We start from the raw sequence: 114,244 nt of genomic DNA, 5'->3' as shown, positions 1-114,244 counted from the left end.
CCCTCTTGACATGGTGCCACCAAATCAAACACACCCAGCATGACATAAATCATGGAGTGGGGTCAGACTTCACATTTTCCCATACTCTTCATGGAAATTAATCATCTCTGTATAATAATGATTATGGAAATGAGGCCCATTCAACAGTGCCGGTAATAGACAAGGTCATGGATTCAGTGAACATTGAGATGGGAAAGTATTTACGGGTGTAAATAAATAAAATGGGAGGTTTTAGTTAGATGTTTCACTGCAAAGCGTATCCTGCTGGGATCTTGGTATGCATACGTCATTAATTCTCACTTTTATTGTAGGTTATTGGACTACTCCTTACTGAGACATCTGCTGGTAATACAGGGGAAATAATGACAACCCATCAACCCCTAAAAGCGCAAAAGAGAGGAAACAGAGAAGATGTGATAGCATCTCTAGAGCAGAATGGTTTTGTGTTGCTTATATAGGCCTAGTTCTATGTGGCACAGGCTTTGTGATGAAAGTGTGCATTGGATGAGATGTTAACTTGATGTGATATGTTATGACTGGGGTTATTCTGACCCTCTCCCATCGACGGGGCCAATATCCTTTTGCTGCATGACTTAGAGAGGTTGTATATACGGTATACCACCTACCAATACAGAGCACTATAATGGAACGACTCAAGTGCACATAAGGATGTTTTATCGCCCAAAACTGCACAGCAACCAGACTCAAACTCACTTTGACACATGTCAAAGCGTTTGGAGAGAATGATGGCATTTCTAAAAGATAAGGTCCTCCAGCTCAAGTAGCCAGTCAGGAGATGTGCCCTGTGCTAAACATGAGAACCCCTAGCAGGCCTCCAGTCTCTCCAAGTGATTACAGGACTACAGGACTATTAATTCAATAAATGCGGATGCAGATCTGAACAGAAACACAGCACAGTCAAGCCTTCTCCTTATGGCTCTTCAGTGTTGTAGCAAGGCCATAACACTGTGATAACCTGGGGAGAAATAATGTAAGAAATGTACGAGGTACCGAGATACAGAGTGAAATACAGAGTAACTGTCGAACCAAACTGAACCATCACTGGCATGCAAAGGTTCAAGATCATTGACCACTAGTCAAGTTCAGCCTTAATTCACTGTGAAAGCACTTTTTTAGTTTGTTTTGTTTATGGGTCGATCAGCTTTAATATTGCAGAAAGATTGTGGCTTCTATCAATGTAATTGTCTGCATCATTTCCAATCCCCCATATATTTTGGGGTAAATATCTATTTTTTCTATATTTTCCTTCTTTACTATTTTCTCCGAACCCTTTCATCCCTCCACTAATTGGAGTAAACTAATGGACAACAACACTTAAGCTTCTACTTCCAGCTTATACATACTATATACAATTTACAGACAGTTTATTTTACAATAATTATCTTGTTTTTTTGTTATTTTTAGTCCCACCCTTCAGCTCACCTCAACCCCATATATCTCTGAACACCATCCAGTTTTGATTTCTACTAGCCATTCTTTTCATTTTTTTAACCATGCTGTGATATTTCACAAAAGTCCTGAACATTTCCATTCTCATAGATTCTCCAGATTGTAAATTAAAGATAAAATGTTTTGCTAAGAGTATTGACTATTACTTTTCAAATCTCCCAGCAATGCTATTTGTAGAGTTAATTCCAGGTAAATGTTGTAATTCTTCAGCCATTCCTGAACCTGTGACCAAAAACAATCTGCATATGGGCAGTACCAAAACAAGGGATCTAATGATTCTGTCTCTTCGCAGCCAAATCTGCAGAGCTGGGATGGTTGTATAGCCCATATACAGTGCCTTCAGAAAGTATTCATACTCCTTGACTTATTCCACATTTGTGTTACAGCCTGAATTCAAAATGGATTGAAAATATTTTTTTCTCTCACACATCTACACACAATACACCAAAATGACAAAGTAAATAAATGTTTTTATAAATGTTTTGCACATTTATTGAAAATGAAATACAGAAATATCTCATTTAAATAAGTATTCACACCCCTGAGTCAATACTTTGTGGAAGCACTGATGGCAGCAATTACAGCTGTGAGTCTTTCTGGGTAAGTCTCCAAGAGCATTCCACACCTGAAATGTGGGTCTTCAACTCTGTCAAATTGGTTGTTGATAATTGCTAGACAACCATTTCCAGGTCTTGCCATAGATGTTCAAGTAGATTTAAAAGTCAAAACACTAAGTCCGCCACTCAGGAACATTCATTGTCTTCTTGGTAAGCAACTCCAGTGTAGATTTGGCTTTACATTTTAGGTTATTGTCCTGCTGAAAGGTGAATTAATCACCCAGTGTCTAGTGTATGCCTTTATTTTGGTTTGTTTGTCAATATTTTAAACGTTATTTCACCTTTATTTAACCAGGTAAACTAGTTGAGAACAAGTTCTCATTTCCAACTGCGACCTGACCAAGATAAAGCAAAGCAGTGTGACAGAAACAACACAGAGTTACACATAGAATAAACAACCGTACAGTCGTACACAATACAACCGTATACAATAGAAAAAAAGAAAGTCTGTATACAGTGTGTGCAAATGACATGAGGAGGTAAGGCAATAAAAAAGCCATAGTAGCAAAGTAATTTCACATTTAGCAGATTAACACTGGAGTGATAGATGAGCAGATGATGATGAGCAGATGATGGTGTGTAAGTAGTGATGCTGGTGTGCAAAAGAGCAGCAAAGTAAATAAAAACAATATGGGGATGAGGTAGGTAGATTGGGTGGTGTCACGTCCGTCGTTAAATGAAGACCAAGGTGCAGCGTAGTAGGCGTTCCACATATTTTTAATAAACCGAAACAAACAAGCACAAACGAACCGTGAAGCTACTGGTGCACACAGGCAACTATCCATAGACAAGATCCCATGAATACCAATGGGGAAATGGTTACCTAAATATGATCCCCAATCAGAGACAACGATAAACAGCTGCCTCTGATTGGGAACCATATCAGGCCACCATAGAAATACAAAAACACCTAGATGACCCACCCTAGTCACCCTCACACCCCAACCAACAGAGAATAAACAGCATTCTATGGTCAAGGCGTGACAGGTGGGCTATTTACAGATGGACTATGTACAGCTGCAGCGATTGGTTAGCTACTCAGATAGCTGATGTTTAAATTTAGCGAGGGAACTAAGTCTCCAGCAATTTTTGCAATTTGTTCCAGTCACTGGCAGCAGAGAACTGGAAGGAAAGGCGGCCAAAAGAGGTGTTGGCTTTGGGGATGACCAGTGAGATATACCTGCTGGAGCGCGTGCTACGGGTGGGTGTTGTTATCGTGACCAGTGAGCTAAGATAAGGCGGAGCTTTACCTAGCATAGACCTATAGATGACCTGGAGCCAGTGGTTCTGGCGACGAATATGTAGCGAGGGCCAGCCGACTCGAGCATACAGGTCGTATGGCACTGTGATAGACTACATACAATTTGCTGAGTAGAGTATTGGAAGCTATTTTGTAGATGACATTGCCGAAGAGGATGGTTCGATAGTCAGTTTTACTAGGGTAAGTTTGGTGGTGTGCGTGAAGGAGGCTTTGTTGCGAAATAGAAAGCTGATTCTAGATTTGATTTTGGATTGAATATGTTTGATATGAGTCTGGAAGGAGAGTTTACAGTCTAGCCAGACACCTAGGTTTTTGTAGTTGTCCACGTATTCTAGGTCTGAACCGTCCAGAGTAGTGATGCTAGTCGGGCAGGCGGGTGCGAAAAAGCATGCATTTGGTTTTACTAGTGTTTAAGAGCAGTTGGAGGCCACGGAAGGAGCGTTGTATGGCATTGAAGCTCGTTTGGAGGTCAGTTAACACAGTGTCCAAAGAAGGGCCAGATGGTGTCTCTCAGAATGGTGTCATCTGCGTAGAGGTGGATCAGGGAATCATCTGCAGCAAGAGCGACATCGTTGATATATACAGAGAAAAGAGTCTGCCTGAGAATTGAACCCTGTGGTACCCCCATAGAGACTGCCAGAGGTCCAGACAACAGGCCCTCTGATTTGACACAATGAATTCTGTCTGCAAAGTAGTTGGTGAACCAGGCGAGGCAGTCATTTGAGAAACCAAAGCTATTGAGTCTGCCGATAAGAATACGGTGATTGACAGAGTCAAAATCCTTAGCCAGGTCGATGAAGACGGCTGCACAGTACAGTCTTTTATCGATGGCGGTTATGATATCGTTTAGTACCTTGAGCGTGGCTGTGGTGTACCCATGACCAGCTCGGAAACTGGATTGCACAGCAGAGAAGGTACAGTGGGATTCGAAATGGTCAGTGATCTGTTTATTAACTTGGCTTTCAAAGACTTTAGAAAGGCAGGGCAGGATGAATATAGGTCTATAACAGTTTGGGTCTAGAGTGTCACCCCCTTTGAAGAGGGGATGACCGCGGCAGCTTTCCAATCTTTAGGGATCTCGGACGATATGAAACAGAGGTTGAGCAGACTGGTAGTAGGGGTTGCAACAATGGCAGCGGATAATTTTAGAAAGAGAGGGTCCAGATTGTCTAGCCCAGCTGATTTGTACGGGTCCAAGTTTTGCAGCTCTTTCAAAACATCTGCGATCTGGATTTGGGTGAAAGAGAAGCGGGGGGAGGCACGGGCAAGTAGCTTGGGGGTGTGCGGAGCTGTTGGCCGGGGTTGCGGTAGCCAGGAGGAAAGTATGGCCAGCCGTAGAGAAATGCTTATTGAAATGTTGGATTATCATGGATTTATTGGTGGTGACCGTGTTACCTAGCCTCAGTGCAGTGGGCAGCTGGGAGGAGGTGCTCTTGTTCTCCATGGACTTCACAGTGTCCCAAAACATTTTGGAGTTAGAGCTACAGGATGCAAACTTCTGTTTGAAAAAGCTAGCCTTTGCTTTCCTGACTGACTGTGTGTATTGGTTCCTTACTTCCCTGAAAAGTTGCATATCGCGGGGACTATTCGATGCTATTGCATTCCGCCACAGGATGTTTTTGTGCTGGTCAAGGGCAGTCAGGTCTGGAGTGAACCAAGGGCTATATCTGTTCTTAGTTCTACATTTTTTTGAAAGGGGCATGCTTATTTAAGATGGTGAGGAAATTCCTTTTAAAGAACAACCAGGCATCCTCGACTGACTGGATGAGGTCAATATCCTTCCTGGATACCCGGGCCAGGTCGATTAAAAGGCCTGCTCACAGAAGTGTTTTAGAGAGTATTTGACAGTGATGAGGGGTGGTCGTTTGACCGCGGACCCATAGCGGATGCAGACAATGAGGCAGTGATCGCTGAGATCCTGAATGAAAACAGCAGTGGTGTATTTGGCGGGCAAGTTGGTCAGGATAATATCTATGAGGTTGCCCATGTTTACGGATTTAGGGTTGTACCTGTTGGTTTCCTTGATAATTTGTGTGAGATTGAGGGCATCTAGCTTAGATTGTAGGACTGCTGGGGTGTTAAGCATATCCCAGTTTAGGTCACCTAACAGAACAAACTCTGAAGCTAGATGGGGGGCAATCAATTCACAAATGGTGTCCAGAGCACAGTTGGGTGCTGAGGGGGTATGCACGCCCAATTTTTCAGTTTTTGATTTGTTAAAAAAGTTTGAAATATCCAATAAATGTCGTTCCACTTCATGATTGTGTCCCACTTGTTGTTGATTCTTCAAAAAAAAATACAGTTTTATATCTTTATGTTTGAAGCCTGAAATGTGGCAAAAGGTCGCAAAGTTCAAGGGGGCCGAATACTTTCGCAAGGCACTGTACATATGAGATGAGTAATGTAGGGTATGTAAACAAAGTGGCATAGTTTAAAGTGGCTAGTGATACATGTATTACATAAAGATGCAGTAGATTATATAGGGTACAGTAAATACATATACCCTACATTACTCATATATGTATGTAAACATATTAAGTAGCATTGTTTAAAGTGGCTAGTGATATTTTTACATCAATTTCTATCAATTCCCATTATTAAAGTGGCTGGAGTTGAGTCAGTGTGTTGGCAGCATCCACTCAATGTTAGTGGTGGCTGTTTAACAGTCTGATGGCCTTGAGATAGAAGCTGTTTTTCAGTCTCTCTGTCCCTGCTTTGATGCACCTGTTCTGACCTCGCCTTCTGGATGATAGCAGTGGCTCGGGTGGTTGTTGTCCTTGATGATCTTAATGGCCTTCCTGTGACATTGGGTGGTGTAGGTATCCTGAAGGGCAGGTAGTTTGCCCCAGGTGATGCGTTGTGCAGACCTCACTACCCTCTGGAGAGCCTTACGGTTGTGGGCGGAGCAGTTGCCGTACCAGGCGGTGATACAGCCCGACAGGATGTTCTCGATTGTGCATCTGTAGAAGTTTGTGAGTGCTTTGGTGACAAAGCAAATTTCTTCAGCCTCCTGAGGTTGAAGAGGCGCTGCTGCTCCTTCTTCACGACGCTGTCTGTGTGGGTGGACCAATTCAGTTTGTCCGTGATGTGTACGCTGAGGAACTTAAAACTTACTACCCTCTCCACTACTGTCCCATCGATGTGGATAGGGGGGTGCTCTCTCTGCTGTTTCCTGAAGTCCACAATCATCTCCTTTGTTTTGTTGACATTGAGTGTGAGGTTATTTTCCTGACACCACACTCCGAGGGCCCTCATCTCCTCTCTGTAGGCCATCTCGTCGTTGTTTGAAATCAAACCTACCACTGTAGTGTCGTCAGCAAACTTGATGATTGAGTTGGAGGCGTGCATGGCCACGTAGTCATGGGTGAACAGGGAGTACAGGAGAGGGCTCAGAACGCACCCTTGTGGGGCCCCAGTGTTGTGGATCAGCGGGGTGGAGATGTTGTTACCTACCCTCACCTCCTGGGGGCGGCCCGTCAGGAAGTCCAGTACCCAGTTGCACAGGGCGGGGTCGAGACCCAGGGTCTCGAGCTTGATGACGAGTTTGGAGGGTACTATGGTGTTAAATGCTGAGCTGTAGTCGATAAACAGCATTCTCACAGATGGGTTAGGGCAGTGTGCAGTGTGGTTGAGATTGCATCGTCTGTCGACCTATTTGGGCGGTAAGCAAATTGTAGTGGGTCTTGGGTGTCAGGTAGGGTGGAGGTGATATGGTCCTTGACGAGTCTCTCAAAGCACTTCATGATGACGGAAGTGAGTGCTACGGGGCGGTGGTCGTTTAGCTCAGTTACCTTAGCTTTCTTGGGAACAGGGACAATAGTGGCCCTCTTGAAGCATGTGGGTACAGCAGACTGGGATTACTATCATATCGAAATAAACTTGGAGTTTGGAGGTGGAGCAATTGAAGTCCTGGTGTTTGTGATGCCCGGCGTTTGGTGCGACGCAGAACCAGTGGTGAGCGTTGTGAAACATAGGAGTCAGTGTAAGTCGTTTTGTGTTTTGAGTCAGAGTCTCTACCCGACAAAGTCATGTTAGGATATATCAGTTATCCTGTTAGAGCTTTTGCACCGAATCCACTGCACTGTTTTAGGTGCAATATTTATGGTCATGTTGCAGCAGTTTGTAGGCGGGAGATTCCAAGATGTGGGAAGTGTGCAGGAGGGAATGCGATAGAGGATTGTGTAATTTATATGCATAAAGTTGTTTGTGTCAACTGCCCATGTTGCTGAGGATCAGAAGTGTCCGGTGTGAGAGAGGCAGGTTGAGGTGCAAGAGTCAGAGTCGTTCATGCTTAAACATGCTTAAACTACCTGACCAAATCCTAAAGCAATGGGACTCCTTAAATCTTTCACAGATTATTACCAATCCCACAAGGTGTGACTCCAAACACCCAGAAAAGGCTATTCTTCTTTATGGTATCCTCACAAATAATCCTGATAGGTATCAGTCTGGTGTTTTCTGTAATGATCTTAGTGATCACTGTTTAACAGCCTGTGGGTGCTCAGTGAAACAACCTGTCCTGATTTGTCATAGACCCTTGCTAAAAAACTTTAATGAACAAGCCTTCCTTCATGACCTGGCCTCTGTAAAATGGTATAGAATCAGCTCTGTCGAAGACTCTTGGACCTTCTTTTTTTATATTTTCAGTGGTATTATCAAACACTCCCCCATAATGAAAATGAGAATTAAAAACAGGTTCAGCCCCTGGTCAGCCCGTGTTTCGAACCGTGATCTTGCAGAGTTACTCCACCTCAAGAACTGCATTTGGCAAAAGGCTCGGCACACACACTCAGGCTGACTGGCTCTTGTTCAGGCAAATGAGAAATAAGTGCGCTCAGGCTATCCGGAAGGCCAAAGTTAGTTACTTTAAGGAGCAGTTCTCTCTCTGTGGGTCTAACCCCAAGACGTTCTGAAAAACGGTTAAAGACCTGTAGAATAAACCCTTCTCCTCACAGCTGCCCATGTCCATTAATGTTGATGATGTGGTTGTTACTGACAAAGAAGCACATGGCTGAGCTCTTTAATCACCACTTCATTAAGTCAGGATTCCTATTTGACTCAGCCATGCCTCCTTGCCCGTCCAACATCTCCCACCCCTTCTAATGCGAAGAGCCCCAACGCCTCGCCCTCTTTTTCCCCTGCCCTGCTACAAAGTTTCTCCCTGCAGGCAGTCACTGAATCCGAGGTCCTGAAACTTGACCCCAAAAAAACATCTGGGTCAGGAGGTTTAGACCCTTTCTTCTTTAAGGTTGCTGCCCCTATCATCTCCAACCTTTTTAACCTGTCTCTCCTTTCTGGGGAGGTTCCTATTTTCTTGGAAGGCAGCCACGGTTTGTCCTTTATTTAAAGGGGGAGATCAAGCGGATCCTAGGCATATTTATATTTTGCAGTGTTTATCAAAAGTGTTGAAAAAACTTGTCAATAATCAACTGACTGGCTTTCTTGATGTCTATAGTATTCACTCTGGTATGCAATCTGGTTTCCTCTAAATAAAGGTTAAATATAAAAATATATATATAAAAAAAAGTGCAGTAGGTGTCGTATGCTGAGGCAGTGAAGAAAGTAGAGGAGGATGGGTCAAGAGTGAGGGATCCTGAGCGGATCCATGTGTGTTGTAGAGAGATAGGCCTACAAGTGACATATGCTTCATTAAGGTTGGCTTTTTAGCATTCATAGCAATGGTTATCAACTGTACCTCAAAAATCCCAGAAAATATATGTTGTGGTGGCAGATGCAGAGAAGTATTTGGGTATACGAGATTTGGCTTCAGAAGAGTTACAGGGTGTGTTGAGTGGTTGTGTGCCGTCCTCCCAGGCTATTGTGAAGGTGCAGGTCAAAGTAGATAGGGTCAAAGTAGGTGAATGGGGTAGTGTGTTTTTAATGGGTGTATGGTTAATGTGAAGGTGTTTTATTTGTATTTATTTTTGTTTCCAATTTCCAAATGGGGGCGTTAATGCAACATATTGAACGCCAACCGCAGTTAAACTCCAAAGAAGAAGAAGAAACTTGGGAGTCACGCGATATGGTGTGTTTTCCTCCCCACTACGACTTGGCTAGAAGGGATCCAGAATGTGTCAAATTAAAGTCATATTGACGTTTCGTAGCAGGTTAAGATAATTGACGCAACAGGTTAGAATAATTAACGTATCAGTTTAAGAGAATTTGGTTAAGGTTAGGAAAATGGTTAGCTAAAATGTAAAAACAAATATTTTCCGTTAATTTGACAAATGCTGGATCCCTTCGAGCCATGACTCTACTACTCGAGAAACCATGACGTTTATTATACTCTCGATAAAATAGATTATGATGAACTTCACAGGGCGGTGAAAGTGCATTGTGCTCTTCATACTGCTTTCCAATAAATATAGAGGGTCTTATTCGGATGACATAAATGCTCGACTGCCGTTTGACAAAGAACAATATTATCGCTTATCATGACAATACCCTCACTGAGCCTAACCGCACTGTATCTGCGATCTTTGGCTAGAGCGCCCGCGCCAAGGTAGACGGCGTTGCTATTTAATGCAACAGTTTTTGTGGCAAAACTATCGGAAGAGTTGAAAATGTGATGGAAACATACTGAAATTCCTATTTTTATTCGGTACCTAAAAACGCAAGTGAAAATAAATGCGTCATCAAGCACTGATTTTTATCCGCTAAAAGTCAATTTGGTGGAAACACTTCACTGATGGGAAAATGTGCATATTTTATTTTTGTGGGTTCGAGAATTCCGCGTTCAAAATAACTGGGAACTCGTAAATCTCCGACCTCCGTCTTTAGTGCGTCCAAAACAAACTGTTTACTCGAGAGGGAAAAAACGAAGTCCGACTGGGAAAAATCGATTTGAACGTTCATCCAACTCGGGCCTCTTTCTAGAGCGCCGATTTTCCAACCTGAAGATCACCGACGCCATGATTTGACCCCGTATTTTTCCTAGTTGCCAGATGTTTTGAACGCAGCACTAGCTATTTAAACCAACTGTGTCGGTCAATTTGGTGAATGTCTTCATGTCATTTGTATTAATACAGAATCTTATTTCTTATCAACCACTAACATAACTGCAATTTCAGCAGAAAGTGGGTCTTGAATGTATCATTCAGAGATACGTGATTTCATTAAATTATCGGGGTTTTTTTTAAGCAAAAAAATTGTATCTTCTCACCTGAAGTTGTATGACGCCCTGAAATCCCTGGCTGTAAAACCATGTAAACGATATTTTTTTTCGGGATAACCAAGAGCTGGATCAAGATAAGATGATATACAGATCTGTGAATTTGTGCAGGCACGCGCAACTAAGAGGTTCTCGAGAGTTCAGTCGATTTGAAGGGTCCAAAATGGCGATGGATGGTATGACCACATCTCCATCAGGACTATCGTATCACAATGTTGGGGACTTTTACCCCAGAAAATTCGGTTCCAAGCCGGACGTGGTGCCGTTCGGGGTGACCGAGAGGAAAGTTGGTCCCCTGGATAAACCTGACATGGTGGCGGTGGACGTTATCAACGATTCAGGTAGTTAGTTAGCTAACGTTGCCGGTAGCTATGTTATGCTAGCTAGCCAGCGCAATGTTATTGGTAGCTAGGGTAACGGTAAACTGGCTAGCCACTGTTAGAAACCATAATCCGCTATGAAGCATCTTTCCACAGCTGTGTGCAGCTAGCTATCTAGGGAAATCGTCACTGTAGCTAATGCATTGGCATTGCCATGTGATGATTGCCAAGACGATAAAACGTGTCAGCTAACGTGCTTTGCTAGAGTGAGCTTACCTGAATTCCGGGGCAAAGTTAACTAACGTTGATGACGTTTCATCTGCTAGTTAGCTGTTTAACATTAGGCCAGGAAATCAAAGCAGAGTTAGGTGGCTGACTGGCTATCTGCAGATTTCTTAAACCTTTGCCAACTGCATCTTCTTGCTCCATGTCTTTAATGTCACACTCCTGATGGAGACACAATTGCACCAAGAGTTTACATTAACATAAAACACTGGGGACACACTGGCCTGCGGGTAAGTCTTAGGTGGAAATGCATTTTGAAAACCATGCATAATTTAGGCTCCAGAGTGGCGCAACGTTCTAAGGCACTGCATCTCAGTGCTAGAGGCATCACTACAGACCCTGGTTCGATTGCAGGCTGTATCACCACCGGCCATGATTGGGAGTCCTGTAGGGCGACGCACAATTGGCACAGCGTGGTTAGGGTTTGACCGGGGTAGGCCTTAATTGTAAATACAATTTTTTTCTTAACTGACTTGCCTAGTTAAATAAAATTACAAAAAAAGAATAATAATCAAACATGCATCATTCTGGTATCTTGACAATAACGTTAAATGAATACTTTACTTTATATCAGTACTTTGTATCAGGGCTTTTAATAACCACATACTTTCTCTTCCTCTAGATATACCAATGCACAGAAAAAAGCATGAAACTGACATGTTTGTGCTGGTAAGTTTTCCTTTTTAAGACAAGTTGGGAGGCCTAAAGTAAAAAAAAATATGTATATATATATATATATGTATGTGTGTGTGTGTATATGTATTTAATTAATTACTTACTGGCAAACTTCTGTAGCTGAAGAAGGATAAACACTACATTGTGAAGCCACTAGATGGTAGTATTATGTAAGACTTATAGCTTGTATCCCCCTACTTCTCTGCAAGCATTACAGGTTTCATCCTAATCTCTCACATCCTTTCACGTGACTGTGTGTTTGTGTGGTACCCACAGGGTACTATACACCCATTCCGAATGACGCACAGGTCCTTCTTTGGGAAACTCTCTCAAGAATTCCGCTTGGTGACTTCAGACAGACAGGTAAGTTAGCAGAAGGGCTGTATGCATTCGTGTGTATCGCCTAATACACCTTGCTTTTTGCACACTCTGAAACAAAGAAATAGTATATTTTTTATTCCTCTAACGACCTCTACAAGCCAGAATTTTCAATAAAGTTATATTTGAACTTACTCTACCGGTTGTCTGGGTGATTGTTCCTTATGTCTCACAAAATAAAATAAAAAATACCCACAGGAAAGTATTATAAACCCTAGTTTTTAGAACGTCGGTCTATATTTTCAATCTCCTGATGCAGTCGCAAGTGATGCACACTATGTAGAAAATAGTGTCAGTAGAATGAAACTACAAAGCGGAAATACAAGCTGACAGAACCATATACACACCAGTGTTCTGAAAAGTCAGGTTAATAACACTTTCCTGTGGATATTTTGTCTCAAATTTCCAGTGGTAGAACAACTAAATCAGGGGACAACAGGTAGAGTAAGTTAAAATGAAGTTTACTCAACATTTTGAATTTATATTAACACAAAAGTGGAAGCTTCCACACTCAGACTTGTAGAGGCTAGCATGTACATTAATATGCCTCCGGGACAAACTCTCCCGCAATGCTCTTTGTTTGGGAATTCCTCAATCCCCCTTCCCAGATGACCCTGACTTTATTATTGCACTCTTCTGGTAAGCTGTTTAGACATCTCATCTCATAGGCAAGCGCCCAAACACCTCATGATAATCTTTCACTCAATGGACTTCTCCATCACAGTGGGAATTGACAGGTCTTGCCAACCCAACTTGGCAAATAGAGTTTTCAGTAATCTGGTTGATAATGGACTTGTCCAGGAAGGCTCAGAGACTTGATGGAATTGTAGAACACGTGGGGTGGCGTGCAGAGTGTAATCTACTTTTTGGCCTACACCAAGGTCCTACTTTTACAAACAAAACCAGGAGTGGATTACAGTGCACAGTTTGCAGGGCAAACAAATTCCAAGGCTAAACATTAATTGAATGTGAAAATGCCGCTCCCCTCATGGTATCACATCTAATTTGGGGATGCTCAGCCCGTGTTGTGCCCTCCTGTGCAGTGGGTGCAAAGTATATGTTGTCTTCCAGCCCATTAGAAATTGATGGCAAGGCAGTGTTGATTTGTGAAACGCACAGTCTCAGGTAGCTCAGTAATAGCCATTTGCACTAGCCCAACTAAAGTTAATGGAGCTAAAAACAGTCACTAACTAGACCAGTTTGCGAATCTGCAATGATCAGATGCCACCTTTTATAGGGGAGAGTGGGGTAAGTTAAGTTTTTTTTTTCAATATTCAGCATCACTCAGTTGAGAAATATTATTCATTCTAACAAATAAATCTACATATTTCAGGGTGTTGTTTATACCTGGAAATAATCAGAATTCATGTAACCGTTACAGTTTTGAGAACATATCTTGTCCAAGGGTAAGTTAAGCCGCCTACACATCTTTGTACTGTATGACATATTACCACTTCTTTTTTAAAACCATGTCTATCTTTATTTCCCAAACACAATTAAATCACAATAGCATTTTGTTTTTAAAATAATTTTAAGCATCTTTTAACACAGGCTTAAAGCTATAATATGTAACTTTTTGGGTGACCTGACCAAATTTACAAAGAAATGTGTATTATAGATCTGTCATTCTCATTGAAAGCAAGTCTAAGAAGCGGTAGACCTGTTCTATGCTTCACGTTCTTAAGTTTAGTTTTAGGGTCTTTAACATTTTGGTTTTGTACACCAGTTGAAAATACAATATTTTGGGTTATGGAAAGATATTTCACAGCGGTTTAAAATGATTCTCTACAATATATTTTCTTGTTTAGTCACATAAATTGAAATTAGGCAAACTATTAGAATTTTAGGAACCAGGAAATGGTGGTGCGATTTCTGTATAGTGCATCTTTTTAAAGGGATACGTTGGGATTTCTGAAAGGAGGCCCTTTATCTACTTCCCAGAGTCAGATAAACTAGTGGATACCATTTTTATGTATGAAGGAAGTTATAAGTTATAAGTAGTTTCGTGAGCCAATGCTAACTAGTGTTGGCGTGATGACTGGAAGTCAATGGGTAACACAAGTTAGCATTGGCTCGTGAAACTACCTGTACTTTCCTTCATACTGGACACGGACATGAAAATGAAAAAGCGTGTGCGAGCAAGGAGGCCTACAAACCAAACGTTACACCCGCTCTTCAAATTCGTGGACTCAGCTATTTCAGCCACACCCATTACTAACCGGTATATAAAATCAAGCACACAGCCATGCAATCTCCATTGACAAACATTGTCAATTGAATGGCCTTACTGAAGAGCTCAGTGACTTTCAACGTGGGAACATCATAGGATGCCACCTTTCCAACAAGTCAGTATATTACATTTTTGCCCTGCTAGAGCTGCCCCGGTCAACAGCAAGTGCTGTTATTGTGAAGTGGAACGTCTAGGAGCAACAATGGCTCAGCCGCGAGGTGGTAGGCCACACAAGCTCTCAGAACGGGACAACTGAGTGCTGAAGTGGGTAAAAATGGCTTGTCCTCGAATGGAACACTCGCTACTGAATTCAAAACTACCTCTGGAAGCAACGTCAGCACATTTTACTGTTCGGCGGGAGCTTCATGAAGCGGGTTTCCGTGGTCGAGCAAATGGGTTTCTATGGTCGAGCAGCCGCACACAAACCTAAGATCACCATGTGCAATGCCAAGCGTCGGCAAGAGTGGTGTTTCCATTGGACTCTGGAGCAGTGGAAACGCGTTCTCTGGAGTGATTAATCACTCTTCACCTTCTGACACTGACAAACAAATCTGGGTATGGCGGATGCCAGGAGAAAGATGTCTGCTGCCTGAATGCATAATGCCAACTGTATAGTTTGGTGGAGGAGGAGTAATGGCCTGGGACTGTTTTTCATGGTTTAGGCTCCTCCAGTGAGTGAAGGGATATCTTAACGCTACAGCATACAATGTCATTCTAGATGATTCTGTGCTTCCAACTTTGTGGCAACAGTTTGGGGAAGGCCCTTTCCTGTTTCAGCATGACAATGCCCCCATACACAAAGCGAGGTCCATACAGAAATGGTTTGTTGAGATCGTTGTGGAAGAACTTGACTGGCCTGCACAGAATCCTGACCTCAACCCTATCGAGCACTTTTGGGAAAGATTGGAACGCCGACTGCGAGCCAGGCCTATTTGCCCCACATCAGTGCCGACCTCACTAATGCTCTTGTGGCTAAATGGAAGCAAGTCCCCCGCAGCAATGTTCCAACATCTAGTGGAAAGCCTTCCCAGAAGAGTGGAGGCTTTTATAGCAGCAAAGGGGGGGACCAACTCCATATTAATGCCCATGATTTTTGAATGAGATGTTCGACGAGCTGGTCTCCACATACTTTTGTTCATGTAGTGTACGTTTAAGACCTCATATTGAAGCTAATAGAGAACCCAACTAATGTATTGAACAATGTTAAAAGTATCTACTTTTATGTAGATACAAGCATCATGAAACCTCAATGCAATAAATTAATTTGACTTGGTGAAAATCTGTTTTTGGACTTAAGTTCCGTACCACTTTTTCCATGTGGTTTCTTCGTTTACAGACTACATGAAATGACCTCTTCCCAAAGATTTGGTCAAATGATTAATTTTGTATATAGTTTCCTAGAAACACGGGTGGCTCATCATCCCCCTTTGGCTCAACATACCCCTCTCTCCCCTACAGGTCTACTTTGGTTTGCCCCTGTTTTGTCAAGCCTTTGAAGCATCATTATCACTTGCACAAAGACAAAGAAGTGGCTATGTGCAACATATTTGACATGTAAACATAACTTTTTTAAATGTAGGTTGTATCCAAAATATCCCTGGTATATTTTCCTGGAAGGCTTTTGATTCGCTTTAGGGTACCTGGCAGAGAAACAGGCAAAAGACTCTGTGACCTTGACAGTGAAGTCATGTGGGGGCATGTTATGCCTTAAAACACTTAGGACTTTAAAATAAGGTCTTCATGGAGGATGGATATGGAAACATTCTCTTTTTCTTAGTATAAAATAATAAAAACAAAATGTTTGAGTCAGGAATACTCTGACTGGATATTGTAGCATACAATATAATTCCGGACCCCACTATAGGCTAGTATCAAAGGATCAGGGCTGCATGTGAAACCGACATCACTGCTAGCTTAGTAGTATTAGCTTCCTCCCTGAGTACAACTTGGAGTAAACTGTCCGTACCACGTCTCAAACCCGGGTTCCTCTGCCGCTCTAACATGTACGTGACTGACATCCTTGACAACGTACGAACCAGTTGAGCTATAGAAAAAGATCCAATTTAGATTGCACCATTGGCAACATTTTAAGCTGTGCATTGAGCTTACGGCATGTTCTTATCTCCGTTACACATGGGATATTGGATGGTATAAAGACCGGACTGTAAGGCTTCTGTCCACAGGGACACATTAAGGCTCTTGACTGATACCCTGCTCTCCACTGACTGTGCACTGTGTACAGCGAGGGTACATGGGGGTTCAATCCCCTCTTTAGGAATTATCTGTATGTGTTCCATCTGCCGGTGTACTAGCTAGCTCTGCTAGTGTAGCTCTGCATGCCTCTACCGAAGGACCAATGGGATGGCTAGCCTCGGGGTTTCACTGTCTGGGATAAGCTGCTTTTGGCTCCAAGCGGCCCATCTGCCAGAGGTAAAGGCCCTCATCTACAAGAGTAGGGACTAGGGAGAGAGTGTGCTGTGGTGTGACTTCTGACTACTCTCCCTAAAAGCTGTATGGAAGAGGCACTGGGTTTGGTTTTATAGGAACAGAGACTGATTGAGGTAGTCATCTTAGTTCACTTCACATGCATGGAGAAGAGACTAAGTTTTCTGAAATGAAAGGGGTCTAGACTTGATACTTTTAGTGGAGAAAGTGGGGACGGTTGTCTTTTGATAAGGGTGTGATTGTGTGATACTTGAGGCTCACTGTGGCTGGACACTGATCCGTCCTTGCACCTACTAACAGGAGTCTTCTAGAATGATTCTGCTGTTGACCTGGCATTAAAATACAGTGGGTCCTCTCCCCCTGTGCTGTGGAGTAGGCCTATACTCTGCTGGATTAAAGGCATAACAGTGAAACTACTAGTCACACAGAGAAGATGCAGTCAGTCTAACTTCCATCACTACGGAGCTTAACAGTCACTTGGCATGTGTCCTGTATAATATAATAATAAGCCATTTAGCAGACTTTTATCCAAAGGGACTTAGTTATGGCGTGCATACATTTTACGCATGGGTGGCCCCGGGAATCGAAAACACAATCCCGGCATTGCAAGCGCCATGCTTACCCAACTGAGCCACACAGCAGCCATGGATAACTCAGGCTTATAATGCATGCACGTTGTGTGGCGCATGCTCGGGCTGATGATGCAGTATAGTGTTTGTCGCAAGCTGATGATGCAGTACTTTAGGTCGACACGTTATTTATAGATGATATATCAGCAACTATAGTCTGTGACTCAGGGAGGCTGAATTTCCTAAGGGTGTTTGCGAGTGTCACTCCAATGTCAAATTTAACTTCGATATGTGATGTCTTCAGTACAACCCTCAGGAAAAAGATGTGTTGACATGTTTACCTGCAATACCGCCATCACCCAGAGGGTGTCAGTGTGTCATCTCATGTGTTTTTCATGTGTGTCTGTTAGTGTGTGGTTGGGATGTGTTGTGCAGCATACTGTCGCTATGTTTGCACACACACACACGGTCACAGCGTTCTGTAGGGCCCTGACGCCACAACAGGCCCACACACACACTTCAGCTCCTATCTCTGTCCCTGGCTCCGGCTGTCACAAGACGCCCTAGCCCTGTCATAACACTGCGCACCGCAGTAATTGTAGATTTCACAGCACTCCAAGGACAGCCTCTGACTCCAACACAAAGTGACAGGCCAAGCAGCAGTGGATGGCCTCGAGTTTGTACCGTCCTCCTCACATTTTTGCTTTCCATTTTTTTACACGGTTTGTCTGATACAAAGCATTCACTGAATTACGGCGTAGATTAAAAATATATATTTCTTTAACAGATATAGGTTAGACACGGGCACAATATAACCTATCATCCACTTGCGTTACCTGTTAATATCCCACACCCATCAATCCTATACATCTAAAGGAATTCATTTGGTTTGGAAAGCTCTATTTAATGTTATGCTCTGTGTGTTTCAGTCATGGAGAATCCTGGTGTTTAGCATGCTGAATGTCCTCTGTACTGGTTGTCTGCTGATGTGGTGCAGCTCCACCAACAGTATGGGTGAGTAGTCCTCATCACGTGATAGTGTTCCACACAGCCAGCCAGGCGTAGTAGAGGACGTCAGTGAGAACACTCTGTACTGACATTGTTCTGATATTTTGCTCTGATGTAATTCTGTTCTCCCTAAAGTTGTTCACCTAGGGCCATGGCAGTTCACACCATTTTAATAACTACTTAGATCTACTCGTGATGTCCAGAGAGCGAGAGATCCCATATTATAGATTTAGTCACAGTCCTCTTGACCGAGGGAAATAGTAATTCATCTAGTATGATCCGACCTCCCCACCCACACATTGCAGATTAGATCTTTGCTGGTGTCGCAGTCTTGTTGTGATGATGATCATGGTGAAATCAGTGTGAAATCCTTTTATGATTAATCCCTCTGAACATTTGTGCAATGAAAAACATGGCAACACAAGCAGCCTCCACCAGTGTTGTGTGTCAGAGACACAGGAAATGGAGGACGTTCAGATATTGAGCAGCCCGAGGAATGCGACACAGACGTCAATAGCCAGCACAAATAAACCGCAGCACCAGGCAGTTAGACCCTTCTGCTCAGAGACAGAGGAGAATGGATCCACAGGACAGGAAACTGTTGGTACACTTCCTATATGGTGTTTATCCACACCGAAACCAAGCTGTGCTAATATTGAAGCCATTGAGGGCGAGAGAGAGTCTTTCCTCTGTGCTGTAATGGCATTTTCCAGCCTATATCTGCACAGATCAGCCTTGTGTTTAGGGAGATGGTAATGTGATTACCATCTGTTTATGGAGATGGTAATGTGTAGATCTCATAAGCTGCCCCCAATCTTACATGTCAACATCAATATGATATTATTACTAATTCAAGTAAAGGGATTTAAAAAAATGTTATGCACTCATAAAACAAGTATGATGTCAGTCCCGCCGCAAATAGTATGTGTTAAGCGTAAATCAAAGTCCACAGACGCGATAGTCTGGCGTCGCATTATGACTTACTGTAGCTACACGGCTCTGAGACCACCATCTGCGGGGGACGCACAGCCCGAAAGTTCACCTGCCCACAATTCCCAACCAACGTGTCTCCGGTACGTTTCCTCTATTCATTTGAATGTGTTGACAGTTGGAAAAATTGCTTGAGCTGCACTGAGAATTCGAGAAGTATGAAAGCCAATGGTCCAATATTCTAGAACACTGCTGTGAGTACATGTTTGGAAATCATGTATTGTACTTATTAGAACACATATTAATTTGCCCAAGTTTACCATAAGACATGAACAGACTGCGTCAGTGATTTGTATTCCCTGGAATTTTCTGAAGAGGCAACGGCACAGGCATGTCCCTGTGTGTGTGGTGCTTCTATGTCTACCACTTCGTTTAGCTGTTTTTGGCTTTCCCAAAAACCTTTTCAATTTAAAGTTAACTACAAAGTAGCCTATGCTTACCTGGCAGAATCATGATTATTTTTGTAAATCCAGTGGGCTTTTGTTTAGCAAACTCACATGTGCGCTACAGGAACACTGCTAACCAGGGTAGTGGGTTCGATTCCCGGGACCACCCATACGTAGAATGTATGCACACATGACTGTAACTCGCTTTGGATAAAAGCGTCTGCTAAATGGCATATATTATTATTATATATAACCAAACAGTGCTTGGTGCATTGTATAGAGATTGCAATGTTGTATCTGTGCCATAATGGCCCTGGTGACAGGCTCAATGGCACTGCCCATGCTCTCTCCATTTTAAAGCAGTCAATTTTCTTATGTTAAAAAAAAGTGTAAGGGCTAATATAGGTGACTTGCCGCTGCCGCCTGCCTTGCTGGGGTCTTGAACCAAATCTTGTCATTAATTTATGTCCACTAGATGGCAGTCATATTGCTTAAAGCCATTTACAAACTTGGCAAACCAATTGAAGACGATAATGCTCTGATAATTGGCTGCTCGCTCCCAACCAATAGGAATCCCAACCCAATTGACTGCCATTGAAGGCTTCTGCCATTTGAAAGTAATCTCCATGCAAAATGGGTTATTTCCATGTAATGCTCTCTATACATCTTTACAGTGCATGCACACTTAATTTAAAGGGCAACTACACTCAATCAAAATGTCTTAGATTTTTCACAGACCTCAAAAGTGGTCTCCTGTGTGGTAAAATTAGGGCTGGCATAATTACAGTGTAACCGTGTAACTGACGGTTATGGATGAAGACCGCCATGAAAATAAGTTAATCGTCATGACCGTAAAACAAATGTATATATGTCTTGGTTGAACAAATCGCTGACTGAGGGACCACAATGCAGCAGCAGCAGCACATATAGAAATAGAATGAATAGAACAGGTTCAGAACCTCTTACCCTGGCAATTTGACTGAACTCATAGGTACACTCGCAATGGTTGCCAGTATTGTGATGCAATAATTTCAATGGTAATGTAGAATGTCAATGTAGGCTAATTTTGCTGGGGGGCAATGAGGAGATTCTGAATCTTTCTCCCACAGTCCTTTTCCCCACGCGTTTCCATGGTAATTCCATTGTGTGTTCGATTGACCTCTTTACCGCATCCATGGCTGCTAGTCCACCCATTATGTCATCATTGACTTGAATGAGTTCATTGTTGTGAACTTAGAACATCCAGTCTAGTTTTTTTTCTATTAAGTGTGGTTTTGAAAATCAAAAACCTGGAAAGATCATTTGAAAATCTGTCCTTCTCCCAACTGTATTTGTTTGCTCTGGTATCTTTTTGGTATTGAGTATTGTGATGCTAAACCTACTATCAAACTCCAAATTATGATATTGTGACAGCACTAGTATACAGTGGGGCAAAAAAAGTATTTAGTCAGCCACCAATTGTGCATGTTCTCCCACTTAAAAAGATAAGAGAGGCCTGTAATTTTCATCATAGGTACACTTCAACTATGACAGACAAAATGAGGGGAAAAAATCCAGAAAATCACATTGTAGGATTTTTTTCAATTAATTTATTTGCAAATTATGGTGGAAAATAAGTATTTGGTCAATAACAAAAGTTTATCTCGATACTTTGTTATATACCCCTTGTTGGCAATGACAGAGGTCAGACATTTTCTGTAAGTCTTCACAAGGTTTTCATACACTGTTGCTGGTATTTTGGCCCATTCCTCCATGCAGATCTCCTCTAGAGCAGTGATGTTTTGTGGCTGTTGCTGGGCAACATGGACTTTCTACTCCCTCCAAAGATTTTCTGTGGGGTTGAGATCTGGAGACTGGCTCGGCCACTCCAGGACCTTGAAATGGTTCTTATGAAGCCACTCCTTTGTTGCCCGGGCGGTGTTTTTGGGATCATTGTCATGCTGAAAGACCCAGCCAGCCATGTTTCATCTTCAATGCCCTTGCTGATGGAAGGAGGTTTTCACTCAAAATCTCATGATACATGGCTCCATTCATTGTTTCCTTTACACGGATCAGTCGTCCTGGTCCCTTTGCAGAAAAACAGCCCCAAAGCATGATGTTTCCACCCCCATGTTTCACAGTAGGTATGGTGTTCTTTGGATGCAACTCAGCATTCTTTGTCCTCCAAACACGACGAGTTGAATTTTTACCAAAAAGTTATATTTTGGTTTCATCTGACCATATGACATTCTCCCAATCTTCTTCTGGATCATCCAAATGCTCTCTAGCAAACTTCAGACGGGCCTGGACATGTACTGGCTTAAGCAGGGGGACACGTCTGGCACTGCAGGATTTGAGTCCCTGGCGGCGTAGTGTGTTACTGATGGTAGGCTTTGTTACTTTGGTCCCAGCTCTCTGCAGGTCATTCACTAGGTCCCCCCCGTGTGGTTCTGGGATTTTTGCTCACCGTTCTTGTGATCATTTTGACCCCACGGGGTGAGATCTTGCGTGGAGCCCCAGATCGAGGGAGATTATCAGTGGTCTTGTATGTCTTCCATTTCCTAATAATTTCTCCCACAGTTGATTTCTTCAAACCAAGCTGCTTACCTATTGCAGATTCAGTCTTCCCAGCCTGGTGCACGTCTACAATTTTGTTTCTGGTGTCCTTTGACAGCTCTTTGGTCTTGGCCATTGTGGAGTTTGGAGTGTGACAGTTTGAGGTTGTGGACAGGTGTCTTTTATACTGATAACAAGTTCAAACAGGTGCCAATAATACAGGTAACGAGTGGAGGACAGAAGAGCCTCTTAAAGAAGTTACAGGTCTGTGAGAGCCAGAAATCTTGCTTGTTTGTAGGTGACCAAATACTTATTTTCCACCATAATTTGCAAATAAATTCATTAAAAATCCTACAATGTGATTTTCTGGATTTTTTTTCTAATTTTGTCTGTCGTAGTTGAAGTGTACCTATGATGAAAATTACAGGCCTCATCTTTTTAAGTGGGAGATCTTGCACAATTGGTGGCTGACTAAATACTTTTTTGCCCCACTGTATGTTGTTTGTGTGGTGTCAGGACAACACTAGTTTGTGTGGTGTCAGGACAACACTAGTTTGTGTGGTGTCAGGACAACACAGGTATGTATGTGTTTGTATACTGTATGTGATAGGCGCTGTACAAGCTTGTGGATGTTGTTTTAGCTGTGTGTTATGAGTTTGGTGCTCAGACCGAGAGGAACGGTAGTGTAGTGGTCTGAGGATTTTATTATAGTGTTTCTGTGTGGCAAATTAGATCTCTTCCACATCTCTGAAGGTTTTCCAGTCATTGCATATTTACCCTAATGTGCTGGGCTGAGCATTTGGCTTCTGGTTCATTAGACCATTCTCCTCTCTCCCTCCCCCTTCATAGTAAACAATGCCAGTGTTACAACAAAGCAACGCTACACTGCTGTTGCATAGGTGATGTGTGCTTTTCATACATGCTCCGTACTGCCTATGGTGGACTAGTCATTCCAGTAGAGCATCATCAACTGAATGACATTGTGAAAACAAAAGAGAATCTCTAATTGAATTTGATACGATAATGTCCCAAAGGCATGCAGGACGGAACCATAGAACGTGGGGTTTGCATAATTGGGCCGAAATTGGCCATGTCAGCGGCCATATAGTCACACAGGAGGAGGAAGAGCGGCGAGCCTGGTCTGAGAACAATCTGAAGTCCCCATCAGCAGCACCAAGCCTCATCCCTGTGACTGGTCCTAGCTGCTCATTTGTGAGAAAGCGGCTTCCTGAAGAGATCTCCTATTCTAAACTTGGGCAGGAGATGTTTTTCCATTACAAAACTCTAAAGTGGAGGGCTACTACTCCTAATCCTTCCTTGCAGATTGGATAGAATCAATGTTAGCTCCACAGAGTTTGACGCAAACCTGCGGGTAAATCTTCACTGACCCATAAGTTCAAGTGCAGCATTCGTGGTTGAGCGAGATAACGATTAACTAAGAGAAAATGTGACTACACTTAAATCTCATTGTCTATTTATGGGGGTTTCCAATTCAGTGACACTGAACAAAACACAAGGACTACATGCTGCATTTCTCTCTAACAGGTCTATTTATAGTGCATTTTCATTAAGCGGTTGTTAAACAAGCATGCATAACGCTACTTGGGAGAGAACATGTAATTAACAGTGGCATTGTAGGCTATTACTAGGCTTAGCATGTGAATACATCGAGGCCTAGTGATAGACTAGCACCCTCTCCAGCTGCCTCAGACTACAACAACAGGAGATGGGCTCCTGCCCTATGAGCCATTCTGGCTCGGGCAAGGCTTACTTTTTAGGCCTAATTTTGAGTATAAGGGAAGCATAAATCCTAAAATAATAATAATTTGGTGGGTGCTTATAATTTGTGCTATTTCACATATGTTCAAGTGTGTATTATACTCATGTGTGAATTGGAAATGTGTTTTTTGTATATCCCAACTCCCCCCGAGACACCCTCGGAGAGTGGGGTTATGGCCAGGGTCAGCCATTATCAACAGCAATTAGGGTTAAGTGCCTTGCTCAAGGGTCTACGGCAGATTTTTCACCTTGTCGGCTTGGTGATTCGGACGAGTAACCTTTTCAGTTTACTGGCCCAACACTCTACCCGCTCGGCTACCTGCCGCCCTAAGATGTCATTAGCATGAAGCCTTTCAAATTCAAAAGGAAGACATTGCAGTGCAACACATTTTTTGTTCCAGTTTCTCATAAATATACTAAAAAGGAAAAATGGATCTCTTAAGAGGCTACTTCCGCTGATATATAGGTACATTATCCTGTCTGTAGCTAATAGCTATGAACAATGGTGGAAAGATAATAGCTTGTAATTTACAGATTTGTTGCTAATTTCAGGAAGAAGAGCCATATGTACCTTTAAGAGATAGCAACCAGAAATGTATTTATATAGCTAGCAGATATTGTGGACCTGACGAAGATCCTCTGGATCAAAACATCATTAAAGGTGGTAATTATTTGGGAGTAAACAGTGTACAGGCCTTTATGTTATTTTCATGTATGTACCATTAGCCAAGCACGCACGTTTTTTTGATGGATGTGCGTGTGACCACAGCCACTTCTTCAACTGAAAATGTTCTGATTCGATAACAATTTCCTTTCATTACCTATCTACAAAGTATCTGATAATGGTGCCTTCAGGGGTGGTGTTGGGACGTTTCCAGGGATGACTCTTAATTGTATTTCCTTGATTCCTCGCATCCTCTCTCCTCACCTCCTTCTCAAAGCGCATTTAGTGTGTGTGTATAACTGATCCTAAAGTGGTGCGCTGTTCCGTAGGCTGTCGGAATAAAACAGATGAGTCTACAGGAATGTTTGGTGTTGTCAGCTGGTCCGGATCAAATTTTGCACCGGAAGACTAGATAAAGTTTCAAGCTGTTAAAAATGTTCCATGCCTTAATTTGATATGCGTATCCCTCTTTTGTCAACACTTCTTTTAGCTGGATCAATAGTTGCCTGGGATTGTTGGTTGTGTAGGTCATTACAGACAAATACAAACTGACTGCAGTGTGCATAGGGTTATTGTTTTCAAGGCCCATGATCCTCCAGGTGTATTCCCTTCTTATACTGTTTGTTTACTATGGCAATTATTCTGCTGAATTGTTACGCGGGATTATACTGGATGATTAGAAAGGGTTACTTTTAAGCATGTTTAATGCTCTCTTGTGATTCCTGGAAATTCAGGACATTTATTTTCTGTCTTGATGGTGTTATGGAAAGTAGTGACTGGCCTTGGTTCAGAGTCTTGTTTTTATTTGTTTAATTCACAGTTTAGTGTGCAGTGTGTTTAGTTTCTGGAGAGAAACATACACACACACACACACACACACACACACACACACACACACACACACACAACTAATCTTTGTGTTTGTTCTATGTGTGTGTTAGTGCATCTGATGTCTGTCTGCTCTGCTCCTTCATAGCAGACAGCCTTCTCTCAGAAGCACTATACTCTGGGACTGTGTGTTCCCACCGTATTTCTACAGCTGGGGGAAGCCAAGCGAAAGGAGGTCAAGTGCCTGTTCTGCAGGCTTATAAACACCCCCCCCCTCCTCCTCCTTTATCCCCCTCTCATCCTTCCTCCTGCCCGGAGAGAGAGGGAGAGCTGAATGAAAGGGTTTACCCTGTCCTGACAACCCCCCCAGTCTGAGCGGCTCGCTCAGTGTGGCTCTCAGGAGATTGGCATGGTGGAAAACTGTATGCAGATGCCTCCCCCCAAAAAGTCTCTGTGGATAAGAGAGTGTGACTGTCAGAGATGGGAAGAGATTGTGTGTGGCACTTGAGGTTATCCTGTCTAGGCCCTTGCAGCATGTGTGTCCATGTGTTTGTTTGTTTATCTTTGTTTGTTTGTGTCTGTGTGAGCACGTGTGTGTCTGCGCTCCAGTGTGTCTGTATTTGGTGAAGGGAGAGTTAGTTAGTCCCCAGGCCCCTCCTGTTCTTCCCCGCTAGAGCACAGCTGGTGAGTCCCACAGGGCTGTGAGTAAAGGGAACAGTCATACATTCAGATTCACTTTCTGTTCCAAACAGTTCTCAGCTTTGCCAATAATAAAACTCACTTAATTTATTCCCCATACAACCACATAAAAAAAAATATTATGTGGGTGCTTATATTTCTTCTATTTCACACATGTACAAGTGTGTATTATACGCATAAGTGGATTGGAAATGTGTTTTTGCATATCCAAACTCCCCCTGAGACACCCTCGGAGAGATGGTGACATCTGCTTTACTTAGAATCTAGCCCTGAACACTGATCTATAGCTACACTGCTCAAAAAAATTAGGGGAACACTAAAATAGCACATCCTAGATCTGAATGAATGAAATATTCTTATTAAATACTTTTCTTTACATAGTTGAATGTGCTAACAAAATCACACAAAAATGATCAATGGAAATCAAATTTATCAACCCAAGGAGGTCTGGATTTGGAGTGACACTCAAAATTGATGTAATGTCCTTAAAACAAGTCAAAATGAGGCTCAGTAGTGTGTGTGGCCTCCACGTGCCTGTATGACCTCCCTACAACGCCTGGGCATGCTCCTGATGAGGTGGCAGATGGTCTCCTGAGGGATCTCCTCCCAGACCTGGACTAAAGCATCCGCCAACTCCTGGATAGTCTGTGGTGCAACGTGGCTTTGGTGCAAGACATGATGTCCCAGATGTGCTCAATTGGATTCAGGTCTGGGGAACGGGCGGGCCAGTCCATAGCATCAATGCCTTCCTCTTGCAGGAACTGCTGACACACTCCAGCCACATGAGGTCTAGCATTGTCTTGCATTAGGAGGAACCCAGGGCCAACCGCACCAGCATATGGTCTCACAAGGGGTCTGAGGATCTCAACTCGGTACCTAATGGAAGTCAGGATACCTCTGGCGAGCACAGGGAGGGCTGTGCGGCCCCCCAAAAATGCCACCCCACACCATGACTGACCCACCGCCAAACCGGTCATGCTGGAGGATGTTGCAGGCAGCAGAACGTTCTCCACTGCGTCTCCAGACTCTGTCACGTGCTCAGTGTGAACCTGCTTTCATCTGCTTTCATTCGCCAGTGGCGAATTTGCCAATGTTGGTGTTCTCTGGCAAATGCCAAACGTCCTGCATGGTGTTGGGCTGTAAGCACAACCCCCCACCTGTGGACGTCGGGCCCTCATACCATCCTCATGGAGTCTGTTTCTGACCGTTTGAGCAGACACATGCACATTTGTGGCCTGCTGGAGGTCATTTTGCAGGGCTCTGGCAGTGCTCCTCCTGCTCCTCCTTGCACAAAGGCGGAGGTCGCAGTCCTGCTGCTGGGTTGTTGGCCTCCTCCACATCTCCTGATGTACTGGCCTGTCTCCTGGTAGCGCCTCCATGCTCTGGACACTACGCCGACAGACACAGCAAACCTTCTTGCCACAGCTCGCATTGATGTGCCATCCTGGATGAGCTGCACTACCTGAGCCACGTGTGTGGGTTGTAGACTCCGTCTCATGCTACCACTAGAGTGAAAGCACCGCCATCATTCAAAAGTGACCAAAACATCAGCCAGGAAGCATAGGAACTGAGAAGTGGTCTGTGGTCACCACCTGCAGAACCACTCCTTTATTGGGGGTGTCTTGCTAATTGCCTATCATTTCCACTTGTTGTCTATTCCATTTGCACAACAGCATGTGACATTTATTGTCAATCAGTGTTGCTTCCTAAGTGGACAGTTTGATTTCACAGAAGTGTGATTGACTTGGAGTTACATTGTGTTGTTTAAGTGTTCCCTTTTATTTTTTTGAGCAGTGTATATAATGGCTCCACGAGGTTTGCTTTTTTTCATAGACATTTAGTTTATAGGCTAGAACTAGGTAATGTGGTTCGTGGACAGTATGTTCAGTACAGCTAATGGCCTCATTACCTTATGTAATCTTTATCGAGCTACCTAATATGAGCTAATCTAATGGCAGCATCTGGTTTTGATGTTGTTAAATTAAGACACTTTGGTACTACTGAGACATTCCACAGTCACAGACTGAGATCCACCCTGATGACAGGAGCCTATCCAAGCCAAGTCTGGTCAGAGACTGTTTATTCAACTCAGGGTTGGAGCAGGGGAAGATTTCACTACAAGCTGGTGTGGAGCTCCTCAGAGGCCTGTTCTTGTACCCCTATTAATTTCTGACAGTCTACTTAAAGTGTGGAGTTCCAGCCTCTTTCTGCAGCCTCACGTTACACAAGCCTATTAATTATTGGACAAAACCAATGTGCTGCTCACCCGTGTCTTCCTATTCAGAGAGCTAAGCTATATCCTACTTGCCTCATCCATCAGGATTCAGTGTATGCTGTCACTCTGACAACAGTAGGGCCAACTTGTACAAAAGCCATGGGGGGGGGGGTGACACCACACTTTGAATAGGTGAGAATTGTTATATTGTTGATTACAGCTAGAGATTTTCATGATTATATTTTCTGAAGGCTTTGTGGCTGTTTATACACCAACTGTCAAGAGTAAACTAGTGAGAAACCTTTGCATAGAACCTGAAAACAACTTCAAAGGTGTGGTTATATGCATAGAAATACAATCTCATTCTATACCTTGACCATTATCAGAACACTATCTTACTAAATGAGTTATGTGCCATCTTCATTGTTTCCACTGAATGGTGAATTGAAATGTTGATCTCTGAGGTCAGGTTTTCTTTCAAACAATTCTCCAATGTTTTTTTGTGGTCAGCCAAAAGTTTCTTAGTGAGTGCTGGTAGTCAGAGCTAGTTCAGGTTGTGGTTACTGACAGGTCAGTTTTGATGGGTCAACTATCTCAACAATTGTGTGCTTATGTCTGTGTGCTGAACTATATACAGTTTGTTGTCACTGACTTCTCCCTCCCTGGGCCACTAAAGGTGTGTGTGGTTGTGTGTGTGTGTGCTCCCAGCTCTTTGTACCAGCCAGCCCTGATTGCGTGTTTCCCTGGTCTCACATTCACCCCTGTGGTTGTCAGCACGGGCCCAAGGCCCAGACCAGCCGCCGCTTCCTTTGCACGGCTCCCATTTCCCCTGCCAGGTGTTTCTGTGTAGTCAGTCAATAAAGCTTTTAGTTTACATATGGAGCGATCTATTGTTTTAATGTGCCGCGTTGACAGACACCCGAGATGCCCTGGTCGATGCATGTTTCTCTGCGCAATGACAGCCCACTGCTGCAGTTTGCAAATCTCTCCTTTCTGAGATACCGTGTGTGTAACCTGTGTCTATGCGCCAATGCGGTTAGGACCCAGCAGAGCCTGGCCCAGGGAAAGGTGATACACACCCGTGGCCCAAAGGCCCGTCAACTTTTGCTTATCCTCCGATAACCAGGCAGCACTTAATGCCGTTAATGGGCTTTGTTCCCTGGGGGGGGGGGGGTTGGGATGGCAGCAAGGCACAGGGAACAGTCAGCCAATCAGACTGCTTTGGGCTTCTGCTCTGCAGACGACATTAAATATGCAGCTCCTGAGTCATATTCCTCCACTGCGCTCCTTTCCTTTATAATCTCCCATTGATCAGGTCTGAAATCATACTCCAGTGACCTTAATCTGCACACATTATGCTCCATGTATTGGGTTCAACTCTGGAGGGAGCCGGTCCACCGGGCCTCCTCTGGGTTAGGACTACTTTTGCTGCTCCATGCCGGACAGCTGCTCCATGCCAGACAGCTGACCAAACCGGCTCCGCGCACCAGAGGCAAAATACCAAAACTAACTAAACCAACTACATTCATTTGGGGACAGGTCGAAATGCATAAAAACATTCCTGGACAGTTAGCTAGCTTATTGTTGCTAGCTAATTTGTACTGGGAGAAAAACATTGGGTTATTATTACCTGAAATGCGTAATGTCTTTTTTTATAGAATATTTACCCTTTAAAAATATATATATATATATATTTTCTTTCATGCAAAATTGTGAATGATGGCAGATCAAAGGGAGGGTGGTGCTGCTTCTCCTCTCGATGCTGTTAATTTATCTAAAACATCAGGTGTATGCTGATGGTTATTGCCACGATTGTCAGTCATGTAGCTGCTGTACTGATAATATCACTGCGTCCTTGCAGGGATGACACAATCCGTCTACTGTCAGGGAATGCCGACACCCCAGACAAACACATTGGTTCATCGTTCCACGGGAACGGACAGTACACAGCGTACCATCATGTTCTGAATAATGGCCAAATCTACTTTGCTCCCTATTTGACTGAATCGCTTAGGAGTAACGAACACAAGTCTAACATCTATCGGAAACTGCTAAACTACCTGTTCACTACCCTCCTGTTCTCCGGGGATGTGCAACTCAACCCTGGGCCTAACATCACCGAGCCATCGATACTCAGCGTAGTGGGGAGCAGTGGATGGCCGCGGAGGCGGGTGATTGCTATGCTCCCATGGTTTCTCTCGAGGCACCCAGCTCGAAGATGAAATGTAACTCTCCAAACATATCCAAGTCGCTATATGCGATCCTTGACTCTGCTCTCGGCAAGCTGTTTTAATTAGTTCTCTGCATCCAGTGCAAGCGGAAGGGATAGTTAATTGCACTACCGAACTGCCCCTAATCAAAACGGCCTAAACCCAGCTTCCAGAAAACAGTGAAAATTGTACTATTTTCAATGTCATTCACTCTCGAGTCATCTGGGACCCACGAGCTAAGCCAGAGGGACTACTAGGGGACATTTGAACATTCACGGTGTCATTCCAGGAAGTGATCAAATTCAACATCTTCTTAGACTCCAACCTTGACTGCCTTTCAGAGACATGGCTCCATAAAAACTCTCCATCAGCTGCTTTGATTGTGATTGGCTACAATGCTTTTAAGAGAAACAGGATTGAAGGAAGATTAGGGGGTCTGATGATTTACATTAAAGAACATATCCGGTTGTAAACAAATTGAGTGGTCATGTGATAATGAACTAGAATGTATTGGCCCAAATGAACTAGAATGTATTGGCCCAAATGCTACTGTCTCCCCAAATGTCTTTTACCCTTATTGGAATGTATAGACCACCTTTCACCAAACGTGTGTTCTTTGATCAATTTAATAACATGCTTAAGGAATGTGATTTTGGGAAAGAGGTCATCTTAATGGGAGATTTTAACATTCATTATCAAGACAAGATTTGTAGCAAAACCCTCAAACGATCACAAATACCAGCTAGTGTAAGGTCAAAGGTTGATCTGGTGTTCAGTAATAAACCAGAGAGAGTTACTAAATCATTCAATATGGTTAATGGCCTGTCTGATCATAATCTGACACTTATTGCCATAAAGCTTTCAAAGAACAGGTTTAACCTCTACTGTTAGAAAGCCTGATCAGCTCAGAACACCTAAGAGTGATTTCAATTATTTTGAAAATGCAATTAAGGGAATTTTCTGGAATGATTCCTTGTTCTATACATGTGTGGAAGCTGATAGTCAGGTTTTTTCTATCCACAATCAGGACTACAATAAATGGCTTCCTAAAGAAAAGAAAATCATCTAAACCTGGCCAAAAGACTACTCTTCCTTGGCTAAATGGAGAAATAATGGAGACTGGTGAAAGAATGAGATTATGCTCTAAAGCCTTAAAGTCCAAATTAGAGTATGACTTAGATTTACCATGTTGAGAAATAAGGTGATGAAAGAAATCAGATTGACCAAGGCAAAAAAAATGTATCAACATGATTGGTGAAGCGAATTGATCTGGGAGAAGATAATAATTAATGCAACCGCTGTGTCAGATTTCAATTTTTTTTAACGGAAAAAGCATAATCTGAGAACGGCACTCAGAACCCAAAACAACCAGAGGAATATCCGCCATTTTGGAATCAACAAAGTTCGATTACTAAGGTCACCAACAGGTCTATTCATCAGGGGCTATTTCCCAGGGTACTGAAGTTGACCATAACAGCCATCTTTAAATCCGGTGAGCCTGCTGACGTGATTAACTACAGGCCCATTAGTATACTACCTGTGGTGTTGAAGGTTGCTGAAAAGTGTGTAGCAGAGCAACTGACTGCCCACCTCAACAACAGCCCCTTCACATTACACTACATGCAGTTTGGCTTCAGAGCAAAACACTCCACAGAAACGGCCAACTGCTTTCTTCTGGAAAATGTGTCCAAGATGGACAACGGGGGCGTTGTTGGGGCTGTATTTCTAGACTTAGGGAAAGCTTTGAATACTGTTAACCATGACGTTCTCATCACAAAACTGTCCTAGTTCAACTTTTAAGAAGCAGCTGTGTTAAGAAGCAGTGCGGCTTGGTTGGGTTGTGTATTGGAGGACGCATGACTTTCAACCTTCGTCTCTCCCGATCCCGTATGGGAGTTGTAGCGATGAGACAAGATAGTAGCTACTAAAAAATTGGATACCACGAAATTGGGGAGAAAACCGGTTAAAAATTTTTAAAAAATAATAATAAAATAAAAGAAACTACTACTAAAGGACACCAATAAGAAGAGACTTGCTTGGGCCAAGAAACACGAGCAATGGACATTAGACCGGTGTAAATCTGTCCTTTGTTCTGGAGTCCAAATTTGGGATCAAATTTCAGATATTTGGTTCCTACCGCCGTGTCTTTGTGAGATGCAGAGTAGGTAAACAAATGATCTCCACATGTGTGGTTCCCACCGTGAAGCATGGAGGAGGTGGGATGGTGCTTTTCTGATTTATTTAGAATTCATGTTACTTAACCAGCATGGCTACCACAGTATTCTGCAGCGATACACCATCCCATCTGGTTTGGCCCTAGTCCCAATATATTTTTCAACAGGACAATGACTCAACACATCTCCAGGCTGTTTTTTTTATTTTTTTTATTTCACCTTTTTTTAACCAGGTAGGCTAGTTGAGAACAAGTTCTCATTTGCAACTGCGACCTGGCCAAGATAAAGCATAGCAGTGTGAACAGACAACACAGAGTTACACATGGAGTAAACAATTAACAAGTCAACACAGTAGGAAAAAAAAGGGGGAGTCTATATACATTGTGTGCAAAAGGCATGAGGTAGGCGAATAATTACAATTTTGCAGATTAACACTGGAGTGATAAATGATCAGATGGTCACGTACAGGTAGAGATATTGGTGTGCAAAAGAGCAGAAAAGTAAATAAAAACAGTATGGGGATGAGGTAGGTAACAATGGGTGGGCTATTTGCCGATAGACTATGTACAGCTGCAGCGATCGTTTAGCTGCTCAGATAGCAGATGTTTGAAGTTGGTGAGGGAGATAAAAGTCTCCAACTTCAGCGATTTTTGCAATTCGTTCCAGTCACAGGCAGCAGAGAACTGGAACGAAAGGCGGCCAAATGAGGCGTGAGTGAAGGAGGCTTTGTTGCGGAATAGAAAGCCGACTCTTGATTTGATTTTCGATTGGAGATGTTTGATATGAGTCTGGAAGGAGAGTTTACAGTCTAGCCAGACACCTAGGTACTTATAGATGTTCACATATTCAAGGTTGGAACCATCCAGGGTGGTGATGCTGGTCAGGCGTGCGGGTTTGAGTTTGAGTTTATTTTTTGTTTTTACAGGGACAGTGCACATTAATCAACGTTTCAGTAAAAGTGCCGGTTTTAGCCAGCCGGCTAATTTTCAACCGCAGTCCCTGGGTGCAGGCAGCGAACGGTTGAAAAGCATGCATTTGGTTTTACTAGCATTTAAGAGCAGTTGGAGACCACGGAAGGAGTGTTGTATGGCATTGAAGCTCGTTTGGAGGTTAGATAGCACAGTGTCCAAGGACGGGCCGGAAGTATATAGAATGGTGTCGTCTGCGTAGAGGTGGATCAGGGAATCGCCCGCAGCAAGAGCAACATCATTGATATATATACAGAAAAAAGAGTCGGCCCAAGGATTGAACCCTGTGGCACCCCCATAGAGACTTCCAGAGTACCGGACAGCATGCCCTCCGATTTGACACACTGAACTCTGTCTGCGAAGTAATTGGTGAACCAGGCAAGGCAGTCATCCGAAAAACCGAGGCTACTGAGTCTGCCGATAAGAATATGGTGATTGACCGAGTCGAAAGCCTTGGCAAGGTCGATGAAGACTGCTGCACTACTGTACTGTCTTTTATCGATGGCGGTTATGATATCGTTTAGTACCTTGAGCGTGGCTGAGGTGCACCCGTGACCGGCTCGGAAACCAGATTGCACGGCGGAGAAGGTACGGTGGGATTCGAGATGGTCAGTGACCTGTTTGTTGACTTGGCTTTCGAAGACCGTAGATAGGCAGGGCAGGATGGATATAGGTCTGTAACAGTTTGGGTCCAGGGTGTCTCCCCCTTTGAAGAGGGGGATGACTGAGGCAGCTTTCCAATCCTTGGGGATCTCAGACGATATAAAAGAGAGGTTGAACAGGCTGGTAATAGGGGTTGCGACAATGGCGGCGGATAGTTTCAGAAATAGAGGGTCCAGATTGTCAAGCCCAGCTGATTTGTACGGGTCCAGGTTTTGCAGCTCTTTCAGAACATCTGCTATCTGGATTTGGGTAAAGAAGAACCTGGAGATGCATGGGCGAGTCGCTGCGGGGGTGGGGGGCGGAGCTGTTGGCCGAGGTTGGAGTAGCCAGGAGGAAGGCATGGCCAGCCGTTGTGAAATGCTTGTTGAAGTTTTCGATAATCATGGATTTATCGGTGGTGACCGTGTTACCTAGCCTCAGTGCAGTGGGCAGCTGGGAGGAGGTGCTCTTGTTCTCCATGGACTTCAGTGTCCCAGAACTTTTTGGAGTTGGAGCTACAGGATGCAAACTTCTGCCGGAAGAAGCTGGCCTTAGCTTTCCTGACTGATTGCGTGTATTGGTTCCTGACTTCCCTGAACAGTTGCATATCGCAAGATTTTTATTCGATGCTATTGCAGTCCGCCACAGGATGTTTTTGTGCTGGTCGAGGGCAGTCAGGTCTGGAGTGAACCAAGGGCTATATCTGTTCTTAGTTCTGCATTTTTTGAACGGAGCATGCTTATCTAAAATGGTGAGGAAGTTACTTTCAAAGAATGACCAGGCATCCTCAACTGACGGGATGAAGTCAATGTCCTTCCAGGATACCCGGGCCAGGTCGATTAGAAAGGCCTGCTCACAGAAGTGTTTTAGGGAGCGTTTGACAGTGATGAGGGGTGGTCGTTTGACTGCGGCTCCGTAGCGGATACAGGCAATGAGGCAGTGATCGCTGAGATCCAGGTTGAAGACAGCGGAGGTGTATTTGGAGGGCCAGTTGGTCAGGATGACGTCTATGAGGGTGCCCTTGTTTACAGATTTAGGGTTGTACCTGGTGGGTTCCTTGATGATTTGTGTGAGATTGAGGGCATCTAGCTTAGCTTGTAGGACTGCCGGGGTGCTTAGCATATCCCAGTTTAGGTCACCTAACAGAACAAACTCTGAAGCTAGATGGGGGGCAATCAATTCACAAATGGTGTCCAGAGCACAGTTGGGTGCTGAAGGGGGTCTGTAGCAGGCGGCAACAGTGAGAGACTTATTTCTGGAGAGAGTAATTTTCAAGATTAGTAGTTCGAACTGTTTGGGTATGGACCTGGGAAGTATGACATTACTTTGCAGGCTGTGTAAGGGCTATTTGACCAAGAAGGAGAGTGATGCCTGGCCTCCACAATCACCCGACCTCAACCCAATTTACATGGTTTTGGGTGAGTTGGGCCGCCCGCAGGGTGAAAGAAAAGCAGCCAACAAGTGCTCAGCATATGTGGGAACTCCTTCAAGACTGTTTGGAAACGCATTCCAGGTGAAGCTGATTGAGAGAATGCCAAGCGTATGCAAAGCTGTCATCAAGGCAAAGGTTGGCTACTTTGAAGAATCTGAAATATGTTTTGATTTGTTGAACACTTTTTTTTTTTTGGTTACTACATGATTCCATATGTGTTATAGTTTTTGTCTTCACTATTATTCTGCATTGTAGAAAATAGTGAAAATAAAGAGAAACTCTTGTATGAGTAGGTGTGTCTAAAATTGACGGGTAATGTATGTGCATGCAAAGAGCAAACGACACGCTGCACAAGAACTCACTACTGTAATGGTCCAGGTTACAAAGTGACTCATGTTTGTGTGTTTTTTAAATTATTATTATTTTTACATTGAGACAGTCTGCATGTTGTTCACAAAAAGGGCAACTGAAGCTACTGAGCCAGATGTCTGTATCAGAAGAGAATCTCCAGGTGGTACCCAATTTTAAGTGCCTTGGCATCATACTTAAGTCAACTATCTTTTTTTAAAGCAGGTGAAAAGGGTAACTAAAATAACCAAGTTAAACCTAGCTAATTTCCGATTCATATGAAATTGACTATAGAGGTAGCAAAACTGTACATCAATGCTATTATACTCCCCCACTTAACATACTGCTTGACAAGTCGGGCCCAAGCTTGCTGTTCAACATTAAAACCCATTCAGTCTGTCTACAAAGGGATTGATGGAAAGCCCAGTAGCCATCATCACTGTTACATCCTCAGAAAGCATGAACTTCTGAGTTGGGAAAATCTTGTGCAATACACAGACTCATGTCTTGTATTCAAGAACCTACATGGTCTGGCTCCCCCTCTACTTAGTTAAACAGAGAACCCACACCCATGGCAGCAGATCTGCAAGGTCTGCCATGAGAGTTGACTGTATTGCTGCTTTCCATGTTGTCTGTAGCTTGTGAGGTGTGGAAACACTTTGTTGCTTTTTGTGCTTTTTCTCTGTCTGCATGCTACATGTTGCTTGTCCTATGTTGCTCTGTCTGCATGCTACATGGTGCTTGTCCTGTCTCTGTCTGCATGCTACATGTTGCTTGTCCTATGTTGATCTGTCTGCATGCTACATGTTGCTTGCCCTATGTTCTCTGTCTGCATGCTACATGTTGCTTGTCCTATGTTGCTCTGTCTGCATGCTACATGGTGCTTGTCCTATGTTCTCTGTCTGCATGCTACATGTTGCTTGTCCTATGTTTCTCTGTCTGCATGCTACATGGTGCATGTTTCCTATGTCATGTTGCTCTGTCTGTATGCTACGTGTTGCTTATCCTATGTTCTGTCTGCATGCTACATGTTGCTTGTCCTATGTTGATCTGTCTGCATGCTACATGTTGTGCCTATGTTCTCTATGTTGCTCTGTCTGTCTGTATGCTACATGTTGCTTGTTCTATGTTTCTCTGTCTGCATGCTACATGTTGCTTGTCCTATGTTTCTCTGTCTGCATGCTACATGTTGCTTGTCCTATGTTCTCTGTCTGCATGCTACATGTTGCTTGTCCTATGTTGCTCTGTCTTCATGCTACTTGTTGCTTGTCCTATGTTTCTCTGTCTGCATGCTACATGTTGCTTGTCCTATGTCTCTCTGTCTGCATGCTACATGTTGCTTGTCCTATGTCTCTGTCTGCATGCTACATGTTGCTTGTCCTACGTCTCTCTGTCTGCATGTTGCTATGTCTCTGTCTGCATGCTACATGTTGCTTGTCCTATGTACTCTGTCCGCATGCTACTTCATGTTGCTTGTCCTATGTTCTCTGTCTGCATGCTACTGTCTGTGCTATGCTATGTTGCTTGTCCTATGTTTCTCTGTCTCTGTCTGCATGCTACATGTTGCTTGTCTTGTCCTATGCATGCTACATGTTGCTTGTCCTATCTCTCTGTCTGCATGCTACATGTTGCTTGTCCTATGTCTCTGTCTGCATGCTACATGCTTATCCTATGTTCTGTCTGCACTTTGTCCTATGTTGTTCTGTCTGCATGCTACATGCTTGTCTTGTCTCTATCAACATCTCTGTCTGCATGCTACATGTTGCTTGTCCTACGTCTCTATGTCTGCATGCTACATGTTGCTTGTCCTACGTCTCTCTGTCTGCATGCTACATGTTGCTTGTCCTACGTCTCTCTGTCTGCATGCTACATGTTGCTTGGCCTATGTTGCTCTGTATGTGCTCACTGCTCATTGTTTGTCTGTATTGTAATTGTTTTTAATAACCTACCCCAGGACTGCGGTTGAAAATTAGCCAGCTGGCTAAAACCGGCACTTTTACTGAAATGTTGATTAATGTGCAGTCCTTGATTAAAAAAATATTAATAAACTGATAAAAAGGGGAAACCTAGTTATTTTTTTATTTTCTTTGATTCATCTCTCATTCATCCTCCTGTGGATTTTATATGGTGGTTGGCAACCAACTTAAGGTGCATTACTGCCTCCAACTGGACTGGAGTGTGGACCTCCCTTCTTTTAATCACCTACAGTGCCTTGAGAAAGTATTCGGCCCCCTTGAACTTTGCGACCTTTTGCCACATTTCAGGCTTCAAACATAAAGATATAAAACTGTATTTTTTTGTGGAGAATCAACAACAAGTGGGACACAATCATGAAGTGGAACGACATTTATTGGATATTTCAAACTTTTTTAACAAATCAAAAACTGGGCGTGCAAAATTATTCAGCCCCTTTACTTTCAGTGCAGCAAACTCTCTCCAGAAGTTCAGTGAGGATCTCTGAATGATCCAAATGTTGACCTAAATGACTAATGATGATAAATACAATCCACCTGTGTGTATTCAAGTCTCTGTATAAATGCACCTACACTGTGATAGTCTCAGAGGTCCGTTAAAAGCGCAGAGAGAGAGCATCATGAAGAACCAGGAACACACCAGGCAGGTCCGAGATACTGTTGTGAAGAAGTTTAAAGCCGGATTTGGATACAAAAAGATTTCCCAAGCTTTAAACATCCCAAGGAGCACTATGCAAGCGATAATATTGAAATGGAAGGAGTATCAGACCACTGCAAATCTACCAAGACCTGGCCGTCCCTCTAAACTTTCAGCTCATACAAGGAGAAGACTGATCAGAGATGCAGCCAAGAGGCCCATGATCACTCTGGATGAACTGCAGAGATCTACAGCTGAGGTGGGAGACTCTGTCCATAGGACAACAATCAGTCGGTTTTTGCACAAATCTGGCCTTTATGGAAGAGTGGCAAGAAGAAAGCCATTTCTTAAAGATATCCATAAAAAGTGTTGTTTAAAGTTTGCCACAAGCCACCTGGGAGACACACCAAACATGTGGAAGAAGGTGCTCTGGTCAGATGAAACCAAAATTGAACTTTTTGGCAACAATGCAAAATGTTATGTTTGGCGTAAAAGCAACACAGCTCATCACCCTGAACACACCATCCCCACTGTCAAACATGGTGGTGGCAGCATCATGGTTTGGGCCTGCTTTTCTTCAGCAGGGACAGGGAAGTTGGTTCAAATTGATGGGAAGATGGATGGAGCCAAATACAGGACCATTCTGGAAGAAAACCTGATGGAGTCTGCAAAATACCTGAGACGAGGACGGAGATTTGTCTTCCAACAAGACAATGATCCAAAACATAAAGCAAAATCTACAATGGAATGGTTCAAAAATAAACATATCCAGGTGTTAGAATGGCCAAGTCAAAGTCCAGACCTGAATCCAATCGAGAATCTGTGGAAAGAACTGAAAACTGCTGTTCACAAATGCTCTCCATCCAACCTCACTGAGCTCGAGCTGTTTTGCAAGGAGGAATGGGAAAAAGTTTCAGTCTCTCGATGTGCAAAACTGATAGAGACATACCCCAAGCGACTTACAGCTGTAATCGCAGCAAAAGGTGGCGCTACAAAGTATTAACTTAAGGGGGCTGAATAATTTTGCAGACGCTAGCAAGCAGTTTGAATGAAATTATTGATTAACATCTATGTGTCTATTAATTTTTTCAACATGGCCGGTTTGGTCAGCATGTTAGTATAAAAACTGTCCTAACAGATGCAGTGTGTGGTGAATACACTGCGTGATGGATGTGAAAACACTGAGCTGACGTTTCCTGATGACAAATATCATCCTGTTTTGTTTGGGTAAACATTGTCAATCTTCTAATCGTTGAGAGTGAATAGCCAATGCACTGCTCCAGGGCTTATCTGACTTTATCATTAATTTACCAATGGTCCAGTCAAGCCTGTGTCCTCCCTGATGTTATAGTACATTCACATGATTAACACCTGAAGATGAGACACCTGTACCACCACAGTGGATTTATAGGATTGGGTCACGGTTGAAAGGCCATATGGGATAATGACTGTATAAAATAAATGATTTAAATACTGAACTATATTGTATGATCCAAAAAAATGACATTTTATGATGATACAATTTCTTAGCAAAAAATCCCCATAACATCAAAGAGCCACCACCATATTTTACAGTGGGTATATGGGGTTATTTTCTGCTCATGCATTCTCATTTTGGCAACCAACCCTCTACAGGTATGGCTGGCCAAATAGTTCTAAATGAGAATACATAAGCAGAAAAGAACCCATACCTACTGTAAAATAAGGTGGTGGACCTTTGATGTTATGGGGCTATTCTGCTTGTGCTGGTCCTGGGGAATTTTTGTCAACAACCTGGTTGCATCTGCCAGGAGGCTGAAACTTGGCTGCAAATAGACCTTCCAGCAAGACTATAACCCTAAGCACACCTCAAAATCCACAAAGAAATGGTTAGTTTGCCACAACATCAACATCTCAGTCTCTGGACTCCCTTTGAAATCCTTTGGTTTAATATTAGAGGGCAGTCATAAGTGCAGTCGAAGGATATGGAAAGATTCTGTATGTAGGAATGGTCTAAGATCCTTCCCAATGGGTTCTCCAGTTAGCATAAAACATTTTAGAACAAGGCTTAGTGTCGTTAACCTCACAAGGTGAGGTATTGAAAACAGGGGTGTCAATAATTTTGACCTCTACTTTTTTGAGAAATTATAATTACTAGTTAACGATCTTTCTCTGAGCAATTGTATTAGTATATTAGCTCAGTATTAGCTCAGTATTTGAATTATTTATTTTAGTCATTTTTGCTCATCTTTATCAAGGGTATCAATCATTTCTGACCCCACTGTATATTTCTGTGTGCTCTGGCGGTGATGCAGAGTGCTGAGCCGTAACCATGGTGGCGTGGTAGGTACAGCACAAACCAAGCTCAATCAGTCCGATAGATCCCCTTGGCCAACGGCTAATGGTCGGCGTGTATCCTGAATTACATCACCTCAGTTTGGCCAACATGGTAGAGCAGTGTGAAAACAAAATGTTCCTCTCCATGCAAAGCTTTGCTAATCTCCTCCATCATATCCAGCTTACATAAAGCTGGGTTTGCAGTCCGGCGGATATCACTCTGCCTCCACCTTTGTTGCCTCCTGGTCCTCTAGCCTACTGCTGCTCTACTCTACACTGCCCCCTAGAGCTGGGGAGTTTGACTGTGAGAATGGCACGGCACTACTCCCTGTGTTTTAAAGTCTAGATACATTGGGAAGCAGTAGGAGGCTTGATACTGGGTCAGGCTTGCTCATTGAATCTATTAACAATGACAGGCTATGTCTGTGTATATGCGTGGGAGTTGGCATCTTAGCTCAGACACGACAGCTACACTGTCATCTCTACTGGACAGGAATGGCACAGTTTTGGGGGAGGGAATCCTTGGCAACCAAAGGATATTTATATTTTTGTCTGTGAAATGGCTGGTACACTAAGGTTGTATTGCAGCTGATTTATCATCATAGAACATTTGTCTTGTTGATTGACAGTAGGGCAGGCTCTATTCAATTACGGTTCATCTCATCAATATAGTCTATATGAATTAAACTGGTGTATTGCCGCTATCCCCTTCATGCATGTTACAATTCCTTTTACAGAGCAAAAAAAGTGTTTTCTTAATTTCTATTAGAATCAATTCAAGTAATATGTAGCACTCACTGATCATGTTTTCCTCTGTCATTTCAGCCTTAACAGCATACACATACCTCACCATCTTCGATCTCTTCAGGTGAGTAAATGGGCATCCTGGGGAGCATCATGTTTTATCAGCACTGTCTCAAGGAAGTTTTATACTAAGCAAAATATTGTACCTAAACACTTGTGTTGAGCTCTTTTTACTAGAGTGCAATTGTTTGTGTTGAGGTGTTGTTAGTCATGATGATTTAGAGTACCAGTCAAAAGTTTGGACACCAACTCATTCAAGGGTTTTTGTAAATTTGTACTATTTTCTCCATTGTAGAATGAAGACATCAAAACTATGAAATAACACATGGAATCATGTAATAACCAAAAAAAAATGTTATACAAATCAAAATATATTTGAGATTCTTCAAAGTAGCCACCCTTTGCCTTGACGATAGCTTTGCAAAGTCTTGTCATTCTCTAACCACCAAGAATCTCAAATCTAAAATATATTTTGATTCAACACTTTTTTTGGTGTTATTTCATAGTTTTGATGTCTTTGCTATTATTCTACAATGTTGAAAATAGTAAGAATAAAGAAAAACCCTTGAATGAGTAGGTGTGTCCAAACTTTTGACTGGTAATGTATGTGTACCTTTTGGCCTACAGTCTGATCACCTGTCTGCTGAGTTCCTGGGTGGCCATGAAGAAGCCTAGTCAGCTCTTCTCGTTTGGGTACGTCCATTAGCATACTGATTCTACAGTAGCCTGTTTTCTAAAATGATGACCTCCACTGTTATTATTTTTTTTTAAATGGAGTCAATTGATGATCATGTTTCCATTGACTTGTATTGATTTATTAATGTCTACTGGAATTTTTTGGTGTATGCTTTAATGTACTGTATGTGATACAACATTTCCATTCCCACACATCTTAGGTTGTTTAAAGAGTCGCTAAACTTACAAATTCCTCCTGGGCATTTCCGGTACTCATCAAGAAAAATTTGAATTGTGTTGTTCAATGTGGGTGTTATGTTCGCTATATTATATCCTGGCAGTAATGTTTGTCCCCCTTCAGTCACCGTACCGAATTGCTTAGCAACCGGGAGAGGCAGCAGGACATCGTGAACATGATTGGTCAGGGAATACTGCATTTCCTGCTTTCTAGATGTAATTGTCTTTGATAAATTTGGTGTTTGTGATTCTAACGTTAGTTCATGAATGAAAACCCAAGCAACTTGTTTTTTCAACATAACATTTTCTTGTGTATGGATTGTTGTTTAAACAAGTTTGAGGTGTTGCATACTAATGTTTAGCTTGGATGTCTATAAATTGAATGCGCGGGTTGATTCTGGTGAGCGATTGGATAGTGTGCTCTACAGCATACCGGGCATCTGTGATCTGGATGATTTGATTACTGCCAGCCAGGATTAGACTGTGCCAGGCTTTGGTCCTGTGTGGGCAGGATTGAAATCAGAACCCAACCATGATGTAAGTGACATCTTCAGTTCCACATCTCACAAAACCCAGTTTTGGAATATACTGACTTTATGACCAAAACTATCCTACTTACACTTTTTGGTCAATTTTGGCACTGGAATAAATGTTTGACACACCCCTGCAAATTTTTATTAATTAACATAATAAAACAATTTCCATCTATATCCGCCCGTTTTAGCCAGAGATCTGTTTTTTTTGCATGTGCTGCGTCTCTATCTACTGCGTCCTCCTTCCGCGTCTGCGGTGGAAGTTTGTCAGGCCAGGAGACATCCTGAAAATCGGTCTTCTCACGTGGAACAACATCTCCACCCCGCTGATCCACCCCGCTGTCTCATAAGGGTGCGTTTTGAGCCCTCTCCTGTACTCCCTGTTCACCCACGACTACGTGGCCATGCACGCCTCCAACTTAATCATCAAGTTTGCGGACGACACTACAGTGGTAGGCTTGATTACCAACAATGACGAGACGGCCTACAGGGAGGAGGTGAGGGCCCTCGGAGTGTGGTGTCAGGAAAATAACCTCACACTCAACGTCAACAAAACAAAGGAGATGATTGTGGACTTCAGGAAACAGCAGAGGGAGCACCCCCCCTATCCATATCGATGGGACAGTAGTGGAGAGGGTAGTAAGTTTTAAGTTCCTCGGCGTACACATCACGGACAAACTGAATTGGTCCACCCACACAGACAGCGTCATGAAGAAGGTGCAGCAGCGCCTCTTCAACCTCAGGAGGCTGAAGAAATTCGGCTTGTCACCAAAAGCAATCACAAACTTCTACAGATGCACAATCGAGAGCATCCTGGCGGGCTGTATCACCGCCTGGTACTGCAACTGCTCCACCCACAACCGTAAGGCTCTCCAGAGGGTAGTAAGGTCTGCACAACACATCACCGGGGGCAAACTACCTGCCCTCCAGGACACCTACACCACCCGATGTCACCGGAAGGCCATAAAGATCATCAAGGACAACAACCACCCGAGCCACTCCCTGCCACTCCCTGTTCACCCCGCTATCATCCAGAAGGCGAGGTCAATACAGGTGCATCAAAGCAGGGACCGAGAGACTGAAAAACAGCTTTTATCTCAAGGCCATCAGACTGTTAAACAGCCACCACCAACATTGAGTGGCTGCTGCCAACAAACTGACTCAACTCCAGCCACTTTAATAATGGAAATTGATGAAAAATATATATCACTAGCCACTTTAAACAATGCTACTTAATATAATGTTTACATACCCTACATTACTCATCTCATATGTATATACTGTACTCTATATCATCTACTGCATCTTTATGTAATACATGTTTCACAAGCCACTTTAAACTATGCCACTTTGATTACATACCCTACATTACTCATCTCACATGTGCATACTGTACTCTATACCATCTACTGCATCTTGCCTATGCCAGTTTGTACCATCACTCATTGATATATCTATGTACATATTCTTTATCCCTTTACACTTGTGTGTGTACAAGGTAGTAGTTTTGGAATTGTTAGGTTAGATTACTCGTTGGTTATTACTGCATTGTCGGAACTAGAAGCACAAGCATTTCGCTACACTCGCATTAACATCGGTTAACCATGTGTATGTGACAAATAAAAATTGATTTAATTTGAAATGTCTGTAGCGACCAAACAGTTTGGGCTAATATGAAGTTGAAACTCTCACGAACGTGTACATGCTGGTGGTTTTGCTTTAGGACGCCCACAAGCCTCGCAGGACTTGCCTGAAGGTAGCCCAGCTTTAAAAATGGTTGTAAAGTGCCTTCAGAAAGTATTCACACCCCTCTACTTTCTCCAGATTTTGTTGTTACTACCTGAATTGAAAATGGATTACATGTAGATTGTGTGTTACTGATCTACACACACTGCCCCATAATGTTAAAGTGGAAATATGTTTTAGACATCTTTAAAAATTAATAAAAGATTAAAAGCTCGAGTCAATAAGTATTCAGCCCCTGTTATGGCAAGCCTAAATGAGTTCGGTGTAAAAATGTGCTTAACAAGTCTAAGTTGCATGGACTTACTCTGTGTGCAGTAATAGTGTTTAACATGATTTTTGAAGAACTAACTACCCCATCTCTTTATGGGGTAGTTATTCAAACACATGAATTTCAAGCACAGATTCAATCACAAAGACCAGTGAGGCTTTCCAATGCTTTGGAAAGGTCATCTATTGGTACATAAAAAAATCAAATAAAAGTAAGACCTTATTCATGACACTTTAGATGGTGTATTAATCCACCCAGTGACGACAAAGATACAGGCATCTTTCCTAACTCAGTTGAAGAAAACCGTTGAGGGATTTGGCCAATGTTGATTTTAAACCAGTTACACAGTTAAATGGCCGTGATACAGTGCATTTGGAAAGTATTCAGACCACTTGACATTTTCCACATTTTGTTACGTTACAGCGTTATTTTAAAATAGATTCAATTGTTTTTCTCCCTTACCAATCTACTCACAATCCCCCATAATGACAAAGCAAAAACAGTTTTTTCCAAATGTATAAAATAATAAATTCAAGTATAAAATGTACATAAGTATTCAGACCCTTTACTCAGTACTTTGTTGGAGCACCTTTGGCAGTGCTTACGGACTCGATTCTTCTTAGGTAGGATGCTACAAGCTTGGCACACCTGCATTTGGGGAGTTTCTCCCATTCTTCTCTGCAGATCCTCTCAAGCTCTGTCAGGTGGGATGGGGAGTGTCGCTGCACAGCTATTTTCAGGTCTCTCCAGAGATGTTTAATCGGGTTCTAGTCCGGGCTCTGGCTGGGCCACAAGGACATTCAGAGACTTGTCCCGAAGCCACTCCTGCATTGTCTTGGCTGTGTGCTTAAGGTCGTTGTCCTGTTGGAAGGTGAACCTTTGCCCTAGTCTGAGGTCCTCAGTGCTCTGGAGCAGGTTTTCGTCAAGGATCTCTCTACTTTGCTTCATTCATCTTTCCCTCGATCTTGACTCGTCTCCCACTCCCTGCCTCTGATAAACATCCCCATAGCATGATGCTGCCACCAGCATGCTTCACCGTAGGGATGGTTCCAGGTTTCTTCCAGACGTGACGCTTGGCATTCAGGCCAAAGAGTTCAATCTTGGTTTCATCAGACCAGTGAATCTTGTTTCTCATATATATATATATATGGAAGTAGTTTAGTACCAAAAAAAAGGGGGTTAAATATGGGTACAAAATATATATAAATAATTTCCTGATATATCTTATATCATTTAGATACAGGACAGACACTTCAAAACACACTTAAGATAAAAACACATTTTTAACTATCTGTTTAGACTCTAGACTAGAGGTTAAGCTCCTGACCTGTGTTGATGGCCGTGTGTTTGTTTGCCCGTGACTGACTACAGTCGCGGTACAGTGTAGCCTTTGTATGTTTGTGTGTGTTGTCCCTAATCATCTCATACACACAGCCTTTGACACACCATGCAAGCTGTTTTTATCGGGTAGAGCTCTGTTTGTTTGGCATAGGGCTCTGTGGGTTTGCTTTTTTTCCTTTGAGCTTAGGGTGTTGAGCAGTGGTGGTTGCATAGAAAGCTGCTTTTCAGCTTGATTTGGCCCTAATGTGCTCACTGGGCCAGTACAATGGGTCAGCCACTGGACAGATTATCTCATTTCAACGGAGCAACTCTCCCTAACCCTTCTGTCTATCCAGCTTTCCCAATACAGCATGTTACTAAACATTGACATGGGGACAAGGAAATAACCAAATTATGTACATTTACAGATGGAAACTTCTTACTTCTCGACTTAACAGTGTACCCTTTATACACTACTCGCTTCTACAGTGTATGGAACCATATCAGTGCAGCACTATTGATGAGCAATTTTAAGTCATTATGGAAGTGTTTTGTGTTCCACTTTCTATGTTCTGGATAAAGTAGGATTTTCATTAATGCTTACAGAACGGACACAGAGAATTGTGCTGTGAGTCATATCACTCAGTCCCAAAACCCCTGCGTTGTATGTTGTTATATTCATGTACCTCTGTTATTGTTGTACAGAATGTTTATTTTTATCTGTTTGTTGGAATTTTCATATCAGACAATGAGATCAGTGACAATAAAACATTTAAAAAATATATTTTCAAGCATCCTGGTAGTCTTTCAGTAGCTCAAATGAAAATGTATGGTACAAAGCACATGATCTCTGATGTCAGTCATGTATATTTTCAGTTATATTTGTGTGTGTGTGTGTGTGTGTGTGTGTGTGTGTGTGTGTGTGTGTGTGTGTGTGTGTGTGTGTGTGTGTGTGTGTGTGTTTTCCACCAGGTTTAAGCGACTGGAGGTCCTTGCTGTGTTTGCCTCCACGGTGCTGGTGCAGCTGGGCGCTCTGTTCATCCTGAAGGAGAGGTAGGTGGAACCAGGGTTTACCCCTGTTTTGGGACACGGGGTGGGGGACGGGGGCTACTGAATATTTCAGAGCTGTGAGAATGTCTGCTTGTGTCCACACCTAGGGCCAAGGCGATCAGAGCCAGGGTTTATCCAGAGGTCACTGCTCAGGCAGGCGAGGGTTTTAAGAGGGGGGGTGCTGATGATGACGCAGTCACTACCTATTTTCACTCAGCTGCCAACTAGTACATCAAACATGTCTGTCCTATGTAGGGCTAGTGCAGTGTGTTCGGGGGGTGTTGATGATTGTAGGACATTTCAGCACTGTGGGAATGTTTGTTCGTACCTATGTCAACATCTCAACCTGAAGCACCCATTAGAGAAGGCAGGGTTTATCTAGCGGTCACGTCTCTGCAGGGTAGAGGAGGGGAGAGGTTATGACGTTACACTGTCTCTTTCACATGGCTGCCAAACAACATGTCAAGCACGTGTGTAACAAGGGTTCCGTCATTCAGAGAGAGAGAAACGGGCGGGGGGGACACTCAAATTAGTATGATATTACATTTGGTATGGTTACTTAATCCATAAGAGTCTAAGCCCTGTCTAACACGGTGGAGGGTTCTACTAAGCTATATGGAATTGTTTTTAAAAGGTCCTACCAAGGATCATTTAGCAATTTGATTTTGAATTTTAATACTACCTGAAGTATTTTAAAAAATTGGGCCTTAATACAATTAGCCCATACAAACATATTGAATAACAGATTCACTTTCATGGAACAACAGTTTATCCTCCCAAAAAATAAAAAGGAAGTTTTTTCTGAAGTGTCAAAGATATAAGAAAGGTCAGGAATACCCCTTATTTTTGGCACTAAACAGTGTCCGTATATACAGTTGAAGTTGAAGTTTACATACACTTAGGTTGGAGTCATTAACTTGTTTTTCAACCACTCCACACATTTCTTGTTAACAAACTATAGTCGCTCGGTTAGGACATCTACTTTGTGCATGACACAAGTAATTTTCCCAACAATTGTTTACAGACAGATTATTTCACTGTATCACTGTATCACAATTCACTGTATCACAATTCCAGTGGGTCAGAAGTTTACATACACCAAGTTGACTGCCTTTAAATAGCTTGGAAAATTCCAGAAAATGATGACATGGCTTTAGAAGCTTCTGATAGGCGAATTGACATAATTTGAGTCAATTGGAGGTGTACCTGTGGATGTATTTCAAGGCCTAATTTCAAACTCCGTGCCTCTTTGCTTGACATCATGGGAAAATCTAAAGAAATCTACCAAGACCTCAGAAAAGAAATTGTAGACCTCCACATGTCTGGTACATCATTGGGAGCCATTTCCAAACTCCTGAAGGTACCACGTTCATCTGTACAAACAATAGTACGCAAGTATTAACACCATGGGACCACGCAGCCTTCATACCGCTCAGGAAGGAGACACGTTCTGTCTCCTAGAGATGAACATACTTTGGTGCTAAAAGTGCAAATCAACACAAATTACCTTGTGAAGATGCTGGAGGAAACAGGTACAAAAGTATCTATATTCACAGTAAATCAAGTCCTATATCGAGATAACCTGAAAGGCCGCTCAGCAAGGAAGAAGCCACAGCCCCAAAACCACCATAAAAAAGCCAGACTACGGTTTGCAACTGCACATGGGGACAAAGATCGTACTTTTTGGAGAAATGTCCTCTGGTCTGCTAAAACAAAAATAGAACTGTTTGGCCATAATTACCATAATTTTGTTTGGAGGAAAAAGGTGGAGGCTTGCAAGCTGAAGAACACCATCCCAACAGTGAAGCACGGGGGTGGCAGCATTATGTTGTGGGGGTGCTTTGCTGCAGGAGGGACTGGTGCACTTCACAAAATAGATGGCATCATGAGGAAAGGAAAATTATGTGGATATATTGAAGGAACGTCTCAAGACATCAGTCAGGAAGCTTGGTCGCAATGGGTCTTCCAAATGGACAATGACTCCAAGCATACTTCCAAAGTTGTGGCAAAATGGTTTAAGGACAACAGAGTCGAGGTATTGGAGTGGCCATCACAAAGCCTTGATCTCAATCCTATAGAAAATGTGTGGGCAGAACTGAAAAAGTGTGTGCTAGCAAGGAGGCCTCCAAACCTGACTTAGTTACACCAGCTCTGTCCGGAGGAATTGGCCAGAATTCACCCAACTTATTGTGGGAAGCTTGTGGAAGGCTACCCAAAACGTTTGACCCAGTTAAACAACTTAAAGGCAATGCTACCAAATACTAATTGAGTGTATGGTAACATCTGACCCACTGGGATTGTGGTGATAGAAATAAATGCTGAAATAAATCATTTTCTCTACTCATTATTTTGACATTTCACATTCTTAAAATAAAGTGGTGATCCTAACTGACCTAAAACAGGGAATTTTTACTAGGATTAAATGTGAGGAATTGTGAAAAACTGAGTTTAAATGTATTTGGCTGAGGTGTATGTAAATTTCCGATGTGGCCAAAAGTTTTGAGAATGACACATTCATTTTCACAAAGTTTGCTGCTTCAGTGTCTTTAGATATTTTTGTCAGATGTTACTATGGAATACTGAAGTATAATTACAAGCATTTCATAAGTGTCAAAGGCTTTTTTTGACAATTACATGAAGTTGATGCAAAGAGTCAAGGTTTTCAGTGTTGGCCCTTCTTTTTCAAGACCTCTGCAATCCGCCCTGGCATGCTGTCAATTAACTTCTGGGCCACATCCTGACTGATGGCAGCCCATTATTGCATAATCAATGCTTGGAGTTTGTCAGAATTTGTGGGTTTTTGTTTGTCCACCCGCCTCTTGAGGATTGACCACAAGTTCTCAATGGGATTAAGGTCTGGGGAGTTTCCTGGCCATGGGCCCAAAATATTGATGTTTTGTTCCCCGAGCATCTTAGTTATCACTTTTACCTTATGGCAAGGTGCTCCATCATGCTGAGAAAGGCATTGTTCGTCACCAAACTGTTCCTGGATGGTTGGGAGAAGTTGCTCTCGGGGATGTGTTGGTACCATTCTTTATTCATGGCTGTGTTCTTGGGCAAAATTGTGAGTGAGCCCACTCCTTTGGCTGAGAAGCAACCCCACACATGAATGGTCTCAGGATGCTTTACTGTTGGCATGACACAGGACTGATGGTAGCTCTCACCTTGTCTTCTCCGGACAAGCTTTATTCCGGATGCCCCAAACAATCGGAAAGGGGATTCATCAGAGAAAATGACCTTACCCCAGTCCTCAGCAGTCCAATCGCTGTACCTTTTGGCAGAATATCTGTATGTCCCTGATGTTTTTTCTGGAGAGAATTGGCTTCGTTGCTGCTTTTCTTGACACCAGGCAATCCTTCAAAAGTCTTTGCCTCACTGTGCGTGCAGATGCACTCACACCTGCCTGCTGCCATTCCTGAGCATGCTCTGTACTGGTGTTGCCCTGATCCCGCAGCTGAATCAACTTTAGGAGACGGTGCTGGAGCTTGCTGGACTTCTTGGGCGCCCTCAACCCTTCTTCAAAACAATTGAACTGCTCTCCTTGAAGTTCTTGATGATCCGATAAATGGTTGATTTAGATGCAATCTTACTGCCAGCAATATCCTTGCCTGTGAAGTCCTTTTTGTGCAAAGCAATGACGATGGCACATGTTTCCTTGCAGGTAACCATGGATGACAGAGGAAGAACAATGATTCCATGCACAACTCTCCTTTTGAGGCTTCCAGTCTGTTATTCAAACTCAATCAGCATGACAGAGTGATCAGTTCATTTGCATGGCAAAGAGGGACTTTGCAATTAATTGCAATTCATCTGATCACTCTTGGAAGTTGACGTCATTTCCGGTCACAACTTGCAGACTTGTTTTCGAGTTGCTGTGCGTTTTGTTGCCAACCTATTTTGCTACCTGACAACTTTACGGTTTTCACTATTTAATTACCGTTCATATATTTATTTATTTTTTCCTCATCTTTTTCACTCCGGACGCTTTATCTGGACACGATTCGTCAGGACCTCCAACAGCCGAAGCTAAGTAGTAACATTAACATGATGCCTTCTAATTGTAGTCGCTGTACTCGCCTTACGGCGAGGATAGCTGTGCTACAAGCCCAGCTTCAGACGCAATCGTTAGGCAAGGGTAATTTCAGTGTAGGAAAGGATGAAACAGCGTCTGTGCCACCAGTAAGTACAGATAGTAGTATAAATCCCCTGGCACAGTCCCCGCAGCCGGACAACTTTCTCACGGTTTCTGGAAGGAAATGCTGTAGGAAAGCTCAACCGGTGTCGCTCATTCAGCCGACAGAAACTTTCAACCGGTTTTCCCCATTAAGCAGCGGGTCGGAGTCAGAGGCCGAGTCTTCTCTGGTCTCTACTCCTCCCGTTACGGGGTCTGAGACGTCGAAGATTCCCACCATTAGCTCTGACAAATTGAAAACTCTAGTCATTGGCGACTCCATTACCCGCAGTATTAGACTTAAAACGAATCATCCAGCGATCATACACTTTTTACCAGGGGGCAGGGCTACCGACGTTAAGGCTAATCTGAAGATGGTGCTGGCTAAAGCTAAAACTGGCGAGTGTAGAGAGTATAGAGATATTGTTATCCACGTCGGCACCAACGATGTTAGGATGAAACAGTCAGAGATCACCAAGCGCAACATAGCTTCTGCGTGCATATCAGCTAGAAAGATGTGTCGGCATCGAGTAATTGTCTCTGGCCCCCTCCCAGTTAGGGGGAGTGATGAGCTCTACAGCAGAGTCTCACAACTCAATCGCTGGTTGAAAACTGTTTTCTGCCCCTCCGAAAAGATAGAATTTGTAGATAATTGGCCCTCTTTCTGGGACTCACCCACAAACAGGACCAAGCCTGCCCTGCTGAGGAGTGACGGACTCCATCCTAGCTGGAGGGGTGCTCTCATCTTATCTACCAACATAGACAGGGCTCTAACTCCTCTAGCTCCACAATGAAATAGGGTGCAGGCCAGGCAGCAGGCTGTTAGCCAGCCTGCCAGCATAGTGGAGTCTGCCACTAGCACAGTCAGTGTAGTCAGCTCAGCTATCACCATTGAGACCGTGTCTGTGCCTCGACCTAGGTTGGGCAAAACTAAACATGGCGGTGTTCGCCTTAGCAATCTCACTAGGATAAAGACCACCTCCATTCCTGTCATTACTGAAAGAGATCATGATACCTCACATCTCAAAATAGGGCTACTTAATGTTAGATCCCTTACTTCAAAGGCAATTATAGTCAATGAACTAATCACTGATCATAATCTTGATGTGATTGGCCTGACTGAAACATGGCTTAAGCCTGATGAATTTACTGTTTTAAATGAGGCCTCACCTCCTGGCTACACTAGTGACCATATCCCCGTGCATCCCGCAAAGGCGGAGGTGTTGCTAACATTTACGATAGCAAATTTCAATTTACAAAAAAAAAAAATGACGTTTTCGTCTTTTGAGCTTCTAGTCATGAAATCTATGCAGCCTACTCAATCACTTTTTATAGCTACTGTTTACAGGCCTCCTGGGCCATACACAGCGTTTCTCACTGAGTTCCCTGAATTCCTATCGGACCTTGTAGTCATAGCAGATAATATTCTAATCTTTGGTGACTTTAATATTCACATGGAAAAGTCCACAGACCCACTCCAAAAGGCTTTCGGAGCCATCATCGACTCAGTGGGTTTTGTCCAACATGTCTCTGGACCCACTCACTGTCACAGTCATACGCTGGACCTAGTTTTGTCCCATGGAATAAATGTTGTGGATCTTAATGTTTTTCCTGATAATCCTGGACTATCGGACCACCATTTTATTACGTTTGCAATTGCAACAAATAATCTGCTCAGACCCCAACCACGGACCATCAAAAGTCGTGCTATAAATTCACAGACAACACAAAGATTCCTTGATGCCCTTCCAGACTCCCTCTGCCTACCCAAGGACGCCAGAGGACAAAAATCAGTTAACCACCTAACTGAGGATCTCAATTTAACCTTGCGCAATACCCTAGATGCAGTTGCACCCCTAAAAACTAAAAACATTTCTCATAAGAAACTAGCTCCCTGGTACACAGAAAATACCCGAGCTCTGAAGCAAGCTTCCAGAAAATTGGAACGGAAATGGCGCCACACCAAACTGGAAGTCTTCCGACTGACTAGCTTGGAAAGACTGTACCGTGCAGTACCGAAGAGCCCTTACTGCTGCTCGATCATCCTATTTTTCTAACTTAATTGAGGAAAATAAGAACAATCCGAAATTCCTTTTTTCATACTGTCGCAAAGCTAACTAAAAAGCAGCATTCCCCAAGAGAGGATGACTTTCACTTTAGCAGTGATAAATTCATGAACTTCTTTGAGGAAAAGATTATGATTATTAGAAAGCAAATTACGGACTCCTCTTTAAACCTGCGTATTCCTCCAAACCTCAGTTGTCCTGAGTCTGCACAACTCTGCCAGGACCTAGGATCAAGAGAGACGCTCAAGTGTTTTAGTACTATATCTCTTGACACAATGATGAAAATAATCATGGCCTCTAAACCTTCAAGCTGCATACTGGACCCTATTCCAACTAAACTGCTGAAAGAGCTGCTTCCTGTGCTTGTCCCTCCTATGTTGAACATAATAAACGGCTCTCTATCCACTGGATGTGTACCAAACTCACTAAAAGTGGCAGTAATAAAGCCTCTCTTGAAAAAGCCAAACCTTGACCCAGAAAATATAAAAAACTATCGGCCTATATCGAATCTTCCATTCCTCTCAAATTTTAGAGAAGGCTGTTGCGCAGCAACTCACTGCCTTCCTGAAGACAAACAATGTATACGAAATGCTTCAGTCTGGTTTTAGACCCCATCATAGCACTGAGACGGCACTTGTGAAGGTGGTAAATTACATTTTAATTGCATCGGACCGAGGCTCTGCATCTGTCCTCGTGCTCCTAGACCTTAGTGCTGCTTTTGATACCATCGATCACCACATTCTTTTGGAGAGATTGGAAACCCAAATTGGTCTACACGGACATGTTCTGGCCTGGTTTAGATCTTATCTGTCGGAAAGATATCAGTTTGTCTCTGTGAATGGTTTGTCCTCTGACAAATCAACTGTAAATTTCGGTGTTCCTCAAGGTTCCGTTTTAGGACCACTATTGTTTTCACTATACATTTTACCTCTTGGGGATGTTATTTGAAAACATAATGTTAACTTTCACTGCTATGCGGATGACACACAGCTGTACATTTCAATGAAACATGGTGACGCCCCAAAATTGCCCTCGCTAGAAGCATGTGTTTCAGATATAAGGAAGTGGATGGCTGCAAACTTTCTAATATTAAACTCGGACAAAACAGAGATGCTTGTTCTAGGTCCCAAGACACAAAGAGATCTTCTGTTGAATCTGACAATTAATCTTAATGGTTGTACAGTCCTCTCAAATAAAACTGTGAAGGACCTCAGCGTTACTCTGGACCCTGATCTCTCTTTTGAAGAACATATCAAGACCATTTCGAGGGCAGCTTTTTTCCATCTACGTAATATTGCAAAACTCAGAAACTTTCTGTCCAAAACTGATGCAGAAAAATTAATCCATGCTTTTGTCACTTCTAGGTTAGACTACTGCAATGCTCTACTTTCCGGCTACCCGGATAAAGCACTAAATACACTTCAGTTAGTGCTAAATACGGCTGCTAGAATCCTGACTAGAAACAAAAAATTTGATCATATTACTCCAGTGCTAGCCTCTCTACACTGGCTTCCTGTCAAAGCAAGGGCTGATTTCAAGGTTTTACTGCTAACCTACAAAGCATTACATGGGCTTGCTCCTACCTATCTCTCTGATTTGGTCCTGCCGTACATACCTACACGTACGCTACGGTCACAAGACGCAGGCCTCCTAATTGTCCCTAGAATTTCTAAGCAAACAGCTGGAGGCAGAGCTTTCTCCTATAGAGCTCCATTTTTATGGAACGGTCTGCCTACCCATGTGAGACGCAAACTCGGTCTCAACCTGTAAGTCTTTACTGAAGACTCATCTCTTCAGTGGGTCATATGATTGAGTGTAGTCTGGCCCAGGAGTGGGAAGGTGAACGGAAAGGCTCTGGAGCAACGAACCGCCCTTGCTGTCTCTGCCTGGCCGGTTCCCCTCTTTCCACTGGGATTCTCTGCCTCTAACCCTATTACAGGGGCTGAGTCACTGGCTTACTGGGGCTCTCTCATGCCGTCCCGGCAGGGGGTGCGTCACCTGAGTGGGTTGATTCACTGTTGTGGTCATCCTGTCTGGGTTGGCGCCCCCCCCCCCCTTGGGTTGTGCAGTGGCGGAGATCTTTGTGGGCTATACTCAGCCTTGTCTCAGGATGGTAAGTTGGTGGTTGAAGATATCCCTCTAGTGGTGTGGGGGCTGTGCTTTGGCAAAGTGGGTGGGGTTATATCCTTCCTGTTTGGCCCTGTCCGGGGGTGTCCTCGGATGGGGCCACAGTGTCTCCTGACCCCTCCTGTCTCAGCCTCCAGTATTTATGCTGCAGTAGTTTGTGTCGGGGGGCTAGGGTCAGTTTGTTATATCTGGAGTACTTCTCCTGTCCTATTCGGTGTCCTGTGTGAATCTAAGTGTGCGTTCTCTAATTCTCTCTTTCTTTCTCTCTCTCGGAGGACCTGAGCCCTAGGACCATGCCCCAGGACTACCTGACATGATGACTCCTTGCTGTCCCCAGTCCACCTGGCCATGCTGCTGCTCCAGTTTCAACTGACCTGAGCCCTAGGACCATGCCTCAGGACTACCTGGCATGATGACTCCTTGCTGTCCCCAGTCCACCTGGCCGTGCTGCTGCTCCAGTTTCAACTGTTCTGCTTGCGGCTATGGAATCCTGACCTGTTCACCGGACGTGCTACCTGTCCCAGACCTATTATTTGAGGTCATTTATTTGCTGGTCATTTATGAACATTTGAACATCTTGGCCATGTTCTGTTATAATCTCCACCCGGCACAGCCAGAAGAGGACTGGCCACCCCAAATAGCCTGGTTCCTCTCTAGGTTTCTTCCTAGGTTTTGGCCTTTCTAGGGAGTTGTTCCTAGCCACCGTGCTTCTACACCTGCATTGCTTGCTGTTTGGGGTTTTAGGCTGGGTTTCTGTACAGCACTTTGAGATATCAGCTGATGTACAAAGGGCTATATAAATACATTTGATTTCCATTTCCATTTAAGTCATTTAGCAGACGCTCTTATCCAGAGCGACTTACAAATTGGTGCATTCACCTTATGACATCCAGTGGAACAGCCACTTTACAATAGTGAATCTAAATCTTTTAAGGGGGTGGGGGGGTGAGAAGGATTACTTTATCCTATCCTAGGTATTCCTTAAAGAGGTGGGGTTTCAGGTGTCTCCATAAGGTGGTGATTGACTCCGCTGTCCTGGCGTCGTGAGGGAGTTTGTTTCACCATTGGGGAGCCAGAGCAGCGAACAGTTTTGACTGGGCTGAGCGGGAACTGTACTTCCTCAGTGGTAGGGAGGCGAGCAGGCCAGAGGTGGATGAACGCAGTGCCCTTGTTTGGGTGTAGGGCCTGATCAGAGCCTGGAGGTACTGAGGTGCCGTTCCCCTCACAGCTCCGTAGGCAAGCACCATGGTCTTGTAGCGGATGCGAGCTTCAACTGGAAGCCAGTGGAGAGAGCGGAGGAGCGGGGTGACGTGAGAGAACTTGGGAAGGTTGAACACTTGACGGGCTGCGGCGTTCTGGATGAGTTGTAGGGGTTTAATGGCACAGGCAGGGAGCCCAGCCAACAGCGAGTTGCAGTAATCCAGATGGGAGACGACAAGTGCCTGGATTAGGACCTGCGCCGCTTCCTGTGTGAGGCAGGGTCGTACTCTGCGGATGTTGTAGAGCATATTGTAGAGTAGATTTGATAACATTCTGGAGTATATGCAAATTGCCATCATACAAACTGAGGCAGCAGACTTTGAAAATTAATATTTGTGTCATTCTCAACTTTTGGCCATGACTGTACATCCATTATTTTTTTCAACTGGTACTTGGGTACCTTCAGACGAGTCTTGTGAGGCCTGTGGGCGTCTTAGAGCAAAACAACCAACATGTGAGAGTCATCTTTCCACAGAGGGGTCATAATAGTTTGTAGGTCAAATCGCCAAAGCGTACAGACAATTTTGTGAGAATACTTTTTTCATTGTCTCATGGTCTGACAAACACCCCTCTAGCACTGTCATCTTTCACTGCAGATGAGAAAATGTGACATCTGTGGATGCGGTGGATTGAGATGCATCCAATGCAAAAAAGAAACTGATCTCTAGCTGAAACGGACAGATCTTTATTGGGAATTTTTGTAATTTTGCAAATTAGATTTTGTTGGGACGCGGACATCGACCTTAGGGGGCAAAAACTAAAGTATGGTGGTTGGTCAGGGTGTATGGGTAGTATTGTAACACCAACGTTTAGCAACACAAAGGTTGCATGGTCTAATCACACCATGGACAACTTTTGCAGTTTAGCAATTTTGCGACAACTTGCTACTTTGCAACTACTTAGCATGCTTGATAACTTTAACCCAACTCCTAACCTAAGCCCTAGCCTAGCTAAAGTTAGCCACTTAGCTAGTGTTAGCCACAACAAATAGGAATTTGTGACATATCATAGGTTTTGCAAATTCGTAACATATTGCACGAATTGCAATTTGTAGCATATTGTCCGAATTGCAATTCATAATCCATCATACAAAATGGGTGATGGACATCCATCCACAAATGAATACATGCCATACAAAACGGAACATATCATACTAATTGGAGTATCTCGGATTTAAATGTACTATGTTACATCTACCCGAGTCCAGATTGATTTGGGGTAAGTGTATGGTAAATCTAGGCTGGCTCCATACCTTCTTCCCTTAATGTTGCCATGAATACTGGACAAAGGTTTTGATCATCCACCGAAAGGACAAATCTATCCTGGAGACATATACCAAACCACTTCTGTAAATAGCCTTTTAGTGGCCTGTTTCTGATGGCTGTTGTCCCAGTGATCGGTTCTAGTGTTACTATCAGATTTAATCGGCCATGTAGCTCCCAGCGTGTCCTGGCCATCTCTTTTATTATATCACTCCGCCTTAGCATCTCAGCGCAGACTCCCCTCATTATTACTAGCGCCATGTGTTTTCCCCGGTATAGGAAGTGCCCTTATTCTAGGGGTGTGCCAAGAACTCGGACAAAACGAGTATCGTAATGGATAATTTTCCAAATTCGATTATGACACAAGTATATTTTCTAATTTTCCGGGATCTGAAAAAAAGTATTTTCAGCTACCAGCACTCATCTCTCTTTCACTCAGTGTGAAGCGCTATGTGGTTAAACAACTGTCGGCTAGTTTCTCCGTCTGTAAAGAAATGGGCAGGATATTGGTTGAGCCTGCTACGACGATTTGGAATGAAGCAAGCCGCTCTCCTTCTGCACTAATTTCTCCAGACAGCGCACGCCTCTGTTTCACTCACTCAGTCACTCGTCTCAGGGTCACAAGTCTCCCCTTCTCCAAACATTGTGTTTGAATCGGAATCCATAGTTGGACATAGTTGTTCAATGTAGTTATTTCCCATCCACTTTCTGCTTGGCGTTGTTAAGTAGGCCTACTTTGTCTGTCCAAATAATTATTCCATTGTTGACGTCTGTCGTTGTGTCATGATCCAAGCCCATGCTTGCATGCTATTATTATTTATTCTCACCTTAAGCATGTTTACAGAGCAACAGATCGTTAGAAAATCATATATTTTTTTCACCCATCTACACACAATACCCCATAATGACAAAGTGAAAACATGTTATTAGAAAATTTTTGCAAATTTGCTACACATCCGTTTTCACGTCTTGCCTTCGATTTAAGTCAAAACTGTAACTCGTCACTCAGGAACATTCACATTCTTGGTAAGCAACTCCAGTGTATATTTGACCTTGGTTATTGTCCTGCTGAAAGGTGAATTAATCTCCCAGTGTCTGAGGAAAAGCCGACTGAACCAGGTTATGCTCTAGGAATTTGCCTGTGCATAGCTCCATTCCATTAATTTCTTTATCCTGAAAAACTCCCCAGTCCTTAAAGATTACAAGCATGCCCATAACATGATGCAGCCACCACTATGCTTGAAAATTTGGAGAGTGGTACTCATTAATGTGTTGTATTGGATTTGCCCCAAACATAACGTTTTGTCCTGAAGACAAGGGGCTAATTGCTTTGCCTATTTTTTTGCAGTATTTCTTTAGTGCCTTGTTGCAAACAGGATGCATGTTTTGGATTTTTTATTCTGTACACGCTTCCTTCTTTTCACTCTGTCAATTAGGCTGATACATCCTCAGTTTTCACAGCCATTAAACTATGTATCTGTTTTAAAGACACCATTGGCCTCAAGGTGAAATCCCTGAGCAGTTTTCTTCCTCTGGCAACTGAGTTAGAAAGGACGCCTGTATCTTTGTAGTGACTGGGTGTATTGATACACCATCCAATATGTAATTAATAACTTCAACATGCTCGAAGGGATATTCAATGTCTGTTTTTTGAGTTGTTTTAAACATCTACCAATAGGCGCTCTTCTTTGTGAGGCATTGGAAAACCTCCCTCGTCTTTGTGGTTGAATCTGTGTTTGAAATTCACTGCTCGGCTGAGGGACCTTACAGATAATTGTATGTGTGGGGTACCGAGATGAGGTAGTCATTCAAAAATAATGTTAAACACTATTGCGAACAGAGGGAGTCCATGCAACTAATTATGTGACTTGTTAAGCAAATTTCTACTCCTGAACTTATTTAGGCTTGTCATAACAAAGGGGTTGAGTAGTTGACATTTCAACTTTAAATTTTGAAATAGTTTGTAAAAAATATCAAACATAATTCCACTTTGACATTATGGGGTATTGTGTGTAATCCAGTCACAACATCTCTATTTAATCCATTCAGGTTGTAAACCAACAAAATGTGATAAAATTCAAGGGGTGTGAATACTTTCCGAAGGCACTGTAAATCTGTGTTTGTAATAAATACAGGCTGCAGTAGCCAGCCATGCATTATGCTATTTATTAGCTTATTTTGTTGATAATTAAATAGGACTAAATAAATCATGTGCATTTTCATCTGTCAGGGTCGATTGCTTTTGAACAATGTGTGTGGAAGAGTTAAGGAACATAACGATGAGCTCTGAGTGATAGCGAAGCAATGCGCGCTTGAGGTATACACTTTACTGGCATTTAAAGCTCACTTCCGGATTTTCCGATCACGAGTAGATCCGATTTCGAGTATCAACTATGATAAAATGGATACGACTACAACTGCGAGTATGACTAGAACAACAGCCCAATAGAGAGTTTCCTGTTATATGAAGTTCCCTTGTACTATAACAGCCCAACAGAGGGTTTCCTTGTCAGGTCATGTGGTACCTTTCTTGTTTATTAACTTGTCCCATGTTTCTATGTGACACTGTTTTTCTTCCCTTCTGTTATTTTGTCAGTGTGGAGAGATTCGTGGAGCAGCCTGAGGTGCACACGTAAGTAGGCCCCGGTCTAAACACGCTTGCCCACACACACACTCCAGGGAGAACAGCAGCCCAAACAAACATCACAGGCAGGTCCAGACAGTGCTAGCCTACTGTCGCTCTCGTCCCTCTAAACTGAAAACAATGTGATTTTCAGCTAATTATGTTGCCATCACTCGCCACAGCCTGGATCACCATTATGAAACAAAGATTAGTAGTTTGATGAAAACAAGACCGACTTAAACCCGTCTCCGTTGACGAGATTACATTTCAAAGCAGTGGAACATTGGAGTGCACTATCACTAAAACCACAAGTATTATTTTCACTGCTGGGCAGCAGGTGTTAGCCAGGCAAGACGTCACATGTTCCAGGTACCACAACATTTAATCTAGTGTAGAACATCCATTTACAATGCAGCACCCACTGACTTCCCTCAGCATTAAAATCTGCCTCAGTTGATTTGTTTTTGGATATTAAAAAATAAAAGAATTGTCTTTATTTGGTTGTTTTGATGTTTGTGTTTTGGACACTTTTACACGTGTTTGTTTTCCATCACAATTCACTTCCTCTTTAACTTCATTGTGAAAGTGTCATGTATTCCAACTTAATTTTAGCAATAATATTACTCTTAACTTGATTGTGTGCACAGTAATTAGCCAAATACTTGTGTAGTGAACGGCAATGGAGACAACTGTACAAGCCATGGAGAGTGTGTGTGCTATGTGTTACAAGTGTGCGTCTATTTTGTACTGATAATGGTACGTGTGTGTGTGTGTGTGTGTGTGTGTGTGTGTGTGTGTGTAGGGGTCGTCTGTTGGTGGGGACCTTTGTAGCTCTGTTCTTCAACCTACTAACTCTTCTCTCTGTGAAGAACAAGCCCTTTGTCTACGTCTCAGAAGGTAGGTCAACTCTGACTGTCCTCACTGCCTAGTATATCGGAGGTTATAATGAACTGTCTCTACTAACTTACTGTATGGAAAAAGAGGTTGCCGATATCACAGTATGTAATTTATAAAGCAACATTTTTGTAGTTCATTCTGGGATAGTATTAGGTCTTGTTTTCAACTGTGTTTGTCAGTAATGGATTCCACACAGTCATTGATAATCAATTCTGTCTGTGGTACATGGCAGTCCTAGTAGCCATGGTGCCGCCCTACTGTGCCTTGTCCTGCTGTACGTGGTTGTCTGTTGCATTCTGGCTGCTATTAACCTGAGCTGCCAGCTGGGGAGCTGGCGCTGCACGATGCCTGTCTGTGGCTGCAGTGATTCACTAAGCAGGGCCCAAGCTGTCATCTCTCACTGTTAGTTTGTAAATCGTCATTGACACAGTTATGGACTCTGGGACAATCCAGCCCCTATACTAGTTGACCCCCTACAACAGTCTCACTGAAATCCAATGAGACTTTTCATAGTGTACACACACAGCCCTTTGCACGTCATTAGCACGGTCTCTACTCTAGCTCACAATACAACCAGTATTCTGAGAAAAAAACTAAGTTTGCTAGAGAGCGAGGAGCGATGGGAGGTAAGCAGTAAGGTGAGCGAAAGAGATGAGAATGGCCATAGAAGAGAGATGGAGTAAATGAATGAATGGAGGGAGACGAGAGGAAAACACAACCCATGGAGATCACACAGTCAGCACTCTACCTAGTAGAGGGCAGCGTAGAAAGCTGAGCTTTCTGTCTTTGTTTGTTTTGAGCCCAATGTTTACAACACACAAGCAAAATGTTGACACTGTCCCCTTCGTCTATGGCCTTTTCTGTATTAATGTCCGCTCCGGTTTGCGCAATGTTTTTGATCAGTGCAGATGGGGTGTATTTGGTCCATGGCCTCTTAGGAAGGCTAAATGGCTCTGCTATCTTATGTAATTAAGGTCTTTAGTGGAGCAGTATGCTTGGTTAGGAGCCCTACGGCTGTCTTGCTGTCCTCCTTCGCCTTGCCTTAGAATGACTTAATCTGCTCGAGGACCATTACGACACGAGATGTGCTTAGATCATGGACGAATGAGCAGTCTTCTCAGTCGGCCTTGTCTGTCACCCAGTCACGTGCCACAGAGGAGACCTCTGAATGGCCCTGCTTGTGCCTCCACCAATCCTCTCCTCGGTTTGGAAGGAGGAGTTCTTGTGTTTTTGATCTTAGCAGGTTGTGTTGAGTAACAGTGATGTAGTACACAATGACTGATGATTGTCATATTAGTGTGCACCTTTAGATCAGACAAAAGGTGAAACTCCGGCATGTCACATGGGGTCATCTCTTTAATTCGATTGGTATGTTCAGTCAACAGCGGATATAGTGAGGAGAGGAGGTCCAGTGCAGGCAGAGCTAGAAGATGGAGCAGGATGAAACTGAGTCGACATTCCAACTCAGTTTTCTGTCCCCAAAACTATTACGAACACAGTACACTACATTTGGTAGACTTAACAATTTGTCAATGTTTCAAGAAATGTCATTGTTTTTAAGGAGGGTAAGGTTGAAGTGTCCCAAGCATCTTTGACCTGTATTCTGATTTACTGCCCCCGCATACTGCTTGTATCCACAGCACTAACTTGTGAGATGGTGATCTCCCGCTCGTTTAGTAAAGTGCAGTCAGTTCTCTGCTTTCGCTCTGTTTATCGTACTAATTCATGTGTGATAAAGTCTGTCTTGCTTGTGTATGTTTGCCATCCTTAAATACTAATATAATTATTAAATTATGAACCTAGTTGGTTTAGCTACGGAGAAAGACGGGAACCTTCCAGCTAACCATTACTGGCAGAGATAATGGCTGGGCTGGACATGCTGAGGGATGAATTCGGATTGGTCTGCCATGTAGCATTCATATGTTTAACATGAGCTGCTCAGTATGTGTAGGTAATCCTTTCTAATGCAGATTTTTTGAAAGATATCACAAACTTCAAAAATGTTGCTATTGCTGGATGATCGTGCCATTCTGACTCTGAAAATTAATCAGACAATGAGGAAATCCCTGATTTAGGTTAAAATAAAATCATTGAATCAGACATTGTAGACTCTTCTGAAACGGTGATCAACAATGTTGTCACCAAAGAAGTTGACCTAGTTTTGAAATCACTGGAATGCCCAGTGGAAGCAGGGTATGAAACCCAAGGAGAAAATTCTGGCGTTTGATTGCAAATATGCAGAGGGAGTCAAAAAGAGAACACAAAGAAAGCTGTTGTATAAAACACATCTCTGGATTGCATTTTCAAACTAAGGGCAACTACGGCATCCTTGACAGAGAGGGAGAAGCGTTAAGCCATGTATATGGTTAAGAGAGTCTAGCTAGCTACATTTTCAGATATTATGTTTCTAATTTTCTCAATTTTCATTGCATGTTAAAACATACTGTTAGTTAGCTAGTAATATTATTTGTATCTCAGAAATCCTTTTGCATTGTTAGTCTGTTAGCGAGCTAACATTGAACCTAGTTGGTTAGCTTTAGCTACCTGCAGATTCATGCATGGTAGTAATGTTATGGGTTGGGATTATGGTTCGTTGTTTAGCTAGCTACCTGTACCATATACACCTTCTGTATCCTGTGAATGTGACAAACTTTGACATACAGTGGGGCAAAAAAGTATTTAGTCAGCCACCAATTGTGCAAGTTCTCCCACTTAAAAAGATGAGAGAGGCCTGTAATTTTCATCATAGGTACACTTCAACTATGACAGACAAAATGAGAAAAAAAATCCAGAAAATCACATTGTAGGATTTTTTATTAATTTATTTGCAAATTATGGTGGAAAATAAGTATTTGGTCAATAACAAAAGCTTATCTCAATACTTTGTTATATACCCTTTGTTGGCAATGACAGAGGTCAAATGTTTTCTGTAATTCTTCACAAGGTTTTCACACACTGTTGCTGGTATTTTGGCCCATTCCTCCATGCAGATCTCCTCTAGAGCAGTGATGTGTTGGGGCTGTTGCTGGGCAACACAGACTTTCAACACCCTCCAACGATTTTCTATGGGTTGAGATCTGGAGACTGGCTAGGCCACTCCAGGACCTTGAAATGCTTCTTATGAAGCTACTCCTTTGTTGCCCGGGCGGTGTGTTTGGGATCATTGTCATGCTGGAAGATCCAGCCACGTTTCATCTTCAATGCCCTTGCTGATGGAACGAGGTTTTCACTCAAATTCTCACGATACATGGCCCCATTCATTCTTTCCTTTACACGGATCAGTCTTCACAGTAGGTAAGGTGTTCTTTGGATGCAACTCAGCATTCTTTGTCCTCCAAACACGACGAGTTGAGTTTTTACCAAAAAGTTATATTTTAGTTTCATCTGACCATATGACATTCTCCCAATCTTCTTCTGGATCATCCAATGCTCTCTAGCAAACTTCTGACGGACCTGGCACTGCAGGATTTGAGTCCCTGGTGGCGTAGTGTGTTACTGATGGTAGGCTTTGTTACTTTGGTCCCAGCTCTCTGCAGGTCATTCACTAGGTCCCCCCGTGTGGTTCTGGGATTTTTGCTCACCGTTCTTGTGATCATTTTGACCCCACAAGGTGAGATCTTGCGTGGAGCCCCAGATCGAGGGAGATTATCAGTGGTCTTGTATGTCTTCCATTTCCTAATAATTGCTCCCACAGTTGATTTCTTCAAACAAGGCTGCTTACCTATTGCAGATTCAGTCTTCCCAGCCTGGTGCAGGTCTACAATTTTGTTTCTGGTGTCCTTTGACAGCTCTTTGGTCTTGGCCATAGTGGAGTTTGGAGTGTGACAGTTTGAGGTTGTGGACAGGTGTCTTTTATACTGATAACAAGTTCAAACAGGTGTCATTAATACAGGTAACTTGTGGAGGACAGGGGAGCCTCTTAAAGAAGTTGTTACAGGTCTGTGAGAGCCAGAAATCTTGCTTGTTTGTAGGTGACCAAATACTTATTTTCCACCATAATTTTTAAATAAATTCTTTAAAAATCCTACAATGTGATTTTCTGGGGTTTCTTTTCTCATTTTGTCTGTTATAGTTGAAGTGTACCTATGATGAAAATTACAGGCCTCTCTCATCTTTTTAAGTGGGAGAACTTGCACAATTGGTGGCTGACTAAATACTTTTTTTGCCCCACTGTATACTTCATTCATTTTTAAATGCATGGGTTTATTGGTGTTAAAATACACCAGTTAGGCTATTTTGGACGATCAGGCTGATAGTTGTTTTTGTGTTTATGCTTTTTTCATAACGACAAGTTTGAATGTCGAACAACAATGGAATATTAGTGATGTCACTGTGACAACTGTCTACAGACATGTAGATAGACGTAGTATAAACCAGCCTTTAGTCTTAATCTTTGGTTGAGTACACTGCCGTACTCGCTCTGTTCAGCACATGGCCTCATCTGAATCCTTAAAGAGATGGGTGGGGCTAAGGCTTAAGAGGGTCTGAACGATGCTGAATGGGTGTAGGCAAAGAGCTCTCCAGTAGGTGTACCAAATCATTCAAGGGCCATTTTCTCAAAAGTGGGGTGACATGTTAATCAACTTTGAAAGCAGAAATACTTTCCAATTGTTCCTCAACTGTAGTGTATGATATACAGTGCCTTCGGAAAGTTTTCATACCCCTTGACTTTTTCCACATTTTGTTACATTACAGCCTTAATCTAATAATTAAATGGAAAAGTACAACAACAAAAACTCAGCAATCTACACACAACACCCCATAACGACAAAGCAAAAACAGGTTTTTAGAAATGTTTTGAAATGTATTACAAATAAAAAACAGAAATACCTCATTTACTTAAGTATTCAGACCCTTTGCTATGTCACTCGAAATTGAGCTCAGGTGCATCCTGTTTCCATTGATCGTCCTTGAGATGTTTCTACAACTTGGAGTCCACTTGTGGTAAATTAAATTGATTGGACATGATTTGGAAAGGCGTACACCTGTCTATATAAGGTCCCACAGTTGACAGTACATGTCAGAGCAAAAATCAAGCCATGAGGTGGAAGGAATTGTCCGTAGAGCTCAGAGACAGGATTGTGTCGAGGCACAGATCTGGGGAAGGGTACCAAAAACATTCTGCAGCATTGAAGGTCCCCAAGAACACAGTGCCTCCCTCATTCTTAAATGGAAGAAGTTTGGAACCGCCAAGACTCTTCATAGAGCTGGCTGCCCGGCCGAACTGAGCAATCGGGTGGTCACTCTGACACCCATCCAACCTGACAGAGCTTGAGAGGATCTGCAGAGAAGAATGGGAAAAGCTCCCCAAATACAGGTGTGCCATGCTTGTAGCAACATACCCAAGAAGACTCGGGGCTGTCATCACTGCCAAAGGTGCTTCAACAAAGTACTGAGTAAAGGGTCGGAATACAGTACTTACGTAAATGTAATATTTCATGTTTTTTTTATAGCAAAAATGTCTAAACACCCGTTTTTGCTTTGTCATTATGGGGTATTATGTGACGATGAGAAAAACATTTAATCAATTTTTAAAAAACATTTTTTTTTACGTAAGATAGAGCCAGTCGGTCACAGATCATTTGTTTATCTTAAAATGTAAAAATAAATTATACTTTATTGTATTAATTGGTACGAATAAGAAATATTGTGAAAGGAAGAGCCAATTGGTGGGAATGAAATTGAACAAGTCCCATCCACTGGATTCCTCAGTTTTAATTGATGAAACGGTATCCTGGAAAGATCATATTCAATTTGTCTGCAGCAAAGTGATGAAATCTGTTGGTATAATCAGAAAGATTGGTGATTTGGTTCATCAGGCTTGCTTCCTAACTCTATAGCTTAATTTACTCATGTCTCATTTACTGTAATATTGTCTGGGTCAGTAATGTTGTATCATTGGACTATCATTAAAGTGAAGACTGTTTTATTATCAAATCAATTATCTGTGTAATTATTATGTGATTAAACTAATAATGTAAACATTAATTAACTAGGAAGTTTGTGCACTACTGGAAAATGTGAGTTACTATTTCCAGAATTTAACTCTCTTCAGGTACTTTCATACCTTATCGATTAGTCACTTATTAATATATTATTACCTCATCAGTCATTCTGAATGTCGCAAACTCTTTGCTATCTGCATGAACCCTAGCATAAATTATGATTTGGCGATATATGAATTGGTTTAATTATTAATTTACTAACTAAATAATCACACAAACACACACACAGGATAGGTTATGCATTGAGTACTACATAATGCAATGAGAAGTCCCTAGTGGACATAATGCAATGGTCATTCGATAGCGAAATGTACTCCAGAATGGATCTTTCAGAGTACCATTTGGTCGTCCGATAGGGAAATGTTCTCCTCTCGTCTTCCTCTCGTCTTCACTCGAGGTTCCTAGACTATTTTACATATACAGCTGCAGACTGTGAATGTGTAGTCTTTAGTTTTGTAGAATTCTTAATCATTCGTGACGTTTGGACTGCGTCGTTACATCCTCTGGTCTTTGTAGAGATTTTCTTCTTCTCTGTCGAAAGTTCTAGCCATTACGTCCCTCTCAGCTAATGCTGTTGGTCTCGTTGGCCTATTGTAAATTTTGTCAGAAGTGGGTTTTATACACTCTGGGAAAATGGGGAGTTCCATGACGCCGATGTAATGTCTGTGCTCACGTAGGCATCGCCACTGACTTGGTTAAGACTTTGTATGAAAAGCAATTCTCTCATTTAGAAGGCGAACATCAGATTACATCTTCTCGCAAATAGTTTCATATTTAATCATATATGTTTCCCCACATTTGGATAGGAACCTGACAACTGGGAAATATATACATTCAGAGATAGTTATGTTGTTATAGTGTACTTCATGAGATCCCCAAACACAGCGTATCTCACATAATTGTTCTTCGAGTACCCACGCACCACTCCAACCGCATGGATTTCAGAAATATTGTTTCATTATTCAATCTTTTGATGTTAGATTTTGTTGGAAAGAATGTCATTGTTCTACCGAGTAAATCCTCTCTCAATACTGCATGTCCAGGATGAGTTTCTGCAAGGAATTTCTAGCCGTCATAAAACGGCCAACTTCACCCCTCTTCCCCTCTGCGGGAGAGATTGGGCGCTGTAAAGCGGGCCCACTTTAACCTGATCCCTCAGATCTGAACAGGAGATAGTCATGATAGTACATAGGCCTCCTACCTACACAAATTGCTCATCATACAAAACAAAAATAAATTTGCATGACTAGCTGCCGCCTCTTATTAACTGCCTCTATCTGCACCTTTGTTTAAGAAACTCAATATCATGTACTTTCATCTACAAATACTAATTTTGTCTAAACCCTTCAATGGATTCTTCCAGCTCAATTCTGAAATCCATTTATATAACACAAGACACTGCGATAACCTTTACCCTCTCCACTGTCGCACCTCAGTCTATCAGATACTATACTCTGAAATTCTTATCTTGACATTGCCAAACCTCATCCCTCAATAACTTCAAGCGAAGACTGGGGGTCAGCCTGATGAACCAAACTACTCAGTAATCTCCTCCATATAGCCTAACTCTCACATGCGTGCACACACACATTTAAACTATTTTTTTTTTGTGGTAACTGATCAATTCATTTATACATTTATAATTAGTAGGTTTTATCTATTTTAACAAACCTTTTTTATTTTTGTACTTATGTACAGCGGTCTAAGGCACTGCATCTCAGTGCAAGAGACGTCACTACAGTCCCTGGTTCAATTCCAGGCTGTATCACATCCGGCCGTGATTTGGAGTCCCGTAGGGCGGCGCACAATTGGCCCAGCGTCGTCCAGGTTTGGCCGGGGTAGGCCGTCATTGTAAATAAGAATTTGTTCTTAACTGACTTGCCTAGTTAAATTGAATGTTTTTATTATTTTTGTGGTGTGGTTATCATGTAAGCCCATGGGCTGTCAACCACACCAGCCACACAAAGGTTTTGGGTCACTTAGAAATGTTGTTGTTTTTGAAAGAAAAGCAACTGTTTTGTCCATTAAAATAACATAAAATTGATCAGAAATACAGTGTAGACATTGTTAACGTTGTAAATGACTATTGTAGCTGGAAACGGCTGATTTAAAAATGGAATGGAATATCTACATAGGCGTACAGAGGCCCATTATCAGCAACCATCACTCCTGTGTTCCAATGGCATGTTGTGTTAGGTAATCCAAGTTGATCATTTTCAAAGGCTAATTGATCGTCAGTAAACCCTTTTTAAATTATGTTAGCACAGCTGAAAACTGTTCTGATTTAAAGAAGCAATAAAACTGGCCTTCTTTATACTAGTTGAGTATCTGGAGTATCAGCATTTGTGAGTTCGATTACAGACTCAAAATGGCTAGAAACAAAGGACTTTCTTCTGAAACTTTTCAGTCTATTCTTGTTCTGAGAAATTGTCAAGAAACTGAAGATCTCGTACAACGCTGTGTATTACTCCCTTCACAGAACAGCGCAAACTGGCTCTAACCAGAATAGAAAGAGGAGTGGGAGGCCCCAATGCACAACCTTCCTACCTTCAGGCTATGCTCAAACCCTACACCCCAACCCAAGCACTCTGTTCTGCTTCTTGTTCTCTTTTGGCCATCCCACCCCTATGGGAGGGCAGCTCCCAGTCAGCCCAGTCCAAGCTCTTCACTGTCCTGGCACCCCAATGGTGGAACCAGCTTCCCCCGTAAACTAGGACAGCGGAGTCCCTGCCCATCTTCCCGAAAACACCTGAAACCCTACCTTTTTCAAAGAGTAAATAATCCCCCTCCTCACTTGCACTTGACCACCCCACCCACTCCTTCTAGCTCTGAAAGAAGCTTAGACAGGGATTAGACTCTAGGGGGTTAAATAATCCCCCTTCTTACCAAACCCCCCCTCTAGTTTTGACTTTGCTGACAGCTACTTTATTGCAGAAAAGTGTACTTACTATGCCTGTGGTATGTGGTTGTCTCACCAAGCTATCTTAAGAAGAATGCACTAACTGTAAGTTTCTCTGGATAAGAGTGACTTCTAAATGACTACAATATCAATGTAGTCATTTAGCAGTCGGTAACAATCAGGGTTAACCTTGTCGCTTCCGCCTATCATTGAAGAACATAATAGGTCATGTCTGCTAGAATATTTTATGAGGGCTATGGGTATTCCATTAATTGGGAGAGTCATTATGAATACATAGTTATAATATACATTACATAGAATGTGTGTTCATGTGGGCTGAGTAAACGTGTAACTGAAAACATACAAAAAAACGAAATAAAGTACTTCTTGGTACTTTGAGGCACTTTTCCTTTTTAGAGCTTTCAAGCTCCATCTCCTTTCCTCATTTACCAACAGTCTGTGGATTATGACATTGTAGGTAGATTGGAGAAAGACTGCCACTTATGTATTGTGGTCAGTTTGTATTAATTTAATTTAATTCTAGTGGTTGGTGGGGTCTAGTTAGGGAGAGTCGGTCCACCGAGAGACTGAAGTGAGATGAGTGGAGGCCCCACACACACCTCAGAGTTGTGTGTGATGCCCTCCCAGTCACCCAATCCCAACCCCTCAGATAGAGCCCCTCTCCACTCTCGCCAATAACCACCCTTGAATCTTAGCTATAATGAGAAACAAGGAATAGTAATGACTCAGCAGGTTTGCAAGTCAAAATAATAAATACAATTACATTGTAGTATTGTTAATCCTTCCTTCCCTTTCTCACAAGCCAAATCCATCCCTCTCCACCTCCCCCTCCCTATTTTCTCCCCCCTTTACCCAACTCAATCCAAGCTTGTCCTAACACACCCTTGTCCCAAATAAGCATGTTCCTAGCTCCCATCCTTGCCCACCCAAGCTAAGCTTGTCCCAACCTCCCATCCTTGCCCACCCAACCTAAGCATGTTCCTACCTCCCATCCTTGCCCACCCAACCTAAGCTTGTACCTACCTCCCATCCTTGCTCAGCCAAGCTAAACTTGTCCCAACCTCCCATCCTTGCCCATCCAACCTAAGCTTGTCCCAACCTCCCATCCTTGCCAAGCTAAGCTTGTCCCATCCTCCCATCCTTGCCCAGCCAACCTAAGCTTGTCCCAACCTCTCATCCTTGCCCACCCAACCTAAGCTTGTCCCAACCTCTCATCCTTGCCCACCCAACCTAAGCTTGTCCCGACCTCCCATCCTTGCCCAGCCAAGCTAAGCTTGTCCCAACCTCCCATCCTTGCCCACCCAACCTAAGCTTGTCCCAACCTCCCATCCTTGCCCACCCAACCTAAGCTTGTCCCAACCTCCCATCCTTGCTCAGCCAAGCTAAGCTTGTCCCGACCTCCCATCCTTGCTCAGCCAAGCTAAGCTTGTCCCGACCTCCCATCCTTGCTCAGCCAAGCTAAGCTTGTCCCGACCTCCCATCCTTGCCCAGCCAGGCTAAGCTTGTCCCGACCTCCCATCCTTGCCCAGCCAAGTTAAGCTTGTCCCGACCTCCCATCCTTGCCAAGCTAAGCTTGTCCCGATCTCCCATCCTTGCCCAGCCAAGCTAAGCTTGTCCCGACCTCCCATCCTTGCTCAGCCAAGCTAAGCTTGTCCCGACCTCCCATCCTTGCCCAGCCAGGCTAAGCTTGTCCCGACCTCCCATCCTTGCCCAGCCAAGTTAAGCTTGTCCCGACCTCCCATCCTTGCCAAGCTAAGCTTGTCCCGATCTCCCATCCTTGCCCAGCCAAGCTAAGCTTGTCCCAACCTCCCATCCTTGCCCACCCAACCTAAGCTTGTCCCGACCTCCCATCCTTGCCCACCCAACCTTAGCTTGTCCCGACCTCCCATCCTTGCCCAGCCAAGCTAAGCTTGTCCCGACCTCCCATCCTTGCCCAGCCAAGCTAAGCTTGTCCCGACCTCCCATCCTTGCCCACCCTCCTTACTGTACCTCCGGCACACTTACACCCATCCATCCATTCTCATTCATTCCCGCCCAACGTATACCCTATTCACCCACCCTCCTACGCATTCATATTCACCATCCCTCACCCTCCCATTCATATACACAAACAAACACACACAAACACACACATATATATATATATATATATATATATATATATATATATATATATATATATATACGCACGCATGCATGCACGCACATCCATAGAACAGTTGTTGACATACACTTCATGGCTATAAGTACATGGAGAAGCCTTCAAATTAGTGTAATCGGCTCTTTCAGCCACACTCATTGCTGACAGGTATATAAAATCGAGCACACCTCCATGCAATCTCCATAGCCTAACATTGGCAGTAGAAATGGCCCGTACTGAAGAGCTCAGTGACTTTTGACGTGGCGCCGTCATAGGATGCCACCTTTCCAACAAGTCAGTTTGGCAAACTTCTGCCCTGCTGGAGCTGCCCGGTCAACTGTAAGTGCTGTTATTGTGAAGTTATTGGAAACGTCTCGGAGCAACAACGGCTCAGCCGCGAAGTGATAGGCCACACAAGCTCACAGAACGGGACCGATGAAGCGTGTAGCGCATATAAAAACTGGAAGCAACGTCAGCACAATAACTGTTTGTCTGGAGCTTTATGAAATGGGTTTCCATGGCCGAGCAGCCGCACACAAGCCTAGATCATCATGCGTAATGCCTATTGTTGGCTGGAGTGGTGTAAAACTCGCCACCATTGAACTCGGGAGCAGTGGAAACACGTTCTCTGGAGTGATGAATCATGCTTCACCATCTGGTAGTCTAACGGACAAATCAAAGTTTGGCGGATGCAAGGACAACACTAACTGCCCCAATGCATAGTATAAAGTTTGGTGGAGGGGGAGTAATGGTCTTTGGCTGTTTTTCATGGTTCGGGCTAGGACCCTTAGTTCCTGTGAATGGAAATCTTAATGCTACAGCATACAATGACATTCTAGACGATTCTGTGCTTCCAACTTTGTGGCAACAGTTTGGATATGACAATGTCCTCGTGCACAAAGCGAGGTCCGTACAGAAATGGTTTGTCGAGGTCGGTGTGGAAGAACTTGACTGGCCTGCAGAGCCCTGACCTCAACCCCATCAAATACCTTGGGATGATTTGGAACGCCGACTGCGAGCCATGCCTAATCGCCCCACATAAGTGCCGACCTCTCTAATGCTCTTGTTACTGAATGGAAGCAAGTCCCCCGCAGCAATGTTCCAACATCTATTTATTTTATTTATTTTATTTCACCTTTATTTAACCAGGTAGGCAAGTTGAGAACAAGTTCTCATTTACAATTGCGACCTGGCCAAGATAAAGCAAAGCAGTTCGACAGATACAACGACACAGAGTTACACATGGAGTAAAACAAACATACAGTCAATAATACAGTATAAGCAAGTCTATATACAATGTGAGCAAATGAGGTGAGAAGGGAGGTAAAGGCAAAAAAGGCCATGGTGGCAAAGTAAATACAATATAGCAAGTAAAACACTGGAATGGTAGTTTTGCAATGGAAGAATGTGCAAAGTAGAAATAAAAATAATGGGGTGCAAAGGAGCAAAATAAATAAATTAAATACAGTTGGGAAAGAGGTAGTTGTTTGGGCTAAATTATAGGTGGGCTATGTACAGGTGCAGTAATCTGTAAGATGCTCTGACAGTTGGTGCTTGAAGCTAGTGAGGGAGATAAGTGTTTCCAGTTTCAGATATTTTTGTAGTTCGTTCCAGTCATTGGCAGCAGAGAACTGGAAGGAAAGGCGGCCAAAGAAAGAATTGGTTTTGGGGGTGACTAGAGAGATATACCTGCTGGAGCGTGTGCTACAGGTGGGAGATACTATGGTGACCAGCGAGCTGAGATAAGGGGGGACTTTACCTAACAGGGTCTTGTAGATGACATGGAGCCAGTGGGTTTGGCGACGAGTATGAAGTGAGGGCCAGCCAACGAGAGCGTACAGGTCGCAATGGTGGGGAGTATATGGTGCTTTGGTGACAAAACGGATTGCACTGTGATAGACTGCATCCAATTTGTTGAGTAGGGTATTGGAGGCTATTTTGTAAATGACATCGCCAAAGTCGAGGATTGGTAGGATGGTCAGTTTTACAAGGGTATGTTTGGCAGCATGAGTGAAGGATGCTTTGTTGCGAAATAGGAAGACAATTCTAGATTTAACTTTGGATTGGAGATGTTTGATATGGGTCTGGAAGGAGAGTTTACAGTCTAACCAGACACCTAAGTATTTGTAGTTGTCCACGTATTCTAAGTCAGAGCCGTCCAGAGTAGTGATGTTGGACAGGCGGGTAGGTGCAGGTAGCGATCGGTTGAAGAGCATGCATTTAGTTTTACTTGTATTTAAGAGCAATTGGAGGCCACGGAAGGAGAGTTGTATGGCATTGAAGCTTGCCTGGAGGGTTGTTAACGCAGTGTCCAAAGAAGGGCCGGAAGTATACAGAATGGTGTCGTCTGCGTAGAGGTGGATCAGAGAATCACCAGCAGCAAGAGCGACCTCATTGATGTATACAGAGAAGAGAGTCGGTCCAAGAATTGAACCCTGTGGCACCCCCATAGAGACTGCCAGAGGTCCGGACAGCAGACCCTCCGATTTGACACACTGAACTCTATCAGAGAAGTAGTTGGTGAACCAGGCGAGGCAATCATTTGAGAAACCAAGGCTGTCGAGTCTGCCGATGAGGATGTGGTGATTGACAGAGTCGAAAGCCTTGGCCAGATCAATGAATACGGCTGCACAGTAATGTTTCTTATCGATTGCGGTTAAGATATCGTTTAGGACCTTGAGCGTGGCTGAGGTGCACCCATGACCAGCTCTGAAACCAGATTGCATAGCAGAGAAGGTATGGTGAGATTCGAAATGGTCGGTAATCTGTTTGTTGACTTGGCTTTCGAAGACCTTAGAAAGGCATGGTAGGATAGATATAGGTCTGTAGCAGTTTGGATCAAGAGTGTCCCCCCTTTGAAGAGGGGATGACCGCAGCTGCTTTCCAATCTTTGGGAATCTCAGACGACACGAAAGAGAGGATGAACAGGCTAGTAATAGGGGTGGCAACAATTTCGGCAGATAATTTTAGAAAGAAAGGGTCCAGATTGTCTAGCCCGGCTGATTTGTAGGGGTCCAGATTTTTCAGCTCTTTCAGAACATCAGCTGAATGGATTTGGGAGAAGGAGAAATGGGGAAGGCTTGGGCGAGTTGCTGTTGGGGGTGCAGTGCTGTTGACCGGGGTAGGAGTAGCCATGTGGAAAGCATGGCCAGCTGTAGAAAAATGCTTATTGAAATTCTCAATTATGGTGGATTTATCAGTGGTGACAGTGTTTCCTATCTTCAGTGCAGTGGGCAGCTGGGAGGAGGTGTTCTTATTCTCCATGGACTTTACAGTGTCCCAGAACTTTTTTGAGTTAGTGTTGCAGGAAGCAAATTTCTGCTTGAAAAAGCTAGCATTGGCTTTTCTAACTGCCTGTGTATAACGGTTTCTAGCTTCCCTGAACAGCTGCATATCACGGGGGCTGTTCGATGCTAATGCAGAACGCCATAGGATGTTTTTGTGTTGGTTAAGGGCAGTCAGGTCTGGGGAGAACCAAGGGCTATATCTGTTCCTGGTTCTAAATTTCTTGAATGGGGCATGTTTATTTAAGATGGTTAGGAAGGCATTTTTTTTAAATATCCAGGCATCCTCTACTGACGGGATGAGATCAATATCCTTCCAGGATACCCCGGCCAGGTCGATTAGAAAGGCCTGCTCGCTGAAGTGTTTCAGGGAGCGTTTTACAGTGATGAGTGGAGGTCGTTTGACCGCTGACCCATTACGGATGCAGGCAATGAGGCAGTGATCGCGGAGATCTTGGTTGAAGACAGCAGAGGTGTATTTAGAGGGGAAGTTGGTTAGGATGATATCTATGAGGGTGCCCGTGTTTAAGGCTTTGGGGGGGGTGCCTGGTAGGTTCATTGATTATTTGTGTGAGATTGAGGGCATCAAGTTTAGATTGTAGGATGGCTGTGGTGTTAAGCATGTTCCAGTTTAGGTCGCCTAGCAGCAAAAGTTCTGAAGATAGATGGGGGGCAATCAGTTCACATATGGTGTCCAGAGCACAGCTGGGGGCAGAGGGTGGTCTATAGCAGGCGGCAACGGTGAGAGACTTGTTTTTAGAGAGGTGGATTTTTAAAAGTAGAAGTTCAAATTGTTTGGGTACAGACCTGGATAGTAGGACAGAACTCTGCAGGCTATCTCTGCAGTAGATTGCAACACCGCCCCCTTTGGCAGTTCTATCTTGTCTGAAAATGTTGTAGTTTGGAATTAAGCCAGGATTCAGACACAGCTAGAACATCCGGGTTGGCAGAGTGTGCTAAAGCAGTGAATAGAACAAACTTAGGGAGGAGGCTTCTAATGTTAACATGCATGAAACCAAGGCTATTACGGTTACAAACGTCATCAAAATAGGAGTGCCTGGGGAATAGGAGTGGAGCTAGGCACTGCAGGGCCTGGATTCACCTCTACATCGCCAGAGGAACATAGGAGGAGAAGAATAAGGGTGCGGCTAAAAGCAATAAGAATTGGTCGTCTAGAACGTCTGGAACAGAGAGTAAAAGGAGGTTTCTGGGGGCGATAAAATAGCATCAAGGTATAATGTACAGACAAAGGTATGGTAGGATGTGTATACAGTGGAGGTAAACCTAGGTATTGAGTGGTGAAGAGAGATATTGTCTCTAGAAACATCATTGAAACCAGGAGATGTCATTGCATGTGTGGGTGGTGGAACTAATAAGTTGGATAAGGTATAGTGAGCAGGACTAGAGGCTCTACAGTGAAATAAGCCAATAAACACTAACCAGAACAGCAATGGACAAGACATATTGACATTAAGGAGAGGCATCCTTAGTCGAGTGATCAAAAGGGTCCAGTGAGTGGAGAGGTTGGTTGGGGGTCACGGCGATTTAGACAGCTAGCCAGGACATCGGTAGCAAGCTAGCATAGTATGGAGGTCTGTTGTTAGCCACCTCTTGCATTCCGTCAGTAGATTAGTGGGGTTCCGTGTGGTAGAGGGGATTAATCCAAATCACACAACAAAAAAAAGAAAAAAAACAATAGATATAGTTATAGAGGCCCAAGAAGAAACATAATAATAATAAAAATAAATAAATTGTCCGATTGTCTATTCTGAGAGCAGCCGGTAAGACAGCTAACGGTTAGCAGGCCGCAGATGGGCGTTCAGGTAACGTCGCGACGGAGGAGCCAGCCGGATCTCCTTCGGGTATATAACGTCGGCAGTCCAGTTGTGAAGGCCCGGTGGGGCTCCGCGTAGGCAGTAAAACTGGTCCGGATAGGTGACTGCAGCCCAGGAGTGATTGACGGAGCTCAGGAGTGATTGACGGAGCTGGCTAGCTCCGGAGTAATTTATGTTTGCTCCGGAATCGACGAAAGCAGATAGTCACACGGATAGCAGCTAGCTAGCTGTGAGATCCGGGTATGAATGTCCAGAGAGCAGTTGAAATCCAGGGACATGGAGAGAAAAATTGGTCCGGTATGTTCCGTTCCGAGCCGCGCTGCGCCGTACAAAACTGGCGATAGATTTTCGAGCTAAAGGATAGCTGATGACCACAAACCGTGGTTAGCTGAATACTAACGATTTGCCAGTAAGGAAGCTAACTAGCTTCTGAACTAGCTTCTGAACTAGCTTCTGAACTAGCTTCTGATTAGCTTCTGGATTAGCTTCTGGGCTAGCTTCTGGCTAGTTTCTGGCTAGCTTCTTGGAGTTTCTGGCTAGCTTCTTGGAGGATTGCAGATTTGAGGTAAATAATACTTATTTATAAATAAAAATTGGTGAGGCGGGTTGCAGGAGAGTGTTTTGAAGATGAGTTGATGGAAAATAAAAATAAAATGTATGTGAAAAAAGTTGTAAATATATATATACAGGACACGACAAGACAAGGACAAAAGACGTCTGAACTGCTATGCCATCTCGGACCAAAAAAAGAGGTGGAAAGTGGAAGTAGTGGCAAGCCTTCCCAGAAGAGTGGAGGCTGTTATAGCAGGAAAGGGGGGACCAACTCGATATTAATGCCCATGATTTTGGAATGAGATGTTCAACGAGCAGATCTTCACATACTTTTGGTCATGTAGTGTACATACTATATTTTCCTTCCTGAATTGTCTTTTAGAGTATAGATTGTATTTGTGGGAGGGGGAATTATATTGTCTCAATTTATGTTAAGCTGATCTCGGCCATCACTGGATGTAGCCTTGTGCGTTGTTATTTTCTACTAAGGCTTGTTTCTAGTCTCTTTCACTTATCTACCTAAACCACTAGCCTACATTTCTGTGACATAGACTGAGAGGTTTGCTCTATAGCCATTTGTGTTTAAACATCCCAGATGGCGGTGGGGATGCTCTAAAAGAATATCTGTGCCCTCCTCTGGTCAGTCATCTGTGAGGGTAAGCCATCCTGTGGGGTGGACAGCTCAGAGGACACGCTCCGCTCAAATAGCACTCAGGCTTCTGTTACCGCCGCAACGAAAGACGTATGGGAACAGACTGCAGATAAGGGCTGCTAGAGTGATGCTCTCCGCCTGTGTCTAACTCTTACCCCTGTCGTCTGTCTCTGTCTTCTCTCTCCCCCATCCCCCCAACAGCTGCCAGCACCAGTTGGCTCCAGGAGCATGTCGCAGACCTAAGTCGAAGGTAAGATCCCCTTTCAGTGAGTCATCCTGCTGTTCCGATCCTCCTTGTTTTTCCCTTTAGTCCACAAGTGGACAGTTTCCCTCCCAAGAATCCCTCAGGAGATGGATGCACCACTGTGTGTGTGTAATATAACTAGCAGTCTGTCCCAGTTAAATTGAGGTTAAAGGATAAGTGAAATATACACGACATGGGGTGTAGTATATTCAACAAAACCTTACAGAGTGTCTTTGTTAGGGAAAAGTATTGGCTTAATTGATTGAGCTTGGGATGTTTGTAAGGTATGAGAAGCAAGGGCTGGTGTCATGTCATTTCCCATGGATTAAAATGACCCCCTCAGGCCAAACCTACCTGTAGAGGTCAGAGGTGAAACTCTTATCTTCCCTTTCACTTCCACCATATTGTGCTGTGCGCCCTCGCCCTGAGGTTAAGACCTGCTGGATGCTTTCAGTTTCTGCTCCTGGCCGTCACCTCTGGAGACTCTGTGCAGTGAAACTCCTCTCCACCCCTCATACACTATCTTCCAGGATGATGAATCGCCTCACTTGTTTTGTCTAAATAATGAATGTTGGTGGGTTTTGTTTCAGTCCAGTGTTGAGATCATCTTGCACCTTTACAGTCTCTGCTGGTGCCCCGGTATGGAACCTGCCCACTCAGGAAGTGGAAAATCACAAAAGGCTGAGTCATGTTTAGAGTAGGAGGACTCATTTGAAAAATAACACCCCCCTCCCCCAACCTCCTAATGGGATATGTGAATGAGCTGCTTAAGTTCAGGTGAAACAAGCCGCTACCTCATTGCAGGGCCGGCTATATTTAGCTTTTCTTATGCAGGCGTTCCCTCGTGGCTATAATAACCTGAGAATGTTTACAAACATACATGATCCCATAGAATAGACCAGTAGCACTCTATGAAACACAACTAGGCCTAAGTAAGATTGATTCTGTGACTGTGCAGTTCAAATCAAATGTTATTTGTCACATACACATGGTTAGCAGATGTTAATGCGAGTGTAGCGAAATGCTTGTGCTTCTAGTTCCAACAATGCAGTAATAACCAACAAGTAATCTAACTAACAATTCCAAAACTACTGTCTTATACACAGTGTAAGGGGATAAAGAATATGTACATAAGGATATATGAATGAGTGATGGTACGGGGCAGCATACAGTAGATGGTATCGAGTACAGTATATACATATGAGATGAGTATGTAGACAAAGTAAACAAAGTGGCATAGTTAAAGTGGCTAGTGATACATGTATTACATAAGGATGCAGTCGATGATATAGAGTACAGTATATACGTATGCATATGAGATGAATAATGTAGGGTAAGTAACATTATATAAGGTAGCATTGTTTAAAGTGGATAGTGATATATTTACATTATTTCCCATCAATGGCCATGACTGAAGTCTCAATCGATTTATAAAACCCCAAATATGATGAAGTTGATTTCTGACACATTCCCTCCTGAATAGAGAAATATACATACAATCCTACCAGCGGAGGCTGATGGAGAAGCTATAGGAGGATGGGCTCATTATAGTGGCTGGAATGGAATCAATCACCCATTCCAGCCATTTACAATGAGACTGTCTTCTTATAGCTCCTCCCACCAGCCTCATCTGAATCCCACCCACTTCAGATTACCTAGGGAAACAGCACCTATTATATACAACAGAGTAAAGTTCTGATTGATCTGAGTAGAAGGCACAGTGAACAGTATTTCCCGGATGACTTTTACTCATCGTTTTATTATCTGCCATAATTGTGTCATGCATGTCTGTGGACCACACTAGCCTTTCTGGTGTTTGGTGGGTAGACATTATATAACCCTTGGAGCTAGTCCATGGTGTACTATTATTTGGGCAACTCCGTTTAGTCTGTATTTATAGTCAACATACATCATATCAAGTGTTTGTTTGTCTCACCATAATCCCACAATTTCTGTCTCCAGTGGGTAGGATTAAACAAACTCTGGAACAAAGCTCCCTCTATCCACACAGTGTTCACTCTCCTTCTGTCTCCCTCCTACTCTCTCTCTTTCCTTCCTACTCTCTCTCTTTCCTTCCTACTCTCTCTCTAGGCAGTGCCGTCCGCACAGACTGTGCAGACAGGCGGCCAGGGAATCACACGACCGTTTCCCAAATACTCAAATTATATAATTGCAGCGGGGAGATAAAGAGATTATTGGGATTGTAAATCCTGCTTCCCGCTCACCCATCACCCCCAAAAAGAAATGTTGGCTTCAAATTGAGTGACCGGAGGTCAAGCTTCTTTATGTTCATGCTTTTTCTTTAAAAAAAGTATGCCTATTGTGTCCTTGTTAGACATCAGAGGACTAGTATCCTTGCATGTCTTCTATGAGGTTGACGTTGGACAGTGATGCAGTTTAAACACAGTATTTTGAATTAATCTTCTCAGTATTTAACTAATCAGGACTATTTTTTTTAAATGCTTTGCCAAAACCTGTGTACATCACTTCAAATAGAAAACTGGGATAAATGTGAGTGCTGGATGTCACACTGGATAAATGTGAGTGCTGGATGTCACACTGGATAAATGTGAGTGCTGGATGTCACACTGGATAAATGTGATTGCTGGATGTCACACTGTATAAATGTGAGTGCTGAATGTCACACTGGATAAATGTGAGTGCTGGATGTCACACTGGATAAATGTGAGTGCTGGATGTCACACTGGATAAATGTGAGTGCTGGATGTCACACTGGATAAATGTGAGTGCTGGATGTCACACTGGATAAATGTGAGTGCTGGATGTCACACTGGATAAATGTGAGTGCTGGATGTCACACTGGATAAATGTGAGTGCTGGATGTCACACTGGATAAATGTGAGTGCTGGATGTCACACTGGATAAATGTGAGTGCTGGATGTCACACTGGATAAATGTGAGTGCTGGATGTCACACTGGATAAATGTGAGTGCTGGATGTCACACTGGATAAATGTGAGTGCTGAATGTCACACTGGATAAATGTGAGTGCTGGATGTCACACTGGATAAATGTGAGTGCTGGATGTCACACTGGATAAATGTGAGTGCTGGATGTGAGTACTGGATGTATATAACACATTTTTGGAACATTACAATCACTTAGTCTCAGCAATATGAATGTTTTCACTTTTAAGATGGATATGTATATTACAGGTGCTCCCTGTCCTGGAATGTTTGTGTGATTTCTTCAGTTACCCTTTAGTAATATGTGTTGTCAAAGTAACTCTAACCAGTTTAGACACTTTTTATCAATTTGGAGCAAAACTGAAGGGTTGACTGGCTTTGTATAGTAATCTTATTTTGTATGTTTTCAGTTTGTGTGGGATTATCCCTGGCCTCAGCAGTGTCCTCCTGCCTCGAATGAATCCATTTGTCTTAATCAACGTGGCCGGAGCTCTCTCACTCAGCATCACCTACATGCTCATAGAGATCAAGTAAGTCCACCCCTCCGACACAGTGCAATGACATTAGTTAGTGGATTCGGGGGAAGTTATAAATCGAGACTGGGTATGACGAAGAATGTGTACTCTGAATAATGTGTTCTCACAAAGCCTTTGTCTGCCTGCTGTGTGTGTGACCTCCTCCTGTTATCAACCTCCATGAAAACTCCTGACATGCAGTGCCTTCAGAAAGTATTCACACCCCTGGACTTTTTCCACATTTTGTCATGTTACTACAGCTTCAATTTTAAAATGGATTGAAATTTTGTGTCACTGTCCTATACAGACATACCCCTTAATGTCGGTGTTTTTAAAAAATGTTTACAAATTAAATCAAAATGAAAAGCTGAAATGTCTTGAGTCAACCACTTTATGGCAAGTATATTGTAAATAAGTTCAGGAGTAAAAATGTGCTTAACAAGTCAACATAAGTTGCATGGACTCACTCTGTGTTTAAGTGTTTAACAATTTATGACTACCTCATCTCTGTACCCCACATATTCAATCAACTGTAAGGTCGCTCAGTCAATCAGTGAATTTCAAACACCGATTCCACCACAACAACCAGGGAGGTTTTCCAATGCCTCTCAAAAAAGACCACTTATTGGTAGATGGGTTATAAAAAATATAAAAACGCAGACATTGAATATCTCTTCGAGCATGTTGTAGTTACTAATTATAGTTTGGATTACAAAGATACAGGCATCCTTCCTAACTCAGTTGCCAGAGAGGAAGGACACTTCTCAGGGATTTCACCATGAGGCCAAAGGTCAGAGTTTAATGGCTGTGATTGGAGAACTGAGGATGGATCAACAACATTGTAGTTACTCCACAAAACTAACCTAAATGACAGTGAAAAGGAAGTCTGTATTGAATAAAAATATTCTAAAATATGCATCCTGTTTGCAATAAGGCACTAAAGTAAAACTGCAAAAAATGTGGCAAAGAAATTACATTTATGTCCTGAATATGAAGTATTATGTTTGGGGTAAAGCCAACACATCACTGAGTACCACTCTTCATATTTTCAAGCATAGTGGTGGCTGCATCATGTTATGGGTATGCTTGTCATCTGCAAAAACAAGGGATTATTTTAGGAAACAAAGAAACAGAATAGAGCTAAGCACAGGCAAAATCCTAGAGGAAAACCTGGTTCTGTCTGCTTTCTAACAGACACTGGGAGACAAATTCACCTTTCACCAGGACAATAGCCTAAAACACAAGACCAAATACTGGAGTTGCTTACCAAGACGACATTGAATGTTCCTGAGTGGCCTAACTACAGTTTTGACTTAAATCATCTTGAAAATATATGGCAAGACTTGAAAACGGCTGACTACCAATGATCAACAACCAATTTGACAGAATGTGCATATATTGTACATCCAGGGGTGCAAAGCTCTTACTCACAGCTGTAATCACTGCCAAAGGTGATTCTAACATGTATTGACTCAGAGGTGTGAATAGTTGTGTAAATTAGATATTTCTGTGTTTCATTTTCAATACATTTGAACAAATTTCAAAAAATATGTTTCCACTTTGTCATTATAGGGGTATTGTGTGTAGTATTGTGTGTAGATGGGTGAGAAACAACAAAATGTGGAATAAGTTAAGGAGTATAAATACTTTCTGAAGGCACTGCAAATAGTGTATGTGCTCCTAACTTTATAACTCTCTGACTGCAGTAATTACAATGCTGTGGACACGGCCTCGGCGGTGGCCATCGGCCTCATGATCTTTGGCACCATGTATCCTATGAGCATGTACAGCGGGAAGGTGCTCCTTCAGGTAGGCTATCCAAACAGGTCCACAGTCTAAACTGGACTGGATCGTTGAATTCTCTTTAGGACGTGACGTGGATCAGACAACCATACTGTAACTCAATACTTATCTCTTGGAATGATTGTGAGATATGTTCGGTCCAAATTCTGTTTGGCTCGCACTGTTTGTTGTAAGAGAGTATGTTCTTTGATGGAATTTAACTCGGTAACTAATTGACTTATTGGACTTTGTGCTGTGTTTTGATATGACTTAAATCTGTTTGCGTTGTGCTCTCCTCTTTAGACCACTCCATCCCATGTCATCGGTCAGCTTGACAAATTGCTCAGAGAGGTAACACTCATATGGGTTGAGTAACATCTGCTTTCATTTACAGATGTGTGGGAATACAACATAAATTGTCATTTTAATCATGAGGATGGTCAGTTCTTGCATATATCGCTCTGTCTACAAATCTGAGTGGTTACACTTCTCCAGCACCATCCCTCAGGTATTTTTCAAAACGTGTGGGGACGGTGAATGCTTAGTTTTTTTTTCCAGTCCAAGATTGTCCCTTAGAAACGGGATAGGAGGTCAAATGAGGACAACCCTAGTGAAGTAATCCTAATTATAACAATATAACAAGGTTAATGGAATGTTCATATAATGCTACAGCTAGACATGAAATACATGTTAATAATAAGACATGTGAGACGGAATACATATAAACTATTTACATAATACAGTGATATTTACACAGTGGTCAAACAGTTTACAGAAAACAGGTTATTTCCTCATTAAAAGAGCAATCTGCTGTTTCATCCATTGAAACATTTTTTTGTATTAATGAATGATATGTACCCATTTGATTCTTGAATATAACCTCATGAGCTTAGTTCAACTGTCGTACCCCATCAGAACCCAAACTATTAGCTTGTTTTACTCCAATGTTTGTAAAGAAAGTAAATGTAAATAAACACTATGTAGCCTCAACATGGTTAAAACTATGACTTTGATATCATGGATGGTCAGTGCTTGCATCTATAGCTCTGTCTATGAATTTTAGAGGGGTTACATTTCTCCAGCTCCGTCCCTCAGCTTTTTATCATGCAGTGCCGGGGTTTACACTTCATTATTCTTTCAACTGTCCTTTTTAAGGCTTTACTCAACGGAATTACTTTTTTTTTAAATCTGTTTTCCCTATGGTTGCGGAAGGCAAAGTTGGTAGCCAATGGGGACTTCTCATCTTTACTCCTAATGACACTCAGTGATGTGTTTGCAGAGGGTTGTCCTCATTGACCTCTTTTCTATTACTATAGGTTAAGCCCATCCTATTGGTTTCACTGCCTAAAGACAGCAAAACATTTTACATGTACCACATGCATTGTAGCCAATTTTGGTCTCTGTGTTTTATATTTTATATTTGTTGTGTTTTTCACAGTGTGCAACAACTTACAATGATTCCCTACCGCCTTTGGGATCCTATTGTTGGGATCCTATCCTGATTGGGATCCCATCCATGTTCTAAATAGATCTAGTTATAGTTTTTCCAAACCATGCCAGTTGACTGGGGCTGGTTACACGGTCAACTGGTCCCTACAACCGTTGATAGGAAGATGTCAGTCTCTGCCCTCATGGCCTCTCTCCCACTGTACAGGTCTCCACTCTGGAGGGGGTCCTGGAGGTCCGTAACGAGCACTTCTGGACGGTTGGCTTTGGCTCTCTGGTACGTCATCATGGTTTTGTCACTGTTGTCCTCATTGTACCCAGCAGACTCCCAGTGCTATGCACCACGCTCTGTTTCCTCTGCCGGCTCCCCCCACCAGATGCCAGGAACACAAAGAGAACGCCACTCACCCTCATCATTTAGTTTAGTGGCCCCCTTGTTGTTTACGAACAATTGGCAAGGATTTGCTCACTCAAATGAAAAGGGGACAAGTTTCTCATGCGTTGCAATTTCTCTGTTGATTTAAGACTTTTAACTGCCTCCAACTTGTTTTTGACTGACAGGAATGCATTGCTTATTTCTAAATGATAGGGTTAGGGTGATATGATCATGTACTAGATTGCCTTACACAAGCATAGTCCCATGTATTCCTTTGTGTCCAAGAAGCATGCTGTGGATATCAAAGGTCAGATGCCAGTTTAATGAAACAGTCCTGTGTCGGTGAGGGGAAATTTCTGAGCACAGAGCCTCTCGTCTCCTGCCTCCAGGAGGCCATGTTATTTAATTCCAATTGTAAAGACTGAGTAGTCACACAAAAAGACAGAAGTCACAGCACACTTCAATACAGGGTATATAGCATAAGGACATAAATGGTATATCGCATAAAGACAGATGGTATATAGCATAGAGACAGATGGTATATCATATAAAGACAGAAATGTAGTCATTCTGGTTTCATTGAAACGCCTGAGACGTGAATTATTCAGTCTGTGGCTCTAAAAATGTTGCTTCACGTAAGAATGAATTAGGGAATTAAATACAGATTCTGTCAGGTCTGCTCCGATGTTAAATCTCATTCAATGAAATAACATATATTTGCACTCTGCCTAAAAGCAGCGTAATATAATGTTAACATTATGCAATAACAGCATCACTTCTGTCATATAGATCAAAAGGCCAGCTTCTTGGCTGTGCTAATTGCTGTGTGGACTAAGTTTATCCAGTAGTGTTGCTGCTGTGCCCAGTTGACACACTGTTCTCGCCAGACTGTATACCCTAGGGTACTGCCAGTAGAATGGGAGGGAACTCGAGGGGGAGGGATGGAACTCGAGGGGGGGAAGGAGGGAATTCGAGGGGGGAGGGAGGGAGCTAGAGGGATGGCTGGCGGGAGGGATGGATCTTGAGGGAACTAGAGGAATGGAAGGAGGGAACTAGGAGGAAGCGAGATGACTAGAGAGAGGAAGGGAGCTGTGTGGACTAAGCTTATCCAGTGGTGTTGCTGCAGTGCCCAGTTGCCACACTGTTCTCACCAGACTGTATACCCTAGGGTACTGCCAGTAGAGGGAGGGAGACAACTGGAGGGTGGAAGGGAGACAACTGGAGGGAGGAAGGGAGACAACTGGAGGGAGGAAGGGAGACAACTGGAGGGAGGAAGGGAGACAACTGGAGGGAGGAAGGGAGACAACTGGAGGGTGGAAGGGAGACAACTGGAGGGAGGGAGCGAGACAACTGGAGGGAGGGAGCGAGACAACTATTGGAGGGGGGAGACAGGGAGGGTGGAAGGGAGACAACTGGAGGTGGAAGGGAGGGGAAGTAGGGAGGGGAGGGAGGGAGGGAGGGAGAGAACTAGAGGGAGGGGGGAAACTAGAAGGATGAGAGGGAGGGAGGGACCTATTAGGGGCGGGAGGGATGGAGGTAACTGGGAAGTAGGGAGGGAGCCAGAGAAAACTGTGAGGGAGGGAGCCAGGGATGGAACTGTAGGGGGGGGGAGGCAGGGAGAACTGTAGGGAGGGAGGCAGAGAACTGGGGAGGGAGGGAGGGGAGGCAGAGAACTGTTGGGATGGGAAAGGGGGAGGCAGAGAACTGTAGGGAGGGAGGGAGGCAGAGAACTGTAGGGAGGAGGCAGAGAACTGTAGGGAGGGAGGCAGAGAACTGTAGGGAGGGAGGCAGAGAACTGTAGGGAGGGAGGCAGAGGGAACTGTGAGGGAGGGAGGCAGAGAACTGTAGGGAGGGAGGCAGAGAACTGTAGGGAGGGAGGCAGAGAACTGTAGGGAGGGAGGCAGAGAACTGTAGGGAGGGAGGCAGAGAACTGTAGGGAGGGAGGCAGAGAACTGTAGGGAGGGAGGCAGAGAACTGTAGGGAGGGAGGCAGAGAACTGTAGGGAGGGACGCAGAGAACTTGGGGGATGGAGAGAGGGAACTGGAGGGGTTGGTGGGAGGGAGGGAACTAGGCGGGAGGGATGGAGTCAACTGGAGAGGGGGCGGGAGGGAGGGAGTGAACTGGAGGGGAAGAGGGAGCAAACTGGGGGGAGGGAGCGAGAGAACTGGACGGAGCAAGGGTGTGAACTGAGGGGAGGGAGGGAGAGCTGGTGGGAGGGGAGGGAGGGAGCGAGGCAGAGAACTGGAGGGAGGAAGCGAACTGGAGGGAGAGAGAGAGGGAACTGGACAGAGGGCGGGAGGGAGACAACTATTAGGGGCGCGGGAGGGAGACGACTAGAGGTAAGGGAGGGGGAGAGGGATGAGGGAGGGAGGGAGGGAACTAGAGGGAACTAGAGGGAGCAGGAGGGAGACAACTAGAGGGAGGGAGGGACCTTGGCGGGAGGGTTGGAGCGAACTGGAGGTGGGAGGCAAACTGGAGCGATGTAGCGAGGCAGAGAACTGGAGGGAGGGAGGGAGGGTACTGGAGGAAGGATGGAGGGAGCGAGGCAGAGAATTGGAGGGAGGGAGCGAGAGAATTGGAGGGAGTGAGCGAGAGAACTGGAGGGAGCGAACTGGAGGGAGAGAGAGAGGGAACTGGAGAGAGGGAGGGAAGGAACTGGGGTGAGGGAGGGAGGGAGTGAGAGAACTGGAGAGGGGAGCGAGAACTTGTAGAGAGAGGGAACTGGAGAGAGGGCGGGAGGGAACTGGAGAGAGGGCGGGAGGGAACTGGGTGGGAGGGGTGGAGCTGAACTGGAGAGAGAGGGGGAGGGATGCAGAGAACTGGAGGGAGGGAGGCAGAGAACTGGAGGGAAGGAGGGAGCAAGGCAGAGAACTGGTGGGAGGGAGTGAAGCAGAGAACTGTAGGGAGGCAGAGAACTGGAGGGAGTGAGTGAACTGGTGGGAGGGAGGGATGTAGCGAACTGGTGGGTGGGAGGGAGAGAACTGGTGGGAGGGAGGGATGTAGCGAACTGGTGGGTGGGAGGGAGAGAACTGGTGGGAGGGAGGGATGTAGCGAACTGGTGGGTGGTAGGGAGAGAACTGGTGGGAGGGAAAGAACTGGTGGGAGGGAGGGAGGGAGGGAGGGATGGAAAGAGTGAGCTGAAGGAAGGGAGGGAGGGAGGGAGAGAACTGGGGAGGGAGGGAGCGAGTCAACTTGTGGAAGGCAGAGATCTGGAGGGAGGGATGGATAGAGCTGGAGGGAGGGAAAGAACTGGTGGGAGGGAGGGTGGGATGGAAAGAGTGAGCTGGAGGGAGCTGGGGAGGGAGAGATAGAACTTGTGGGAGGGGGGAGCTAGAGAACTGGAGGGAGCGAGAGAACTTGTGGGAGGGAGGGATGTAGCAAACTGGTGGGAGGGAGGAATGGAGCTAACTGGTGGGAGGGAAAGAACTGGTGGGAGGGAGGGTGGGATGGAAAGAGTGAGCTGGAGGGAGGGAGGGGGGGGAACTTGTGGGATGGAAAGAGTGAGCTGGAGGGAGCTGGGGAGGGAGAGAGAGAACTTGTGGGAGGGGGAGCTAGAGAACTGGAGGGAGCGAGAGAACTTGTGGGAGGGAGGGATGTAGCAAACTGGTGGGGGGGAATGAACTGGACAGAGGGGGTGAACTGGAGGGAGGGAGGGAACTGGGGAGAACTGGAGGGAGTGAGCTGGAGGGAGGAAGGGAGGGAGGGATAGATTGAACTGGATGGAGGGAGGGAAAGAACTGGTGGGAGGGAGGGTGGGATGGAAAGAGTGAGCTGGAGGGAGGGAGGGGGGGGGAACTTGTGGGATGGAAAGAGTGAGCTGGAGGGAGCTGGGGAGGGAGAGAGAGAACTTGTGGGAGGGGGAGCTAGAGAACTGGAGGGAGCGAGAGAACTTGTGGGAGGGAGGGAGCGAACTAGTGCGGGGGGTGAACTGGACGGAGGGGGTGAACTGGACGGAGGGGTGAACTGGAGGGAGGGAGGGAACTGGGGAGAACTGGAGGGAGTGAGCGAACTGGAGGGAGGGAGAGATTTGGTGGGAGGGAACGAGCGAGATGGCGAACTGGAGGGAGGGAGTGAGCAAGATTGTGAACTGGAGTGAGGTAGCGAGAGAGCAAGATGGCGAACTGGAGGGAGGGAGGCAGGCAGAGGCCTGGAGGGAGGCAGGCAGAGGCCTGGAGGGAGGCAGGCAGAGGCCTGGAGGGAGGGAGGCAGAGGCCTGGAGGGAGGGAGGCAGAGGCCTGGAGGGAGGGAGGCAGAGGCCTGGAGGGAGGGAGGCAGAGGCCTGGAGGGAGGGAGGCAGAGGCCTGGAGGGAGGAAGGCAGAGGCCTGGAGGGAGGGAGGCCTGAAGGGAGGGAGGCCTGGAGGGAGGGAGGCAGAGGCCTGGAGGAGGGAGGAGGCAGAGGCCTGGAGGAGGGAGGCCTGGAGGGAGGGAGGCCTGAAGGGAGGCAGGCAGAGGCCTGGAGGGAGGGAGGCCTGGAGGGAGGGAGGCAGAGGCCTGGAGGGAGGGAGGCAGAGGCCTGGAGGGAGGGAGGCAGAGGCCTGGAGGGAGAGAGGCAGAGGCCTGGAGGGAGGGAGGCAGAGAACTGGAGGGAGGGAGGCAGAGAACTGGAGGGAGGGAGGGAGCGAGATGGCGAACTGGAGGGAGGGAGCAAGCGAGATGGTGACCTGGAGGGAGGGAGGCAGAGTGCGAACTGGAGGGAGGCAGAGTGCGAACTGGAGGGAGGCAGAGTGCGAACTGGAGGGAGGCAGAGTGCGAACTGGAGGGAGGCAGAGTGCGAACTGGAGGGAGGCAGAGTGCGAACTGGAGGGAGGGAGGCGGGCAGGCAGAGAGCAAACAGGAGGGAGGGAGGCAGAGTGCAAACAGGAGGGAGGGAGGGAGGCAGAGTGCGAACAGGAGGGAGGGAGGGAGGCAGAGAGCGAACAGGAGGGAGGGAGGGAGGGAGGCAGAGAGCAAACGGGAGGGAGGGAGGCAGAGTGCAAACAGGAGGGAGGGAGGGAGGGAGGGAGGCAGAGTGCAAACAGGAGGGAGGGAGGAAGGCAGAGAGCAAACTGGAGGGAGGGAGGGAGGCAGAGAGCAAACAGGAGGGAGGGAGGCAGAGAGCAAACAGGAGGGAGGGAGGCAGGCAGGCAGAGAGCAAACAGGAGGGAGGGAGGCAGAGTGCAAACAGGAGGGAGGGAGGCAGAGAGCAAACAGGAGGGAGGGAGGGAGGCAGAGAGCAAACAGGAGGGAGGGAGGCAGAGAGCGAACTGGAGGGAGGGAGCGAACTGGAGCGAGTGATAGGGCGAACTGGAGGGAGGGATAGGGCGAACTGGAGGGAGGGATAGAGCGAACTGGAGGGAGGGATAGAGCGAACTGGAGGGAGGGATAGAGCGAACTGGAGGGAGTGAACTGGAGGGAGGGATAGAGCGACCTGGAGGGAGGGATAGAGCGAACTGGAGGGAGTGAACTGGAGGGAGGGATAGAGCGAACTGGAGGGAGGGATAGAGCGAACTGGAGGGAGGAACTGGAGGGAGGGATAGAGCGAACTGGAGGGAGTGAACTGGAGGGAGGGATAGAGCGAACTGGAGGGAGGGATAGAGCGAACTGGAGGGAGTGAACTGGAGGGAGGGATAGAGCGACCTGGAGGGAGGGATAGAGCGACCTGGAGGGAGGGATAGAGCGAACTGGAGGGTGGACCTGGAGGGAGGGAGGGTGCGACCTGGAGGGAGGAGGGTGCGACCTGGAGGGAGGGAGGGTGCGACCTGGAGGGAGGGATAGTGCGACCTGGAGGGAGGGATAGAGCGACCTGGAGGGAGGGATAGAGCGACCTGGAGGGAGGGATAGAGCGACCTGGAGGGAGGGATAGAGCGACCTGGAGGGAGGATAGAGCGAACTGGAGGGAGTGAACTGGAGGGAGGGATAGAGCGACCTGGAGGGAGGGATAGAGCGAACTGGAGGGTGCGACCTGGAGGGAGGGAGGGAGCGACCTGGAGGGAGGGATAGAGTGACCTGGAGGGAGGGATAGAGCGACCTGGAGGGAGGGATAGAGCGACCTGGAGGGAGGGATAGAGCGACCTGGAGGGAGGGATAGAGCGACCTGGAGGGAGGGATAGAGCATACTGGAGGGAGGGAGGGAACTGGAGGGAGGTAGAAAACTAGAGGGAGGGAGAGGGAGGAAGGATGTAGAGTAAACAAAGACTGTCTCTTTAACTCCTTGTTTCCTTCACCGGATTTGTGTACAGGCTGGCTCCGTCCACGTCAGAATACGCCGGGATGCCAACGAGCAGATGGTGCTGGCCCATGTGACCAACCGCCTCTTCACCCTCGTGTCCACACTGACGGTTCAGATTTTCAAGGATGACTGGATCCGGCCTTCCCTCGTGGCCGAGGCGCTCCCAGCCGGCACACTCAGACCCTCTGACTACGGGGGCCTGTCTAGCTTCGTCCCCCCTCACCCCAAACCCTCGGAGGACATTAATCATCTCACCTCCACCCCATTTAAACCCAGCAGCCCACCGCCAGAGTTCTCCTTCAACACCCCTGGGAGGCATGTCCACCCTGTGGTGCTCCCCAACACCCAGCCTCAAAGGCCTTACGGCATGGGCCTCAGCTACGGAGCCTCCCCCTACACCAGCATGCTCAACCAGGACCTAGCCCGGCCAGGGATAGGGATGAACCTGGGAATGGGTACAGGGATGCCTTCGTCACAAGGTTTCAGAACTGCCTTAGGTGCAGCGCCACAGCGATTTGGAAGCATCCCTGTCCCATCACAGTACAGCCAGTACAGACCCTGATGTTTAGAACATGAGGTATAGAAGTGGGATATTAGAGAGAAAATATTATGCTATTTATTTTTGATGGAACCAGGACATCCATTCTGACCATAGGTTGATTTTCTACCTTTGTATATTTTTTGTATTATTCTTCGAAAAGCTGATGAGTTGGAAATGAACTGTAGGCCTGTGTTCTTTGTATGCCAGTTCAAATGAAAAGTTCTTCTGTTTGAGAATTGTGGAAGAGCTCTATTGCTTTTGTACCATAAATGTGTGCTTTAACCATGAATTCACTTTCATGCTCTTAGGACTTCAGTATTTGATTCAGTAACTGTTATTCCCTTGGTTGATGGCCATCACAAGATGGGAGTGATATTTTTAGGTATAAAAAGTGACCTAATGAAGGGAAAATACATAATGGGGCAATACATACTCATGATTTGCCCCATTATCTTCTGTATTAGAAGCATCACTTTGATACACTATAATGATTCCTGATGCTAACCTCATTGTGATATATGTATTATACCTTCTACTATTTTATGGAAACAAATACGTACTGTATCATTTTCCAGTTCAGTAGAGTCTACAATAAATTAAATGTAAAATCACTGTAATTGCCCTATTGTTTGTCACATACTTGAACTTTCCAGGTCATGTCAATGTCCGTTGAAAGACTCCCAATGAGTTTGGTGACTCAGTGGAATGAGAATTGTCAGCTGTCGGCATTTTAAAAAATGCAGGTAGGCCTACTTTAATGTTCCAACATAATATTCCAATCAAAGCTTTAAGACGTTGATTAAAAAACACTTTCCATGGGCTACCTGTTGAGATGTTGAGGGTGAATGGTGAAGAGTATCATAAATAAAATTGAAGCATATAGGAGATGATTGTCTGGCATGTAATAAACACATTCCTCTTGAATTTGTTTTTCTTTTTCAGTTTTGTTTTAATTTCATGTTTACAGTCTTTCATACAATGTGTGTTTGGAACATTTGTACAAAATTAGCCTTGCGAAGCCGGCAGCTTACTGCATGGATAGCGCAGCGTGAAACAGTCTGGTATTTAACTCTTCTTTTTTTTTAAGCACATCACAATAACCTAAAAAGAGGGGCTATACAAGGGCATGTAGGGAAATATGATATTCAGTCTAAAACTGGAACATGTTCCCTATGTAATATCAGTTAGCCCAAATTATAGGCTCATGGATGGGCAACATCAGAAGCTCCTTTTCTTGTTCATTTTCTCATGTTTTAAACATCCTCTCTATAGAGCTTGTTTCCTGTCGCACCAATGTGTCACCATGGCATTTGTAGTTCTTTATGACAGCCATATTAGCAGCTAATTAGCGTTACATTTGGGGGGCGTAAGGACAGGCGAATATATTGCTAAAAGTCATCTTGTCCTTCAGAGATTGACACGGTTATCAAAACGTCCAGCCAGGGTAAGTTTATACAAAACAGCCCTTTAAGTGTTTCTAAAATCCCCTATGGGAAAAATGAATGGTGGAAAACAATTGGAACCAGTTCCTTGTTTGATCACTAGGTGTTATGGGTATTATGACTTATACTGTGGAACTCCCATTGCACAGATAAATTACCAATGGTAAAGAAAGACTTCTCTGAGTCTATAGTGAACGTGAAGAAGCTGTACATTCAGGCTATTCAACTTTGTGTCATTAGGCTAAACCCAAAGGTTTCTTTGTGAAAGGTAAGACATCCAAAGTAAATTCCATTCGCCACAGGGCCAGAAGTCTCAATTGTAAAATTTATTGTTTTCTGACAAAACATAAAAGTCAACATATAGGCAAGGAGGCCTATACTAATATTATTTTTAATGTTTTATTTAAAAGCCTTTGAGAAAGTATTCCTTTGGTAGACATTTCATTTACAATGTTCTATCTGGACCCTGAGAAACCATGACACGACATTAAGGCATAATCTGTTAATCAAATGCACCAATTTGCTGAGTTGAAAGGAGATGTAAAGCTAACGAATTAAGTCAAGTATGCATGCCATAGGGGTCCCAAAGATTAGCATAATAGAACATTTCAGACAGAAGTTGTCTAGAGAAGTTATCTCACGTTTCAGTAGTTTAAAAAAACTAGATCCCTTAGGGCAGGAATGGGCAACTCCAGTCCGTGGGGCCGGAGTGTTTTCACACCTTTTCTCCATCCCTAATAAACAACGCTGATTTAAAGTAATTGTAAACTGAAAATCATGATTAGTTGATTATTGGAGTCGTGTGTTAGCTGCGGCTGGGGCTAAAGTGTGACACCAATAAGGCCCCCGAGGGCTGGAGTTGCTCATCCCTGACCCCTTATATTATTATAGAATCATTACAGCACCACTGTTATAACTACTTACTCAAACTGTAATTTCTCATTTGTTTCATCCCCCAAAAATGACTGGAATGTCTCATACATTGGTGGCATAGAAATGATATCAGCAGTGCTGCTTGGAAAGCTGCTGACTGAGAGGCTGTTTTCAATGCATTATTTGCACCTGTCTAAAGTGTATTCCTAAAGCTACATTCATTTCACTCTAAATGCCTGACACTTGATTCTCAGACATCCATCAGAAGCACGTTATCTGTGTGAAGGCTATAGGGCAGGGGTATTCAACTCTTACCCTACGAGGTCTGGAGACTGCTGGTTTTCTGTTCTACCTGATAATTACACCCACCTGGTGTCCCAGTCCCTGATTAGAGGGGAACAATGAAAAACGCAGTGAAACTGGCTTCAAGATCCAGAGATGAGTTTGAGGTCTATAAGGTGTATATTTACAGCTTCTCCCAACATACAGTATTCAGACCCCTTCCCTTTGCTGGAAATTGAGCTCAGGTGCCTCCTGTTTTCATTGATCATTCTTGAGATGTTTTTAGAACCTGATTGGAGTCCACCTGTGGTAAATTCAATTGATTGGACATGGTTTGGAAAGGCCCCTATATTAGGCCCCAGTTGACAGTGCATGTCAGAGCAAAAACCAAGCAATGATGTCAAAGGAATTGTCTGTAAACCTCAGAGACAGGTTTGTGTCGAGGCACAGAACTGGGGAAGGGTACCAAAACATTTCTGCAGCATTTAAGGTCCCCAAGAACATTGGCCTCCATCATTCTTAAATGGAAGAAGTTAGGAACCATCAAGACTCTTCCTTGAGCTGGCCGCCCGGCCAAACTGCGCAATCTCTGAATGTCCTTGAGTGGCCCAGCCAGAGCCCGGACTTGAACACGATCTAACATCTCTGGATAGACCTGTAAATAGCTGCGCAGCAACGCTCCCCATCCATCCTGACAGAGCTTGAGAGGATCTGTAGAGAATGGGAGAAACTCCCCAAATACAGGTGTGCCAAATTTGTAGCACCTTTGGCAGCGTAATTGCTGCTGAAGGTGCTTCAACAAAGTACTGAGTAAAGGGTCTGAATACTTACGTACATTTGATATTTCAGATTTTAATGTTTTATAAATCTGTTTTTGCTATGTAATTCTGGGGTATTGTGTGTAGATTGATGAGGGGGGACAATTTAATACATTTTATAACAAGGCTGTAAAGTAACAATGTGGAAAAAGTCAAGGGGTCTGAATACTTCCCGAATGCACTCTATATTTATTAATAAAACATTGAGCTGGACTTCCAAAATTAATTTCTCACAGTGAGTCCAGTTGTAAGGACATGTAATACTGTTGTTGTTTTTTTGCAGACAATTGCAATTTGAGTGCATTTTGGTAATTGGTTTTTCTTTGGTATATTGTCCGGAGGGGGTGTGCGTGTCCATGTTCATTCTATTTTTCTGAATTCCCATTATCTTCCTCACACTTATCAGTCCAATTCATATATATGTCAAGCATTAATTGTGTAGGCCACTGCAGCTCTCAAGTTGCACAGATGGGCTAAATGACTGTATACTGTAGATTCTTCTTCTGTTCTGTGTCATTTCTGTTTTGACATCTGTCAGCCAAATCAGTTGAGCTTTTGTTTTGTAAAAAGAAAGGCATTATTGTGTGAATGGAGCTGTGCTTCCTGGAATGTCTAGACTACCACGCGGTGAAAGAAGCTCTTGGTGGGGTGTTAAAGGGGGCACAGCTGGTGTGAACTTGTGCTAGCCCTCAGCGAACAACCCAAGTCTCAGATATGCTATGAAAGCATAGCTGTCACATTGGATGAAGGAAAACATAGCTACACTGAACAAAAATATAAACGCAACGTGAAATGCTGGTCCCATGTTTCATGAGCTGAAGTAAAAGATCCCAGAAATGTTCCATACACCAAAAAAGCTTATTTCTCTTTAATTTTGTGTGTAAATCTGTTAAAAATTTCACTCTAAAATGTGCAGTTTTGTCACACAACACAAACCCACAGATGTCTCAAGTTTTGATGGAGCGTTCAGTTGGTATGCTGACTGTAAGAATGTCCACCAGAGCTGTTGCCAGAGAATTTAATGTTAATTTCTTTACCACAAGCCGCCTCCAATTTTGTTTTAGAGAATTTAGCAGTACGTCCGACCGGCCTGTATGGTGTCGTGTGGGCGAGCAGTTTGTTGATGTCAACATCGATGTCAACAGAGTGCCCTATGGTGGCGATGGAGTTATGGTATGGGCAGGCATAACCTACGACAGTTGGCATGCAGACTATTAGAATGTTCACTCGAGCTGTTGCCTTGAGAATTGAATGTTTATTTCTTTACCAGAAGCCGCCTCCAATGTCGTTTTAGAGAATTTAGCAGTACGTCCGACCGGCCTCACAACCGCAGACCACGTGGCGTCGTGTGGGCGAGCTGTTTAATGATGTCAACAGAGTGCCCTCTGGCGGCGGTGGAGTTATGGTATGGGCAGGCATAAGCTACAGACAACGAACACAATTGCGTTTTATCAATGGGCAATTTGACTGCACAGAATTACCATGACGAGATCCTGAGGCCCATTGTTTTTAAGGTATCTGTGACCAACAGATGCATATCTGTATTCCCAGTCATGTGAAATTCATAGATTGGGGCCTAATGAATTTATTTAAATTGACAGATTTCCTCATATGAACTGTATCTCACCTTTCCCCAAATACCCAAGGAAATGGTGGAAAAACAAGTAAGCTTCTCTGCAGAAAAATTCCCTCTGCTTTTACTTATAATTTTATGCACTCTCAATCAAGTGACTTTATCATGTGACTCCCAACCATTTACTGTGTTGCTTTAATTAGAATGTGGATTGGAACAGACCACTTGATATCATAATCTGATTGCCTGTCAGTTGCGTAAGAGAAGTGGACAATGCCCCCACTGTGTTAGACTCACTTTACCATTTTACTCAAGTTTACTATTTGACTAACTGTACATCATGTCTGGCTGCCTGACTTCATCTCTACCTCATGTCTGGCTGCCTGACTTCATCTCTACCTCATGTCTGGCTGCCTGACTTCATCTCTACCTCATGTCTGGCTGCCTGACTTCATCTCTACCTCATGTCTGGCTGCCTGACTTCATCTCTACCTCATGTCTGGCTGCCTGACTTCATCTCTACCTCATGTCTGGCTGCCTGACTTCATCTCTACATCATGTCTGGCTGCCTGAATTCATCTCTACCTCATGTCTGGCTGCCTGAATTCATGTCTGGCTGCCTGAATTCATCTCTACCTCATGTCTGGCTGCCTGAATTCATCTCTACCTCATGTCTGGCTGCCTGACTTCATCTCTACCTCATGTCTGGCTGCCTGACTTCATCTCTACCTCATGTCTGGCTGCCTGACTTCATCTCTACCTCATGTCTGGCTGCCTGACTTCATCTGTCTGGCTGCCTGACTTCATCTCTACCTCATGTCTGGCTGCCTGACTTCATCTCTACATCATGTCTGGCTGCCTGAATTCATCTCTACCTCATGTCTGGCTGCCTGAATGTCTGGCTGCCTGAATTCATCTCTACCTCATGTCTGGCTGCCTGACTTCATCTCTACCTCATGTCTGGCTGCCTGACTTCATCTCTACCTCATGTCTGGCTGCCTGACTTCATCTCTACCTCATGTCTGGCTGCCTGACTTCATCTCTACCTCATGTCTGGCTGCCTGAATTCATCTCTACCTCATGTCTGGCTGCCTGAATTCATCTCTACCTCATGTCTGGCTGCCTGAATTCATCTCTACCTCATGTCTGGCTGCCTGACTTCATCTCTACCTCATGTCTGGCTGCCTGACTTCATCTCTACCTCATGTCTGGCTGCCTGAATTCATCTCTACCTCATGGGTTTGTGAAGATAAAAAAAGCTCATCCCACACACTGGGAACAATTATCCCACATTAATCTTGGATTTTACGAAGGCTATACATTTCTTCGTTAGACAACATCCTTCTGTTTTGTCGGAAGTGCTACTGAAATTACTTTTACACTTGTGACTCAATAGAGATTTTACATTTACATTTGATTAATTTAGCAGACGCTCTTATACAGAGCAACTTGACAGTAGTGAGTGCATACATTTTAATACTTTTTTCCAAACAGAGATATCTGTTTTCGGTTCTAAATACAGATACAATTTCTCAGTGAATGCCTGACATCTGAATAGTGTAAGAGTTGATCCAGGGTTTAAAAAAAAGGGAGAGATTTAAAGGTGAACAAGCACCACTCTCCTGCTTCACAGTTCTCATTGAAGAAATTAAAATCCTCTACACACAGTGGAATACTCATTTATCTTTACTGTGGGATTTGACTAATGGCAGATGAGATCAGAATATCATACCTGCAGTTTCTGCCCAGGTGTGTCCTTTTTTAGACCGTTTATTGTCTTTGGTGCCTGTAAGCATTAGATCACGAAACAGAAGAGGGGTTGGGAAACGTTCTGGGACATGTCCTCCACCCAACCTGAACCAGATCCACAGGAAACAGAATCCTAATCCCCACGGTGCGCTAAAAACACCAATGGATGAGAGACAGTGAAAAGGCCCCTTTTAACACTGCCTATTCTGGAACGCCACTAAAGCAATGTGTGCCGCCGACCCAGCTCAGCCCATAGGTTGTGCCTGTCCGGGAATGTGACAAGAGGGGAATGTTTCCATGATGGCTGCTGGTGGAGCCTGAAGACTCCCAGCTCTGCCAGGAGGTCCTCCTCTCAACCTGAACAGCCGCAGGGCACTAAAAGCCCCCAGCCAAGCTCGTCTCTCAGTGTGTTCTCCACGCCTGCCTTCCACACAATGCTAACAGCCCACCCCTACAGTCTGGCACAGAGACAGTGTGTCTGTTACTCCCCACCACTAATGATCTCCTAATCGCACTCAGGGCCGGGTCGCCAACTCAATGAAGCAGAACTGTGCCTGTCAGGAATGCAGGGGGCTTAATGCCATTAAACTACTCATGTAGGCACCCCTCTCTCCCCTTGGACTGTCCTCACTGTAAACATATACACATACCCTCAGTGCCTCCCATATAGCCATCCACAGTGAACTGAATGAACATATGGCTTGTCTCAATCAAAGCACTAAAGGGATTTCCAGGATATGTGGAATTTGAAGTCATTCATGGGTGCTTGTTTTTGAGTTATTAGCAAAGACTGCATGCAATTTTCTAAATGAATGTATGCATTTGATGTGTTGCACCACATTCAGTGCAAGCTTAATATTTAGTGTAAGTTTATTTATCTACAGTCCCTTGTTACAAAATGCAAGGTGGTAACCCCTAGCTGTGTGTTTGTTTGTGTGGATGGTGTTGGCAGATCTGAAGATTTGATGGAGCGTTTGTGTAACATGATGTTGGCTCACAGACATGGCATTGAGTTGGTTTATAATGCATGATGTGGGACAGTGGCTGGAGGTTTATGCTGATATGGCAGAACTGTTGCATGAAGGATGATGCCAGTCAGTGACCTACTAGGTCTTGACAAAATTATATATTTTAACCTTCCTTTATACATGCTAATAGCAAGTAATTTAAAGCATTAGGTCTTCGAGCATTACCGAAATGTCCACAAATATAGATTGTCACACTCTGACAAAAAATGTCTCGATATACAAACAAGCTACACATAGAAACTTGCCATTTCTGGTTGTATTTCAAAGTGTAGCTGGCTTGCTTGCCCCGAGGGTACCAGTCCAGTACGGAATGCGAAGACATTGACATAGGTTGATATGACAACATGCTCTGAGGAGGCAGCATGGTGTAAGGGAGAGTCCCATTTAAATGTCTTCCCTCCAAGTTGTAAATGTTACGTAACAAGGATTAACCCACTTAGAGGCTATAAATAGAAGTGTACACTGTGTACACTACATATAGACATTTAAAGATCAGTGCATTTGTGACGGCTGATAGATTACATCCATACAGTCCTAATGCTTTATGTGATTCAAATGAAAATATGATTAGCTTCAGCTCTAGTTAGAATCAACAGTTTGTGGATCAGTTTGTGGAGTCTGGTCGAGTGGGTAACACCTCTCGTCTTTCTAAAGATGTCATTTAACTGTACTGTATTTAAGAATATATACAGCATATGTGAATAGTGTGTAAATAGTATTTTATTGTCCCCTGGAGACATTCCTATGTATCTTTTTATTTAGTACATTTTGGGGGGGGGTTAATGTAATGTATCTTGTTATTGTCTATTACTGCTCTGTACTTTGTCATGTATTTGTATGTTTTATGTGGACCCCAGGAAGAGTAGCTAATTTTTTTATTTTATTTATTTAACCTTTATTTAACCAGGTAGGCTAGTTGAGAACAAGTTCTCATTTGCAACTGCGACCTGGCCAAGATAAAGCATAGCAGTGTGAACAGACAACACAGAGTTACACATGGAGTAAACAATTAACAAGTCAATAACACAGTAGAAAAAAAGGGGAGTCTACATACAATGTGTGCAAAAGGCATGAGGAGGTAGGCGAATAATTACAATTTTGCAGATTAACACTGGAGTGATAAATGATCAGATGATCATGTACAGGTAGAGATATTGGTGTGCAAAAGAGCAGAAAAGTAAATAAATAAAAACAGTATGGGGATGAGGTAGGTGAAAATGGGTGGGCTATTTACCAATAGACTATGTACAGCTGCAGCGATCGGTTAGCTGCTCAGATAGCTGATGTTTGAAGTTGGTGAGGGAGATAAAAGTCTCCAACTTCAGCGATTTTTGCAATTCGTTCCAGTCACAGGATGCAGAGTACTGGAACGAAAGGCGGCCAAATGAGGTGTTGGCTTTAGGGATGATCAGTGAGATACACCTGCTGGAGCGCGTGCTACGGATGGGTGTTGCCATCGTGACCAGTGAACTGAGATAAGGCGGAGCTTTACCTAGCATGGACTTGTAGATGACCTGGAGCCAGTGGGTCTGGCGACGAATATGTAGCGAGGGCCAGCCGACTAGAGCATACAAGTCGCAGTGGTGGGTGGTATAAGGTGCTTTAGTGACAAAACGGATGGCACTGTGATAAACTGCATCCAGTTTGCTGAGTAGAGTGTTGGAAGCCATTTTGTAGATGACTTCGCCGAAGTCGAGGATCGGTAGGATAGTCAGTTTTACTAGGGTAAGCTTGGCGGCGTGAGTGAAGGAGGCTTTGTTGCGGAATAGAAAGCTGACTCTTGATTTGATTTTCGATTGGAGATGTTTGATATGAGTCTGGAAGGAGAGTTTGCAGTCTAGCCAGACACCTAGGTACTTATAGATGTCCACATATTCAAGGTCGGAACCATCCAGGGTGGTGATGCTAGTCGGGCATGCGGGTGCAGGCAGCGATCGGTTGAAAAGCATGCATTTGGTTTTACTAGCGTTTAAGAGCAGTTGGAGACCACAGAAGGAGTGTTGTATGGCATTGAAGCTCGTTTGGAGGTTAGATAGCACAGTGTCCAATGACGGGCCGAAAGTATATAGAATGGTGTCGTCTGCCTAGAGGTGGATCAGGGAATCGCCCGCAGCAAGAGCAACATCATTGATATATACAGAGAAAAGAGTCGAGAATTGAACCCTGTGGCACCCCCATAGAGACTGCCAGAGGCCCGGACAGCATGCCCTCCAATTTGACACACTGAACTCTGTCTGCAAAGTAATTGGTGAACCAGGCAAGGCAGTCATCCGAAAAACCGAGGCTACTGAGTCTGCCGATAAGAATATGGTGATTGACAGAGTCGAAAGCCTTGGCAAGGTCGATGAAGACGGCTGCACAGTACTGTCTTTTATCGATGGCGGTTATGATATCATTTAGTACCTTGAGTGTGGCTGAGGTGCACCCGTGACCGGCTCGGAAACCAGATTGCATAGCGGAGAAGGTACGGTGGGATTCGAGATGGTCAGTGACCTGTTTGTTGACTTGGCTTTCGAAGACCTTAGATAGGCAGGGCAGGATGGATATAGGTCTGTAACAGTTTGGGTCCAGGGTGTCTCCCCCTTTGAAGAGGGGGATGACTGCGGCAGCTTTCCTATCCTTGGGGATCTCAGACGATATGAAAGAGAGGTTGAACAGGCTGGTAATCGGGGTTGCGACAATGGCGGCAGATAGTTTCAGAAATAGAGGGTCCAGATTGTCAAGCCCAGCTGATTTGTACGGGTCCAGGTTTTGCAGCTCTTTCAGAACATCTGCTATTTGGATTTGGGTAAAGGAGAACCTGGAGAGGCTTGGGCGAGGAGCTGCGGGGGGGCGGAGCTGTTGGCCGAGGTTGGAGTAGCCAGGCGGAAGGCATGACCAGCCGTTGAGAAATGCTTGTTGAAGTTTTCGATAATCATGGATTTATCGGTGGTGACCGTGTTACCTAGCCTCAGTGCAGTGGGCAGCTGGGAGGAGGTGCTCTTGTTCTCCATGGACTTCACAGTGTCCCAGAACTTTTTGGAGTTGGAGCTACAGGATGCAAACTTCTGCCTGAAGAAGCTGGCCTTAGCTTTCCTGACTGACTGCGTGTATTGGTTCCTGACTTCCCTGAACAGTTGCATATCGCGGGGACTATTCGATGCTATTGCAGTCTGCCACAGGATGTTTTTGTGCTGGTCGAGGGCAGTCAGGTCTGGAGTGAACCAAGGGCTGTATCTGTTCTTAGTTCTGCATTTTTTAATAATAATAATAATAATATATGCCATTTAGCAGACGCTTTTATCCAAAGCTTATCATAAAATGGTGGTCCCGGGGGAGGAAGTTACTTTTAAAATGAGGATGACTTTTAGGACATCCTCAACTGACGGGATGAAGTCAATGTCCTTCCAGGATACCCGGGCCAGGTCGATTAGAAAGGCCTGCCCACAGAAGTGTTTTAGGGAGCGTTTGACAGTGATGAGGGGTGGTCGTTTGACTGCGGCTCCGTAGCGGATACAGGCAATGAGGCAATGATCGCTGAGATCCTGGTTGAAGACAGCGGAGGTGTATTTGGAGGGCCAGTTGGTCAGGATGACGTCTATGAGGGTGCCCTTGTTTACAGAGTTAGGGTTGTACCTGGTGGGTTCCTTGATGATTTGTGTGAGATTGAGGGCATCTAGCTTAGATTGTAGGACTGCCGGGGTGTTAAGCATATCCCAGTTTAGGTCACCTAACAGAACAAACTCTGAAGCTAGATGGGGGGCGATCAATTCACAAATGGTGTCCAGGGCACAGCTGGGAGCTGAGGGGGATCGGTAGAAGGCGGCAACAGTGACAGACTTACTTCTGGAGAGAGTAATTTTCAAAATTAATAGTTCGAACTGTTTGGGTATGGACCTGGAAAGTATGACATTACTTTGCAGGCTATCTCTGCAGTAGACTGCAACTCCTCCCTCTTTGGCAGTTCTATCTTGACGGAAGATGTTATAGTTGGGTATGGAAATCTCTGAATTTTTGGTGGCCTTCCTGAGCCAGGATTCAGACACGGCAAGGACATCAGTGTTAGCAGAGTGTGCTAAAGCAGTGAGTAAAACAAACTTAGGGAGGAGGCTTCTGATGTTGACATGCATGAAACCAAGGCTTTTTCGATCACAGAAGTCAACAAATGAGGGTGCCTCGGGACATGCAGGGCCTGGGTTTACCTCCACATCACCCGCGGAACAGAGAAGGAGTAGTATGAGGGTGCGGCTAAAGGCTATCAAAACTGGTCGCCTAGAGCGTTGGGGACAGAGAATAAGAGGAGCAGGTTTCTGGGCATGGTAGAATATATTCAGGGCATAATGCGCAGACAGGGGTATGGTGGGGTGCGGGTACAGCGGAGGTAAGCCCAGGCACTGGGTGATGATGAGAGAGGTTGTATCTCTGGACATGCTGGTTGTAATGGGTGAGGTCACCACATGTGTGGGAGGTGGGATAAAGGAGGTATCAGGGGTATGAAGAGTGGAACTAGGGGCTCCATTGTGAACTAAAACAATGATAACTAACCTGAAAACAGTATACAAGGCATATTGACATTTGAGAGAGACATACAGCGAGGCATACAGTAATCACAGGTGTTGAATTGGGAAAGCTAGCTAAAACAGTAGGTGAGACAACAACAGCTAATCAGCTAGCACAACAACAGCAGGTAAAATGGCGTTGACTAGGCAACGGGGCCGACAGATAAAACAAACAAGCAGAATGGAGTACCAGCGTGCATCAGCTATGTAGCCAAGAGATCAGTGTCCAGGGGGCAGCGGTGGATGGGGCAGGGAAGCTGGACTGGCGAGTGTTATCCAGGTTTTAAAAAAACTAACAATGACTAAATAGCTTGTAGCTAGTTAGCTGGTTAGCTTCTGGAGGTTCTTGAGTGTGTTCTAAAAATTAAAAATAATAGCGGTTCCGTATCACATTGGGTGAGGCAGGTTTCCGGAAGGTATAAACACATAAAAAATCGAAAAGAGATAGAAAGTAAACATGGGTCCAGTGAGTGTTTGGGACGCGGCGATTCAGACGGTTAGCGGGCCTGTGCTAACAAGCTAACAGTTCGTAGGCCGGGGCAAAACAAGGTAGCAGTTAGCGGACCGGAGATAAACAAGCTAGCAGTTAGCAGGCCGAATTAGCAAGCAAGGAGATAGCAAGGGCTAGAGAGTTAGCCTTTGGGGGACGTCGCGATGGGGTGAGTCTGTTTATTCCTCTTCATGCGGTGACATCGATAGACTGGTCGTGGGCCCAGGTATTGTAGCCTAGGAGTATGCTACGGTGGTAGCACAGGTGCTCTGGCCAGGCTAGCTTCAAGCTAAGTGGGTGGAAACGCTAGCCAGGAGTAATCATCCGGGGTTGCGGTTTAGCTAGATAGCTAGTTGTGAAGATCCAGTTGAAAAATGTTCCGTTTGCGGTGGGAATCCGGGGATGAAAAATAAATAGGTCCGTTATGCTCTGGTTAGAGACGCGTTGTTCGAAACTGGCGAGAGCTTTCCGAGCTAAAGGTTAGCTGATGACCGGTTAGCTGAAGACCGCTAGCATAGCTGGTGGTTAGCTGGCAAGCTTCAATTGAGGGTTCCGAAGTAAATATAAATACTTTAGGAAAAATAGCTACATTGGGTGAGGCGGGTTGCAGGAGAGTATTTGGAAGCTTAGGTTTAGCAAAATGTTTTTAAAGAGATATGCGAAGAAAAATATGTAAAAACGAAAAAGAAACGATATATACAAGGGACACGACACGACAGGACGACTTACTGCTACGCCATCTTGGAATACTAATGGGGTTCCTAAAAAACGAAACCTTCGGAAACACCAGAACCATATACTCCCCCCTGCAGCGGGGATCCTGGTTGATCCCCGCATAAGGCCTAGTTGTTTATTCTCCCTCTACTACTCTGTATCACTGCTCCTATCCTGTCATTCAAATGATACAAATACATAAGGAGTTAGGAATTGTATTTTCCTGAAAAAAAAATAGGTGGGAAAAAGAATCAAGAGTTTGATCCAGACAGGACTTGACGTGCTACTGTAAAGGTCACCGAGGGTCAAATGCTGAGTGGTATTCTCATTAAGAATACATTGTGTATTGACAGATAAAAGCCTCAATCGAGCATTTACTATCTCCTCATTGTGTTTGCTTATGAATTGCAGTTTCGTTACATTGTGATGCTTTATAATCCATGATTTAATATGAAGAAATTATCAGGGAAACTATGATAATCTTTAGATTTGAAACATTTCATCTTGAGTCACTACAGTAGGGCTCATTCCCAAAACATGACAGACTAACCACAGGGGACTCTTTCTTGAATTATGAAAAGGGGGGATGTGAGGTTGTCGTCCTCTCCTTCAGAACCCCAGTGCCGCTCCTCCCTGTCTGGATGACTGAGCGGGTGAGTCTCATGCTCTGTGTCAGAATGGAGCCACCAGGTCGCCCAGTGGGACGCTACATGACCCAGGTCAACCCTGTCTGACTGACTGCCTGACAGTGTAGTGGGCTGCTCTGTTGGGCTGTGTCTCTTTCCCCTAACCCAGCTGAGACCACACCACCAGACAGTAGATAACTGATCAGCTGGACTCTCCCCACTTTTGTGCCTATGGCAGTTGCTGGGATGAGATGTGCTCTTGGTGCGGTCCATTACCAACAGAGAAGGAATTATGTGACATCATATTGGATCGGATGACGTTTGAAATCCAGGGCCTCATGGTGATTCTGAGGCAGCATCATGACGACACAGGCTTTACTGTGACGAGCCTGAACCTTGTGAGTACAGTTCACATACTTTCCCATAGGTTGGTTCCTGTTGTTTCACTTTAGATTTTGGCTTATATCAGTCACCTGTTTAAATCCTGGGTATGGACATGAACAAGTTAATGTACAGATTTGATCATGTACTTTCTTGCTGCCAGTGTACACATAATTATTTGTTTACAATGCATCTGTGGTGGAAGCTGTGAGTTGGAGAGGATCATCTGTTAAAATAATCACTGAAATGTACTGTAAAACTTAATAGGATTCCCCTGTAATTATAAGTAGCCCGCTGATGACATGTTTGCTGTACTGTCATACAGCACATTAGTGCCAGGTTTGGAGAGTTATCCAACATGCTACTGTTGCATGACTGCTGTCTGTGGGGGGTGATTTAGAGATTGACCTCCTAGTCATGGAGGGCCTAAATGTGTGAAGGTGTGGGGCATCCTTTCAAGCGAGCATTTGGCAAATCTCCACTTAATCTTCAAAACCTCTCAGTAGTCTACTATATAGCTCTTTTCTAAATTATTAGTAGAACAGACCGACCCATTGTTCACCACAAGTAGATATAATCATACACCCGAACACAGGCTGAGATGACAGAGAATGATCAAAGTAAGGTTTTAAATCAAATGTCTTGAAACACACCTGAGCAGATTGTAGTGATATGGGTTCAGTAGCGGACACTCTCTCCTCCAGACCAAACCATTAGAAGACTTAATGGTTCAATACATTGACAGCCATGACACTATGTTTAACTATGTTGAGTGTGAATGAGTTTCCAGATCTGATACACAGTAGATGTTGTATATTAATGTTTTGGGTGGGAAACATCTCCAGATATATAGCCTGCAGTGGTCTGGTGAGTCTCTCCAATAGACTGACATTACTGAACCTCATGAGTAGTCAATAGGCCAGTCCTCTGAGGATGCTATCATTTATGGATGAACTGACTCCCTCCATCTACTGTAAAGTGCTAGACATGACATTGCAGTACCTTTTGCCTCCACTGTTGGCACAATACTCTTTATACTGTGGAATGACTGGGTGAGCTTCAGCAATTTACATTTACATTTAAGTCATTTAGCAGACGCTCTTATCCAGAGCGACTTATAGGGGATAGGGTATAGGGGATATGGATTAGGGGATAGGGGATAGCAGTGATGATTCTAAAGCACATGAGCCATACTCAACAGAGGGCCCGAGTGCCTGCAGGTTTTTGCTCCTCCCTTGTACTTGATTGATGAATTAAGGTCACTAATTAGTAAATAACTGCCCTCACCTGGTTGTCTAGGTCTTAATTGAAAGGAAAAAACAAAAACCCAGCAGACACTAGGCCCTCATGGAATGAGTCTGACACCCCTGGTCTGAATGGTACATTCGGATACTTGCACACACCTGAAGAACACTATTTGTCTTTTCACACTATTCATCACTATTATAATCAAATAAATATATATATAATAAATAAATATAAATATAATCAAATGTGAAATAAGGTGAAATATTTATATATTTTTTTAATCACTTTTCTATTGTTGTCCTGACCATCTTTTCTGGGCAATTCCATTGTATGTGTTTGTTACATGGAAAACATGCATTCAGATTATCCTGTAATCTCTGTTTGTATCTGTGAGTTGATTGAGACTGTTCTCTCCAAACCATTTCATTGTATTTTTACTGTAACATGGGATAACAAAACCATGTCTGTTTTGATTACAAAATTGTCCTGCTTTATTTACTACACTGAACAAAAATATAAATGCAACATGTAAAGTGTTAGTCCCATGTTTCATGAGCTGAAATAAAAGATCCCAGAAATGTTCCATATGTTCAAAAAGCTTATTCCTCTCAAATTCTGTGCACAAATTTGTTTATATCCCTGTCAATGAACATTCTGACAGGTGTGGCATATCAAGAAGCTGATTAAACAACACCATCATTACACAGGTGCACCTTGTCCTGGGGACAGTAAAAGGCCACTCTAAAATGTGCAGCTTTGTCACACAACACAATGCCACAGATGTCTCAAGTTTTGAGGGAGTGCGCAATTGGCATGCTGACTGCAGGAATGCCCAATAGAGCTGTTGCCAGAGAATTTAATAGAATTTAATAGAATTTGGCAGTACGTCCAACCGGCCGCACACCCACAGACCAGGACCTGCACATCCGGCCTCTTCCCCTAGGGGATCGTATTTCTGTCTGTAATAAAGCCCTTTTGTGAGGAAAAACTCATTCTGATTGGCTGGGCCTGGCTCTCAAGTGGGTGGGCCTATGCCCTCCCTGACCCACCCATGGCTGCGCCTCTGCCCAGTCATGTGAAATCCATAGATTAAGGTCTAATTTATTTAAATTGACTGATTTCCCTATATGAACTGTAACTCAGCAAAATGTTTGAAATTGTGGCATGTGGCGTTCAGTATACATCACTCAACCTGCTTTTGTTTCATGTCAACAGGGCAGTACAAAACATGCTCTTATAGTTTTTGTCAGCAGGATGTAAGTCATGCTCATTGTAAGGCATCTCAACAAGCAATGTGACGCTCATTAGACAGCTCAGATATAGAGACAGTGTTGTTATGTGTTTTTCCTGTTATGAGTTCATGTGTGTTATCCTGTTTGGAGTATTTTTTCTCTAGGGTGAAGGCACAGCTGTGTGTGTGTGTGTGTGTGTGTGTGTGTGTGTGTGTGTGTGTGTGTGTGTGTGTGTGTGTGTGTGTGTGTGTGTGTGTGTGTGTGTGTGTGTGTGTGTGTGTGTGTGTGTGTGTGTGTGTGTGTGTGTGTGTTCACAGTTTGTTTCTGTTTAACGGCATAATGTTACGGTACAGTGGTGTGTGTGCGCGTATGTGTGTGTGTGTGTGTACGCAAGGAAACTTGTTTGCATGTGTTCAGTCAGTGTGTACTGGGGAATTCCAAGGTAACAGGGTGATGCTGAGATTCAGATTTTTCAATCTGAAATGTATTTCAAACAAGAGTCAATGATTTGAAAGTATAACAAACCATACAACTCTATGAACAATGACGACTTTTAACATTTTCCACTTAAAAAAATAGAATGTCTTGAACAGTGCAGATGCAACGTTTATTAACAGAATAACGGTATGTGCTGTTTGTGATGTCATTCTGTTACCAAACAAACATACTTGTTCTTCAAGTAAATGTATTTATGTACAATTGTAAGAGGAAATGGTTAAAAGTCGTCCTGTGCATTGAGTTGTATGGTTTGAAATTAATGGGTTTTTGTTTGCCATACATTTTCAAATAAAAAATCTCAGCATCATTCTGTTAGTGTGGAATTGCCATACTCTGACATGTGTTCACCTCTGTTCCACAGTCTGTTAGACAGGGCAGTTTGCTGTTCCCTAAGCAGAGAGACTTTCATTATCTTTGATGATCACTGATTGAGGTCTTTCCTTCCTTTGATTGTCATGGGTTGCAGATGTCCCAGAAAACTGACTGATGGTGATTTCATGGTGATTGTAAATAGTAGTTCTCCAATTGATGTTAAGTGGACTTTTCTATCATACTTAGGGAAAATGTAAGGGCAGTGTGCTGTCTCACGCTTTCTACTGGGTTGTAGTCTGAGAGGCTCACAGGAACTAAAACTACAACTTATACATTAGTACCACTGTCAAATGCCAAACTTGACCCTTTTGACCTAGAGTCAAGATGTTGAGTGACAAGTAATCTAGGCCTAAAGGGACAATGTATACCAGTAGCATTAAACGCACGTCAACACCTTTTATACACCTTTTTTTATTTTGTTCGAGTGTTTTTGGAAAAATGCATTGAATGTATGGGGAGCGTTACATTTTTCACCACGACCGGCGATCGGAGTTTACCCACCTATTTTTGTACGATTACATCACTGATCAGTAACTCCTTGCCAAACTACTGGTTTGAAGATATTTAACATTTGTTATCAAAAACAAATGGTAAAATATCATTGTAGCTCGGGTGTCTTCACTGCTGTTTAGCAGTGTAGTCCTGGTTTGCAGCAGTATATTTTTCCTGATTGGAATCAAGTTAACAAAATTGGATAAGGGATAATTTTTTCCTGTTGTTCTGGGGTCTATAATGCAATTGTGGGAATCAATAGCAATCACAGTATTTTCAAGGTTTGCATAGGGTATTTACATGGGTGCATAAACCAGAGGGATTTTCTGTGGGATTGAACCCTGGGGCAGCAGTTCATGTACGTGCTGGAGGGAACACACTCTATAATGACCAGAGTGCAGCTACAAGCTGCTTCAAGATTTAAAAATGTTTATTTGGATTCCAGAAAAACCAAAAACAGAATAACCCCAGTAGTTATTCTATTTTTCACCATTGTTTTTAAAGAGGGGTTTTAGCCAAAGAAGAGATTGATTTGAATTGCTTCTTTTGTAGTTGTTTTTCTTTATCTATTTTGAAGTGACGGAGGCCTACCTGGGTCTTTCTTGATGGAACAAAAACAAAAACAGCTTAATGTTTTCACATTTAACTAAATCATTTCAAATCCCAATTCCACAATTTTGATATTCAGTGTTTGCCCAAATAAGTACAACAGACATAAATAACAATCATTTTTGTAATGCATGTTGTTGCAAGATGTTTAAATCCTAATTTAGTGTACTTCATATTCTTCCAATAGGGTTTTAACTACGGAGAGACGCTGGGAGTGCCTTCACTGTCTCAGAGCCAGATGGAATAGGTTACAGAGATGATAACACACTGATCACAGGATCCTGAATGGTCCCCGCACAAGCTTTGAAAGCATTGAGAGAATGAAAGATTATATTTTACAAACAGACCATCAGCGAACAGTAAAAGGGGAAGACACTTTCATGGAAATGGGTATGAATGAATGGATGTAGTTAGATGGTTAAACTAGTTTCAGGCCTTGGTGTACTGTATCTGTATCATTATGTGATGGTCTGTAGCTAGTCAAGCTAAATGGGAAGTTTCAATTTCAAACATAAGGCAGTTATTCGGGAGAAATGGCTTGAGAGTGTTGCGTTGGTGAATAATAATAATAATAATAATTTGGTGGTTGAGTCTTATTTCACACATGTACAAGTGTGCACCCATGTGTGAATTAGTCATGTGTTTTTTTGCATATCCCAACTCTCCCTGAAACACCATCGGAGAGTGGGGTCACGGCCAAGGTCTGACATTTTTAACTGCGACAGATTTTTCACCTTGTCGGCTCGACGATTCAAACTAACAACCTTTCAGTAACTGGCCAAACGCTCTAAACACTAGAGCGGTTGTTCGGGGGTTGAATCTAATCTGATCCAGTAAGATTGTAAAACTGTTTAGTCTTGAATTTCATCTTGACTTCAAGGAGGCTTTAAAAAAATAAATAAAAAAGAGTTGTGTTTACACAAAACAAACATGTATTTATGACCTTGTCCTTAGGGAGATATATGTATGTACTGGAGAGAGGGGTGTTCTAAAATAGGGTAGGGTTGTCAAACTTCTGTTTTTGCTTTGGGGAGGGTTGTGTGTTTTTTTATTTTATTGGGCCCAGGGGAGGGTAGTGCATTTTTTCCCTGGTTTACATTTGCTATTCTGCTCATATTTTTCCTATAAACAATGGCTTGACTTACCTTTTGATATTACCCTAATAAAGTTTAGAAACGTTTGTGAAGGTTTGGTATGGTGTGGCTATTATTAAGCTATAGATACTGCAGGCCTGTGATATAAAGGCAGTGGAGCCCCGGCCCTCAAACTGTCTCCGACAGTTGAATTTGATGTGAGGAAGACCAGAGTTACTCCTGTAATCTAAGAAATATAACTCTTATCTTTATACAAAATATTCTGAGCGAAAATTAACGATTTAGCCTCCTTCTCTACGTCTATATATGTATAGCAGAAGCAGTAGCCATCTGACATAAAGAAATGCATGTCAGTGACGTAACATGCCCCTAGCATATCTCTATCTCTTTGGGGTTAGGCATAAGCTTATCTTCCTTTTTATATAGCCTATATATACAGTAGCGTTCAAACGTTTGGGGTCACTTAGAAAAGCACATTTTTTTGTCCATTCAAA

The 114,244-nt window shown here is 43.8% G+C and overlaps 1 protein-coding gene and 1 long non-coding RNA gene across 3 annotated transcripts; both read left to right on the top strand.

The window, feature by feature from the left end:
• Nucleotides 1-9,741: 9,741 nt before the first annotated feature.
• Nucleotides 9,742-94,615, top strand: LOC118369824 (zinc transporter 6-like). Of its 2 annotated transcripts, XM_035754549.1 has the most exons (15): nucleotides 9,742-10,860; nucleotides 11,747-11,793; nucleotides 12,076-12,162; nucleotides 18,351-18,435; nucleotides 42,051-42,093; nucleotides 42,657-42,722; nucleotides 47,781-47,861; nucleotides 61,341-61,376; nucleotides 62,170-62,264; nucleotides 79,854-79,902; nucleotides 83,233-83,352; nucleotides 85,044-85,146; nucleotides 85,423-85,470; nucleotides 86,774-86,842; nucleotides 93,161-94,615. In XM_035754549.1, the coding sequence occupies exons 1-15, from the start codon at nucleotides 10,602-10,604 to the stop codon at nucleotides 93,710-93,712; spliced, it is 1,740 nt and encodes a 579-aa protein (XP_035610442.1). In that variant the 5' UTR covers nucleotides 9,742-10,601; the 3' UTR covers nucleotides 93,713-94,615. The 2 variants fall into 2 exon arrangements, with proteins under 2 accessions (XP_035610442.1, XP_035610443.1); XM_035754550.2 differs by lacking the exon at nucleotides 47,781-47,861 and having other exon boundaries at nucleotides 10,014-10,860.
• On the top strand, nucleotides 42,737-47,592 carry LOC127916527 (uncharacterized). The gene is made up of 2 exons (XR_008095161.1): nucleotides 42,737-43,478; nucleotides 43,738-47,592. It is a non-coding gene; the product is annotated as an uncharacterized LOC127916527 (long non-coding RNA).
• Nucleotides 94,616-114,244: the final 19,629 nt, after the last annotated feature.

This window comes from Oncorhynchus keta, chromosome 36, assembly GCF_023373465.1.
Source record: "Oncorhynchus keta strain PuntledgeMale-10-30-2019 chromosome 36, Oket_V2, whole genome shotgun sequence".
Classification (NCBI taxonomy): domain Eukaryota; kingdom Metazoa; phylum Chordata; class Actinopteri; order Salmoniformes; family Salmonidae; genus Oncorhynchus; species Oncorhynchus keta.
Note: the sequence above shows the minus strand (reverse complement) of the source record. Positions and strands in the feature narration are given on the sequence as shown.

What these genes read in the sequence shown, in the direction of transcription:
- LOC118369824 (XM_035754549.1), top strand. Translation starts at nt 10,602, where the DNA reads ATGATATACAGATCTGTGAATTTGTGCAGGCACGCGCAACTAAGAGGT. An exon ending in TTGACAAATTGCTCAGAGAG is followed by an intron (nt 85,471 to 86,773) that starts GTAACACTCATA and finishes CCCACTGTACAG; the next exon opens with GTCTCCACTCTGGAGGGGGT. An exon ending in CGGTTGGCTTTGGCTCTCTG is followed by an intron (nt 86,843 to 93,160) that starts GTACGTCATCAT and finishes ATTTGTGTACAG; the next exon opens with GCTGGCTCCGTCCACGTCAG.